The 142,931-nt window shown below is 44.3% G+C and overlaps 4 protein-coding genes and 2 long non-coding RNA genes across 17 annotated transcripts in view; 3 read left to right on the top strand and 3 right to left on the bottom strand.

Annotated features, from left to right (window-relative positions):
* TOP3B (DNA topoisomerase III beta) overlaps positions 1-5,366 on the bottom strand; it is a 16,351-nt gene extending 10,985 nt beyond the window's left edge. The window contains exons 1-4 of one of the 4 annotated variants that reach the window (XM_037375449.1): positions 5,277-5,366; positions 3,194-3,363; positions 2,346-2,477; positions 1,303-1,409 (exon numbers count right to left, since the gene is read on the bottom strand). In XM_037375449.1, coding sequence (XP_037231346.1) covers positions 1,303-1,409; positions 2,346-2,477; positions 3,194-3,263 — 309 coding nt within the window. In that variant the 5' untranslated portion in view covers positions 3,264-3,363; positions 5,277-5,366. Of the gene's footprint in view, positions 1-1,302; positions 1,410-2,345; positions 2,478-3,193; positions 3,364-3,629; positions 3,702-3,987; positions 4,006-5,276 lie in introns of those variants that run through there. The other 3 variants (XM_037375468.1, XM_037375460.1, XM_037375439.1) reach the window with 3 other exon arrangements.
* Positions 5,367-48,901: 43,535 nt separating this feature from the next.
* On the top strand, positions 48,902-60,952 carry LOC119142459. The gene is made up of 2 exons (XR_005102286.1): positions 48,902-48,950; positions 59,337-60,952. It is a non-coding gene; the product is annotated as an uncharacterized LOC119142459 (long non-coding RNA).
* Positions 60,953-70,329: 9,377 nt separating this feature from the next.
* SDF2L1 (stromal cell derived factor 2 like 1) lies at positions 70,330-78,756 on the bottom strand. The gene is made up of 3 exons (XM_037375376.1): positions 78,524-78,756; positions 77,605-77,801; positions 70,330-75,612 (listed from the first exon to the last, which is right to left on the bottom strand). Exons 1-3 carry the CDS (start codon positions 78,690-78,692, stop codon positions 75,334-75,336), a joined length of 645 nt encoding a protein of 214 aa, XP_037231273.1. The 5' UTR covers positions 78,693-78,756; the 3' UTR covers positions 70,330-75,333.
* Positions 78,757-78,937: 181 nt separating this feature from the next.
* YDJC (YdjC chitooligosaccharide deacetylase homolog) lies at positions 78,938-105,093 on the top strand. Of its 5 annotated transcripts, XM_037375334.1 has the most exons (8): positions 78,941-79,275; positions 82,316-82,537; positions 85,319-86,152; positions 90,416-90,588; positions 99,274-99,433; positions 100,137-100,236; positions 101,202-101,379; positions 103,549-105,093. In XM_037375334.1, the coding sequence occupies exons 4-8, from the start codon at positions 90,431-90,433 to the stop codon at positions 103,877-103,879; spliced, it is 927 nt and encodes a 308-aa protein (XP_037231231.1). In that variant the 5' UTR covers positions 78,941-79,275; positions 82,316-82,537; positions 85,319-86,152; positions 90,416-90,430; the 3' UTR covers positions 103,880-105,093. The 5 variants fall into 5 exon arrangements, with proteins under 5 accessions (XP_037231259.1, XP_037231231.1, XP_037231223.1 ...); XM_037375362.1 differs by lacking the exons at positions 85,319-86,152; positions 103,549-105,093 and adding an exon at positions 102,088-103,542 and having other exon boundaries at positions 78,938-79,275; XM_037375326.1 differs by lacking the exon at positions 85,319-86,152 and having other exon boundaries at positions 78,942-79,275.
* Positions 105,094-106,152: 1,059 nt separating this feature from the next.
* On the bottom strand, positions 106,153-123,740 carry UBE2L3 (ubiquitin conjugating enzyme E2 L3). Of its 3 annotated transcripts, XM_037375390.1 has the most exons (6): positions 122,876-123,243; positions 117,714-117,773; positions 115,756-115,873; positions 115,091-115,186; positions 112,318-112,504; positions 106,153-108,947 (listed from the first exon to the last, which is right to left on the bottom strand). In XM_037375390.1, the coding sequence occupies exons 3-6, from the start codon at positions 115,870-115,872 to the stop codon at positions 108,793-108,795; spliced, it is 555 nt and encodes a 184-aa protein (XP_037231287.1). In that variant the 5' UTR covers position 115,873; positions 117,714-117,773; positions 122,876-123,243; the 3' UTR covers positions 106,153-108,792. The 3 variants fall into 3 exon arrangements, with proteins under 3 accessions (XP_037231287.1, XP_037231305.1, XP_037231297.1); XM_037375408.1 differs by lacking the exons at positions 115,756-115,873; positions 117,714-117,773; positions 122,876-123,243 and adding an exon at positions 123,612-123,740; XM_037375400.1 differs by lacking the exons at positions 115,756-115,873; positions 117,714-117,773 and having other exon boundaries at positions 122,876-122,938.
* Positions 112,511-121,899, top strand: LOC119142452. 3 transcript variants are annotated; one of them, XR_005102283.1, is made up of 4 exons: positions 112,511-112,666; positions 114,538-114,633; positions 117,360-117,446; positions 117,661-121,899. It is a non-coding gene; the product is annotated as an uncharacterized LOC119142452 (long non-coding RNA). The 3 variants fall into 3 exon arrangements; XR_005102279.1 differs by having other exon boundaries at positions 112,511-114,633; positions 117,661-120,014; positions 120,396-121,899; XR_005102277.1 differs by having other exon boundaries at positions 112,511-114,633.
* Positions 123,741-142,931: the final 19,191 nt, after the last annotated feature.

Here is a 142,931-nt window from a genome sequence, read left to right as displayed (position 1 = left end):
TAATTTACTTGGTGCAAAAAGTATTGGAAGAATATAGCAGAAGTGACAAGAAGTCTGCATGTACTGGAACAGTGGTCAAAGAGAGAAGCAAGCTGTGCTGCTTCATGGGAGCACAAGTCTGCCTACATGCTGCTTTTCTGCAGGGCCTGAAAAAAATCAGCATATCTCTATAGCAATGGAAGTCTCCTGAAACTGCCACAATACGTGTATGCAACCCTGGGCACAGTCCCTTCCCCTTTCTGTACCTTAATTTCTACTTCATTAAAAAAACCCAACAAAACAAACAAAAACAAAACAAAAACCACTTTTTTAGTTCATAAAGATACCACAAAGTATGAATTTAATCTGACAGAAATCAGTTTCACACCCCATGTGCTTGCCTTTCAGAAAGTTTTATTTTGTAAAAGCATCCAACTACTGCTTGCCTCTCAGAGGGGTGCATGTGAAGAGTGATCAGTAACTAACACAGGCTTATTTTAAAGAAGGCATTTATAAGCTAGAACCAAAACATGCACCTAATGCTCCAATTTTGAGAAACAGGATATCAACAATCAAAAAACCCAGAAGGTGATGGCAAAAGTGAATTCAACATGGCAAAGACTTCAGACAGTGTAAGAAACAGTAAAATTACTGAGACAGATATAACCATGACAAAAAGTTGCTTCCTGCAGGGAAGAAAATCCTAATTTAGGAACATACTTCTTTTCAACCCTAGAAGAACGCTAGCACATTGTACAGCATAGTGCCAAACACCGCCCATTTTTGGGAAGCAGATAAATAGACCCGCTAAATCAAACATTCAAGTCTGCAGTGTGAGAAACACTACATTCAGATGGCCTGTCTGCCTCAGTAGAGGGAAGATAAGTAACAAATGTTTTAAAGGACAGAGTCCTCTGGCATTGCCCTCCAACAGAAAACTATCTGTTGTGAAGACAGACTCAATTTTTTTATACTAGAGTGAACATAACTGATCCACTCTAAGGGCTGGAAGAGGGTTATACTTTTGGTTCTTAAATAAAGTTGCCTAACTTTATGAGTATTTTTTTTAGAAAGCAAGGCTAATTCATAACAACATGCTACATCTCTTTCAACTTTATTAGTATTTTTTATTGCTTTCCAGAACCACAGAATAATTTCACTTCTTTTTCTTGCAGGATAAAAATAGGTCTCATTGCTTTGTATCTAAAGACGAAGAATACAAACAATGAATGTTTGAAAATGGAATATGGTCCAGATGAAATAAAGAAAAAGAACGCCAAGAGAAAAAGATATCTCTCAAACACTACTCATAAAAAAGAATACCTGTAAAAACTTCACCATGGTCAGTTTTGGATTAGCTTCTTTCTTTTCTGTGGGAGCTTTGCTAAAAAGTTCTGCTGGATCCACTTTGTCCCAGCTGTTATATTTTCCTGAAAAGCAGAAGTATGTGAAGTAGAGCTATAAATCTATATTTTAAAAAAAACGTTACTTTGCAAAACTTTGCTTTCAAAATTCATATTGGAAAATTTTCTACACTAACACATCTTGCTTTACTGTGTATCAAGGGACGCCTTAGCTTTTTACACGAATTGCAACTATCACTTTGAAACATGACATACGAAGTAAAAAAAAGTAAATACTACACATCTTTTAGAAATTTTAACACACTTTCGGCTGTACAGTAATTGCTCAAGCCAAGAGGAAATAGCTTTCTTTCCTTGTTTTCACAGTGCACATATAACATGCACGTTGTCTGTTTTACTGTTCATTACTTATGATTTACATTACAATCCATTTGTTCAGTTCCATTTCTCTGAAGTAACCATTAATAACATTGCTTAGCAGCTACACAAAACCAAACCTCTTTAAAGCACTGTGTGAATAACTCAAAATTCAGTCCTCATAAAACTTGTGAGGCAATTACCATTAGAGGAAATACAGTAGTTACACGACTAGTCCAACAATTTCAAAGCAAGTTAGTGACAGGATCCTTTGTGCATAATCCTTAGCAGACATCTATTTTGCAGTAATAACCTACAATGTTTCAGAAAACATCCTTTTGGACTCCGCACCCTTTAATCATTTTTCATCTGAATTGAACCTTGCCTCCCCTCATTTTCCAGGGACATAATTCAGGCACAGAAAAGGTAAGTGGCACGATCAAAGTCATGCAAGAAGTCTGCCAGACATCTACAAATAAAAATCAAGAACTTCTGACCCCAGTGGTATTTTCATCCTCCTTTTCTCTCTACTTCTGTCCTGAAAACTCTTCCTGAATGACTTCCACAATAACCATTTTCCTATCAGAAGTCCTTGACAGCTCAACAAGTGGTATCAGTTAAAATATCTTATGGACAGACACATACCTATGAAATCCAAAGTCATGACATGACCGCACACAGATGTCATCTTGAAATGGGCACTCTGTCCTACAAATGATCCAGTGTACTCATGCACAGAGCACGCACCATTCAGTCCCTTGCGAGAGGACATGTTTCCTGTGAAAATAACATCATAAATGTCAACAAGAACAACTATTGCAATAAGTTACTTTGTTCAAAATCACATCCTCCTTTTCTTAGATCTTATGGCTAGGGTCTTCCTGGTCGCAAAATTCTACTCATTTAATCAATGTTTTTATTTCAGTTAATTATCGCTTTACACCTTTTTTAAAGCACATTTCATTTTCAATTGAAACTATTCCTTTTCTCCTCCATCCTTTCCCTCCCACCAAAAAATCCTTATGAAAATACAGCTAGTTTTCTAGACCCGCACAGTTATAATTAACTCATTCTATTTTCCACGTGGTTTATAAAATATTTACTATAGCTTCAAAAATCTCAGCACAGCTACTTGATTGACACTTTCTGGAAACGCTGTGCACTAACATATGCCACAGTTACATAAAGTATAACCCCAGATTCCTTGATTCTTGGATTGTATAGGCACCAGCACATAAAAATAATCCGAATGTGAAAGGCCACCCAGTTCTTTTATAAACTGCAACTGTGGTTCCCAGCGGCAGCTGCCCCAAGATAACTGCCCGGGATGTTTCTCCATCTCACTTTACCCACAGCAATGCCTGGCAACCTCCGCATCAGTTTGCCCCCAGGCAACTAACCGGTACCCCCGCAGCTGGGGCCCGTGCTCAAGAGCACTTGGACGGTGCCACTGGTAGAACCAGCGGGACAGAACTCCACGCTTCCCTCCCTACCTCTCGAGAGGATCTTGGCGATGGACTGCGCCAGGGAAGGCTTCTCCGCCACCATCAGGACAGTCTTCATCTTCAGCTGACGGGACACAGAGTGCCACGGGGCCCAGGGGTACGGCCTGGCTCACGGCCCACCACGGCGCTCGGCCCACCAGCGAAAGCCGGTCCTCACCCTAAACAGAGAGAGTATGAAACAGCTTTGCCGCACAACCGCTTCCAGTAAAAAAACACCCCAAAACTGTGGAACAGGCGGTGACAGACTTGGCAGCTCCTGGGGCCGGGGGGGCGCGCCACCCCCTCGGGGCTCCGCCGGGCCCGCCCCGCCCCGCCAGAAGCCCAGCGCGGCGGCGGCCCGCTCCAGCCCCAGGCTCGATAGCGGCCGGCGGGCAACGAGAGGCCGAGGGCAGCCACGCCGCCGCCGCCCGGCCGCGCTCCGCACCTCAGCAGGCGGCCATGGCCTCGCCTTGCGCTGCCGGGTCACCGAGCCGGAAGGCACGGGCGGCCCCCCCGCGGAACCAGCTGCGGGCGCGCCCCCTGGCGGCCCGGCGGAGCCACGCCGTCCCAGACATCCCCAGGCTATTCCGAGGACTTCAACACGGAAAAGGTCCTTAGGGATTCATATGGATACAAAGCCCAACACAAGCACGTCAGAAAAATGTTCCGCCACCATTCCCTTCCAGAAGTCGCCGCGCACGCTGGAAGCGCCGGCTCCGTTCCGTGCCCGGTGCCCCGCAGCAGGCCAGCAGCGCGCGGGTGCCTCCCCTCGGTTTAACAGCAAAGACCTACACAAAACACACCTTACAGAGCTCTCCAAGAACGCCCCTGCATGCACGTTGGATCTGTTTTATCCAGGCAGCCAGCCAACGCGCCCGCGCACACCCGTCACCCCGTGCCTACTTGCTGCAGCCTCCAAACGCTGTGAACAGTCTGTGCCACGCACAGCATCTCCTGCAGGGCAGAGATGCTCTGGGAGCGTTCGGAGCACCTGACTCCCTTGCACCCAGACGAGGTAATGGAAATCATGTTGATTTCAGAATTGTGCACTGAAAAAAATGCTTTTTTTTGCACACTAAATTTTAGTTGAATGTTGCTTTCTTACTTAGGCAGAAAGGGAAAGAAGGGAAAGGAGAGGGAGAAGGGGCGGCCAAGGCAGAAGCACGCTCTTTCCCCACCCCACTTTCCTTGGGGAGGAGGCGAGGACTGCCCCAGCCAAGTCCTGCCCCCGGGACCGAAGCCCCTCTTCTGCCCTGCTGCCACTCCCGAGGATGCTGGGCCCTGCCGATGGGGCTTCATCAGCAGACTGGAGTGGTTTCCAACCTCTCCCGCAGCCTTCGACTCTTCCATGTGTCCTGAAACCTTTTTGTCAAGGCTAGCACTAAAGAGGCAAGCCTCAAGTTGATGAGACTTATACGCCTTCATGGAGGAGCCCAGCACTCTGTTTTTACCCTTGCGGCATGAATCAATCCTTGCCGATGTTCACAGCGCTTTTCCAAGAGCTGCTCAGCACCACACCAACCCAAAAAGCACAGATTGGGCAGCAGCCAGGACGTGTATAGACTTCACAATGCCTGGAAAAAAAAGGAACTAATTCACCTTCAATGAGATTAGTAGACAATTAATAGATATCAAAGTTACTAAGTGAAAGAAAAATCAAAACAAACCCAGGACTCTTCATTCTTTGACAATACCAAAGTTGGAACTTAAATGTGTTCTGCTGTTTCAGTGCCTGGTTCCCTTTGACATCTGGGGAACATCTGGCACAGTCAGGATGCAAGTTGAAACCAACTCTTCGAATATGTCAGATACATATTTTTTCATTTCCTCTAGTAAAAGCCCTCTAAAAAACCCAACCTTTTCTTTTTGAATGCGCAACGTGACGTGCAAACTCAGACCCGCACGTACCGCAGGCGGGGGTCTCCACTGCGGGGCCGAGGGACCCCGGGCACCGAGTCCCGGTGGGCCTGGGGGCACACGCAGGCAGACCTCCCCAGCCTGCAGGAAGGAACCCCAGCCCGCCGCACCGTGCCGGTACGCCAGCCCCCCTCCGCCCGACCCAGGGGGCACACCGGGCCATCCGCTCACCCACCGGCGCTGTAGGAAGCCCCCGGCGCTTTGGGAAGCCTCACCCCATTTCTGGCCCCCGGCGTGGAGACGCGCCACGGCCGAAAGCACCGACCGCGGCTCGTCCGGCCCCGTGCAGCGTGCGCCGGCCGCTAGAGGGCGGTGCCACCGCAGGAGCCGCCGCTGAGGCCAGGCCCCGCCCACCCGGCGGCCAGGCCCCGCCCAGCGCTGGGCTACGGCTGGGCGCGACGCGCAGGCACATCGCCCCCGGCTTCACCGTGTTCTCCCCGGGAACCGGCTCCCGCCCGCCGCGACAGCCCCTCCGCTGGGCCCGGCTCCCTCCGCGACCCCCTCTCGGAGGGCGTCTGCCCCGCGGGCTCCCACTGCTCCGGGCTTGCCCGCCCTCCCGCAGCCCTCCCGGCGGCTCCAAAGAGGATCTTGCCGTACCCCACGGCCCCGGGAGGCTCCTCGGCCCTACTAGGAAAAACGTGCCCCGTTTGCCAGCAGCCCCGGGGCAGGCTGCAGCCAGGGCTGCCAACAGCTGCCCCCAGTCTCCTTCGGCCCTGCTCGCTGCTTCCTCACTTGCTCACCGAGACCCACGAACACAGCGCTCTTGCTGTATGCATGGGGCACAATAATAAAACCCCAAAGCAAGTAGCTCCTCCTGTGGTTTTCTCCGAGAAAATCAAGTTTGTTTCTAGGTTTAAATCATTAGCTAGGTATTGTTTTACATCGACTTGGTAAGCGTATCACATCAAGAAAGCTACTGCTCCAGGTAGGCACTTTGCAGGCTGAGGACACTTCAACCTCCCTGGTCCTGCTGCCTGTAGAGTCCCAAGTTTTCCAAACCGTTTACCCCCCAGGTTATTCCAGTGAATGGTTATTTAAGAAGCCAAAGCCCTCACCCTGACTATAATGCCCACATATCACTTTCCATCAGAAGATCTTGCACAGCAGTTAGAGCCTTGGACCTCCTTGTTCTACCAGTGACTCACCGATTCACTCCAGTGGCCAGCACCTTGATGCCTCCTCTCACCTCCAGGACCATTTTAAGAGCAAGAATAGAAAAAGCTACAGCAATGTATACTATTGTTTGGAGCATGACCATCCCTGTTTTGCTTCCCTGGGCTCATTCTTGACCTCAGAGTAACTTTTCCCTGTTTGTTTCCAGCCACTTGAAAAGATTGCCGTGAAATTAATAAGTATTGACAGGAGGGTCAGGCAGGCAGAAACACATCTGGAAGGATGCCACAGACATTAGAAATTATGAAAATGCAGGTCAAATTATTAAAACTTGGGTGTTTTTTTTTTAAAAAAAAAAAAAAAAAAACACAACAAACCACAAAATAAGAGGCCACAAAAATGTGCCTGAATCTTGACTACAAATCTGGGCTCCAGATACTTCAGTTCTGGGAAAAATGAGACAGAGCCTACCACATACAGAGCAACAACAGTGCTTGAAGTGTTTTATGCTGGAATGAAAGTTATGCTTGTGTCTCTTATAAGAAATTTTAAAAGAAATAATATTTGAATAATGGAAGGGAGAGAAGAGGGTAAATGCTTGCGTCTTGACTGTTCTCCCCTGAACTAGTAGCCTGTCATTCAAAGCAAAATGCAAAAATTCACAGATAACCAAAGCTCTGTGTTAGCAAACATCCAGGTTTCAGTTCCATACATATCCAACGTACATCTGCCAGTTAGTACAGTACTGCTTAGAAACAAAGGCTCACCTACTAAAATGTGTGTGTGTGGAAATACCAGAATAGAGTCTGTGGAGTTAAAAGTGCCCATTTACCATATGCAGCATTTCTTCTCACTTTAAGGCCACTTTAAATTGACGAAGAGATGTGGAAGGGATCTGTGTGAATGGATCCACAGGGATGGAACAAGACAAACCAGACACATACTTTTGTTCAGGTCTGATTTCGCACCAATAGCTGTACAATCCAGCTCATTTGTGGTACTGACAATAATTCATAATCCAGGTGGGATAAGACAGTCCCTCTCCAAATGTAGTGTGCAATAACAAAACAAAACAGCAGAAAGAAACCCAAAGGCGACATTGGAACCTATATGGGGCTGTACTGCAGACCCACAAGTATGGCTGGAGGAAGCACGGATCTCACCTGCTTTCATGGGGTTACCTGCAAATTAACAGCAACTTAGCCGTGGCCAAAGTCCCAACCTCCGAGCAAGTAGCTGAGACCTGGGTAGCGCAGCCCACGTGGGAGCCTAACTGAGTAGAAAGATCTGCATCAATTGCAATCTCACCACTTCGGTGTAGGCACGCCCTACATGTAGGCATGCTATCAGCAGGCTCAGCAGGCTTCACCTCAGGAGAGCTTATCCTCCCAGCGCTCCCAGGGAAGGTAACACTGTCTTCGTGTCACACACCAGGGAAGCCTCTGGCACAGGGACATTGATGTGCAAATTTCCCAAGAGCTGAGCTAACCCTCCAGCTCCTGCGCAGGGTTTCCCAGCTCCCACGGTTGAGTTTCACCCGGGAAAACTGGCTCTGTTCTGCCCTGCACTGTGGAGTTTCTCATTTCCTACCCTGAAGACCAGCTACTGCTGCCCACCCTCCCTTCCACTGGCTCAGGCAGAGCTGGCGCTGAGACCAGGCTAATAACTGCCCAGCTGAGCCAGATCATGTAGAGTGCTCATGTCTGCTCCACGTCCCCCCCACCTATACATACACTGCAGCCCCAATTACAATACTGTAACACGGAGACACTCCAGTTGGCCTGTCAGAAACCCAGCACTGATCGGGCAGAACAGACCCACACGTGCTCTGACCGTGCTGTGCTTGCACTGACTATTGACTCTATTTGCAGTTTTGAAGTTCTTGTTCAAATGATACAAGTCTAGATTACAAAATAGCATGCCATAAACAACGCCACTGGAAAAAAAAATAATACCTGGATGTGAAGAAATACATAATTTGTAATTCATGACCATATGGGGAGATTTAGACAGCCTTGTAATATTTAGTGTATACCTAATTATTCATGTCCCTGCTTTCTAAATGTCTGAGTTGTGTAAGTCAGGGTTCTTGGCTGTCTTGCAGAAATCTCAGCTGGTTTTTGAACTATAGTTTTTATTGGGTTTGGAACGTGGTATTTCTACTTTGAATCAGTGCAGAGAGGGCTCCGCCAGCTGAACCCATGCGGAGCCAGCCAAAAGCTCATCTTTGCCTGAATTTCACATCTCACTCCACTCAGGATGGGGCAGAATTGCGGACTCTGAAAACTTCATCATATTTTTATATGTTCTATCCTTCTTGTTGCAACCACATTTTCTTATGGCCTTTTTCTATCTCACATCTCTGAAGTTAAAATGATCAAAAAAATTGTAGCTACATTGCTCACTCTTTGGGAAAGACCACCCATCTCCCTACAAGTCTAGGACCTTGCGGAGGTTGAAGCAGCTGTGGAAAAAACAAAGAACAAACTCTGAAAAAAAACACAAACCAAACCAAACAAACCCAAATCTAAGAGTCCTCATTACCAGAAACGTCTCAAAACACAGTTCACAATTACAGTGTTTTGAAAATTATATCTATGTGAGAGGTTCATATAGCCTCTTCCTTCCAGGGACTGTCTCTGCCACCTAGCCTAAACCTAAAACTTTGTGAGTTGTGGGGTTGCTGTTTCACTGCTTGTGGCCCTGGCCTTTGAGCTGTGAGTCAATTTTGCATTATACATTTTGAGCTAACACCCACGCGCTTGTGCTGAAGTTCAAATTTGCCTTGCATCTCCACTGTTTGGAAGTTGCTTTGGGTCTGGATCCATGCCACAGCTCCCTCACCACCAGCTCCAGGCACACACAGAGTCCGGGGAAAAAAGCCACCCCTCTTCACAACTGGCCCAATTACTTATTATAAAACCTTTTACCTCTCTCCTACAGGAGACCAGCACTTTCCTCACTCTTTACAACTAGAAGTAAAACCAAAACCAGTTGGGTAGAAATGTAATAGAGAGGAAGGAATCTGACATTTATTGTTGCTGACTCTCCTGCTTTGCAGCTCTCAGCAGCACATTGTAGCCTACATTGGTACAAACTGGCTTCAAAATCCTACCAGATGCAGCCTACAGAGCTCAGTGTCTGCTTCCTGAAGTGTTAACTGCAACATACGCTGAGAAAGCGTCCCTGAATTTTGCTTCCTTCTGTAAAGCTCATGTTAGTGCCTCAACCTCCCAGCCTGCCCTGGGCTCTGCATGCTTTTTGCATGGTCCCAAGGCAGCTCTGCCATTCCCATGTCATTTCTGAACAACTGCAGCACAGGTAAAGCATCCAAATGCTAGCTCTCTAGCATAAACTGTTGAGGGTTTGATTACAGAATTGCTGCACTGTGGCTCTCACTTGCAGCAGCGTTGGCACCTTTGTGAAACATGTCCTATCAAGACTATTTTACTAGAACACTGAAAACCTCTTTACCTGGGTTTTCTTTTACAGCTGCAGCTACCTAACTCCACCTGGATAGTAAAGGCTGTACAACTCCCATTCAGACTACCTTCAATTAATTTGTTAGCCCATAAATAACATCAATCAGCAATTGTTTTTGAGGTAGGGAAGTAACTTGACAGATTCTTTCAAAGGAGAATTAGGTTCCTAATTATCTGTGACCTTGCGTGTTTCAGATTCATTACAGGACATCGCTTGTCTTTACTTTGACTGTTCCTGCTTCCTTTGCATTCTACAACATTTTTCCTTTTGATTTTCAAAAGAAACTGATGGGGTCACACTGTGGCCCTCAGCAGACATGAATTCTCAGTACGTCTAGCAGCTCATAAAGAGAGCGTGGAGTGAAAAGCCATATATTGCAGGACCAGTTAAACTCTGAGCCCTGCACTGCTGCCTGGCCGATTGAGGCAGAAGCAATGTCCATACTGCACTGGGGTGGACTTGCCAGTTAGGAAAATCGCCTGAAAAATGCACTACCACCCTGGGGAGCTGCTGGGATAATTCAGCCCTCCTGGGTCCCTCCTGCCTGTGCTGCTGTTAAACCAATGCCCTGCAGAAGTGACAGTCAGGCACGCTGCCCATATTTTCACAGATATCCCAATGCCTGCTGCAGGCACTTGGCAGGAGTATAGCCATAGCTCTTGCAACAAAACCTTAACAGAGCAGAGCGCTTTGCACAGTGACCGGCTGGTGCGACTGGTCCCGAGTATTTTGAAGCTGCAGTCATGTTTGCAATTTGATAGCTCTAGAGGTATTTTAATGCACAGCCTGCTGCCATCGTGTCACCTGAAGTTGAGGGGAGAGAGGCTGGATGAGCCAGTGGCAATGTGGTATTTTACACATGTATTAACTATGAGCTCAAGCTGAAATCAAAGAACCACCAGCTGTCGAGAACATTTGTGCCTGAGGTAATTTTTCCATAGTTTTCAGAATAACTCAACATCTCTGCAGAATTGTCTGGAAAATATTGTGTCCAAGACACTTACTTCTCTTTCCATTTTTGAGTCTCCATGGGTGGAGTGATGGAAGGGGTTAACTGGGCAAGAGAAGCGTGAATTCTGGAGACATTTTCAGATACCTGGGGTACCTTGGCTCCACAGTGTTGACCTCTGACTCTCAAAGTTTATCAGCACGTTCACTAATCAGGGGTGTTTAATGGAACAGCCACACAGATTCCTGGCATACTTGAAACGTTATGACCCTGTCAGTTGTATGAAGACTAAAAGTATCCTGCTTTTGAACTCACTAGAATTTGCACTGTCTTAGAAGTCTTTGATAAATACTTGCTGGATTTCTTACCAAGCTGTTCTACTCTGCCCAAGGTCATCATTCCAGAAAAAGGGTTTTACTTTGTGGGCATTTGTCACTTCAATGAATCAAATCAATGTTTTCTCAAATTCTGGAGTCGAAAAAAAGTATTGTGTGCCATGTTTAGGAAGGCCAGCAGAGAAAAGATTTATTTTCATGCTACACTGTTTTTTTGTGTTCACTGCTAGTCTCTAGAGATCGGTAAAAAACAAATATTGAATATGTTTTTCCACAAAAAAAACAACCAACAACAACCTAACATTACTTAAATACATCTCACACAAGTACCTAAAGGTTTTATCAACAAGAGTCTGCATGCACGTTCTTCCTTCACAGTTCACACTAGAGAGTATAAGCACAAAGGTCTGGATTCAGTTACCATTAAAGATCCAACCCTGGCTGGAGGGATATGTGATCCAAAACCTGGCCAGAATTTACATGGACCCAAATTCAAATGGGTTGAATTCTCCATGAATGAGGTACCCAAGTCACTTTTAAAAAAATCAAACTAGAATTTAACAGTCACTTTGAGCACTTTTAAAAATTTACTTCAAGTCCAGCATACAAACATAGAACATCAATGTCCAAGTAAAATAGCTTGAATTTTGAGCAAGAAATATTTTTGTTGAATTTCTTGTGAATAAGTTCCATAAGCCTTGCTGGTACAAATAAGACTGGTAACTCATCAGTGTAAGAAAGCTTTGCAATCAGGGTACTGACAACAGGCAAAGAAAAGAGGCTGGAAATAACAAAAGTTAACAGGTGACTTGATATGGATGGCTGTCTCTGCCACAAGGCTTTTAAAAGCAAACAGTTCACATAATTTATGAATGGTTTCATAGGAAGGCTCACATTTATCCCAAGAGGCCATGCCTCAGCATAGCAGACCTCCCAGGAGACTTTTCAGGTGATTCTTCCTTTATCAACCTCATTTTATTACTCCTAGTTCTGTTCTTCTTCTGTTTCTCATGATATGTCTTGATATTTTTAAACTCATCACCTACCGGCATTTTGTCATTAGATTACATTGTTCAGCTGAGCTACGCACCCTTATTTTGAGATGGACAACAGTAAGAGCATGACCTTTCACAGGGCAGGGGAAAAGCATATAAAAAGAACTGAGGAGGTCAGATTCTGCACACAGTGGGAGCTGAGATGCTGCTGTTAAGCTGAGCATTGAGTAAAAGCATCTCACTTGCAGGCTAACATAATGCTCGCCCATTCCTTCACACACATCCTCCTCCTCCACCTCTTGGCTTTGACCTGATGTTGTGAGGAGCTGAGGAATGGGGACACACAGTGAGCAAGATTATTTCTGCTGCACTTGACCTCACCAGCACCCAGACAGACACCAGCTCTCACGTGGTGCAGCACAGGTACCTTGTGTTTCCTGCTGAGCCTCCTCATGTAGGCTCAGAACCTGGGAAGAATTTCACAGCAATCCCTGGGACATCTTGCTCTCCTCATTACCTCTCCTGAATTAGCAAATGGGGGGCAAGGTAGGAGTGATCTTTGTATCTAGGTCAGATCTTAAATATTTTTTCCCTTTACTGCAGAATCACTTCCTTCTATTTCCTCTCAGCTCTTTTTCAGGTTTGCCTTTCAACTTCTGGTTGATAACTTGTCTGTCATTCTCTCCTTCTGCCCTCTTCAGCTCAGGGCAAAATCATTTGTACTGAACAGGATGGCACTTTTCTTCATTTTCTGTCTCCCACTTTTTTTTTTCACCCCATCTATCACATCCCCACATCTGACTGAAGTAATACAATGAGATGTGCAAAACAGATTCCCACCACCCTACGCACCCCCTTATGTAATGGTAGAGCAGAAAGCAGCCAGGGAGGCACTGGTGTAAAACTCACTTTACCAGTGAGACTCACCTGTCCTCAGCATCATGTTCCTGCCTGCCAGATTCAGTCAGAAACAAGCAGGTCCCATATTTTGGCCACATAGTTATTTGCTGTTTCAGTTCCTTTGGTGTGCACATACAGGGATGTGCCAGTGCCAAGCAGCAGGCAGGCTAGATGGTCAGCTTGGACCTCAGCCCATTGCTCAAGAAATGTATGGCAGAGCAGGAACTCTGCAGGGCAGCCAGGTCCTGGCCTGGCATCTACCCCCATCTGATCCCTCTCTCAGCTTGCCCTCTAAGAGTGAGTTCTGCTCTCCTGGTAGAGGTACATTGAATGCTCACTAACACTAGGAAAGTACTGGATTTTGTTCCTTTGCATTTTTTATTTCCTCCCTTGTTCGTTTCAGTTCCTTGGAGGCTCAAACATTTTCCACTCACATGAGTGTTACTGGTTTAAGACTATAGGGCAAAATGCTCATTTATGACAAAGCTAGTGAAACGATAATGTGTCCATCCCCCTGCTCAGGCTGTAGGATACTTTGGCTACTGGTGAAAGTTTAATCATCCAAGCTTAAGTGAACAATATAGCTGAAGCGAACAGTTGGTTTCATGCTTCACTTACTGAAATGCTCTGAGCTGTGAAGCTCCCCGTTTGCTGCAGTTTGCTGTGCACTGCATGTGGCTTGCTCTCCATGTGTGCCACTTGTGTCTGCTCCTCTGATTCTTGTGTGCACCGTTAAATTAGAGCAGTGAGAGACTTTAAGGTAGACAAAGTGATAGCGGGGAACTTCAGTCACTGCCCCTACAGTTGGCACTCACAGAAAGCACCACAGCCTCTGTGGGCTGCCAGCGGGGAGGAGGCTCAGCCAGAGCACGGCTGGTTGGGACCAGCTGTGCACTTGAAGGCAGAGGCTGCTTCCACAGCTCCTCTGCTTCAGCACCTGCAGTTCTCCGTCTTTTGGTCCTTGGATGAGAAGTTATTTTTGGCTGTGTTTTGCTATATTAAATATTAGCTCTAGGCTTTCCCCTATGTACTGTGTAATCCTGTTCTGTGGGGGTTTTATATATTGTTCTTTTGACATTATCACTATTGCATATTAATAAATTAAACTTTCAATTCATGTTACTCTCTTGGGCCAATGTATATTGCTAGGGGGTGAAAAGAAGGGATTAAATCGGCTTAAGGTGTTCTGCTCTTGTACCATGTTACAGCAGACGCATAAGAAGGATCAGGGAGTTTTCTTGGCTCTGAATTGTTATATTAATAGCAGAACTATGGGGTCATAATTTTTATTACACTCTTAATAAGCAGACACATTTTATACCTATGGAGAAATATAATTATGCTGGAACTGTAACTCTGGATATTCTTAGCAGAATATCACAAGGTATTAGGGAGAGAACAAGCCTTCACGTTACACTGAATGAAGTTTTATCAAGCCTAGGGGGGAGTGAAGGTTCAAGATAAAGAGGAGTAAAAACAACCTGAATGTCTCTAGATTTGGGCTTTGAGTTACTGATTAATATAGCAACTGGGGAGCTGGTGGCATGGACTGAACTCCTCAACAGGAGTATACACAGGTGCACGATGTGGTGCTGCACATAGTCAACAAGATCCAGTAATAAGAATGTACTGGAGTAAAGCCCCCTGGTAGTGTACAGCTTATGCTGGGGCTTCAAGACTTACTTCGCATCTCTGTCTTAACAAATGCAGTGTTGAGTTGTGGAAAAATAGGGCAGAAAATGAACCAGTGTCAGATGCAAGCATCCCGTCAGCCAGCTCCAAAACAAGGGAAGTGCTAAAGCTGACACTGGTTTACTGAGATGGGGTTTGATGAGGCAGAAGACGTTAGATACTCTATGAAACCCCTAATAAGAAGCAGAATGACAGGGTTGAAAGCCTAGACTAGGAGAGGTTGAAAGCCCTGAGGTGGGCAGCTACCCTGTGTTAACTCCTATGCACCAGAGGAACCAGTGCACATCTAGCTGCTCTGCAAACATAGCCTCTGCCCAGACACCTCCACTTCTTCACTTGAAACAAAATACACACAAAAAAAACCCCAGATTCATGGAGCTGAAGCCACATACTTCCCCCTGAAAGCCCACGCCATGTTAGGCTAGGGCAGAGTGTCTGCTAGAAAAGGTGTCTTTTTTTGAACATATCTGGTAGCTCTTACAGCCTTTCTTACTCTAGTTCATTTCATGCTTACGTACCACCACCACGAGCCCTGCATCTGCACTGTATTTATATCCTGTCCATGGCTTAAAGACACTCTCCCCAGACCAGTTCCTGTAGCCTGGTAATCATGCAATACCTAAAAGATGTACAGTGCCACAAACAAATCTGACTACTATTTTTACTGTGACTATTGTTGTTATTATATCCTGCAGCAGTACAGATGTGGCAGCATCTTTACAAACATCAAAGGCAGTCAGTTCCTTGCTCTGAAAAATCTCTCCAAGAACAGAAAACTATTGCCTTAGCTCTTTTATTTTGTGGTTTGGCACTCGACATCACACAACAGCTGAGATACAGTCTAGTTCTACAGAGAAGTTTGCATTTGTGTCCCAAACGGTGACTCCGGGGTTATGATTCCTGCTTGAAGCCTTGTCAAAAGTACCTTAATTTGTTAACAGTTTTGCTCCATTAGGCTAACTCTGCTAAAAGGCTATAAAAAGTAATAGTCCATTTGTGAGTTTACTGCTATTAGCTACAAGTGTTAATTCATGTACAGAAAACTATATAGCTATATACATTCAGCCAGTAATGAAGTGGAGGAGATTACACAGTGGGTGAGGAAATTATTCCCATTGTAGATTTGGTACATACTCATCTGTAAACAGTCACCCTCCTGCCTCAAGAAAAAAGTGGTAACTTCTGGGTTTTAATCACACTTTGTCAGTTCTAATTGCTTCACAAACAACATCACAGGGTGGGTAACTGGGCCCTTCAGCTTCTCCATCGTAACAGCATGACTACTCAGGAGAGGAGAACAAATCCTCACCCATTCCACAAGCCAAAATAAAGCAAGTGATGGAAAGGGAACCTTCTAATTTCTGTGCAAGTCCTGACCTACCTGTGCAAGGTAACACTCACATGTTAACACTTAATTAACCAAGTAAGAACAGGGATCTCCCCAATAAGTTACTTGCTGAGGGATGCACAGGCAAAGCTATTGCATTTGGAAAAGTACAGACTCAAGCCCACCACCTGCTTTCACACCCATGCAAAGGAAGGTGAGCTCATTGCCACCTTTCACTGCCCTGTTTGTCAGCACTCTTCCTTTCCCCAGGACACAGAGAGAAGAAAACAAACCCTGGCAGGTGCTGGGCAGTAAATATTTCTGCCAAAATGCCCGTTGCCTCCCCAAGCACCAACACAGCAGCCACCACTCTCCTGCCCCAGGACTGCCTGCCAACACAGGGCAAGGCCTAGACAAGGGCCACCAATGTGCCTTTGCAGGACAGCAACAGCAGCATCAGGTCTTTTACTGATACTCCCAGGTAGGCTGACATCACCAAGCACAACTTGACTCTCAAGTAAGTTCCTAATTAAGCCCTAAATATTAGGGGTGATTCTTTTTTTTAACAGCAAATTCTGCAAAACTAAAATCCATCAAGAATACCAATTGAACTCAATGTTCCCTAGTCTTGTAGAGCAAAGAACTGTAGTTTTCTAAGATTATTTTGAATCATATGCCTTTCAGGAAACCACAGAATGAGGAAAGCATGACAGCTCAACATCCCATTGCTGCAGCGAAATAATTGCTCAAACACATTGCAAACTGCATCAAGGAAAAGCCCCAATCCAGCAAAGTGCATGCTGTATGTGTGTGCAGCTTCGCTTGTACATACAAGCCATGCTTCTTGAGAAGCATTTTCTGGCTTTCTGGGTACCGCTACATCAGCGCTGTGACACTAAGAAATTTTTGCCTGGCTTTAATAGGAAAAATAAATGTGGCTGTGAAGATAAGATGAATAGGGAAATGAAAGAATTTATCATAGTTAAAGTAATACTCAAGTGAGACCACATGGAATGAGACAACAGGGAAGCTAAGCAAAGAAAAACATTAGAAAAATGCAGGTCGTATTTAGCGGAACAAGATCTTGAAAATCTGGGGATGTTTGCAAAGCAGTGCTAGTTCCTGTGGGATACCAAGTACTGAAAACCTTCCAGAATTTGTTATCGGGGGGGGGGGGGTGGGGGGTGGGTGGGAGAAGCAACAATTATTTCTCATTATTTTATTTTTTGCAAGTGGCAGGGTCCCTCCCTGTACAAGGTCTCCAGAAGAAGAAAAAAACCAGGTTGTGACTATGGGTGTCAAGAAAACAAAAATAAAGCAATATGCATGCAAGAGTCTCATGCTACACCACACAAACAGAGAAAGCCAAAGGGAGTTTAACATTACTTTGACTACCCAATATATTGAAGGAGGAGACACTAAATCTCATTTTAGCATATGTCTGGAAAAATGCTTATAAGCCCTAGGGAAATTATTCTCAGAACACCCTATGGGAATAGTGAAAACAGGACTAGTTTTGTGACACAATGGTCTGCAGTAGCATGTAGACACCGATTTTCTGTGCACTAGAGCCTATTTTATGGTCATATGCATATAAACATTATGGTACCTTCTTCCATGTCAAACCTGCCCTGACCAAAAACTGTATGGAAATATTCATTCAGTGTTTAGCCCCCCAAAACACACTTGTTTGATCCAAACATCTGCTTGTTCTTATTTGAATGAATTTTAAGGGGCAACTTTTAATTATGTTTTCATTGAGTTCCACCTTGTTTGCATTATGTCACACAAAAACACACTGCAGGAAGGTTCTTCATAATACCGTTATGCTGTTAGTGATATTGTGAGAAATTGCAATATTTAAGTATCAACAGAAATAGCTTCATTGCCTTTCAGAAGAGATGGGAAAGGAAAGAGAAAAAGGGCCAATCAGCTGATACGTCAGACATCCATGTACAAACCGATGATTCAGAGAGGGGTTATAATGGTACCAAGGCTAATGAGACGCTACAGATAATATGAGACACAAAATTATGTTCACTTTACAATCTGAATGTATTATAGAGCTAATCAAGAGGAAGGAGGAAAACAAATCATTGCTTGTAGAAGTGGAGAGTGGGGGGGAAAAAAGTCAGTAGATGACTCAGTGCTGCTGGGTCATTCGGGTTTCACATATCCATCAACCTGCCTGGAGAAGTTTGAAGAGCACTTTTAAAAAGGTTTTAAGTGTGCACTATACTTTCTTGACTGAAAAGGCAAAACCAGGACAAGGAAGTGGGAATGGAAGATTTCTGGATCTGCCATTTACAGCTGAGGAAGAAACAGAGCAGAAGAGGGAGTCTTGATGGTAGCCTATTAGATAGTTGTGCCTGCTGCAGGGAAGCATGCATTCACATCAGCTAATACTGTTCTGTTGATCAAGTTTGGGTTTTTTTTAATTAAAAATATTTTGCACGTACTAGCCTTTTAATAACACAAGGTATTTTGTTTTAAGTTTTAGGTTTATATCTCTTTTATCACCCTGCTTTCCCTGTATGGGAAGGAATATTCGATGCTTTTACACTGTCGAAAACGCTCCCCTGCTAGCCAAACTGATGAAAACAGCAAGCATCCAACAGCCAGTAGTTGAAAGATCTGAGAAACGCCCACCCAGGATTCACATCTGAATACTGGAAACGAAAATGAGCCAGACTCAGGGTGCATCAAACTCTCTGTACCTCTGGGAATAGAACTCAGTACAGTGAAAACCTGACATTTCTTACTGCCTGCCCAGTTTCCTGAAAACTTGTTCTTAAGTGCTGAAAGTCAGAAACTCCTTTCATGCTTTGCTTTCCGAATCCCACAGAAGCAAAGGGACCATTCTGCAACTTCTGTAGCAAAGTATCTGATGATGCTGTCTGATTACAGTGGGTACCAGCACTGGAAGATTCTGGGTTTAGGTTCTTCAGAGAAAATAATTCAAAAGCTTCTGTAGCTGGAACTGATTCAACCTCTAGCAAGTTAAAGAGAAATTCACTAATATATTGTAGCCTTTTGTAGACAATGCATTATATTAGCCTGTGTGTCCTGTCATAATGTATTCCCAGTGATATGCGATGACGGCAAATCTGTTATCCATTAAGAAGGTGCTGAAGACCAGCTTGTCGGAAGACTCTTTTTTCCCCAATTTTACTCCTCATTAGTTTTGGAAGCCTGGAAGTTACAGAACAAAGTTCATGTTAAAGGCTACCACTAATATTATCATGCTGCTTAATGCTGAAGTAATCAAATATGTGTAAACTATATTCCCAATTCCTAGCACCACATTTTTATTCTAAACATTAGAAAAGCACACACATCCTGGAGGGAAAAATGTTTGCAGCTGACTGATATTTATCCAAAAAGTGTGATTTCCTCAAAAGCAGCTTGATGCAGCTTCCTGCCTACAGGTCTCGCACTGCTGGGGCTCTGATTCAATACTTGCATGCTCTGCAAGTGGACACTAAGGGGTGTAAATTCATCAACTCTACCGAGTTCATAGTCACATGCTGTTGTAAAGTGAAGTCAGAATAAGACTGCAGACTTCATTAGCAGTATTATTCTCTTTCATGAGCTTGGAAGGGTTTGGTTTGGGGATTTTTTGTAATAAAAATGCGGGAGGCAGAATTAGTTTATTCTTACATAAAATTAATGGACATTACTTTTTTTTTTTTTAGAGGAGGAATTGATTTATATTTAGGCATCAGACATTCTCCTCTGAATTGAGTCAGGTGCCTTCCACCCCAACCTTCACACAACTTTTAAGCTTTCTCCTTATATCAGCTAGCAAGCCTTGGAAGGAGACCCTCAGAAAGCTTTCCTGATCAGACACAGCTATCTCATTCCTGAAAAGCAGCTATTCTAAGAAATCTCTTTGTAAAGACAACAGTTGTGAGAGCACATGGCAGCTTTCCAGTATTAACATTCTTTTACTAAAGGTAAAGGACTTTATCAAGTAGTTGGGCTTTCCTGATCCCCGAATGATCATTTGCAAATCCCTCCATATATTTGTAAATGTTTTTAAAGAAATTTTTGTTAAAGAGGGAAACACAATGGCAGAAGACCTCTCTGTGGCAGGGCTCCCAGAAAGATTTTACACTTCTGTTCCCCAGTAGTCACCTTCATCCTTGCTCTTGCCTAAAAGTTTTGGAGACCTTCACTCACATCTCTGAGTACAAGGAAGTTCCAGCATAATTTTAAAGAGCAGAAGCTTGACAGCAGACACAACCTACAGATAGAACTGTTTATGCTGATGCAGAATAAATGGATGGAGATCTCCATTAATTGTAACCACTGGGGTAAACCTGGAAGTGTTTTCTTGTACAGAGATAGCAGTGCAAGCAAGGAGTGCAATGGAAGCCATGCTATACTGACATTGGTTGTTTGCAGGGAAGGTTCCTGCTATTAATATCATTGCTATCATACCAGATAATACAGTAAAAGGCAACAGCTTGCAGAAAGGCTTAGGCTAGAGTAAACTGAGGAGTACTTTTTTGATTACAGCATAGGGTAAAGTCTGCAGGGTGTTTTCATATCTCTGCAAGCTAAACATTCATCGTACACCAGGACAGTCCTGCTATTTGTATTGCAGTAACACCTAACAGACTGACCAGGAGAGGGGATGACTCTGCTAGATGCTGTGTAAAACAGTAAGAGTCAGGCCTCAAAAAGCAGGGACGAAATAAAGGCTGGGAAATGGGAAAACACTGATGTCCATCACAGTGTGCTGGGACAGACCCTGATCCCTCCAGGGAAGGCAGGCGTCCTGTGATCTACCATGAAAGGCAGATGAGGTCCCTCTGAGAAGACAGTGACACTGCTTGGGGCCAGTCCCACCGGTCCCTGGCAGTACTCATGGTGGCAGACAAATGTGGTATGTCTCCACAAAGCTTTGAACCCTTGAGAGAAGTGTAGCTCTTCTCTTCGTGCACCAGTCTTTCCTGATCTACTTTCAGTTCCTTCCTGCAAAGCAGCCCTGTGCAGCAAGTCAGGGATGGAGAATTCCCCCCACCCCCCCCGCTTGAGCCCTTGGAAAGGCTAATTACTACAACATAGGGAGAGAAAGAAAGGATAGTGAAACACAGCCCAGCCTGGGCCTCAGAGCCATCTCAGGTTCAGGAGGGAAGGAAAGCACAAAGAGCTCAGAGACCCCCCAGCCTGGCTTTTTGCAGGACCTCAACATATCAAATTGAAATGGGCCTCTTTTTGCCCCTGGCTGTTCCTATAGTTTAAATGCTTTAACCTTTAAAGGTAGCATTCAGGAACCATGGTACTTAAATGTTAAAGCTAACTTGGAGTGTATTTTTGCAAAGGGGAAGGAGTTTTACAGGGGCTTTTAAGTCTCAGACTTAGATTTCATTTCAACATAGGCCACGTGTGGTGCTGGCTCTGCATATAACCTACCCATGTCCCTCATCTCCCCAGTTTCCTCAGTTTTTGTCCCAAGAAGATCAAGTATTAGGAGCAAAGAGGATTTAAGCCTTCTTTCACAGTGGGGCTGAGTGCCTGCTCCTCCTAGTAGTTTTGATAGGAAGAATGCTCAGCACTTCTGCAGGAGCAGCAATCATCTCTATCAGTGCTGTTCTTTGCCTGGTCTTAAAGATTATTGAAGACCCTGTGGACAAGAAATTAAGGAAAATCCTTTCCTATCAAAAAAAATCAAAAGTTTCTTCAATTTTTGTTGATACCATATCTCTAACTACAGACCCCCTTCATCCTCAGAGCAGGCCCTGTACAGCCTTTCTTCCTCAAAGTTTTTTCTTGTTCTGCTATTAAGCAAGCCTTACCCCAATGGTCAGAAGCACTCACTTTCTTTTTCTCAGGTAGTTGCTCATCCAGTCCCCAAGCTCCGGGTTTGGTCCCCCTGTCCTTTTCTCTCATTTCATCTCCACTGTTATTTTCTATTTCTTTGTTGCTCCTATACATACAGATCTTGGAAAGGCACTTTCTGACATAAGCAGCTTTCTGCCTTACCTCCTTCCATCATTTTCTAAGCTTTGCTATTCTTCCATGTGAAGACCCTTTCCATTCCTCCCATGTGGCTTCAAACATCTCTTTCCACAAGCACTCTCAGGGGTACCAGTGGTCTCCTTACAGCTGAGCCAAAAGGGGACCTTTCTTTTCTTACACCTGAAGAACTCATCCTCCTTGTACACAGGCCAGTGTTCCCTCTTTCAGACCTCCTCAGCTACTTGTTTCCCTTTTCCCTCTGATGCTCAGCTTCAGTAATTTCTCTTCTGTTCTGCCAGTACCCTGGCACTCCAGGAGTCTGTTTGTCTACTACAGTCTACCATACAAATTTTTTCCTGCATATTTTAATTACCAACAACTGTCTCTGCAGGTGACCCCCCACTCATCTGGCAGTGAGAAAGGAATTTGTCTTCTGGGACAATTCACCTGTTACAGACTGGTTGCTGAGATCACCCACAATAGCTTTGAGAAGATACATTTTCTTGTAAGGATACCTCTACATTAAGAACAAGAAGCAATCAGTTCTTTTCATGCTCTGATTGCTATTAAGATACGCAAGTTTGGGGTTTGCAAGTAATTACCTGCATTCCTTATATATTATGAATATGGCAGAATTTCAGCAGCAATCTCCCTAGGACAGAGTAGTCACCAGACAATAGGTGGCTGCTTCTCAGCCTGCCTTGCATTTGAGCAGGGCAGAAAGGTGAACATCTCTACATGTCATTAAAACCAGGCTTCCAGCACAGCGTTGCAGCCAACAGCTTGTCAATGTTTCCATGACTGTATATCACAAAGTAACTGAGCATGCATACTATGCAACCGATCCCACCCACCAGACACCTGATTTCAGCAAAGCCTTCAAGAGAAAACGTATTTCAGGTTTCTAGCTAATTCTTCTCTGAAATTGGAAAACAAGTGGTACCTCCACTTAACCAGGTATAACAAGTCAAACCTACTGCCACTAACACTTTAGCAAAGCCCTCTTACTCCCACCATGCCCCCATGATTTTCCTATTTTATTTATCACTTCTCTGGGCAGAGCAAGCCAAAACAAGAGATTAACTTTACTAGAAGCCAAAGCAAGTATTATTTTGGGGGTTTAATGGCACATGGACATAGCTTGCAGTCAAGTCCTCAAAAACTATAAGACATTCCCCGCCATTAGTATGGTGCTGGAACAAAGCCTACATGTCTACCTCTTCCTCCAATTGAGAAATGAAGCCATTAGACTCACAAGCAAAACACAGGAGGTAAGACATACACAAATTGCTTCTGAAATAAAACCAAAGATGCACAAAACATCCTTATAACAGAGTAGGCTTAGCCCCAGCTGAGTTCCAGCTTAACCAACGCCCAGCACTCACCAGATGCCTCAAAACAGTCTTTAAGTAGTTGGGCTCTCAGAAAAGAGCAGAGGCTGTATGAACTCAGCACTGCTGAATGACTCCAGAGCTTGAGAGAAGAGCAAGCCCCACAGCCTTAGGATCCCAAGAAGATGCAGCAGTTGGCCAGAGAGCAGAGCAAGCCTAAAAATGCATTTACTGCCTGTAGATGCCTATAGATCTGCATTAGTTCACCACTAACAAGCTTAAATAGGTTTTCAAACAAGGTGGTTGATTGTATTTTTTTCTTGGTTTTCCTTTTCCGCTTTTTTTTTTTTCTTTTCCTTTAAGTATCTTTTTACAAAATAATCCTCATCTTTCCTAAATTGTTGTTTCCCCTCTTTGTCTCTTGTTGGTTAAGTCTGGGCTGAGGTTTGATTGCTGTAGAACAGAGGTATGTTAGGAAATTGATGCAAAGGACAAGAAAACAAAAATCAGAGGTATTTGGTCTGAAAAGAGGCTTTGTCCGAGGCATAATTCTTGTGTGTTTAAGGACAGAGTAATAGATTTGGAAGGATAAGTCATATATCTTAGGATTTTCTTCCCTGCCCCCTTTGATTGATTCATTCCAGTCTCTTCAGATCTTTGCCTGTTCCCACAAACCTGGAATCTCAGGATTGTTTGATTAAGTCATGGTTACCATGACAATAAAAGTGCCTCTGGCCAGTTTGACCTTTGACTGGATTCAATTCACTCTGAGAAATGGACAGAGACTATAGAAAAAGCTTCAGCTTCGTGTCCACTACTGCATAGAACAGTCTCTCCTGCACTTTCAGAGGGTGAGCTAGTTGCCCTTTTTAAATTATAAATTGGGCTGGATTGCTCTGGAAAACATTTCTAAGGTTTTGGTAACCTCTTTCTTGATGAATATAATTTTAGATATAAAATGCACACAATCATATGGTGGGAGACTTAAAGTGTAGCCTTTAGCACAAGAAAAACAAAAGCTGAAATCAGGCTTCACGTCTGATGTATACACACACAATTTAAAATCATGTCATATCCACATATGCCAAATGTTTTAAAGGTATTTACAAATATCTAGCTTTTTGTAAATATGTAGACATGTATAAAAGCAGATTTCTGACTTAAGACGCATTTCTTCTGATCGCGCCCTACCCCCACACTGCAGGCTGCAGGCATTGTGTTGCTGTTGCTCATATAGATAATTATTCCTTTTCAAATACTTTCATTGTAAATCCATTTCAGCAAAAATAAGGCGGGGGGAGAGAGATTTCAAAATTAAACCTGTTATGTGGTTTGTAAATGGGCCTGACAGAATGACAGCCGAGTGGCCGTTGCAAGGCAATTCATGCATGCAAGATTGCCAGATCCCTGGTGGGAGAGTACATGGTGCCCGCGCACATGCGGGGGCTCCACTTGTGCTCTTCTCCTGGCTGCTTTGCCCCCTTAATTTTATTGCTTTCTCTTTGCAAAGGAGGGAAATCTGTTCTGTAGTCCAGCTCAGAATGATAATTAAAGACAGCTAAAAAGAAGGCTTGCTTCTTGAGTCATTGGCTCCCCAAAATGCAGTGGGTCAACATGATGGCAGACTGAATCAATGGCATGAGCCATTTGGAAAGAGTGGGTTTCACTGGGCACACCACAGATGGAGCCATGAACATCCCTTCCTTGGAATATCCAGCCAAGGTGAATGTTAGCCAATGAAATGGCATGGAGCCAAATAAAGGGAAGAAAAATAAACCCAGGCAAAGTGAAAAAGGGTGTCTGGGCTGAGGTAATAGCTGCATTGACCTTACCTGGGTAATAGACAATGCCAGTTTAAAAGAGAGACCAGAGTGGGCAAGCTGTAACTTAGAAATTAATTTTCCCAGTTTGAGTCATTTTTTTTGGTTTTGTTTGATTTGTTGCTTATTTACTGTCAGGAAGTTCTTCCTTCTCACCTAGTTACCTTGAATTCTGAAGTCATGGGAAATAACTGAAGCACATAATTTGAGCCTTCCCACACAGGCTCTCATATACAGAACCCTCCTACTTTCCATGCTGGCTGTCAGGACTGTATTCTATCAATGGCACAATTTCAACAAGTTCAGTAAGAACTGCCATTGTTATAGGATTTTGGTTCCCAGAGCAAGAATTGGAAGAGATATTTGTTTGAGAGGGGACAGGAAATGGAGGATTTTGTTTGGCACTCCCCACCCTGCCCCTCCTTGGTGAATTACAGTGGAGAAAATGTCAAGAAGTGTATACAGGAAAATTATCAACCTGAAGAAAATATCTCCCTACTAGAAAAGCATTCTTGCCTCCAAGACAAGCCAAGGATAAAATTTTCAAAAGTACCTACCTGACTTTCAAGGACAATAAACTCCTAGAGAACCTCTGACTTCGGAAAAACATATCTGAATCCTTCTACTTCCATAGTTCATAAGTGAAACTCTGATTTAGATGATGATGATGATGATTATGATTTCACCTCTGAAGAAATAGCAGGCACCCACCTCACTGGCTTGTTTGCCATCCCTTGCCAAAAGACGAGAGAACATTATTGATGTAGAATTTGCCTGTTCCATCTCGGCCTTTTCCTCCCCTCATTCTTTTGATGCCGAGCGCTTCCAGTTGTGCCAGTCTGTAAACTCCCAACAATATTTTGTATTTGCCTTCATCCTCTCTCTCCCTCTCTGTAAGATTTCACCAGCCTATTAGTGTTAGAATATGAGTGTTTATTAAATCCAGATATCTATTTATCTATTGGTCTATCTTTATGCAATTCATATACACGCATGTCTGCTGAAGCACGGTCCCGGGTATAATGTTCCATTAGAGTGAAATGTTTACGTAAAGGAAACCGAGGAGTTTAGTTATTACAAACCTGGACACTGTCAGTTTACTTACAAGAATGTCATATACAGTCCATGGCCAACCTTAAATCGTGACCCTATCACATCTCTCCTTGCCTATCTGTCCCTTTTCGTCTTCACTTGCGGCTGATTGCAGACGTATCACGGATGAGTTCAGATGGAACAATAATCTTAGTATTAGCAAGCAGTATAATTACTGGCAAGACATTGTGTCTGTGCAGTGTAAATATCGGACTTTTTTTTTTTTTTTAATCCCGAAGGGTATCTGTTGCTGTAACCTCAGAAAATTGCCACACAGACTGTTATAGCTGTCTTTCCCTCAGAAATAAATCTACACACAGCTACTAATTTTATTTTCTTTTCCTACTGAATAAAAACCTACTTGACAAGCCCCCAGTCCCCGTCCACCCAAGGTAAGCAGTGATTTTAGGAAGGTTAGGGAAGGAGGCAAGGGTCGCTGGATGAACCAGAGATACCTACCGCAAGGAAAGCAATTTGGAAGCACCTACCTTTTCATACAAGCTAGATTCTCTGCTCTGGGAAAACATGCTTTATTTTTAGCTCCAGTAAATAACAGGATGTTCGGTGATCACCAAAGGCAGAGACTGCTATGTTTAAAACCCTGCCAGCTAGTTGTACTCATCTCCAGAGTAACCCTTGGCATAATCACAAACAACTGGTGTGATTTTTAAACATAAGTGTCTGGCCATGGCTAGCAATGACATTAGCTGAGGAGAGTAAAAACCAGCCTCTTTCCGCTCTTGCCCCTGTTGCCAGAGCCTGCTGATCGCATGGTGGCTCTCGCTCCCGGCAGCACGATGCTGCTGCCTGCACATTCTGCAACCCAGCTCCCTCCCGCCTCACCCCCTGAAAGGCAGCAGAGCTCTAATGACCTCCCATGCACTTACATCTAACAGATACATTTTTGAAAACAGAGTCAGACCTCACACATCTACGACCACTTTAAAAGGCTTCTCACCACACCTTCTGCTCTGTTCTCTACACACAGGTGGAAGAATTGCACAAATCCCCCCCTCTCCACCTAGCTCTTCCCAACAGCAAGAAAAACTTAGCAGAGCCAAAAGAAAGCTAAAGAAACAACTCTGGGTCCTGTCTGCTCAGGTGACAACTTCCATATCCTTCACTGCTATTAGACGGCTGGGTGGTGCAGCTTTACTATCACTTCTCTCCCTCTGTGTCCTCTGCTTTCCATGACTCCACATGAGGAAAGATTTTGTTTGCGGAGTCAAGCTAGTCAATGAGAGAATCTTTGCATCACCATGTCCCAAAGACTGCCCCTCTTTCCCTCTGATGCTCACCCATTCATGAAAAAGGGAAATAAAATAATCCCAGAATCAGTCTTGGTTCACATCTTCTCCCTTCCTTTATTACTCTTTAGTCCCACCCATCAGATTTATGGACTATCTTTTATTGACTGGTGTAGGCAGTGTCACACGAGGACAAATTTACAGGGGTGCATTAGCCTGCATGTGACACAAATGGTGTGCAGTCAGAGGCTGGAGACAAACACATGCATCACTGATACATTACTGGGACTTGCTCACAATTGCAGTGGTTAGTGTGGACACTCAAAATCGTGCAAGAGTATAACAGGCTTCCCCCCCCCCCCCCCCCCCCCCCGCACCGAAACAAACAAATAAAAACATTGTGGTAATGAGTCACAACACACTGTTTAGCTGGCACACCCTTGTACCATCTCCATGACAGAGAACTGAGACAATGTGATACACCTCTGGACATGTAAATTGATAGCAGAGCCAAAAGGTCTACTCAGTCCTGAGATAAGTCAGTAACATAGTGGAAACTAGTTAGGAGGTATTTAGCTTAGCACTGGTTCAGAAAAGCCACAGCCAGGTTAAAATCATTACTTTGGCGTAAACTTATTCTACAAATTCTGAATTCCTAACAGTTTGATATGGCAGTCCTCATATTAAGAAGTTTTACACCAGATCAGGTATCATCTGTCTGTGCCATTTTCTTGGTGCTGTGCCAGGTGCTGTACAGCAAAGCCAGCAAAAACTCTGTCATGTGCTGTGGGTAATTGAGCAGGACCACAATCATGTGGCCATGCCCAATTTGGATAAAACCTGGGCTGCCAGGAGGTCTGGCACTGCACAATGACACCTGACTTACTTTCCTTCACTTGCTCTAATTATGGCTCCTTTAAATAAATAGTTGCAGTAAGTTATTTTGCAGAAGCAGACCAGAAAGACCACTACAATCCATTTACTTTCAACTAGGAGATCACAAGACAACTACGCCTTCCTCCATGAGCGATTCTTTGTTACAAACACTTCCTTCCCAGCAGCCACTGACGGGGCTTTCTGTTCAGTGCCACTTGAACCCAGATGGGTTCTTGGGAAATGGTTTACCTTCCCCAAATAGAAAGCTGAGGTACTGGTTGCTTCTTAAAGTACTCATCTCTTCCACTAATTATTCCCCTCCTCTTTCACAGTCGCATTGCCTGCCCTTTGGTACTGTTCAGTCATGTCTTCCCTAATGCCTCTTTGGTGACTAAAAGAAAACAAAAGCAGAAGAGCTGATTCACACAAACTAAAATGGGATTTGAACTTCCTTCAGTCCTGCATTTTTTCTGAAACAGAGCTGAGGAAACTGCCAGTCCAAAGCAGAGCCTCCTCAGCCAGTGTATTTCCCCACTGCTACCCCAACATCGTCCCCATTTTTTTGGAAGCAAAGAGATTCACTGTTAAGAAACACCTGAGGTGATGATTTTTCTGTTGTTCTCAGGCCAAGGAAAGCCTCTGGCTTTGCTGGATGCAAGGTGGCAATTTTAATTTTCTTAACTGCTTCTTCACTAAATCTGCACTGCCTGTTAATCTCCTGCATCCCTGTAGAAAAGTCATGACTGAAGACTCAAGTTGTCAAAACATCACTTGTCTTTTCCACCAGTGCTGGTGGAAGCATGGCTGTGCTCAGCCGGAGCAGAGTTGAGCTAGCTTTTAGAAGGTCCCTGTTTCCAATTTAGCACAGCTCCCAGGAGATATTACATTTCCTGGTGCAGAGCAGAAAACACTTTGAGATCCTCAAGCACAAAGCCTTGTTGTTTTCTTCATTTGTACTGCTGAGCAAGTTCTCTTTTCAAGGCTTCCAGTGGGGAAATTTCCTTCAGTCTCTCCATAGCAGAGTCCAGATTAAAGCTGCCTTTACCCTTTTAATGTCTAGAAAGCATGACTCCTTCAAAGACTGGCTTTATTTCCTGTATTCCTGGAAGATCTTTTTAATTGCAAGAATACTCTGTTCCTAATTACAAAAGCATTTGAGCTCATCCTCTGTTCTGTTGCATTGTTGGCAAAGCCCCCTAGAAGACTTCTCCAACCTGAGACTTCCAAGGAATCTATTAGGAAACCCATCACAGCTTCCAGATAACATGCTGCCAGCTTTATTAAAAGAGCAATGCTCGAGCAGGCTCATACTCGCATTGCAGTCATTCTTGGCACTCCTGCCATTTCCTCCATCCAAGTATTCTGTGCCGCTCATTCCACTAGCTGCCTCTTCCTACCATTCCCACAACCAACGTACACAAGCACCTTCCAGGATCACCTGAAACACATGTACTTTATAGCACTTCATGAATTGCACTTTATAAAGACTCCCTGGTGTCATGTCTGCTTTTCCCAAGAGAGAAACCGAGGCAGGGAGCTGATGAGAGAAGACGTGGTCCGAGAGGTCTTTGCACCAGCAGACAAGGGCAAGCTGGCTGTCTTGTGAACCCGGGACACTCTCTGATGTCTAACACACTTAACACAACTCTGTCTCCAAGCACTGTGCTGCTGTTAACCAACCAGATCCCAGTGTTTTTCTCGAATTTTCTCCAGATTACAACCAGGGCAAGTTTGCTGCTGCTTCAAAACAATGTTTCTCTGATTACAACCTAGACTGACAATTATAGTGATTTAAAACCAAACTAATTCTGAAGTACTTTGATCATGCTTAGCACAACTTGTGGTTTGTAGGCTGCAAACAGTTGAAAGGAACCCTTGGGTTCACAATTTCCTTGAATATAAATTTTATTTTGATACATAAGGTATGATTTTAATATTAAAATTAACCTTGTGTTTGTTTTCCCCCTCATCCCACTTCTTCTTTGAATATTATTGCTTGTACAATTTTCTCTCCCTAAGCTTAATATTTACCACACAATTTGTTTTAGCTTAAACATAACTTTCCTTACTTATTTGCTTTTATTAAGAAGAATTTCCTAAAGTATTGGGGTTTTTATTTTGGTCTCAGACATGCAAGTTTTTGTTTGGCTTTTTTTGTTTGTTTCTTTTTGTTCAGAGCACATGGGTTGGCAATGCAACAAGGCAAATCGCTTTCTTGCAGGGCAGAGAGAGAAGACATCAACTGACTCCAGACCTGGGTTACTGTGAGGATCTCTGCTGGTATTACAAAAGTCCTAGTAGCAATTTGCACTGCATTAATTCAGCCCATGCAGTTTTTGTTATCATAGTATAGACAATAAATCCCTCCATTTCTCTCTCCTTTCTTTGCATTAAGAGTATAGGACATTTGCTTTTGGAACAGCAACTAGCTGCATCAGTTGGTTGCAGCCAAAGCTCCTCTAAATGTTTCTTGCCAAGCACCGTACATGGATAGATTTCAGATCAGGTTAGCAGCATTCCTTGAGCACAACTAACAAGGTGGCGCAGACACTGACCCTCTTCAGTGAGATTCTGTTTCCCACCATCACATTCTGCTGCTTCTGCCCGTTCCTGGGACAAGCCTCCATCCTGGGCTGCTCTGGACTTTTCCTGCCTCCAGCCCAGTGCATGGTTGCTTTCAGTGTGACTTCAGGTATGAGTGGCTGGTTCAAAGGGAGGTGCACATGTTGGCCCCATCCCCGAACTGGCGCCTCTCTGCCTGGGAAACCTGAGAGTTTCTGTCCTTGCTTATGAACCGTGACATCTGCACATTCCTCGGGCGCTGACCCCCGGGGGCCAGAGGTCACCCCAAGGTCAAGCAGTTTCCTCTTTCACCACCAATAGAGACCTTGACTAGAGGTAAATTATGTTGCAGTTTAAGGAAATAATTTGAAACACTCTTGTAATTATAATAAATTTTGCTGTTTACATTTTAATCTTCAACCCTTTCACCCTCTGGTTCTCTTGTTTAAGAATAAAAAAAGTGGGGAATTATATATTTAACAGAAAAACTCCTGCCATGGTGGACAGTTGAATAAATAACTGGAGTTCCAATAACACAACAGCTCCAAGGTCTTTTGTCTGCTTTCAGCATGAGCATGCACTTTTGTAAGTGCAAGATCTACTTAATCTTCAGATAAGTATGTTCATGCAGCAAGAATGGAAACATAATATTGTGTTAGGAATGTCACGTGATTCCCAATTCTCCATGTTGAGTAACTGTAAAGTTACTTGAAGAAAAATCTTGAGCACCTTACTCGGGCAAAATTCCAGTTGACTCCAATGGAATTTTGCAGTAAAACAGACTTTGACTCATGGCTGTAGAAAGAGCAGCTGTTTTACTGAGCATACATTGTCATTTGATCATTTTCTCTTGCTGCTCACAAGTGCCAATGGGCTTGGAAAATTGTTCGTTCAAAGGAAAATGCTCAAATAATCACAATAAAGTCCTGTTAGTTTTCAGCGGGGTACCATTACTCCATCCGATACTTTAAAACAAGACCCTGCACATGTACAACCTTTCCTCATTATCCTGATACACACTGTCATCTGAAAACTGAATTTGGAGCAACACATGGAAGAAGCAGAGCTGTTATAGTAGTAAGGTCTACGGTGACAGTAAGAGGTGCAAGAACAAACACTTGAGGAAAGCAGAGAAAACAACACAACTACTTGGCACAAAACATGAATTCTTAGGACTGAAGCATGGGGCTTTCCTTGCAAGGATACCTGAACTTTGTGCCCATCACCACCCTGAATGAGAATGAACTAGAACTCCCACCTGCAGGCGTCAGGGTTTTTGCAATCCTACCTCACTTCAAGGACCCTACTTGTGTGCTATGTAGCATAAGCACAACACAGTAAAGCCAAGGGAGCAAACAGAGCTAGCACAGCTGAGATCACTGCACTCTATCTAATCTTTGTTCTGCAAGAGATGAGATGTGTGTCCTAGGGCAGGCAACTTAACTTCTGTCTGCTTTAGCAATGACACTTGCAAAGCAGATATAACAATCACCTTCATAAAATGCCTTGAGATTTACAATTGCAAGCTGCTACTCTTAGCAATATCTTGTTTGTGTTAGGTATTATTACAGTGCCGCATGTTGTGAGAGCCTTGGATAATAACAGCTTATGAAGAGATAAACATTGCTTTCAAAAAAGAAAAAAAGGAAATACAGAGAAATAACACAAGCTAAAGGTACTCACTCACCAGCAAACAGAGAGGAACCTGCAGCAAGGAACAGTCAGAATAAAGTGGCATACCCTAAACCTACCAAACTTAAAACCTAAACTCTCAGAACAGCAGGGCTTTCTGGGGACAGTGTTCCTATAACGGGAGGCTCAGTGCAGCTGGGTAAGTGCTAAGGAGGTTTGCCTGCTGTAATGAATAGCTCGCTAACACCAGGTGATCCTAAAGCATGGGCAAGATAAGGCACAACACAGCTTACTGGGAAGAGAAAAGGGAACACAAGGAGTCACTGATCAATCATTTTTTTTTATGTTTATGTTCATGTTCTTGCTCCTGGGCTGACTTGTATGAATGGTCTCCATCCCAGGAGGCTCCCACCCACCTGTCGATGCAGCGCTCTGCAGGGGCAGAGCCAAGGGGCAACTGCAGTTCCTCCCTTCCCAGAGCACAGCCCTGTTTGGGGCAGCACTACAGCTCTGCCCACGCCACTGCTGACCCCACCCCACACTTAGTGCTGTGAGTTATGCATTTGATGGATGCACAGGCAGCTGCCTTGTGGTCCTCAACTGAATTAATCCTGTTCTGGTCTGAAGGGGTAACAGTGGCAGGGAGGAAGAGTGGACCTCTTCTTCTGCGGGAGAATGGGAGGACAGTGTCTCTTCTCTGCTTGAGAGCACAGGGAACAGCAAGACACTGCTCTAAAATGTGGCAAGAGTCTGTAGCTGGCGTGTGCAGTCTTCCTGTTGCCAGGGCATGATCTAAGCCTCTCATCCTTTTTTTTTCCTTCCTGGGGAGCCCTTCCCTGGCCAGCTGGAATAGGGTACCAATATCTTGGTCTCCTGTCTTGGCACAGAAAAGAATCCTCTTGTAGCAAGCACTGAGGACAGCATCCTGTGCCTTTGACTAGATAGTCTCCCTAGAGACACACACGCAGCCTCCAGCCAAGCCAATGAAAGGTGTACCCTTGTGTCCAGAAGCGGAGTTTCAATCCTCACACTGATCCACATCAATGATTTCAACAGAAGATGCTTTTGGCTGGATAGGAACTGGAAGCTCTCCAGACCTCAGTTCTGGGCTTTAGTGCAAAGTCTATTTCTTTAGCACTCTGGTGCACTTGTACTGCACCAACACAGCTTGACAGTGTAATTCTACCTGCATTCAAAGTCAGCAACAGAAGTCCCACTGCTTTCAGATAGAAACTGTTCCAGGCCCTTAATCTCAATTAAGTGTCCAAATTAGAAATGAATCAGCCTTCCACGTTCAAAGAGTTGAAAACAGTGATACTCTATGTGTTCCTAAATCATGACAAATTAACCATTTCTAAACCCAGTGTAAAAAACAAGACTACACAAAAGCATTGAGCTGGTACTTAGACAGTAAAATAGAAACTCCTTTACATTGGATGTTACTGGTAAATCTGCTCAGTTCCCAGATCTGACCTTAATGACAGTCAGTATGGAGTATGGGAAATGAAACTTGGCTTCTGCAGTCCTTGCTTTTCATTCATAATGCCCATCTGCTGCTGAGAGATTTCTTAAAAGCAATCTCCACCTCCCAGTGCAGAAGACCTCCCATCAATAGCTGGAGTTTGACTACAGGGACTAAGAGAGGTTTCCCCATCCCTAGTTTCTATAAATACATTAAATTAGATCAGCATCTTGTTTCAGGACAAACCTAGGCAGATTATTCTTTTGATGTACTGTGGCCATGCCTATGTTCCTCCGATGACAGGATATCACAAAAATCATGTAGGAGTTTCCATGGATCCTCTCAAGGAGTAGCAAATACCTGTCATTCTTATCAGTAGTACTCAGAGACTTGGCAGCAGTGCTAATCCCGAGTCCCAGTGCACAGATGTGCATCAGTGGAAAGTGTCAGACAGTACAATGCAATTAAACGTTTTACTGTTCAACTTCTATGAAGTTTTAGGAAACAACGTAAAGCAAGGGAAGGCAAGTGAAAACCTGTCATTAAATAGGGTGGACCACGTTTTTGTCCAGCCCTCGGCTGAACCCAGAATCCTTCAGTTACTTTCTCCAGAGGAGCCAATTCTCAGTCAAATCCTAGAGACAAGTTTCTCTGGGAATTCAGCCATGGGACTCCTGTCCTGCATTAGCTGCAAACATGAGACAAAAGGATATAACTGAAATCCAAGAAGCCTGGACTAAGGACACGCCAGAGTATGAAAGCATCAAGGTACTGTGATCATTAGCAATCTCAGTGTCATCTGCTAAGAATACGTATTTAAGCAGATCCATGTTCTGAGGATCCTCTTCTTTATTTTCCTGTTGACCAAGAGACAGTTAATAAGATTCATGCTCAAAATTTCTGCTCCCTCTCCCATTTTCTCTCCAGAATGGAGAGCTCTATGTCCCACACACAGCTAACCAGATGGCATGGATATGAGGAGTAGAGGTCAAGATGTTTGCTTTGCCCAGCAATACGTAAGTACAGGATGGATCAGGGTAAGACTTCATGATTTTACCCTTTGAGAAGCAAGCAAATGTCCTAGTGACAAACTCATGGGAATCCAGTATTACTCAGAGCATTTTCTCTTCTTGCATCCAAACATGGATGATCACGCATGACCAAGTTGTAGTCACCCTGCAAGAGGGATGTTCTACCACAGGGAGATGGATGGAGGGACAGGAGGAGCAATGGGGAAACTTTCCCCTGCAGAACCTCTCCACCCTCCTCTCCAACCTGGTCCAAGGTGCCAATGATGGCTGTCCAGCACAGAAAAAGGCAAACTGAGCTTCTTTCCAAGAAGCACCCAAGTTCTTGTCCTTCCTTAGGAGAACAGTTTGAGAAAACTGCTCCTTCCTTCTGTGGAGACATTTGAAGTTCTTATTTTCCCTGTAATTGTGTGAAAGTTTTTCGGCTGGTCTGGAAGAAATGTTTCCATCCCTCCTTCCTGAGCATTCATTTTCTTCTCTTACCCATCCTAGTTTTGATTATTTTCTTACAGTTGATTACTATATCTCCGACTTCCATTTTGATTTAGTGATAAGAAGGCTAACAGGGAGGTTTCTGCACCACAGGGTTAAAGACTTATTCTGATTTATTCTAGCTACTTACTCTTTCTTGAAATAGTGAAGTTAGCTATTAAAATGTTTTGGTAGATTTTGGTTGGTATTCAAGCAAACCCAAAACTCAGCTGGTGCTTAGGTAATCCTATGGATCACAGGAAAGCATTGTGGGGAAGCAAATGGAGAGGGTAGCTGATTCATCTTTCTAACCTCCACATTTGTACAAGCGTCTGGTACTCAGATGAGAAGCAAAACATGCTGCCTGCTACCAGTGTGCTGTCCTGGTTGCCTGTAAAGCAAAAATTGGTTGTGTTGGGATAAACTCTTTGCCTGAGCTTTAAAGCAGTCCCAGGATTGGGAATGGTCAGTCCCAGCCAACAATCAAAGGAAAACCAGGGTGCAGAGCCGATATACCTCATGTTCTCTTCTGTCTGACTCCAAATGGACACTTGGCTGTTTAGCTGAGGCTGCTTGCAACAGCGGAAGGGCTCTAACCCCTGTGGTGCTTGTACAGCATTTGCCCACTCTCCCCTTTATTGAAACAGCTATTCTTCTCCTGAATCAGTGCAAGCTACTTGGGGCTCTGACATTTCTCTCACTTATTCTTCGTGCAAACCACACAGTTCAGGAACCCACTCCTGCTTCTGTTCAGGCAGCACAGATTATTCATGTCTCTGTTGCCTGACTTAACCCTTTTTAGGTCCTGTATCCCCACCAAATGTAGAACTTCTGTTGTGTACAACAGTGCTGTCAGGAAGCAATGTGTCCTGATGCACTTGACATCTAAAGAAGGAAGGAACTGCAAATTTTCATAGGAACCGAAGAAACTGCAATAGAGAAGGGAAGGATTTCAGTCACATCTCATAGACAAGGGCTGCCTTACAATGAGCATGTAAAGCACCTAAGGCACCTGGCACCAGAAGCCTCTGCCTCATCTGCTGCTGGGAGGCACGGTGGCAATGCAGGAATAGTGGAACTCTCACAGGACAGATATTTATGTGAGTGACCTGTTCAGCCAGTGAAATCATTTTGAAAAACAAGACAGCTTTTTTCAGTCTGAAGAAATCAGTCTGTTCACCCCAGCCACTATTTATTTTATAAGTGTCCTGCATATAATGAAAGGAACAATCTTTCTTACCATCTGCCTTACTGAAAGGCACATTTTGTGTGCTGAACAGTTTCAGAGAGCTGATGGCAAAGTGCACATTACTAGCCCAGCAGTGAAAGCATTTGTAAACATCATCATCATCAAAGAGGCCTAGAGCTGCAAAGGCTGTTTTTTGCCTTGTGAGTTTATGTCTGTAAATGACTAATTGGTAAAGTTTTATCTGCAGAAGGTGGTTGGTGGTGGAAGATATTTACAAGAAAGAAAAGCAGGAAATAATTCATCTTGAGAAGCTGAATCTAATCTGAGATGTTCATGAATTAAAATGGGCTTTTAAAATGGGTCTATTTTCTTTAAAAAAAAGGTATAGAAATACAACTTTTCATTAAATGAGAAATAGAAATGCACAGCCAGAGGGTGTAAAAAGCTAGAAAATAAGTGAGAATGAGACCGTATATCTCCAGCTGTTAGACCATGCAGGAGTGTTTTGGGATGGAGGTGTTGAGCACTTGCACCCACTTGCTGCACTTCCCATTAATTTATTAAAAACAAACAAAATACCAGATTTTGAATGAAACAGTAGCTCATCTAGGAAAATAACCATTTGCATTTTATTGCTTTATTTAGTATAACCCTCCAAAAACTCTTTGTCTTTGAAACGAAACCAAAGAGAAAAAGAAAAAGATCTTGTAGGCTGGAGAGCAGTATTTTCCTTTAGGCACTGAAGTTGTTAAAGTAATTTCAAATGAGCTTGGTGTTTAGTCTTCACTGCAGGAAACATTGTTCTACCTGTCTGAAATAGCTCTTATCAGGAAAATAATGCTGACTACCTATGCTGAAAAATCAAGAGCTGACTCTTTAAAACAGTTATATGACCTTTAAAAAGTACACAAAATAAAGGAACAACAAGGATGCTGGAATCCCCTTTAGTTAAATGGCCTCCTAGGCTTTCATTGGGTTGTGGATGTATTTAACTAATAGAAAACATCGCACAGTCTGATTCCTGTCTTAGAAGCAAAATAGGTATAATTTAGTATCAAGAGTGATTAATGTCATTTACTTACCCATTTTGTTATAGCTGTTACTGAATTTAAAATGCTACTCACAAATTAAATATTTTACAACCATTTTGCTCCTAATTGGTTGCAGATCACAGATTTCCTTTAAACATAATGGCTGTTTAGGTGGTGGGGTTTGCAATGCACATTAGTTTTTTACAATCACTTTTGACATTTTGAGAATTTGTTTAATTTTGATTAATTTCAGTTAAATAAGATGAGAGCTTATAATCTCTTTGGAACGATCTGTTGTTGCAAAGTGTAGTTTAAGTGTGCAACATCCTTTGGCATATTAATTTGCACACTTTGGCATATACATGTTGGCCTTTAAGAGTCTGAATTAATGTAGCTTAAAGAGATGTTATCTTGATTGTTATTTGGATCAGGATAGTTTAACGTACCCTTAATAAAAACAAATACCCTGTCACATAACGAGACTTAATTTTTTAGGGATTTCTTTTGATGATATCTTTTAACAAACTGTTTAATTCAAATGAGAAATAGTGGAGAGTACACATCCTCTACATGAGCAGCAGAGAAAAGCTAGTTACTTTTTTCCAGCAGACTAACAAATAGCAATTTTAGCATGTCAGTGACTTCTTAAAGTTGTACTGAAACCAACATAGGTCTGCCAAGAGCCAGGGAAGAGCAGTAGACTAACTTTATACTGTATTTGAGTCCACCCCTGTTAGACAAAGCTTATACTCATTCTTGGAAGAAACCTTAATAGCTTGTTTTAAATCTTATCAAGGTGTGGTTTTGTGGTTATTATTATTTTTCTTGTAAATCACAGTTGATCTACACCTTTCTTCTCTTAAATTTTTACACAAGAAAGAGAAAAAATGTCTGAGCTGAAACATAATGATGCCTGAAGTTTCCATTGCCACATCTTAACAGCAATTTTTCAGCTTCATTCTAAGCTCAGGTCAAAACAACGTGCTATCTCTGGTTTCTGCCAGAAAGTGCAAGTCTTCCTCTTCACTGGTAATATTACATCAAGTATTTGGAAGAATTGGGGAAGTGATTCTGCTCTGCAGTCACTTGCGCTTTGCTCTAGTTCCCTGTTAATATTGTCCACACAAAAACCAACCCTTCTTTGATGGCATTGTTAATTCCTCTGAATTTTTCCCTGCCTAGTGGAACTGCCCAGTCATGAAATCCTTCAAATATCCTCTAACCATCTGAATAGCAGTCCTTTTCTTGCCTTCCTACAGCAGCTTTGCCATGTGGCAACATTTGCCCACCTCAAAAACATGTGGGATGTGCTACAGCAACCATGTGCAGGTTACATTTGCCCCTTCCTTTCCAAATTCAAACATTTGCTCCCTGATCATCCAAATATTGATTTAAACAGTCTTTGATGTCTCTTGGGGAAACACATTTGAATGTTTTAAATGTGGACTTAGTCCACTACAAGGAATACTCAGAGGATTGAGACAAACAGGGACCCTTTGCACTCTGTTAGCTAATGTCATATTCCCTGCAGCATTTACTAAAATCATTTAGTCACAAAGATAACATTGTGGATAAGGAATATTTTAAAATGTTTTGAAAAGACACTGTTATCTGTTTGATCTTAACAGATAACTTGTACAATCTAAATTCCATCTTCACTGATAGAAAAAACTCCTATTCTGTAGGAGTGTTTACAGTGAACCATATCTGCATTTGTCCTGGGTTTGGTCACAGGCTCCTAACAGGTTTGAGCTCTCATTGAAAAATTAGTTCTTCTTGTGGGTTGTTATTTTCCAGGTACAGATTTCAATTAGCATGAAGAAGCTCTCATTCCCACATAAATATTCCTAGCTACAGACTGGTATATTTAACCAGGACTTCCAGCTTCTAGGTGTATAAACACCAAAATTTCATTGCTATTTTTCCCCCATTGACATGAAAGGCATACATAAACATGCTCAAGAGCTAACAGTGTTGACTGAAATATTTCTAAAGGGTCTTTTACACCTTAAGAACCCGCTACTTTCCCGTGGTTAAATGCACAATGTGTGGGAGATGTTTACCAAAGAAATTCTGTAGTTGCAAAGATGATTTTCCAGGGTTTGTTAATTCATTTATTTTTCATTTTCCTCTTGTCCCAACAAAGTCTTGCTTAACTAGTTCAGTGTCTTTCATTAGAAGTGATGAGGAATGTTAGATTATAATTAAAGGTAGGTGCTCTACTTGGTTAACCAGAGATGCCTGGAAATGGGGTGTGATCTAACAAGTGATATTTTAAATATAATTGAAGAACTAATCCTTGATGAACTTGAATAACTGGCATACAGCTTGAGAGAAAATAATTTAATAAAATGCCAATATTAATTGTTTTGGATTTGTGAGAAGAGCAAATCACACAAGTTTTAAAGGAAGGGGAAATTAATCTTGAAACAAAGTTTTTAATAAATGTTGTTTAAAATTAAGCCTTACTAGTGCTAGTGAGCAATACAAAGATTAAATTTAACTTTGGAAGAATTCACTAAGGCTGCAAGCTTAAAACAAAGTTATATTGGTTAACAGCTAAAAGCAATGGAAATGAGTTTTCAATTCATTTCTACTATGCAATTCAGTAGCCATGCCAAGCAAAACTGTGAATGCTTCTTTCTGCAGTTTTCTATTTCGTTTTGAAAAGACAGTTTATGAGATGCTCAGGATGCTCAGACTAAGATCACAGCCACATGTTCACCCCTCTAAAACCCCCAAATTTAAGCTGAAGCTTCACAAGCCTTTTGAACTAAACTGTTTGTTTGATAATGAAACCATAATTTCATAATTTTATTTGTACAGATTGGTTGCTTTTAAATATACCAACTACATCTGCACAAGTGTTTACTGGTGGGATTTTAGGGTTAAAAAAGGAAAGGCTGTTTTCAACATTTAGCAGAGAAACAAATCAATCTGCTAACACTGCCCAGAGACTGCACTCACACCTCAACACACACACACACAACTATCTTCACATTTAGCACATATTTTACAGATACCATAAGAGAGAGAAAACCTTTATAATGATTTATTTTCATATTAAATTCTTAACTCAGAAGTGAGATGTGACTTTTGGATAAATCTCCCATAATACCCTGCTGATTCCTCCCGTTTGGTCAGAGCTAACAGAATCATATTAATTGGCAATTCTGCTGGGGGATAAAGAGGTGGGTTTTTTCTCCAGCTGCTTTTCTTGAGTGTCAAACAGATTTGTGCACTAAAATGTCTTGAGAGAAAAATATGCTGCAGATTTCAAACAAATGAAATTCCAAAATTGTTTGTTAAGGTGAATTCAGTAAATGAAGGAAAGAACTATCTTTTCTTCATGCTCTCTAAACTGCAGGTCGTACACTTTATTTTGGTTTAGGTTAGGTTTTTTTTAATTATTTGGAGAAAAAAAAAACCCTAAGAAACAGATTTGGAAAGAAGGAAAGAACTGAATCCCAGGTTTCACTTCTGATTAAGTTTTGTGGATTGTTTTTATTAAAAATATATATATATAGCCTGAATGTTCTCCTTGCCATTAAAACAAAGAGTGAGATCCTGAAATACTTTCAAGTGTAGGTTTTGTCACTTTAGTGCACTCCTAAAAAAACCGCTTCAAATGTTTCACAGCACAACTCTCTCCTCTCCCTGCCTATCTGAAAGCACACTTCAATTGTTTGGTACAGCAAAAAGATCCTTATACCTTTGTTCCAAAAAAAGCCTGAAGTACAAATCCACAGAATTTTGGAGAAGAGCATATCCTAGGTATTTTAGGAAGGCATTTTATTTTGTAAATATTTTGTTTTAAAATGTACATACAAAAGCTAGTACAATGGTGAAAGGATGAACTTCCTGAAATTAGTTAAGTGAATCCTGAAAATGATTCTTTCTATTTAAAATTTTGTTTGTTACTAAGAAACCCAGGGTTCTCTAAAATGAAAATGTCCTGGAAACCTTCCTACTGCATATTCTGGACTAGATAAAAATAAGTGTTCCATATGAATATGAATTAATACAAAATGTGTGGGCAGTTTGTGCTAAATAAAAATCATTAAATAAAATTAGGAAGCATTTGAACTATGACTTAAATAAAATTTTACATTAAACTATCTGTAAAGACATACTCTTAAATTTTAACAGTATTAGATAGAGAAAATAATTTAAAATACTCCTTGTGGTTTTTTTTCCATGTACAGCTCCACTTAAATTATCTCACTGAAAGTAGTGCACTTTTGAACGAGTAAACTCATTCTTAAGTTAGTGTTACACTGATAAACTAATTTCAAACAAATGTAACTCAGTGCCAACACACAATTTCAACAAGAAGCAGAATTACAACCACAAATATCAAACGAACTATTTGACTGTTTGAGCCTGTGTGAAATCTGAGAACGGTGGATTTCTCAAACAATTATTGTAGGAACTTTGGGTTGTTTGTTGGTTGGGAGCTTTTTTCTGTTCGATGCAGTGATGTTAGATTTTACTGACTGAACACTTTCAGTTTGGGTTTTGTTTTTAAATTTTAGATTGAAATAAAGCTCCAAGGCACAGCTATGAATTCTCTTTTAAATGATGACTAAGAGTTACTTGCTTTCTAAGGAGAGAACACAGCTATTCGCTTTTATGCCCATGCCAAACCTCTGCAGTATTTCTTTGAGCTAACCTTTATCCCCTTTCTGGACTTGTATTGGTCTCTGCTAGAAAGCAAGTCAGCTGTAATTACTTACAGGTGAGTTATTCCATCCTAATGAAATAGCTCTATGAAAACGATGTTATTGAATTGAAATGTAGATGGCAGAAACACCTTGATTTATTTTGCACGGATTTTTAAACGCTTAACAATCGCTCTCTCTCCCCTCAGTGCTAAAGAAATTAAGATCCAGCAGAGAGAGAAGTGAACGTGGAATTCACTTGTAAGTTAGAATGGTATCATTTTTGCATGGTTTGGGGGCAGAATGAAAAATAAACTTGGTTTAATAGTTTCCTAGTAAAATGTCTCATTTTTTATTTCCAAAAGCCCAGTGCTGGACACAGCAAGGCACAGCACCCTTGCTCTCTTACCTTCCTCCTGACACTAACTGAAAGATGAATTTGTTTACTCTGTTGTGCTTTTTTTTAAAAAATGTGGGTAACTCCACCCATAACTCCGCAACTTCCCACTCACCCAGTCCTTTTTAACCTCTTAAGCACTGCTCCTGATCCTCCGTCCTCCCTGCCACTGGAGCAGGCATTTTCAAGCCACATCCATTTTTATTGACCAGAGCCAGACTGAAACGTCCAGCTCCCAACTGCAGCCCCCTCCCAAAGTGCCCCCAGCAGCTGTGAAAATAGGGGCTCCTTCCACACCAGCCCGAAAACACCTTAGCCCCGGGTTGGCAAAAGGAGCCCACTGCCCCTTGGGTTTGTCTGCAGGGAGGAGGCTGCTCCAGCGGGGCTCTTTCTTCCCCTCTCGCTCCCTATACATATATATTATTATTTTCTGGAGGGGGAGGGACAGGATTTTGTTTTGTTTTTACAGCAGCCATCCAGAGCCCTGGGTATTGATTTTCGGGCACATGAAAGGGATTTTTTACAGGCCTTCCCTGTGGAAGGGAGCAGCAGTAAAAGGTGATACCACCCACTCCGAAGGAATGCTGTGCATGCAATTAGGAGCAAGCTCCCAGCCAGGGGGTTAGAATTCAAAGCAAGGCAAAAGCTCCCCACCTCCCACAAACAACAAATCCATTAAAACTACCAAAGCCATCAATACTAATCAATGCATCCAGAGGCCGTTAACTATTTCGCTGCTTGGGTTTGGGTTCCCCCCCACACCCCTACTCCTTCCCACTCTTCCTTCCACCGCCCCGCAGCCACATCCCTCCCGCTGATGAAATCCCCCCACGTTTGGGTCCGTAGCGTTTGATTTTCCCACTTTTTCCCCGCTCCCGGAGCCGGCCGGGCACTCCCGGCGCTGCAACCGGCCTCATTAAATACCATTAAGTACAAGTGACTTCAAAGGGCCAGCCGGGAGCGGCGGGGCCGGGAGCGGGCGCTGGGAGCCTCCCCGGGGCAGCCCCGGCCGCCTCCTGCCCGCCGGCCGCGGTGCGATGCGGGGCGCTGCGGGGGCAGGCGGCGGCTGCAGCGAGGCAGCGTGGAGGGGTAGCACCGAAGTGGTTAATCAATACCAGGGCTGCAGGCAGGGGAGGGGCGGGGTGGAAGGGGGATAAAAAATGCAGAAAGGAAGGAAATGGAGGGAGTGAGAATTAGACTCACTATAAAACCTCCTCATTCTGATTTACAAAAGAGGGAGGGGGGAGAGACGGGGGACGAGTAAGGGGGATGGGGGAGAGAGAGACGGGAGACGAGAAAACGTGAGCCGCTAAGCACAATGCCCCTCTTTCCTGGAGCGAGGATGGTTATTGGGGTTTGGGCTAGAGATGTTTATAACTACGAGCCCGCAGACGCGGTGGGATCGGAGGGAAAAATCACATCAATGTAAAACCCATGGAATTAAACTGATTTTTGCATTAGCTGTGTCTCTCCTCTTTTTTTCTTTCTTTTTTTTTTTTTTTTTCCCCTCCCTTCCAATCCCTCATTCATAACTTGCATTTAGTGACTGTTTTTCTCATTCATGCTCCCCTCCCTCTCGGACACTGTCAAACCGAGCACAAGAGCCTGCTTTGTAGAGGTTTGATCAGCAGAGATTTGAGCTCTTTGGGCTGACTGCATTTTGGTTACATTCAATCACTTTTGAAGCTATCGATTGGATACGTTTATGGAAACATGCAAGGTATTTTTGGCCATCTGCTAGCTAGGAAATGATTAAGGTTATTTCTTTTTAGCGAAAGGAATGAGATTTCTCTGCCTTTCTTATTTTCAATCCTACAGACAGGAAAATGTCCTTAAGAAACTATTGCATTTTTATCACATTAAAACGATTGTTCCATCTAAATAAAGATGTGGTGGTGGGGGGTGAGCTTGGGTGCATTTTAAACTTTTAGAAATCGTTTCTGACGACTTTTAAATTACTGAAATGTTTCAGAGGATGCCTTTTTGTTGTGAATAGTGCTTTTGTTTCTATGTTTTCATTTTAAAAATCCTTTAACAAGCTGCATTTGTTGAAAAACAAATATGGGGAGGAAATAAAGAACAATTTGGATTTCAGTGATATGTAGGCACATATATGTGGATAGACATACACATACATCAAGTAATTTTAAGCTGTTGTATTCTCACGTGTATGAATCAAAGCCCATTCTAAGAAAACTTTTTTGTAAGCTACTTGGCTAAAAATATGGGTATGGTGAAATCTCACATAATTTAAGGCAAGTTTTAGGATCATTCAAATCAGTGTTTAAATAAAGGGTCCACTTGGTTTTACAAGTCTGTGTGGTAAAAAAAAGAAAAGTCAGGGTAGCTGTGCTGAATGAAGAAAAGAACTGTGATTTTAGATGAGCTCAGAGGCAACTTTGATTTCCAGCCTCTCTGAAGAAGTGATAGTGATTTTTCTGAAGTTGAGGCAAACCAAAAGTCCAGTCTGTATAAGTTTAAACGTTACTAGTCAATGCTGCCCTGTGAACATTTTATGAATCTATTTGTTCCTGTTTCCCATGGAGTTTTATCAATTCGTTTTGAACCCAGCCTTTAAGTTTTGTCCACAGGAGCAAATGTTTGCAGCTAGAGAGCTGGGAATAAAAGACAAAACACAAAAATCAAATCTATCCTTCCTAAATGTAGCAGTTGTCCACAAGGATGGATTTTAAGGTTAATTTGTAACAGCCTCTGTAAATATCTTTGGAAACTTCTGTGGAATTTTTCTTGCCCTCCTCTCTTCTCTTTGTTTCTGCCTGTCACCCACATTCACAAAGCATATGTATGTTCAAGACCTAATTAAGAAGGTTTTATATGAGTTTGTACATGTGTTTTCACACAGACGATAATGGTGAAGCATGTTACTGTGCTGTTTGTGCGGGACATTAACCTTGCAGATGGGGAGAGTGTTATGAAAGAAATTATAATTAATAGCATTAAGAAGCTGATTAAAATAAAAAACGCGTTATTGCAGCAGGGGTCTCATTAAGGAATAGTCATGCCTGTCTGCCACAGATTTAAGAACTTTCAGCCACAAGGCCTTGAACTGAGGCAGCTCCAGTTTAAGCAAACGCAGCAGAGACTCCACCCCCAGTGACATCAGATTGAGTTACACTGCAAAAACACCCCAAGATCTGGAGGGAAAAAAAATAATATCAGCTTTTCTCCCTCCCCTCCTTGATGTTTAAAAATGATAAAAACACCATTCTTCTCCAGCACTGGACGTTTGCAATGAGCCCGTCTTTAAAGCAAACCACCAGCAGAACAAATGTGTTTTCTCAGCCTTCCTTTCCAAAGGGAGGGGACAGCACAACTGCACATTTGCAGCAAAACAACACATACACACACACACACAAAATATATATCCAAAGAATTCCCCAATGTCCCCCAGCCCTGAAACACACAAATTAAACCAACCAATCCAGCATTACAGCAGAGCGATTGTCCTTTCACAGAGCAGGAAGGAGACCCGCAGAAAGGACTGTGGTACACAGCGACAGATCTGGGGCTAGGGACCAGAGACTGGTGATGGGCACCTTTCATTAACTTTATTTGCAGTTTGGCCAAAATTAAACTGACAAACCCGTTTGGAGCTTGCTGTAAAGTTACATATTTTTCACGTAAACATCCAAGGCAGTTGCCTTTCTCTAGGATGTGTCATTTCCTGTGTAGCTATAATAATATATTAAGTAAAGGGATAGCAATGGATTTACATATTTACATATGTATAGGCACTGTGCATAAGAAAGATAGCAGAAATCGGCAGAAAGGGTTTTGTTAAAAAGTTTGGGAAATGACCACACTGAAACAAGAAACACACTTCAAATATTCTTGGCATTCAAGACAAGGCTGGCAAGGAAAGATTTACTGACAAGTCAGTGTGGAACAGGAAAGCTTCTATGTTTAAAGATTCGGGGAGGCGGATGTCATGCTCAGGACACAGGTCACCAAAAAGAGCTACAAAACCAACTTAGTTCTTACCTGCTCCCCACGGGCTTTATTTTACTCTGAATCGTGCAATGCTAAAACATTTAGCAAGGCAGTCATAAGGAGACGCTCTGGCGACTGATAGCAAGCTGAAGGAATGAACTGCAGGGATACAGGGGCTCACCTTTGCTCCAGGAAGGACATCTTTCTTTTTGCTGTAAGATATCTACTTTTTTTCCAGCAGTAAAGTGTCAAAACCACAAAGGAAGCGATATAATTAGTGCTGGTACCTACTGCAAACTCGGATCTCTGAAGAGAGACCAGTGCAGCTTTTCAAATGTCTACCATTTTGAAACCAGAAAAACATTTTCTAACAGACAGAAGAATCCCTCTTGAATCCCCCCTGGCCCTTTTGAATTCACGCCCTGCCTTACATCAAACGCTTTTTTGCTGATTAACTGCACAATCAGGTCCCTGCAGATCAGGGGAAGAATGGAGAAGAGAAAAGCAACCTCTTTTCCAGAGAACAATACCATTATTTCAGCTCCATTGGACAGGAATGTGTGATTTCACAGCCCACTGCCCTTCTCTCCCATCTCCAAAAACACTGCCAGAGATCCACTGCTCCAAGTCCCCACCCATTAGTACCCACATCCAGTATTTACAACTTGGGTTCAATATTTGTACGGGGGGGGGGGGGGGGCGGGGGGGGGGGGGGGACGACCCACGCAAATATATGCATACATATATGGAGAAAATAACCAAATCAGAACCCTCTCCCAAGCCCAAGAATAGAAATAAAGGAAGTTTAGTTTATTTTTAAAAGTAACTAATATCCTTTTTCTTGTATAATGTAAAATTCCAGTTCACACACACATGAGTTGTATTTTGGGGTTGGATTTGGTATGAAGGTAGTTAACAAATGAAAGGAAAAGAAACTTTAAAATTCAAATAATTCAAGAGTTTAGAGGGAAATATACTTTTTTCAAAGGCAGGTTACTTAATAAAATGCCACTAAATATAGGGTTTTTTAAAAAAAATAAAATAAAAAGCCTTTTTGCCCACAAAAGTGTATTGCTTTCTCACAGTTTACCGAGTTTCTTTGCTGTTAAGTTTGAGTATAAACTCAATTTATACTCCATTTATATTGGACTATAAAACCATTTTCATTTTACAAACATCTGTTGAAATCAATTGTTGAAGAACTGAGTCCACAGGAGGAACTATATATTTTAAAGGGGAAGCAACTTCACAGTTGTGAGCTTGTTAGTTAACAACATGGCAGAAATATTTCCAAAAAAGAAAATCAGGAAGACATCTATCTCCCTGTAAGAGAGACTGTCTCTCAATGACTCTCTCAGTCTTTGTTTATTAATTTTTCAACGATTCCTACGTTTTACAATTTGCAGGATAAGAGAAATACTAGAGAGCTTCCCTCCCTAGCCCTTAAACTTTGATATCGCCTGATTTCAGCTCACCCGCGTGCACAAAAGGAAAAGCTCTTGTTGTCATGAAAGTGCACTGAAGTGACCTGGTGTGTTTTAGTCGGTCACAATTAAATCCCCTGCTTGGCTCAGCCCGCGGAGAGCGCGGCTGCGAGAGGAACGGGCGGGGAGCGTGGCGGCCCCGCCGCTGCCCGCCGGCCCGGGAGGGAGAGCAGCCGTGGGCAAGCACCCCCCGCCCCCCCCCGGCCAAACACTCCCCACCTACAGCAATAATTGCTATTCGGAATGTGACAGATGTAGCGGTTTGTTGTGCCCGGGCTGGGCTTGCTTTTCTGCTTGCGGGAAAGAGGTTGAGCTTTGAAACCGAAATACACACAGAAAAACTGCAAGCTCTCGGGCAGAGCGGCCCCCCCCACCGACCACACCTCTCCGATCCGGGACCGCTGGGGATCAGTTGTGTTCCCCCAACACCAGCGCTGCCGAACAAAAGAGAGAAAGAGGGAGAAAATAATATTTGCTCAGGTCCCCCCTCTGTTCGCCTTTGATTTATCTGTTTACAACCGGGACCCCCTCAGTTGAAACAAAAAATCAATGAAAATGTAGTTGGAGAAAAGGCGGGCAAACTACTGAAAAAAAAAAAAATTTGTGAATGGAAGAATGTGTTTGTGCATTCATTGTTAAAATAAAGAGCGTGCAGTGACGTGAGCGCCCGAGCACCAATGGGCGAGGGGATAATATTTTTAAATATCCTCCCCGGGAGCCAATGGCGGAGGCGGTGGCAAAGACTAGCGCAGGGGCGAGCCAATGGCGGGGGAGGTATGCTAATGAGGAGTTGGTCAGGCAGGAGCTGAATGTCAACTAGTCAAAGATGGAGGCTGGAGCAGGGAGGCCATGAGGTTGGTACTGGAGGATTTGCCCACGTTTTGATCGATCAGGGAGCGACGCCGAGGCGCGCCCGGGGCGGCGGCGGCCGGCGGCGCGGGGCGGCGGGAGGCGGGGGTGGGGTGGGGGTTTGCGGAGCCGCGCCGCTCTCGCCGCCTCTTTTGCGCCTCTTTTGGCAACTTTCCCCCCCGCGGCGCGGGGATCCGTCCCCCCGCCGCCAGGCACCGCGCCGCGCGGGCCCGCCGGCCCTGCCGCCGCATCCGCCGGCCCGGGCGGAAATGGCGGGAGCCGCGGGCCCCGGGCGGGGGGGCGCGGGGTGACGGCGGGGCGCGCCGCCGCCGCTCTGACAATGGTCCCGCGGGGCGGGCGGCCGAGGGGCTGCCCCTCGGGCCGGGCGGCGGGGGCGGGAGCCTGGCGGAGGGAGCGGGGCGGCCTCGCGGGGTGGTGGCGCCCCTCGCCCTGCCCCGGTGCGGAGGCTCCCCGGCCGCTCGCCGGAGGGCTTTGCCGGGGGAGCGGGCGGGCGCGGGCGGCTGCTCCTGCCCCTCGGGACCGCGGCGGTCTCCCGGGCGCAGCTCTCGCTGGTCGTTTTTTTTCCGCCGCGCGGTCTGTACGAGGCGTCGGAACGAGCCGGCGGCCGGAGCCGTGGGGCCGGGAATAAAACTCGGGAGCGGCGGCGGGCAGCAGCCGGCCGTGGCGGCCGAAAGCGGGGAGAGAGGAGGGTACGGGGGCGGGTGTGCAGCGCGAAGTGCTGGCGGAGTACGGGGGGAGCCGATGGCTGGCAGGCTTGGCTGAAAATCTCTAGATAGTGGTGAGCCGACCAACCCCCCCACCCCCCAAACATTTCACCTACGCAAACACTTCGGAGCCACCGAGTGTGATCCCACGAATCGAATTCTTGTCGCCGGAGCTGAGCCCGCTCCCTCCCCGCCCCCAGCCCGCGGGTTGTGTTTCTCGGGAGTGTTTGCGGGTGCTCCCCGCTCGCGTTTGTACCACCGGGCTCCTCTTGGAAAATACTATTCCCGTTTTCCAACGTAGCAGAACTCCTGTCTCCCTAGAAAGCACGGAAATGGTTTTGCTGAAAGATCCTGATTTCGACCCCCCTTCCTCTTTTTTTGCTCAACCCCCCCAAAGAGCGAGGCAATAAGTCACATGCTATCTCCAGCCAGTATTTATATTGGCTTAATATTTAAATCTCGTAAAACTAATGCTTTGCTTAAATAGTCCAGAGTTTTTGCAATAAACCAGGGTGCACAGCCCAGAGTGTTTCTTTGGCATTCTTGCACTTTGCCCCAATTCCGCTTCGTTTCCCTCCAGTGTGTGGTCTTCAAGTTGTGTAAGGAAGGCTCGTACCCTCGAACACAAACCTGGGGCTCTGGAATTAAAAAAAAAACTTCCTAAAGTTTAAAGCACATTCTTTCTTCTATTTTTTTTTCTTTTTCCTTCCTTCTTGCTCTTTTTCTCTCTCTCTTCCCCCCCCCCCCCCTTTTTTTTTTAACATTTCCAAACTAGCCTAGGTTTCCGGATTAGGAATGAATTATTGTACAAAAAAAAGGAGGAAAAATTAAAATCAGAAAATAAGAACGATACAGTTTAAGATTCTAATTAGGTTGGGACATGACCAAATCAATTGGCTTTTTGTTAATACTGCTCTGAAAATTTTGACAACTAGAATTCATTCAGTGCATTTTCTCACTCAGCCCAAACTCCCCCAGACTTGAATCAGTTTAATTCATTTTAGCATTTGGTACGATTCTTCCTTGTCTATACAGTTTATGGAAAGTTGTTTCCAAGTTTGGATTTCTTTGCATTGTTTGAAGTTCGAAATAAAAGTATTTTATAATTTCTCAAGTGATTTTTATTTAACAAATAGTTACATTTTCCAGCTTTGCGTTTGAAATTTAGAGAAACAAATGCTAAACAGTTTGAAGCCTAAAGACTAACAAGTTGACTCTTAAATGTTATTTACTGCTAAAATTATTTGAAACGTCTGATTTGTAATGATTAACTGATGTTTTCTCCTTACTACCCATATATTCTTTTTGGAAAAGGAAAATTACAATAGTGATGTTTTCATGCTGGAAGTAGATGATTTTTAAAGGTATCTCACTCCTGGGTGGCAGTTGTTTTGAAAGCTTGTTTAGATGCTTGTATAAAATAGCAAGACTTGCTTAGCAATTAAAAAGAAATAATTTAAGCTACTGGCAAGCATGTATGTAATAAATACCAAATATTTTAGCAGACTATTCAGATGGAAAGCAATAGAAAGGATATGAACTTCTCCTCCATTGTGTCTTTAAGATAATGCTTAATCTAATTCATTACACCTACTTCTGTAAAATACTGGGGTGCTGAAATGCAAGGAGGACAATCCCAGTTCTGGTCTTTGCTTTCACATGCTCTGGTGTGATACATTTACCATTGAGAAGAAGAAAAAAGTCTCTAAAAAGAGCTTATCTAAATTCTTGCTGAAGTTAATTCAAGGTGGAGTTGTGAAATATTAAAATCTAATTTTAAAGAATGACATTGATTCAATGTGGTTGTTGAAGAAACTCCTTTTTTTTGAATGTAACAAATCTGTTTTAGAGTAAATTACGCACAGAAGGCCATCACTTGGAGAAGTTTCTAACTGATTTATCATTTATTTTGGAAAGTCTCTGAAGCATGCTGTTGTCCAGAGCCCTTTTTCTGTTGTACTACTGGCAATTATGATGAGCAGTGCAATATTAAAAGGGCATTGGCTGGCAGAAACATGACCCCCTTTAGCAGCCCACCCTCTTCAGAGTGGGCAAACAACCCTAAAATAGATGCCTCCTCCAGTGTATTTATGCACGTGTGTGAAATAAGGTTTTATACATGTGGGAGTGGTTTTAAATAAGGAGTGAGATTCTGGGTTATACATTTTTATATGTCTTTCTATGGAAATGAGCTGGAATAATTTAAACACATCCTATTTAAAACGTAAGCCCCAAATGTTTCTGGGGGCTTTCAAGGCATCACATTACCTGCTTTGTTTACCAATAACTTGTAAGTAATTATTAATTTCTACACACTTCCATACAATATCTACATTGAAATTTTATAGTGATTTCTTTATAGTTTTCCCCTTTTAGAAACTTTCCCCTAGATGTTTAACATGGTCCCTATCAACATCTATAGGATTTAATGCTGTTGATTTGGTTTTAAGAATCTGTGGTGTTTATACTGTGATTTTTGAGTGGTGACACACAGATACGTGTGAGATTGAAGTACAGGCATTTTTGTACACAAGTCTCATCATTTCTGTAATATTTTCCATAGCAAATCAAAGCACTGTATATTTATACCATTCTATATACACATACATCAGCCTTTTTCATCTGTACTGGTCAACCACCATAAACTACACAGCACAATTAAGACAACTTCTGAAGGCAGAGGAAAGGGCTGGCACTTTCTGTGATTTATTTAAATTACATAGTTTAGATTCATTGACTGACCAATTTGGATTTTATGGAAACACATACATTTGAGGATGCTGAATTATGTCCCTTGTTCTTTTATTCTCCATTACTGTAGCAAAATATTTTCTTGTATAAAACCTTTATAACATACCGTGTCTAGATATACTGGGCATGTAGCAAAAGACTTGAATGGTTTGTTTAACAAGCCATACTAACAGTGGTCTCTCTCTCTCTCTTTTTCCTTTCTCTCTTTCTGTAATTTTTTTAAACTAACTTTTTGTTGTTGTTTTTTTACCTTGTCTAATTACGATTGCAAATAAACTTTGTCATGCAGAGTTTTATTGAGGCTAAACATAAAAACGTTATTGTGGTTAACACTGTAATGTAACAGTCCCTTACAAAAGGATGCAGGGACAGCTGTGCAGAACGTGACAGTGACTGCTGGTATCGCTGGCTCTGACAATGTTGCACTACTGTCTGCACAAATAAAGCAGTGCAATAATATTGTCAAAGCATTTGGTTCCAGTCCTAATACATCCTTTATGATCAGTTACTGTTGCACACCCAGCCCCTGACATTATGGGATTGTGTAGTTATTTAATGCATTTTAGTAGAGAACCAGCCCCCTACTCTGATTTCTTCCCTCCACCGCAAAGGCTCGAGCAAACGTTAAAATGTAGAAATTGCCTAAACAAATCCCTACCCTTGTGTTTGTTTGTTTGTTTTGTGTTTAGGTTGAGTGGTCTGTATGGAAATTCCTTGGGTTTTGTTCCCTATTTTGACTGCTTCAGTGTACAAAATGGATTGCCCTTTCTGCCACTAGCGTGGGTTTGTGTGTCGAAGTTGTAAAATAAAAAGCTGGCCTATTCACATTTTAAAGCCCTCTTGTCCTCCTTTAGAGCAATCACTACCTTTAAAAATGTCCTGACCAGGTTTGAGTATTTTCTTGCTACGGCTTTAAAAATTAGAGTTTTATGAACCTGAGGATGTTATTGTTGTGTATAGAATTCAGTTGACTTTAATATATACACATGTATTCACAGGCAATTTAATTTTTGCTTCCTATTGATGTATTTTTCAAGTTCCATCGTATTTCACTTTCAGAGGAATTACTGTTAAGATTAAAGCAATATTGATACCTTCATTTTAATTTAAAAAAAAAAAGTAATAGAAGGCACCTAAATAATAATCAATAGGTTTTGAAAGACAATCTCTCCCTGCACTTCCCAATAGCAATGTGGAGCGAGTCTGATACGCAGGGATGATGTAGGCCTAGGAACAGGAATATTGCGTTCAGAATTGATCTTTAAATAACAATATGTTGGTGACTGTCACTCGCGGTGTAGTTGGAGGCAGATGTGGTATTTTCTCTTGCAGCTGCTAAGAAGGGGGTTTGGAGGGCTGGGGGATGGGACCTTCCTCTCCTTTTTTTTTTCCTGAAGCCTTGAGCTGTTACCTTGGGAGCAAAGGGTGGGGGTGGGGAGAGCCGTCATATTGGAAATCAAATCTAGGTAAAGGAGCATTTTCGGATTGCACTGCACATCCCAAGCCAGGCTGGAGTGTGCTAGTGAGTGAGCCATGGGGAAGCAGAAAATGGAGGACCAAATGCTGAGGGGGAGCGTGTGTCCCATTTTAGAGGGATGAGGGGAAGCAGAATCCTCAATAACACACTCCAGTTCTTCAATGAACAAGGGAGCAAACAAAAGACACCTTTTCAGCCCCTCTGTTTCTGGTGAGGAGCTGAAGCCCATCTCCCTTGCACACCCAGAGAAGAAGGCTAAGCCTCCGCACCTGAACTGGAGGCAGGGTGGTGGATGCAGTACAGCTCCCAGGCCTCAGTGGAGGTAACCTGAGCCGCCATGGCTCCCTTTCTCTAGAGCTTTTCTTTTCATCCATCTCTCTGCATTGTAGCATGGTTGCCATTTTTGTGTGCATTAAGGAATGGGGAGGCCTGTTTAGCTTTGGCACTTTCTCCTCCTAATTTTTTGATTAATTAAAAAGTAGGAGAGGGTGAAATCTGTATGGGCTCTGCTGGGGGGGTGTCTTCCCCCCCCTCCGCCATCAATAGGAGCATAAGAGTGACCGGAGTGGAAGCGTGAGGGGCCCTTCCCTGCCCCTGGCCAAGGATTAAGGGAGGAGGGTGGACCAGTAAGGAGCTGGAAGCCACCCTGGAGCAGGGCAGGCTTTGTTCTGTGTGTGTGTGTGTGTGTGTGCGCGCGCTCATGGAGCCCATCAGCGAGTGGAAATAAACGCTAGTGAAAGCCTTGGTGGGGCTGATGCCGAGCTGTAAAATGGCCTCTCAAGATGTGTGAGCCTGCCTTGTTTGGAGGTGGAGAAATCACAGGGGGAATAGATGCATACTTGTTTTCCTGTATAAATGTATGTCTTTAAAAATAATACAGTTGCTGCACTTGAAACCTCCCTGGGCGTGGGGAGGATTTGAGGCATGTGATACAGGGAAAGGCCTGTGCGGTGACAAGGACCATGTCCCATGCACAGAGGGCAAGGGGACACCTCCCAAGGCTGCTTGGCTCTGGCTGGAGTGATGGAGCCCACGGAGGGCCCAGCCCGGAGTGCCAGCTCTCCTGAAGGCAGGCCCCAGGGATGCTGGGGGCGAGGATGGGGTTCTCTGCAGATCTGGGCCTGGGGTGGAGGTTACACATTCCAAATCCTCCCTTCCCCACTCTTTCTCTCTTTTTTTTTTTTTTTTTTAACCCTGCCTGACTGAGGAATGTAACAGCGAAAAAAAAAAAAAAAGAAAGAAAAAGAAAAAAGCACTGGAGGAAAGCAAAAAAAAAAAGGGGGGGGGGGATTCGGAAGCAAAGGCCCCTTCAGGAGTCTGTATTTGTGCAAGGGAAACCATTTGCATGTGTGTGGAGATGCCAGAGTTTGTCTCCAGTTGGGTCGGAGGGGGAGGGCGCGGGAGGAATGCGGGGAATCAGGTCGGGCTGCGGGGGGAAGGGCTCCGGCAGAGCCTCCATCCTGTTGTTGCATAAACTTGTTAAAAGAACCCCTCCTCTGTGGAGGCAGCACACATAGGGTATTAGTGTGGTGGAGGAGGCCAGACCTGCGCCCTGGCTACACAACCAATTGGAGCGGAAAGTGAAATCAGATGGTTTAAGTTTTCAGAGGGATTTTTTTTTTTTTTTTTCAGGGGGACTTTTTGAGTCATTGCATTGAGTGCTAGATCTGTGTTAAGGTCGCTCCTGCTCTCAGCGCTCATGGGTGGTTTGGGGAAGGGAGGCGGCTGGGCGGGACAAGAGGTGCCGCTTCCCCTCTTCGGGTTTCTCTGGTCCGGCCGGGCAGGCTCGGCCTTGGAGCCCCGGGGAGCAAGCGCACCCCCTACCCCTGCAGGCACGTGGGTGGGCAGTTTCTGGGCAGCTGGGGTATGTAACAGGGGAGTCCGGCCCCAGCCATGGGGGAAGATTTATTTGGGGGACCCTAAGGTCAGCGGTGCATGTGCTCTGGCCCCAGCCAAGGCAACTACAAGAGCTTTCAGCTGCCGTGCTGCACATGCAGGGCCAGGAGTGGGATTGGCACTTCCAAGGTGATAGGATTTAGCCCTATTTTGCTCCTGCATTCAGTACCAGAAGTCTTTTTTTTTTTTTTTTTTCCATCAGACAGCAGAGTGCTGGTAAACACGATGCAGAAAAGCCGTATTGTGGGGTTACAAAGTCTAGGCTGTTTAAGGAGCTCTGTCATTCCTTTTAATGGAGCTCACTGACGCAGATCTGGCTTCTGCCAGCCGAGGAAATGTTGCTGCTGAGAAAAGGGTTATTGAAACCCACAAACTAAATATTATAAGTAAGAATCAAATGGCAGGACATTCTGGAGTGTAATCCCTCCTGATTTCAGGAGAAGGGGAATGTATTGATCAGTGGCCATGGGTGACAGAATCCCCAAGCTCGGTGGGTGAAACGCGCTTGGGAAGGTGGTGTTTTCAGAGAGGATTATCAAAACCCTTACTCTCCAGAGTCTCACACCTAGACAAGTTGACTCTTGCATGGAAGCAAGAATCCCCTTTTTCTCTGGATGGATTTGTACAAACTTGCTAGATAGACTTAAGGAGCCAGGACTGGAATGCTAAGAATTTTCTCTCTCTTAAAAAAAAAAAAAAAAAAAAGAGAGAGAGAATTAAAAAGGCAACACTTCCCAGTTTTAAAACAATGATAAAATTATTAAATAGGATGGAAACCTCTAAACCACCTCTCAGCCTACAGCTGTTTCCAAAGTGTTTGCTCTGACCTTTGGTAATAGTGTCAATTCCACTGCAGAAAATATATTGAAGACTATATAATGTTTTTAATTGCAAGATGGCTTTTAAACTGTCTCCGTTCCTCAGGCTAGTGAAACGCTGTGACCAGGGAAACAAGACTGGACTGAAGCTTTGTTGCCCTGCTATGTTTTGTGTGGTTGCAACCGAGATGAAAATTTAAAAAACCCGCTTGCCCCAAGTGGCATCTTTAACCACAAGAGAAACAAACAAACAACAACAAAGGGAAGGGGAAATGGCTTGCTAAACTAGACCAGTGAAGACAAGGTCTGATCTCACTAGGAGCAGAGGCCTCTCAGCACCAGAGAGTCAGCTCACTACTTTATTTATCCCAAAGCTTCATCATAAGGACACTTCAGTCTATTTGTCTGCTAATGCCAGAAAAGGGGGGGCTTAAATGTACAGCAATGACTCCACTACAGTAAAAGATAACCCCCACACACACTCCCAAAACCCCAAAGGTTTCCATTATTGAGCAACACAAAGTCTTATTTCCATACTAGTCTGGGTGACATTTCCATTTAGTTTCTATAACTGTGATTACAGGCAAGAGAGGTTTCTAAACATATCTAGAGATGCTGAGCCTTCTGGTGTATAAATAGCATGCATTTCATAATCTCGTGTTTAAATGTTTATTTTAAAATAACCCCCATATACATTCCAGAGAGTCTCCCTGCTATAGGACATAGCACGACCTAGAGCTTTGCACATTGTTTGCAAACTGGGGGAATATTACTGGATATTGAGTCAGTCTTTATTTTCCTGGTCTTGTTAAAAAAAAGGGCTAGGTGTGGGGAGTCCTGTGCCAATACACCACTTGGAAATAAGGAAAATTTTTAGACACATCTAGGCTCTCAGCACAGATCCAGAAACAAGAAGACAAAGTATCTTAATTGCCTTTGCTTGGAACATAACTTGTGGCTGACATTTCTAATTACATCCCTTACACTCTCCTGCCAGTTGTAGCTTCTGCAACTACTGAAATTATTAAGTTGTGGAGAAATTGTCAAGTTGTGCTTCTGCCCCTCCACTACCGATCCATTATTAACATTACTTCATGTGCAGATTGTATGCTTCCACTGTAAACTTGCCAGTGGGTTTGTCTCTCAGGCCACTGGAGAAGTTAAATTGTGTGTATTAAGTATAAGTCTTGTTTGAGATAACATCGAGGCTGAAGAGTGGAAAAGACATGGTAAACAATAAACAAAATAGAGACTGGACGGGAATAGATGGAAAGGTAAGGCTGAGCCTAGCAGCGTCTTTTTTTTTTTATGTTCTCAGTCTTGCTGGATGTCTAGGTGCCAGGGATTGTTGAGAAGAAGTGGCAGGATTTAACAGGAGGTTTTGCCAAGGAAATGAGAATACAGAAGTTTGATAAAACTCATTCTGAGCTGCTTACAGCAATCTCTGTGAACATGGCCTTTTAATTAGTGTGAGCAGAGGTTAATACAAATAAATAATGTGGAAAAAAAGATCCCTGTTTGCTTCCAACAAGCATCACAAAGGATGGGGAGAAGGAGGGGTTGGGGCAGATCCGAGATTTTGTTTATCAGTCCATTAGAAAAAACAAACAATTAACGGAGCTTCCCCCCTTCGCTTTTCTTTGGCTGTCCTTGGTTTTCAGATGCTTTGGGCAAGTCAGGCAACATCAAAGGGGACGCAGGGCTGCCTCACACCAGCATGCCAAACGCCAGGGATCTCTAATGGCAAAGACCAGATCAATGTGGCATGCATAAATTAGCCAGGAATCCATGAATTAGGGGATTGTCTCTCCATTACGCTCCTATTTAAGCCACTGGAAAGCAGGCTGAGGAAAGAGAAGCTTAAAGTGTCAAAATCATGACCTGGTTTGGGATGGCCTGGGAATGAAGTTTCCTTCCTCTGGACTCTCAAGCGTTCCTACGTGACAAATGCACTGGGGCAGGTTAACTGCGAGCCAGATTGCAGAGGAAGAGTCTAGTTGGCAAAGCAGCCCTGAAGCTGGAGGTGTCTCAGCCCCTCCCTGGGAATCATTTCTGTGGCTGTTAGCACGTTCAGTGCTAAACCAGCCTCAGCAGAAGATTGTGCCTTCCAGCCTAGGACAGAAAAGGTGCTGGGGAGGGGAAGGAGAAGAAAAAGCCAAACAAAACAAGCTAGGGCAAAACACGCGTGCGTCTCCAAACACCGTTTAATCTGTGTGCATTAATGTAAAGTCAGTGCTGGATAGCCAGCCCCGGAGATCCTGTTTCGCTTTCTAATTTTTGGTGTGTACTTAATCCTGTGATTTCCAATGAAGGGAGGGATATTTTAAAACATTGGGCTCTCCAAGTAGGACAGCCCTAGAAAGGAAGTTCTCTGAGGGCTTGATGCCTGTGACTAAGAGGTTCAAAATACAACTATCAGTTAATCAAATAAATAGCACTTCTCAGCCTCTAACAGCTAGGCAGCTAATTGACTGAGGTTATTAATAAGGGAGAAAAATTTACACAGAAGAACGTGAGAACTGGGGATGGAGGTGTAAAAACCTGGGTAAAATCCACACTGGAGTTAATTATGTCCTGGGAGAGAGGGGTAGCGCCCATGCACAGATTCTGTGGGGTCAGAGGTTTACTCCATTCCTGCATCCTCACCCTCCCGGGAGCACATGGTGCTGTGATCCATACGGCAGTGCACTGCTTTCTAACTTTTTACCCCTTCCCCATTTGCAGGCATGGAATGAAGCTCCCTCCAGTCACCTGCTGCAAGACACATTATCCAGCTTCCTAACCTTAAGGATGAGACCCTATCAATATTGCCTCTGCTTTTGTGATCAGGGTAGTAGTGCAATATTGCTTATAGGGTCTTTTCTTTGGAGGGTTATTCTTCATGGAGAGAAGAAAGCCACAGCAGGAAAAAAATAATCCTATGTGCCCATCGAGTTAAGGGAAAAGTTGTGAAATGCTGAGCGTTGTTAGATAGGCAAGTAATTGTGCGGAGATATCTGACGAATAATCGTGCTATTGCGGTGACTCAGGTTGTAAGTAAGGAGTGTATTTTTGATGCTATCGCACAGGATTCAAAACGGCCTCATGTTTAAAACACACAAGCAGTGATTGAAACCGGAGAAACCCATCATGGCTCCATTTTAAAATAGTATGAGTCCCAAGACGTTTGAAGGGTGCCTATTTTACATAATGATGTAAACACCCACCAAGGGATGGGAGGAGATACATAGCCGCACTTGCTGTTTCTGTGCCTGATCCCAGCCCGAAAACCAGTGCGATGCGAAGCAGAGCACAGCACAAAGAGGCCGAGGCTCTAATCCCAGTAACCTCCTCGAAACAAAGCTCATGCCTCTGCCCGGCGAGCGCGGGCAGCCAGCCCGGCGGCCGGGGCTGTTGCGAGGTCGGGCGGCGCAGCGGGGCTGGGCGCTGCCTCCGGCCCTTCCCGAGATCTGCTCACCGAGGTACGTGGGAACGGAGCCGGGACGGGAGCGGTCAGTCTCGTCTCCGCTTTGCGAGGGATCAGCTGGGGGCTGACAGCAGTCGGGTGGGTGGCCCTGCCTTCCATTTCAGGTGGTCCCCGCGGTCCCTTTCGGGACCTCCGGGGCCCAGGGAAAGGGATGGTGGGAGGGGATTGGGGGCCGGAGCAGGGCGCGGCGGAGGAGCCGCTGCCGCGGGGCTTTCCGAGCCGGTCCCCGGGCGGCGCGGAGCTGCAGCGGCTCCTTCACTCACGGCGGCCGGGCTCGCCTCGCCGGCCCGGGGGCGTGCGGGGGAGGGACCGGAGCGCTGCGACGGAGCCGCGCCCGCCGCCTCCTCGTACGCCTGACCCTGACGCTGCCCTTGGTTTAAACCCCCCCACCCCCAAGCATCATTCCGAGCTCGGGGACAAAGCCAGGACATCACCCCCCCCGGCCGCTCCGGGCTCTCCCTCCGTGCCCCCGGCCCGGCGGCCGGGCTGCAGGCCGAGGGGCGGCCACGGCTGCTGGGCCAGCGCTGGGACCACCGGGCGGGCTGCCCCTCTTTCCCTGTTGCACTACTGTTACGGTCGCAGCGAGCAGTGCAATAATGAAAGGGCGTCAGTGCGCCGGGGAGCGGCGAGAGCCGGGGACGAGCCGGTGACCGCGTGCGGGAACGGGACGTCCCGCCACCCCCCGAGAGCCACCTTAACGGGGGGGTAAGGGGCGGGTAGGGGGGCTTCGCTTGGGCAACTTTCTTTGTTTAAACACGCAGCGGCGGAGAGTGCGCGCAGGGGCAGGGCAAAGTGACCGGGCCCGTCGGTCCGGCCGCCCCCCGCTGTACCCGGCCGACACCCAATAAATAAAGTGACTCCCACGTCCCCTCTCGCTGCCTTTTCTTGCTGGTGGGTTTTCTTGCAGGTCACCAGCCCTTCCCGCCTCCCCAGCAGCCACACGCTGATAAAGAACCCCCTCGACGGGATTTTGTCCAGCAATGCAGCATTATATTCACCCATTTGGTCTTTGTGGGGAGAGGGTGGAAATGCTCATAGGAAAAGGAGCATCTTCCTTTGCTGTGCAGCCTGAAAAATGGGGTCAAGTCGTGCCCCAGTGCTGGGTTCAGCAATGGGGGAGCACAGGTAGGGAAGGGAGTGTGGGGTGGAAAGGGAAGGGTTTGCCATAATGGAGACGAGAATGGTGCTCTGCATCTGGGAGCTGTGCTGGGAAGACCAGGAAATAGCCCTTTGATTATTAGTGGCCATGGTGAAATGGATACTTCTATAAAGAGGGTTGGGGAGGGGTATTTCCTTTAGCAAAGGACCTTTCCACTCTGGCCTTTTGAACCTGTACTTCTCCCTGGGACTGTTTCTGCTTCATCATGACTTTTTGCAGAGGAAGGTGAGTGCAGAAAGCAGGCTGGCTGTAGGAGAGGGATGCAATCTAATCCTGATGAAAAGGCTTTTACAATCTATGCTTAATTTCCTATTTCTTTTGGATTCTGTCTTTCTTCTGTCCCTCACATGCACAAGCAGATAGAAAAGCTAAATCCTTCCCTGCAGTCTCTCCCAGGGAAAAGTCGGCCCCCTCCCCAGCTTCACCTTCAGGCTTTGCGCACACAAAATGGCTGCAGCAGCCTGTGGGTGGGCATGGAAAGCTCAGGAAGCTGCTTTTCTTTTTCCCACCCTGCCTGCCCAGGAAGCCCTTCTGCTTTTATTTTCTGTGGCATTTTGCTCTTGCATAGCTCTGTGCAAATCCAAGGGGGTCTCCTATGTGTAATCTATGCATGGAATGGGAGCTGGGGAGGGAAATGGCCAGTTTGCATGAGAAGGGGACCTGTCGGGCCCCAGTGTTTATTTTTTTGCTGACCTTCTGGGGATATGGTCAGTGAGAGCTGTGACAGCTGCTGGAAGCGGCTGGGGCTTTGAAGATTGTGAAGGTTGTGACCTCGAGGCCCCTTTCCTCCCTCTGTCCCAGGAGCTGCTGAGTCAATCAGGGAAAAGGGGAGGTGAAATGGGGGCTGCTCTTTAGCCATTTTTCAATTGGTGAATGAAACAGGAAAGGACAAATGCAAGAAGAAAAAAAGAGCGATTACTTCCACTTTGGTGCATTACTGAGAAGGGGGAATCTCTCTTTGGCAAAAGATTATAACAATAATGGGAAACCACTGCGCTCCTAAGATCCAGCACCTTGAATAAAGGATTTAACTGGGCAAGGAGCTGATGGCAGATCAATAACAGTAAATTAGGGGGAAAGCCTACAAACTTCTCTTGGTTCAAAGCAAGAGGAAATCCACCTCTTATTTCCACCTGATACCAGCTCTAGATATGGCAGCAGGAACATGTTCCCAGTTGGCCCACTAGCTCCCACCATCTCCTTGACCCTACGCTAACACATCTTCATCTTTGCTGAGCTCAGCTGAACCCTGTGGCTGGGGTTGCAGAGGCCACTGTGAACAGCTGCACCACACATGCCAAAATAAAGGGACAAAGTACATTGTGTGGGGCTGTATCCTTGATGTGCCTGTGCTTTCAAATGGCACCAGCTCCCTTGGCAATCCACACCCCTGGGCAACCCAAGAGAGGGCTCTCACTCAGTCCCAGAGCCCTTTCTAAGCCCAGTGAGTGGGGTTTAAGTCTTTTTCACTTTCTGGATAACATGATCCTGTGGATCTTTCCTTTTAAAATAGTAATCAGAACAGCAAACAGAGCACGCAGCTTTGGTTGACCAATACACAACAGAGGCAAAGAAAGCAAACAGCAGGCTTTTCAGTTAGTTTACACAGGGGGCACTTAAATACTGTATTGGTTACATAATACCATTTGGGGGTTGGGTTTTACACATTCTTCTACTAAGTATATCTGTGAGATTTGTTTTAAAGTGATCAACATAAATCCAGCCACAGCTTTGAGGGGAAAACTCCTATGATTAGACCCAATACCAGCAGGTAGCTCATAGCATATTTACTGAAAACCAAGGCACAATAGATTTTTTTTTTCCTCTGGACCTGCTGGTCAGCACTGCACTCACTCCACTGCAGTGGAGGGTGTACACTGCCTCTAGAAGGGCTGCCACAGCCAGCCACTTCCCTGCAGGAAGCACAAGCTGCTGGTTTTTAGGGCCATATCCTGCCACTGCTCCATATCCAGTCCTCAGGATTCATCCCAGCACACACTGAAGACAAGATACTTTCTGGCAATTATGACAAACTAAGTGCTAAGAAAGAGGGTGAGGTATATATTAAAAAAAAATAAAAAAATCCTAGCTGCCATTGATTAGGAAAAAGGTATTCCCTGTTAACTCCTCCAGAGAACCCCATTTACATGGGGTACCTTGAAAGTATGTATATTCCCTCCTGATAAGCCCTGCAGTAAGCATCCTGTTCCCATCCAAAGGAAGTAGCAGGTGGCCAAACTGCTCCACTGGAGGGTTGACAATGGCATTATCCACCAAGCTTTTCAGCTGAAGCCTGGCTCAATCTGTACACAACTTCTGAGACTCCAGCTAAACCCTTCCTGGGAACAGCAAGCTTCCCCAGGCAAAGCCTGGATCTAACAGATCTGTGCCCATGCAAAGGACCCATCCCTCTGCTCAGAAGTGAACAGATGGGAAGAAGAGTCTCAAAGCATCAGAGCTTTAAAACCATGTTCCTCTCTTTAGTGTGTTGTCACCAGAAGCTCCACGGGCAGAGATCTCTGCCATAAGGAACTAGCAGAACAGTGGGTGGGCGGCTAATTGAGAATGGAAGTTCCTTGGGGCAAACTAAAATAGTCTTTGTGGTACTACACGGAACTAGGTATGCTGCCTGGGCTCAGCATCAAACACAGACTCAGTAAAAATCCTGCTTACTCACTCACCTGGGAGGTAGGCAAGCCCTTGTCTTGTAAACCTCCTTAGACACACAGAATAATCAGGTGACAACAATAAGCTGCTGTGCACAGTGCAAACTCACATGTGCCATTCTGCATGGGTGTAATAAGTCAAATATTTTAAAGAGTCACCCTGCTACTACTACTTCAACAAAGGGCAGGGGTCTCCTCCCTCACACAATGACCTCCTGAGAAGCAACACCTTTACCAAGAGTCACTACATCTTTGCCAGCAGTTAGCCCAATTAAAATCAATAGGGAGTTATACAAAGTATGAAAGCCACCATCACAAAGTGCTAGAAGACAAACTGGTTTGTTCCTCCACTGTGAATTCCCATGTTTCAGAACAAGTTTAGGGTGACAGCAATCTGGTTTTACACAGCTCACCAGCAGAAAATTCTGTTGCCTGTTTTCTTTTTACAGTGGTTACACCTTTAACACATATCTAAATTATTTTGAAAAATCAAACAAAAAGGAGGCTCTGCTCCAGGAGAAGCAGAAAAAGAAAGACTTCCCATTCTGAAGGAAAAGGGGATCTCTCAACATCTTTAGAGAAGTATGGAGGCCACCTTCACATGCAAGCTGTTACAGACAACTTAAGTACCAGCAAAGCTAAGGATTCCTCTCTGCCCAACCCCAAACACCAAGTGATTCATTTAAGGAGTTTACAGCAGCATTTGGAGCAAGTAAAAGGATAGTTCTGGTGTTCCCCTGTTGAATCTTTGGCCAAATTTACTGATTAGAATTGATCCCTTCTTCCCCTCTTCACACACACACATCCCTATGGAAAGGTAAATGATTACAAGAAAAAAAACCCACACAAACCAAAAAACACACAAAAAAACCCCCACCAATCCCCTAAAAACACCTCTCACACACACAGAAAAAGCATAGGAGAAAATTTAAAGAGAAGCAGGGGGAACCAGGATAGTATTTAAATCGGGAAAACGAAGCCATTCATAATGTTGTCCATTCGTACTTTGTATAAGGGAGCTGGGGTAACGGGTCTTTGAAAGCCTCGACCAGCTGAATGGCTGTCGGCACTACAGCAGGGAAACCATTCGCGGGTGGGTTAAAGCCAACAGCCTGCCTCTGCTCCCGGCCTCCGCTCCGCGTCCGCTGCCCCGACGGGCGGGACGGGCAGCGCCGAGCCGCGCTGCCGCCGGCAGAAAGAACGGGTTTCCGTGCCGGGGTCTCATCTTCGGTGCTCAGCAGCCGGCCGAGCCCGACAGCTGGTGCCGAGTGAAACCGGCCTCTGCAAAGGGATTGCATGGGGATTTCGGAGGGTCTGTGGCTCGTAGCTCTTGAAAGGACCCGCGGACAGTCAGCGCCGCCGCTTTGTTTGCAGGGCTCTGCCCGAAGGGAAGGTGTCCAAGCCCGAGGAGCCTCCCTCACCGGGCCAGAGGATTGCAGAGTGCGGCCCCCCTTCTGTCAGGGAAGGTGTGCTCGGAACGGCTGCCTGCCCCTCCGTGGGAGGCTGACACAAAAAATCACATCCACCGGCCCTAGTGGGGGGGGAGCAGGCTCAGGGCCGTGCAGAGGGGACATCGACTAAAGCCACTGCTGGACACAGACGTCTTGAAATATTTTTATAAACTTGGAGGCACACAATAAAATGGGGGGTGGGGGAGGTGTGGCGGGGGCGTGGAGACAGATATGCAGCAGGAAAGACTTTTCAGTAAGTATTTCTCAGGCTATTCACTCACACATTTCCGATTATTTCTACCTAAAATAGCGTTGAAATCCAAGCACATCCTTCCTTGGCTCTTCTCTATTCAATCGTAAACCCACTGATGCACACAAATGCCCCGAGAGCAGCCTGGAGGAAGCCCGCTGCTGCTCCGGGTGCACTGCCGGGAGAGCCCGCTTGGGCACCCCGGGGGACTGTGGGGCGACCCCGCTGCCGCACTTCCACCCACAGCCGGTCGGTCCCGGTGACAGAAAGGCGGCAGGCACCGGGCAGAGAGGGGCTGCGAGGCATGGGGAACCCCTGTCACCCCGCAGAGCCGAGCAGAGCCACAGGAGCCCCCGAAGGGGCGCTGGCTCCCGGCAGGACACCTAGCCTCCCTCCGGCCATGCCTCGGCTCCCACCTGCACCCGGAGCCCCCGGGCAGCCCGGCAGGGCCACACAAGCTGCTGCCTTCGAGGGACAGGGTGGCCATCGCCATTTTAACCTGCTCCAAGCAGGCCCAGGGGAGAGAGGTAGCGGGTGACCTTCCGCCACTCTGCGGAGCTGCAGGGGAAGGACACTGGGGAGGGCAGGGGTTGTCTGGCCAGCCAAGGGCATGTCACCCAGCCTTCCTGCTGGCTTCCCAGACACCGGCCCCAGTCCCAGTGCACCGCTCAGACCAGGCAAAGAAAACCTATTTCCTCTTCCAGGTGGGACCAAGAGGTACCAACATGTTGTTTGGGATTACTCAGTTCTGCAGCTACAAACCAAGTACTGGCCATCAGTCCCAGTCCAGTACCTTAAGCATGGCTCCACCTATTCCTTCCAAAAGACCCCTCGACTTTAGCTCACACTTTATTTGGCTCAATACTTAGCCTAAAACAAGATCCATCCTTTCTTTCAGTATGAACCAGTGTCTCATAGTGAAAAACAGATAATCATTGTTCTAAGGTTTCTTAAGGCACCACGAATAAGAAAATATGATCCTAGTGTCAAGATGTTTTTCTGGAAGGACGATCTAGACTGAACAACTTTCCTATGGAGAAGAGCACAGAAAGCAACCTGGAAAGAGGAGCCGTTCTCCATTACTATTTCCCCCTTCAAAAATCACCTCTTCATGTAGCGTCGCGCTCAGCCCAGCCCTCCTAGCGCCGCCTCCTGCAGCATCCCTTCCCGCGGCACGCAGCCGGCGGGAGCTCTGCCGCCGGTGCTCCGCCGCCGGGTCCCAGCCAGGGGCGTGCTACGGGGCAGGGAAGGGCTGAGGATGCTGAAGCACCCTCCTCTAGCCAGCTCTCATTGTACGTCCTCTCCACGCGTGCGCCCTGTCCCACGCAGCCCCCGCCCGCCTGCCCGGCCCCCTCCCACCGCCGCTCGCCCCCAGGTCCGCGCCCCTGCCCTGCCGGGGACCGCCGGGCTCAGAAACCCTCGTTCTCCATCACCGACACGCATATTCACTTTGTTCTGATATTCTCCGCATTTGGGACCCCACTTGCCCGCAGACAGGAGCCGCCGCCCCCCAGCGCTGCGGTGACACAGTGCCCAGGCGGGGCTCGCTCCCTGGCAGGGCTTTGGGCGCTGGGGAGGAGGCTGTAAAAGTTGCGTTGTGAAACTTCAGGTCTCGGGGGCGTTTTCAGGCTTTTCTTCGCTACTCATCACAGCTCTCCCGGAGGAGGGCGTCCCTTCCACTCCAGCTGCCACTTCCAAAAATCACAGTTACCTCTACCTTTTTGGGTAGGGAGGAAGGATGCTGTGCTCTCCCTGCTGAGAATTTATGCCCCAAGGAACAAATGCATCTATTCTGGCCGGCCGGCCGGCCGGCCACCCCCATACCCCCTACCCCGCCTTGCTGAGCAGCATCCTTCCTGCCCTCCAGCGCCTGGCTGTAGCCCCGGGAAAGGCAGCTTGCCCAAGGGGCAACACGGAGCACTTTTATCCCCAGAGCCGAGACCGGGGGGGGGATTCGAGGTTGCTAGGACTTTTTAGCAAGGATTCAGTTCATCACTCATAGTGAACAGCCTCCCATCTCATGAGGGAAAACAGCGGCCATGTAGGGAGACAGACAGATTTTAACATTTTAAGGTCTTCTGCCCCGGAGCCCGAAGTCTCTAAGCTCGACTGAGAGCCACCCTCACCCCTGTGGGTTTGTATTACTGAGGAAATGCAGCACAACATAAACGTGTTTTGCTGTGCAGCTGTATAGAAAATTGCCTCCAGCTCCACAGTAATCATCTCCACACCCGCACCCAGCAAAGGCAGAGGTAATGCGCTCAAAAGTATAATATTTGCCAGAGAGACAGCAGATGGTGCTCCCTTGGGTGCAGTTTCAGGAGAAGCCTCACATTCTGCACACCTCCCGATGTCTGTTTTAGCTGCCCGGGCTTAATGCTACAACTGCCTTTTTTTGGTGATGGAGTCACAAGCACACAGGACTCAAGCCCAGTATCAGATGTTGATGGCACGACTCATGAGCCTTCTCGTTTTGAAGAAGCAGGGAGGACAAAAGCAGAGTAGACAGGTGATTAAACAAGTGCCTATACAATTATTTTATCACATCACACTCCGTGTGCCCATCGAAGCCAGTTGCCAAGCTAGATCAGTTTGTAGTATAATGGGAACTGCTGGAGACGCATCAGTTTCCTTTACAGCATCAGCAGCCGAACAGGGCTGGAAACCCTCCAGCAAGCCCTACAGCAACACGGTTCGAGGTTCCATAAGCACGGAGTCCTCCGGACACCCCAGATGCTGTACAAGCGGTCCGGGCACCCGGGAGCACCCGTGTTTCCCTTGGCTCCCGCTCCTGGGCAGGTACGGACGCGCTGCTCTCTTTTCTTGGCACAAGGAGGCACCGCTCCCCTGTAATTCCCCAGCCCAACGCTTCCGTCTGTAGCCTTTCGGGCTCTTGAGCTACCGCGCTTTCAACTTGCCACCTGGCTAGAAGTCGGATGGAGGCAGCAGGAAGGGACTCATGCTCTCCACCGGGCACAGGGCGGCGGCGCTGCCGTGTGCAGCCCCCCCGGGGTGCGGCCGGCGAGGAGCTCTCCCACGCGTGGGAGCCGGACTGTGCCCACGGCAGCGCCGGCACACGTGGCTCGGGGCTGCGCGCATGAGGTGGGACCTCCCCGCTCCCCTCCACGCCTCGTTGCAGCGGGCGAGGCTGAACAGAGACCACGACCGTGCCCGGCGGAGAAGGCGGAGAGGAGGTGGGGAGGGACGAGGGGAGGGGGCAGAATGTAGCGGGAGGACGGTTTCGGCTACGGAAAGCAGGTCTTGGAGAAAACCTCCTCCCATCACCCGAGGATCGCCGTTAGCAGAGGCTGGCTGTCAAGTACTGGTACCCGGGATCGCAGAAGGCTCCTGTTCAAGATTATCTTTCCGCTCTGCTAGGAGGATCGGCAGGCAGGTGATGCTGAGAAACCGAACTTGCACTGCCGGGCTGATTTGCAGACAAGTCTAAGTCTACCTAGCAAATGAACAAAGCCCTCGGCAGTAACCGCGCCGGCAGGGAGGGGAGCTGGACCCGCCAGCCCGCAGTCCCCACCGAGAACGGCTAGCGTGGCGTGGCGCGGGTGACCCACGCAGCCCGTGAGAGCTGCAGCTCCGCAGGGTAGCGGGGAGAAGCCGACGGTTGCAGCCTCCCACCGGTTCGCAAACCGACACCGTCTCGGTCGGGGATGGTAGTTCGGCGTTCATCCTAACGCCAAAGGGAATCCACGGCCGGTGGCACAGAACCCGCTCTAGGGAAAGCGGTCCAGGCAAGAGCCGGGTGAGTTACACTGGGAACAAGATGCGTTCATGTGAGTATTACCACTGACGTGCAACATGTCTTATACTGGCTAGAAACTGATCATTTGATTTTAGCTTTTGCTTTCGACATTTCACAAAATGCAACTGGGTTGTTACAGATGACAGAAAAAGGAGAGCTCCCTGTTTAACTCCTTTTGTGTCTTTCCTCCCCCCACAGAGCGCAAACCGGTTTTTAATTTTATGATACAGGTAATTGCCTTAAGTGTCTATTGTAAGCAAAAAGACTTCAGCCTTTGCCGCATTTTATCGATCCTCTAGAAAGATAGTAAACAGAAACACCTGAAGCATCGCTTCATAGCCCACGCCAATATTTAAAACTTGCCTTTCAAATAACCGAGCGGTAACGGCTTGGCAGAGCACACTGAACGCGAGACGCGGCCGCACAGGTCTTACAGCAGCTGATGGCCTTAGCAACGTATAGCGGGGGGAGCGGATGTTATTTGTTTCCCCTCGAAGAGCATAAATTTGCCGGCGATCAAAGCTACGCTGCAGAGACCCGGCGGGGCTGCTCCCGGGGCGGCGGCGCAGCGCTCACTAGCGGCCGCCCCCCGGCCCGGCCCGGGTTCCCAGGCGGAGCGGGGGAGGAGGAGGAGGAGGGAGACGCGCCCGCCCCTTTTTCCTCAGAACAGCCCTGCTCGCATCTTCGCCACTCGAGGGTGGATGCAGATCATCAGAAGAGCCGTTCCCTAGGCAGGACAGAGCAATCATCTGGATTTTAAGCGAGTAGAAAAACTCTAGTGGCGGTGCTGGCTGGGGGCACCGGCAAGCCCCCGGAGCAGCGCGAAGGGGTTTGCAGCTGCCCGACCCTTCCAGCCCAGCGGCCGGGCAGGTAGAGATGGGGCCGAGAAAGCATCAGTGGAAGAAAAGTCAAGACACGGTGGGTACCCACCGTGTCTTATGTTTAGCTGTAGTTTGAGTTACACTAGATTCACCTCAGGGACTTCTATTTTCAGTACAGCACACAGCTCTACTACAACCAGTACTCTCACAAAACAAAGGTTAGGTGAATGAATACATGACTATCACAAAGATCAAGCAAAGAGTCTTAGATGCAAGTCCAAGCTCAACAGACCTCCAGACACGCAGAGCCAGCACATGTGCATTATTTTCATAGTTTAAAAAAGCATATAGGAACTGATTAGGCAGCTTTATAGCTTGAACACATTCCGATTAATTTGTAATGTGTTTCATGAGGGTTTGGTGCCCTTGAGATGTCATACAGCTTCTAACCCTAATGAAGCTGGACACCATTTTCCCAAAGGATTGAAGACAGCTGAATCCCACAGAAAACAGTGGCTTGACAGCTAGAGCTGTCACAGGAGAATTCCACTGCAAACTTCATGCTAATTTAGAATTAGTGCAACACCAAATATAGTAAAAGGCTTTTATAACTGCTTTAATTTGCTGCATTTTAAAGAGAAAGATGTGTTGACCTGTGTGGATGCTGAAGCCTTTCAAGGTGCCCACTATATTCCCTCCTTGTCTCATACACACCCAAAGTAATTCAGTACTCAGAGGAACCGTCTGACCATGCCTCAATCAATTCTCACACATCGCTGAAAGTATTGCAAGTTTGATTCAGGAATCAGATTAGAAGGAGCTATTCCTGGTATTCTGTCTTTTTGCACAGAGTAAAAATAGGTTGTGAGGTATCAATACTCAAGGTCCTGCTGAAGTACTTAAAAGCAGGGGAGCACTGAGGTACTTAGAATGTCAGCAGGAGGAGGGGAGAAAGTGTAATATATTTATTCCTCTAAGTATTTAAAACAACCTTAGGACCCTAAAGTTTATTACTGTTTGTGACTTGCATACATAATAAACACTACATACCCTAAGGTAAGTTTTAATTGCCTTGTGTTTCCAATGCAACTCCAGGTTGATAAGGCTGAACATTTTATTCTTTCTCCAGGAAGCAAACCATCCCCCGTGCTTCCTACCCCACAAGACAGAATCAAGGAGACTAGAAGAAGAAAGCACTTCCTTAGCTCTGAGAATTCCTTTTTAAGAGTAACTCTTTTTTCCTAAACTCTTTCCCTAAAAAGCTTAATGACACAATGGGTGGTATCTAGTAAGGCCAAACACATTGGCTCCTGAAAGGCAAATGATGTAACAGCCACATTATGAAGCAATTAATTATCAACAACACTTGAATGGTGGCCCAGACCTGGATTATGGGAAGATGTGTTTGAAGAGAGAACTGCAGAAATCAAAAAGGCACAGATAAGAACTCAAAACTGGGAAAAGAAAGCCAGCAGCACCATGGCACCCTACACATGCAAATCCCTCACAGCTCTCAGCAGGGAACCCAACCAAAAAGCCAGTAAGCATGCCAGCCAGGGCGTCCAACACCTGGTGAGATGCTGCTACTAGGAGAAGCTATTTCTAAGGTTCAGCCCCTGCCTAGTACAGGTGTGAAACATGGTGCATCTACAGCAACAGCTAGTGCTAGAGAAGAGATGCAGAAGAGAAAGAAGATTCAGCAAAACCAACTGGCTTAAAAATAATGCTGTGAGCATCACTGTTACAGGGTTGTTTTGATTGTAATTTTTTTGTTTTGATTTTTTAAAATATATGCTAATTTAACTTAATAAGAACAGACAGACCCAATTACTATTCCCAAACATGATAAAATTAAAACAAAACATTGGTTTATGCTTAGCCTCCAAAATTAACATATCTAAGGTTCTCTTTTGTCATCCTACATTGAACCAGATAGATACATATATGTAAAATGCCACATCTGACATCATTTTCAAAGTAGGTAGATTGCCTTTAGTAAATATTCCCATTGAGAACAACCATAAATAAGGATCCCTCTAATTCTTTTTCCAAAAGGCTTTCTAGTTTAAAGGACAAACAACAACACTGGTGCACCTTTCCAGAGTTCTTGTAGTAGTAGCAAGCAAGAAATTAGAAAGCACCCATCAAGATTTTTGAAAGTTTTTCTGCTAGCATCAGAAGCCAAAATAGTTTTCACTTAACCTTGAAGCGTATAGAGAATTTTGACAAAAGGTATTACAAAATTCAGTTTATCACCTTAAAATAAAGGGAAAGAAAGAAGCAAAACAGCATTCCAACTTTCGTATCTACATTTCAGTATTTCGTATGTTTTACCCAAGAGTCCCAACACCTTTAGGCAGATTATAAAAGTCATACGGAAAACAAATAACAAAACCCAACAACATAAAACACGGGACTCTTCAAGTCTTTAGTCCTCAGCTGTGGAGGAAGGACTAAAAAATTGAATGGTAAGCAGCCAAAGAAAATAAACCCACCTGAGTTAGATTCTGAAATCTCAATACTTCAATTTGAAACATAAAATATGACATTAAACAGATATTAACACAAGCCTTTTAAATCTAGAAGTTATATAGAAAGGAAGGCACATTAGCACAAGCCATAATTTTTCACAGCTGTAAGCTTTAGCACTTCCTACATTAATTTATATGACTTTTGTAGTTTGCATTTAGCATGTTATGAGTACCAAAATTTATTTTAATGCTGTTAGACCTTCCCGAAGTAAGATTCACTTTAGCTAGCCTTAAATAAGAGTCTGTCAGCACAACTTTTATAGTAATACAAACTGAAAAAAAAATATTGTGACACGTGCAAGTGAAATATTAAGGCCAAGAGATTTGCACTTTGGTCAGAATCAAAGGTGAAGGAAATTCAGGTCACAGGAATACTGCTGAACATGTCTTTAAATAAGGCATTCATGGATACACATGTGCGAGGAGGCTTGGCTCCTTAGGAACAAAAGGTACAAATGTGTTCAAAACTGGTATCATATTAGAAAGTAAGCAGCAAGAATGAAAAGTCAGTTCTTTCCCAACCTCAATAAACCAATATGTCTCAAATCCAGAACAGAAGAAGAAAGGTCCAGTGAGATCCCACTCAAGCATAAGACTGATAAATACCTTTGCTAGGGACAGAAACATCCAGGCAGAGATAAACAGTGGGTAGGGACAGTACCCGGCACAGACTGAGATGAGCAACACAGCTCTACCCCTTCTCAGCCAAGTCAGTATTCCACAGGTGCACGAACACTAAGCCCATATGGTTTAGGCATAAAGTGTTTAGCTCTTAGCGACAGAGAACTCATTGCCAAATTTCTTCCTCCTGACAAAATGCTACCACTCTTTTTGTGTTTACTAATATACCAACTTCAAAAGAAAAGCCCTCCTTTTTAATAAAGGAAAGGAAGAGTCGGCTTGTTTACGCAGAAGGTTCGGTTTGTTTTTAGTTACCCTTTATAGCTACAACTTCAATACCAATTAGTCAGGAATATCAGTGAACCTGAAACATTCATCACATAAAAGTTTACTTCTACTACAAAACAGCAAAAGCTAGTTTACTTACACTCCAAAAATGCCCATAATCCTTAAGTACCTACATGCAACTAAGATTCATTGAAAAACAGTCTTCCTTTGAAGAAAAATAATCAGGTACACAAAATAACTGTTACAGAGGTTTCTTGTTCCATAGGGTATGAAGGATCTTCACTAGTAGTAAACCCTTAAATAAAACCTAAAGCTAGCCTGTATAGCACAACTGCATGAGGCGTAACAGAGTAGGAAGCACGTATCAGCAGGTATATTTATAAAGCTCAACTGCAATTGCCTGTTGCACCTTCTCAACACAACACTAACACTGCAGCACGTGACTGGAGCTGTAAAAGCAGTAAATCAGTTTCCTGCTTCTTTAACTGATTGACTAATTAAGACCATAATTGGTAAACTATTTACACATGGAGACAAGAACATCTTAATTATTTGACTTTTCACACTCATTTTGTGAGCTTTCCTGTTTAAAGCAACTAGAAAATGTACAGTACTTTGAATTTTAATCAGTACTTCCAGTAACACCATGTAACAAAACACACTCAAGAATTAGGTTTTTTTCACAGAGGAAGAGGAACACAGAAATTCATGACTCGTTAAATGAAGATTCCTTGCTAGCACTCCAGAGCATAGCATTCTGTCGAAAAGCAAGGACCAAGCTATTGTCCAAGATTCTTTTTTCTCTTCTGGATTTACACAAAAATACCCCACATGGGTATATGCCCCACTACTTATTCATCTGGATTCTCATACTGATCTTGCAGAGTGACATGCAAGTCCAATGTAAGTCAAATTCAACTGTTCCTTTGCACCACATGGAATTTTATAAAATTCTAATATTAATTAAAGAAATCATAGCTTTCTGCATGAGTTCATTGAACAGAGCAGTCTTACCATTTGACAAGTAGCAGTATCACTATTACCAGAAAATCTGAACTTTTTAGAGAGAGTGAATAAATAAAAACTTGGTCTTCTTACTCCAACATACACAGTATTTTCAACTCTTCCAGTACAGTATGCAATGAAACTCAAGAAAGACATTGGAAGCAATTTTCAAATGGATGACATTTTCCTTCTGGAAGGTTGAATAGCTGACTTCAAACCACTCAAAAGACACCACATTTGAGAACTATTTTTCCCTTCCTAGACTCACTCCATCTCCTCATTAATAACATTTTCTCACTAAGAAGTAGAAATCAGTTTCCAAATATTTAATTATAATTGGAAAAAGATTATAAAAGACGAAGTTTTATTGTACTTGGGACTACAGAAATGTATTACTTCAGTTTTTCCATTTCCTTCAAATTTGAGAAAAAGGAACGAGCAAAACAAATGACAACAAAAACTAAGACGTATGAACTGGTTCCACCCATTAAGCTTGAAAATTCAGAAAAGATTTTGCCAAATAAATTTCAATGGCTGAATGTGGCAGACGCCACTCCCCATGGAAGTGCTGCATTCCTAGAATGAACTAATGCCCTTCAGTAATACCAACCGTCAGTCACTTAGGCAAGGCGGGACTTATAAGAGACCAAGGATTAGAATCTCCGGACACTGGAGTAAGCTGAAGCATTTTGGATCCTCTATCAATTCAGAGCTCATCATGTTTTGCAGGGTCCATACTGGGTTTGATGAAGACTCCTTCCATTGCTTTCCAATAGTTGTGATGATTAGCAGTAGGCATGCCATGAACTTCCCGTTGGCCTCTAATGGGATGGCCATACTGCTCCCCTGTTATTGAAAGGAACACCTCAGTTCCCACATGCTTGAAGCGCACTGCATCCTCCCGCTCCCAGTAAGTCCCACTGCATTGCACAATCCATATATCGAGGTCATCTCCTTCGCCATCATCACCAAAGGCACTTACTTCCTGTTAGAGACATAAACTTCCTGAAGTGAAAATGTAAGCAAACACCTCCAATACACACACACAAAAATATCAACCGCAAAGTCAACAGAGTTTAAAGGCAAGGATGAAGAAGAAAGAAAAAGTGTGGTTGCATTGCTTTGTCAAGTTATCAAATCCAGAAGCAGTAACTTTCTACCACTACAATCTGAAGACAAAGTGCCAACAAACTCCAACATGTAATCTGAGCAAAAAGTGCCAACAAGCCCCAACATACATTACAAATTAAATGAAAGAGGACTTGAGCACAGAGATCGGAGCAATCCTTCTGAGAAAAAATTCAAAAGAAAACACTAATGCCTGATGCAAATTTTCCTCATTCAAGATTTTGTAACTGTAGACAGTTAGTTTTGTAGTATGACCACCTTCATAGTTACCACTACAACAGTTTTTTTCAGCATGTGTTTTTAATTACAATGTCCCAACAATTTAGCTTATTAAGTAATCACGTTCCTTTTTTACTTAATTATACCAAGCTTACAACTGGGTGAACAACTATTCTGGTTTACACTCTTTCTTCAGATAGACAGATGAATAACTCTTTAAAAAAACAAGGACGACCACTAAAGCAAATGAATTCCTGTTAAAACAAAAGTTAAGAGATTAGGTTTCATTATGCACAAAAAAAAGCCAAGCATTTCCAGAAAACAGACAGGCTAAGCTTCAACTGTTTAGGACTCCAGACAGCCTTTAATTCCTAAAAATCTGGTAACTAGAAGTGATGAACAACTTGAAAATAGAAGTGCAATACTGTGTGCCTAGCAACCTAAAATTTTAGGGTCATGTTAATTCAAGTTTATGTAGTCCAAAAACTGCGAAAGACAACATACTAACTGAAAATCCAACTTCTGTTAAGAATATGAAATAAAAAAAGTTTGTGTTCATAACTACATCATATTTCAATAAGTCACAGTCCTGTCAATCTCTGGGAAGTCATGCAAACTTTCCTTTTGCCTACATACCATGCAAACACGTAGCAAAACCAAAGAAACACAATGACAGTTGCTGAATAGTTTTACATCAACGACATTACACAAATTATCTAAACTGACAAATGAAAACTGGGGGAAGGGTTAACAGTCAATCTGTTCTTTAAATAATTCTTCTGAAATGCTATTTTTCCATCACTTCTTTTGTTTTAATAAGATCATCTAGATAACCCTACACAAAACTGGACCTTATTGTTTCAGCCACTTTACTCATGGTAAAAGACAAAACTTCTTCATTAAGAGTCAGTTCTTCCAATCTTGGATGTAATGATCTATCTACATAGCCTGAAGGAACGCTAAAATGACTACTAGTGACAAACTTTCAACAAATTTGCATTAGTTACTTTAAGAGAGATTTTCAGTCTTGGAGAAGCATTTGTTCAAGGACAAGACTGGGATGTAATAACAGAAATTATACTCTTCTAGATATGTACAAAATGATAATTAAATATCTGATTGTGAGAGCAGATTCATTTTTCCTGTTGAAGGAGAGCAGATAAATACAAACAGCAAACTAAAATAAGGATAGCAAGAAGATGACTAGTAGATTGGATCACCAAGGAGCTTGGTTATAGGAATGCCTACTGTTATAACACATTAGTTGCCTCGCTCTGGAGAAATTTTCACAATGTTGAGGAAGGCGCCCAGTCTCCCACACCTTGGAATTGCTTAACATTTCAGAACAGTCTTCCCAGTAGCAAGTGCAGAATAAAAAAAATATGCAGATTTGTTAGAACTAGTACGAAATACCGACAGTGGTATATAGTACATGTTATATCTGTCAGGGACTTAAACACATTATTCCAATATGCAGAAAAGCAAATACTTGTACTCTGGATATGCATAGACACACTGTTTCTGGCAGCTGGTACCCAAGCTTGATTCTTCAAAAACATGAGAAACTGGAGAGACTATTGTCAACAGCATGCACTACTTATACAAAAGCTTAAGATTTAAAACAACTCACTTGGTTATTGGAGAGTGGTGATGGGAAGTGATGAGTGTGTAAATTTTTTCCTGTGTTAACATGGGTAAGTCGTATAGCTTGCCCACATTTCACTGGCGTCCCACGCTGGCAACTGCCGTCATTCTTCCCACGAATACGCCAGTAGCTGTTAGCATCATCTGAAGCTTCAACTCCTGTCACTGACTGCTGCCCACTTCCTGTTTGAATAGAATGGCAGGAGGACTTAACCCACTTCCCCAGTTCAAAAAGTCCTGAAAGAACTAAAGAAATTTGCTTTAATGTTCTCATGACTTCATGTTTAAGAGATGTTTAATTCTCACAGTACGTTTACTGACTGCAATTGGAATGCTGGTACCAAATAGTCTTTCAGATCAAAGAAGTTAAACAGAGCATGTATTAGTAGATGCAAACTGTCAAAAGAAAAATCTGACCCATGATGGACGCTGTCGACACCATCCTGCCTTTCTCAAAAATACTACCAAGTTCTTTGCATCCCCAAACAAACCAGCACCCCTGTTGCCAGCACAGAGGCTGCGACGACACCGCTGAGACCCTGGACACAAAACAGGGCTTACCTCAGGGACGAGGGCGAAGCATCCCTGTCACAGCCCCGCTCCCGCGCAGCACGGCTGCAGTGCCTTCCCGCAACCCAGGTCTCAGCCTCCTCCGCTGCCGGCCTGGTCTCCAGCGCACCCCACAACCCCACCCCTGGCCTGCTGCTCCCTCCGCACCAGAGAAGCGAACCTCAGCAACCTCTGGCTCCCGCCCTCCCGCCATTTTCCTGCCCCTCTCACTGCCTGTCCCCCAGCGCCTCCACGTTCCCGCCATTTCCCAGCCTCCCTCACGGCTCCCCGTTCCCGCCACTTCCCTCAGCCCGCAGGCCCCTCAGCACGGCGCCCCCCGGCCCAGCCCTGCTCACCGGAGCCGTACTTGACCTCGTGCGAGTGGAGCCGCACGCTGTGGCGGGTGTTGAGCAGCTTCAGCACCGAGCCGCAGGTAACAGCGCCCGGCGCCGGGTCCCGGCCATGGCACAGCCCGCGCAGCAGCGCCAGGAGCAGGAGCGGGAGGAGGCGGCAGCCGCCACGCATCGCGCCACAACCCTCCCGGCACCGCCGCCCCTCCGCCTCCCTCAGCGGAGCGCTTCCGCAGCCCCCGCCAGCTCAGCCAATCGGCCCGCGCCAGCGCCGCGGCCGGCCAATCGCCGCCCGGCCTCTGCCGGGCCTCGCCTCCGTATTGGGCCACGGCTGAGTAACCTCCCCACCTGGAGCCCTGCAGCAGGAGGAGCTCATTGGGCCAAGGGAAGACGATGGCCAATCAGAGCGAGCGGCGTGGCACCTCCCAGGGAGCACGCGAAGGAGGATCGCGGAGCTTTTACCTCAGCGCTTTTACCTTAGCGCCGCCTCAGGCGGCTCTCCGGGCTGCGAGGGATTCGCGGCCCCAGGGACGGTCCCGTGGGCCGGGCCAGCGCCCGTCGGGGTTCGCAGCGCCCCCACCTCCAGGTGCCTTCGCTCCCGAGTTCAGAGCATTGTCACCCCGGGTGCCGGGCAACTCCAGCAGGCCGCAGCCCTCAGCGCCGCGGGACAGTGCTGACAGGACTCCATGGGCTACTGTCGCTGGGAGCTGGCTTTTCCCGAGAACTGGTTTATGTCGGAGGAGATAAGAGCAGGCCAGGTTTGTTACAGCAGCCCTCTCATCATCTAAGGTAGTCTGGGCTATAAGCAAGCTGGGTCCCTGACTGGCTGTTAGGGGCCTTGGGAGAAAACATGCTGCAAGTAGGACTAGTCAATCAGTTACCATCAGAGTCAGGGAAGAACAAATCTCTTCACAGTGAGAGCATTGCCAGACATAAATCAGCTTTAAGATCACTAGTCCGGGTATGAGCAATGGTCTAGGTACAGCCTCGAGCAGTCAGAATTGGCACAAATAGGTCAATCAACCTGTGCTGTTGTGTTCAGGCCACTTTGAGCTCAGAGTAGGCAGGTGGCACGTTTAGGTCTGCTCCTCCCTGCAGTTCTGGCTCTTACAGTTGGGTAAATATGTACCCATTTTGGGGGATTTACAGACAAATGTAACAATGTTGAAAAACAAAGGAAACTCATGGTACTGAACTCTCTTGCATAATATACTACTGCTCCAGTCATTTCATAATAGAGCTCCTGATGATAGGGCATAAATACTATACAAAGAACAACTAACAATAATTGCTGTTTCATTAAGCTGTAGTGATTACACCTTTGCTTTTGGATCTGGAAATTCACCTTCTGTGATTCAGTCTCTTTTGTGAAGTTTTAACAAAAAGAGGTTATTAAGCTCTATGCTGTGTTAAAGATAGTTGCAAAAATTAACATGTATACTGTCCTTCACTGGACGTTTTTTCAGACTGAAGGCCCCCCAAAAAACCCAACAACACCCAAACCACCAAACTTGTCATTTATCAATAGGAAGCAGCCATGGACAAAGGACACAGAAACTCCTCCTACACAGTCCGTTAGCTTTTGACTCTGAAACTTCTCATTGGATTGACCTGTATGTCACATCGCAGACAGTCTGGTGCATGTCTGGGGTAACACTCCAAGGAATACAAAGTAATTTAATAGAGCAAAAGCTTTTGACCATCTTAGCAGCAAGGAAACAAGTAGAAGGGCCCCTGCTTTGGTGTGTAAGTCTTACTTTGTAACAATAGTATTTTGCGTGTGCAATAGCAAAGAACTGCAGCACTGCACTTTCTGTTATAGGATGATTTAGAAAGCACTTCAGTGTCCCTGTATATCAGAAACATTGTAAGATGCTCAGCTGACTACCTCTACCACCAGTCTGGGAGTTGTGAAACTTTTTCCTACCTATGTGATACCACTTGTTTGAATGGTTAGTTTTCTTTATGCTGGCTTTGGCCCATTTTACGTAGCTATACCTACATGTAAGAAAAATCTCAGACTTAAATGTCAGGCCTGTATTAAAACAAGCTTAAGTACTAAACTCAGGCACATATGCGCACACATGCACACACAGACTCAGTGTGTTTTCTAAGGACTAAAAACTCATTTCCTAGTGCCAGAAATATAAATGTTTGTTCACAGAAAAACAAAAGATGATCCATTGATAGTCAAATGCCATATTCCTATGGTGTTCTAAGAAGCCTTGCTGTTATAAAACAACAGCTCTCATTTGCTGCTGTTGCTATAAATGGTGCAAACCCAGATGTCTGTGGTTGCCATTTTAGCCGTGGAAAATCAATCATATGGGGCTTTAGCTGGCACCTGTCTGTCTTTCTGGGAGGTCGCACGGTCTCAGTGCATTTAGTGCTATTTACATGGTGCTCCCTACAATGCTTTTCAGTGCTACTTTAGAAACATAATTGGGTTAGAACGGTTGCCAACAAAGAACCCCATCAATGCCAAACACCCATGGCAATTAACAGCCACCTCATTGCTACAGGGCCCACTATTGTTTCTAGTAGACTGCTATAAGCTACAGGTAAAATTGCCTCAGAAATTATGTGGCGGTGGACATCGGTGATGGAAACATCAGCTTTTGTGATAGGAATCTCATTATAATTCCTGTTTATGCACATGAACAATAATTATAATTCAACAGTGCTGTAAAAGGGGAGAATGTAAAACATAATTAGAATGCCTTCTGCCTTCAATCATTTAACCCTGCAGTCCTTCTGCACACTTGATTTTCAAGGATTCTGGAAACGCCTACCATTTCCATGCAGGTGCACCTGTAGGTATAACTTGGCCCTCCCTGAAAAACAGGTTTTAGCAAATTTGGCAGTGCCAAATGCTTTTAGCGTACACGAATGAGAAATCTGTGGCACAAGAAAGTTTCAGAGGATGTATGCTGGCCCAAGGCAACATATTACAGAACAGGATTTTCCTTCTTTTTATACATGCTTTAAGCTTTCTGTTTTGCTTTGCATGACAAAAGCAGTGACTGACAACTAAGGTGGCATAGCAAGCAACTCCTGGGCTTGATCTAAACCCCAAAAAAGCACTGGTGCATCTTTGGGTACGGATAGCCCTTGATTTACAGAGAACACTGCTAACATCCCCATGGTTCTTCCTCAGACTGTCACTAATCTTAGGCAAAATAGACAGGGCACAGTTGTGAAGATTGTAGTACCTGATACAAAAATAAGTCCACATGACTTCCACTGACTTTTGTCTGCACCTGGTCCTTTCTCTTATATCAATAACAATGAACCATACTAAAATCAAGGGGGTAACAGTAGAGAATCAGGCCTGTAAACGTTCTGTGTTTTTTTCTGTCTCCTCCTTTCACCCTATGCTGATGAACAGATGGTTATAAACCTCACTTCAGATCAAACATTTGTATCCATTGGCATGCCTTACAACAGAGCTCTTCTGTGACACCTAGGCATAATACAAATAGAAACCAGTAGTAATAACAATAAAATGCTGTCACCCAGGGAGAAATTGAAATGACAAAAAAAGATTGCTTCCCAAAAGTTTATAGAATGACATGGTTTCTTATCATTCATCTCAAGTTCCTTGAGGACTAGAGAGACACAAAATCAGCTAGTCAGATTTTTGCATTTGGTAGATACAATGTAGAAATAAGCAGAGGAAGTAAATAAGCAGCAGAGATTTGACAAAAAAAACCCTATTAACATACACGTATTTAAATTGAAATTTTTTTCATCTGGGGGAGAAGAATTGATTTTTTTATTGCTGTCTTCTGTTTCTAGTCTTTGAGGAAGAGAGGACTTCTTTGAGAGTTCAGCAGAGTCCTGGCAATCTGTGTCTGGTAACAATGTCAGCACCTCTCAACTACTCTACTGACTGATGCTAGTCCTTCAAGAAGATGGGATCTCCCCTCAGAGCTCCAAAGGAATTATCATACATTTCCATTAAATCAGCTGAGATTTTCCAGGTGCTTTCAGTGATGCTGGGAGATGACAACAATTGCTGTAAGTGATCTGCCAGATTAATTTACATGCATAGTAACATTGCTGAGGAGTTTCTGATGTTCTCATTTGTAATGCTAGCTCTTTTGTAGAAGGAACTCTTTTGAGGTGACAAGTAATACTCATGGTTCTACAGCCATCTCTTCTTCCACGTCTGATAAAATAGGTAGTTCTCCCTTGCTATCATTTGTACTACTAGATTTTTTTAGAGGTTGCTGTTTCTTGTTAAAGCAGTAGCCTGCTTTAGTGAGTCTTCTACTGCTCGTGGTAGACTTTCAAGACATTTTGGAGGCAGTTTGTCATCTCTGGCAAAGGAGTGATACTTTGGCTAATGGGTTTCTTGGTTAATTCTACTTTGCTGATACTCATTTTTTGTTTAGGAAAAATAATTTTGTCCCCCATTTTTGATGTAAGCTTTTGAGATTTATAAGAACTCTTCAGATTACCTTGCTTCAGCCTTATTAATCTGTGCTGATAGCCTTATGCCATTGCCCTTCAGTTTTTTAAAGCCAAACATAATCTCAAGGTGTACTTTTTTAACAGGAACAAACATAAATCCAAGCTAATCTGCAAGTATTTTTTCACAGTTAGATAAAAGTGTGTCAGACTGCATTTTCAGCAGGAGACTCAACAATCTCCTTGTGACTTCTGAAAAGCCTGTATCCTCCCAAGTTCACTTTTTTTGCTTCCCCGCTCCATCCCAGCAGAGTGCTTAGAAGTAGAGAAAGTGCAAACTATTTCCAGATGTCAAAAAAAACCAAACCCAAAACCCAACAAACACAATGATTTAAAATGTTATGCATTAATACTTCATATGTAAAATATAGCTTTTTTCTTTTTCTTAACATGAGTACCTGCCCCTGGTATCTTTAATTCATTTTAATGGCTCCTGATCAACATTTGTCAACATCAGATTCAGGCTTAACTCTGCTCTCGCTTAGGCAGTGTAAATTGAAACTGAGGAAGTTACTTTGAATTTGTAGACATAGATTGGAATTGCAGTTTTGATGACTAACTTTCTATTTCAGTTTAAGAATGTAAAAATGCAATGTATGTCACATCATCTCAGGCAACCTTTAAAATAATTTTGTGCTTAACGGGATTTGAAAAACTTCAAAACACCTATTTGTTTCAATAGTAGGTAAATATTCATGTAATTCAGAAAATTCCATTGAACGTCTATGCATCTTTTATAAAATCTGCCCCTTTCTGACTTCAATAAATGTGTTATTTTGCCTAGAGATAACTTCCTCTAGGTACCTTTATCATAAATACCAAAAAATGAGCTCTGGATAGTATAGTAACATCTAGAAAGGGCAAACCGAAGTCCTGAGGTTTGATGCAATCAGGCAGTTAAAGGAGTCAGTCTAGGTTAAGCGATTAATGCTCACAGTTAAACAGCACCTATTTTGGACCCATCATTTAATTGTCTAGTAAAAGGATTCCCTGCCCCAACTCTTTCATGACCAGGCATCTTTGTATATTTAATAGACCTCAGTATCAGGCAAAGAGGCACCTTGAATAGGAATGGGCAGGCTTTACATCATCTGAAACCCAGTCAGAAATCACAGATGCTGTAGCTTAGTTCATATTCAAATATTTATTTTTATCCATGAGACACTCTGAAGGAAACACAGCACAGAGAAAATAATCTTGTGAAGAAGGGGAAGGTGAACGATTAAAATTCATGATCAACGAGCAATGCATAGGCTCACTGAAGACCGGAAGCCTGCTAGCTGTGTCGGGGAGCATTTGAGTTTGCTACTTCACAGTATGCCAAAATTTAATACAAATGTCAAGTTAATAACAAGGTCATAATGGCAAAGTTTGCCTTTCACTTTCAGCCACCTTGCTAGCACCAAACACCTTGTCAGGTATTGACATTACTTTGCACAGGTGTGAATTCATTATTTCAGAAAAAAAGGGAAAGGGAAGGTGACAAGTATACCACCTAGATGGCCTCACGTGGTGTGCAGAGGAGCCTTTTGACTCTTAGTTAGCTGTACCTGAGTTTGGGGGATTTCAACTCTTTTTGTGCAAGATGGAGGAAGCCGTTTTATGCTGTGTATTGCAAGCCACAAGTAGGAGGACTAACCACAGGATTTTGGTGTGTTTATCCGGTATTATGTGATTGGTTTTGCATCAGTTTGGAGCCACGCTCTTTGCTGCTTTTATGAGGTGACAGCGCTTGTGCCGAGGGTCACCCCTGGGCAGCACCCACCTGCTACACCCCCCCCCCCAGGGGGGGCGAGGGCAGCCAAGCCATCTGGCACGCCCTGTACTTGTGCACACCCCAGAGCTGCCCAGGAACTGCTCCCTCCACCCGCCTTCTAAGCCGGGTGCCATGGGGAAGGCCAGAGGCAGCTGCAAACCCCACGGCCAGCTCAGGCCCAGCCCTCCAGGGAGGACCCCCTCAGGGCTGCCCAGCAGCTGGGCGGGCAGGGGAACGGGCACACGCTACTCCCCTGCGCCCTCGCTGCCAGCTATTCCAGCCCCGCACACCTCCCCTCGCCACAAAATGGCGCCCGGTGCCCGGCGGCCCCTACCCACAGAGCCCCGCGGCCGCGCGCGGCACGCCGGGAGCTGTAGTGCGGGCGGGGGGCGCCGGGGGCCCCGCACCTACGGGCAGCGGCCCGCAGCCCGCCGAGCTCCCCGCAGCCGTTCTGAAGGCCGAGGGAAGCGGCCCCTTGTGTTCCCCGGGGCTGATCGTGCCTCAGAATCCCAGGAAGCCGGCCGCTGGCAGCCCAGCTCTCCTCGCCGTTATATTTCTTCCCTGCTGTTTAGGTCGGCTCAGCTCTGCCGCCGAATATCGCAGCTCAGGAACAGGTGCCCCCTACGGCGCTCTTGCATGCCACCTACCTCAGCCTCTGCAAAAGGCTGCTTATTTGCTTATCCTTTCTGCACTACACCCGGCTTCAGTGCCCTCCGTCTCCTGCCCCAGCTGACTGACCAGCCAGTTTTGTACCTGGGCTATAGATCATTTTGTGGACTGCAGCCTCAGAGCCGCATGCTGCATCGGCTTGTTGCAGGACCTCCATCTCTGCTGCAAAGGAGGCTGGAATTGGCCAAGGCATCCCACTGCTACTAAGAGGGAACTGGGACGGGTGCTGACAGTGTGGACACAAATGTCTTGTTTCCTCTGAAAACCGACCTCAGTAGAGGGATGGAAAGGCTTTAATTTAAGCATTTCTACAGAAGCCACTGAAATTCTAAGATTTTGTAAATCTTTGAGACTGGGGAAGAGGAGAAAATGCTAACATCCTGCCATTTAAAAAATGGATTTTCCTTTGTCTCATTCAAACGCCTTTTACAATTCATACTTTCAACAAAATTTCAGGCAAGGAAAAGACAAACCAAGTCCTACTGTGCTACCATTGTAATCCCAAATGAACTAACTCACTGCAGCCAAGGGAACAAGAAAAAACATTTTTTATGTCAACATGTCAACAGATGGCTTGTTGGAAGCATTAATTGTTAGGAAATGCTTTTGTGAAATACAGGAAACCTCTAAATCAGCTACTGAATAACTCAAAGTTCAGGGAAAGAAATTCAAGCCCCACACCAGTGAAGCACTTGAGGATGGAGAGAGCTGCTGCTGGCTTCTGCAACTAAGATAAGGTAGGGCTGTGTTTTGTTTCAGTTAAGCTGGGAGATGCAGCCTGTGCTTAGTACATGTCCTGGCTTATGCCACTCCACCAGAAACACTGGCCAATATTCTCATTCTTGTCTTCACTGAAGAGGAGAGACTAGCCAGAGGAAGCCTGCCTTGCCTTTCAGCTCCAGGCTGAATCTGTAAGAGACTTTCCTCCGGATTATGTGGGGGTTGGCTGCAAGCGCTGTTTTGGCAGCCAGCTGGGGTATGCAGGCTGCGGAGTAAACGTTGTGCTGGGATCCAAGGGTGATGTGGCACAGTGGCAAGATTGCTTGCTGGGGAGTTTTTGCTTCCAGTCATGGGAAGGAAGGCTGGATAAACAGGAATGAAATTGGGAAAGAAAAGCCTCCAGGAACTGCATTCAATATTTAAGAAGGATGTTACTGCTAATAGTATTAAATGCATACTAAGGTTAAGAAGGCTGAGAAGCTAAGCTTAGTCTAAGATTCTTATGTAGTGCCGCTCACCTGTGCGGAGGCAAACAGCATTGACAGTACTAGAAGAGGCAGAAAACCCCAGAGTTTTTATTGGTAAAGGCAGGAAGTACTTGTTTTTGATTCATGACATTACTTCAGGGTTTGCTGACTCCATCTGTTAAAGTAACAGCCCTCAGCAGTAAGTGAAGCCTTGGGCATATGTGGGCAGGCTGTAAGGTTCATCTCCCAAAGGGAAAGCAACTAGCAGTTGCACCAATACCTGCTTGGAGATGCCAAGGGCACTGGAAACCCTTACAGGGCATCAAAACCTTTTCTGTAACACAGGCATACAACGATTAAATTATGGAAGTGCTCACAGGAATTGCTAGAATGAAGATAGAGCTAGTTCCTTACAACATTTTAATGTGATTTGTTTGGAACTTCATTCCATATGATTTTTTCATGAGAAAGGAGTCACTAAGGGGGCAGAAGGCTGTCTCCAGCTCTCATCATGATTTTCTGTAGTCAGTGTTCATTTACATGTGTGGGAAGAGTAAGCTCTAGAAAGTGAGGGACAGCTGATGTCCACTTTAGATCCAGCAGAAGTTTTCACGCTACCCATTTCAAGGCCTATAGGGAGAGCACAGCCCTATTCTTCCGAATTCTTCCATGAATAGCATTGCTACCACCCATTCTACTTCTATCTTCCTCCTTCAAAGTATCAAAATACTCTTAGAAACAACCATCCAAATCTTAGCTGCCTCCAAAAGTGCCCTCAGGCTAATGGAAACATTTTTTTCTGCGGCAGAACAATTGGAGGTGGAGGCAGTCATTCTCCTCCCAAAGTTCTGTGGCACTTCGCTGTGTGGACTGCAATCAATGAGAGCCTAAAGATCAACAGTGCTGCAACCTGCCCCGATTCACTGAATCCAAGTTCCTCATGGAGAAACAGGCATGGAGAACTGACGTGCGGAATTAGACTCTATAACTCGAAAGTTATAAAGTAGGTATGTTTATTGCGCGCAGATGCACGGGGGATCGCTCCTCCACAAGCGTGCATACCCGAAGTGACGAACCATCTCACATTTATACAATGAACAAATGAATATTCAATTAACGCCTATACATATTCGTTACCTAAACCCTGCTTCGTATGTTAATTAGCTTATCAGTCCGTTTCCTGGAATGTGGTGGTCTTGCAGGTTTGTAGGTGATTCATGTTCTTGTGACCATCCGATCTTCTTCAGGTGATTCATGTCCTTGTGACCACGCAATCTTTTCCAGCAAGGAGACTTAGCACTCCCTCCCTCTAGATAGCATTTGAATGTCTCTCATCTTTTCTCATTCTCTTTTAAATAGCCCCTTTGTTAGAGGAAGAGGGGCAGGCGTCTCCCCGTCTCCCCTTTGTTAGAGGAAGAGGGGCAGGCATCTCCTCAAAACTGTAGTTGTCACTGCACCCATGACTAGTCACCATACCCACATTCCTTAAGCAGACACATACAATCACAATCCATGTCCATTATCCCCATTTCACATTATTTCTCCATATCAGAACCACTGGCTACACTGTATGCCCCACATACAGATGTTTCATACCTCAGCTCTGGGTGTGAAAGCAGGGGAATTCCCTCCGCTGAACTGTGCTTCTTTATCTCCACAAACTGATGGTTCTTCCTTTGCTGAGAAGGACGGTCAGTCTCTGGGTGTGCCTGCACATCATCACTTTAACTTTGGGGCTTGGCTATGCTGGCTGTCTTTCAGGAATTGAATTCTGCAGAAAGAGGGAACACCTGGAGGTTTCTTTATGCAATGACCACCCAGAACTGAGAACAGGGTTGCAGCTGACATGAAAGAGAGCTTTTAGCCCAAATGCCTTTTCAAGTTACTTTGCCTTAGCCATGAATTAAGCAGCAGGATGGTCAGTCTGTTTCCACAGAAACAACCACTGAAGCCTTTTTCAACCTGTTCCACGCCAGCTGCTCTTCCAAGAAGTCCATGCTTGGCCTGGCAGCTGTTTCTTCTCTTCCTCAGCCCTCTTACCTCCATGTTGGCACAGGTTCAGAGATGGAAATTACCATCGTCCATGCAAGGGTCCCAGTCCCAGTGTGATCCCTGCTTCCTGGGACAGGTCAACAGCAGCCACCAAGACAGCTACGCTGAATCCATGGACATGTTACCCTTGCACTTTCTGAACTATCACTTTCTCCCTGCCCTGAATATTGGCTGCTTGTTTCTCCTGCAATAGCAGGAGAGGGTGTATATTTTGGAACAGCATTGCAGACCAAGAAGGAGCATGTTCTACTTTGAGAGAACTTCATCTTCTCCTTCCACAGGTGAAAAACACAGGCCAATAATAATATATATATAATATAATTTAAAAAAAAAATCACCTGCTCAACATTTCTCAGCTACTCTGTGCTTTCACTTTAATTCTGGTAGATCAAGAATAGCTTTTCTGCAGTAAGAAAAAGCAGCAGTTCACTGCCAGGTCAAACGGGGTTTTATATGCAGCCTGATGGGGAACTGGCTTACATCCAGCACTGACTGACAGCATGCTGGAAGCTGCCCTACCTGGAGATCTGTCTGTTCTCCCTGCCCTTCCCCAACCCAGTGTCAAGAGCTGTGGGGGCTTTCTGACCAGGGTTTACTGAACTCTAAATTCACGCTGCTGGCAAACCGAGGTGGGGGAAAAACAAACAAGTGGCTGCTACGGAGATCACTAGTTGAGGGGTTGTATACCCACGGCCTTGTTGGGATGACTGACTGTGCACTGAGGCAACCGGAGCGCATGACCGAGCTCATGTCCCACCTGCAGCTACAGGTGCAAGCCTCATCTCGGGCGTCCGGGGCAAAGGGCCGCACCTGCCCCGCACCCTGCCCCGGCCTGCGCCCCAGCAGCCCCGCCGCGAGCCGTGCCGTGCCGTGCCGTGCGGCGCTGCGGGCCGCGGCCGCCAGGGGCCGCCGGCGGGGCGGAGCGGCCACCCCGGTGCTCGCAGCACTGCGGAGGCGCTGGGCGCTGCGGCGGGGCCGCCGCTCGCCGCGGGTGAGCTCCCGGCTGGGGCCGCTCGGCAGTGCCGCTGGGGGGGGGGATGCGCGGCGGGGCGGCGCGGGCAGAGCTCCGCCGCCGGGGCCAGCATCCCCCCCGGGGCAACGGCGACAGGCACCGCGGCGCGAACGGCGGCGGCCGCAGCCGCCCACACCTGGCGGCGGCCGCCCGGGGCACGGGAGCGGGCAGGAGCGGAGGTACGCACCGGCCCGGGCGGGGCCCCCTCTGCCCCCGGCGCGGCGGGAGGGCCGGGCCCGAGCCGCGCCGCCGGCGGCCGCTCCTTCCCGGTTCTCCCCGAGGGCACGGCTGGGGCACGGCCCGCGCCCCCTCCAGCCGCCGGCAGCAGACCGGGGCTGGGGGCAGCGCGGCTGCTCCAGGTGCTTGGCGCCAGCGCCAGCTCGGCGGGGAGGAATTTGAACCCCGGGCGCACCCTCGGTGGGTGAACGCAGCCAGCGGCCCCTGACCTGCCGCGCCCCCTCACGCACCAGCAGCGCGCAGGGTGCCGGCAGGCCCCGGCTCCCGCAGAGGGGGAAGGATCTGGCGCTCGCCCGGCAGGAGCGGGCAGGTACGGCGTGTGCCAGGCGGCCGCACGCAAATCCGGCTGCTCCGCAAGCTGTGAGAGAGCGGCGGGCTGAGGTGGAGCAGGAGGAGTTAGTCAGGGGCTGAGTCACGCTTGGGTTCGCCCCCGTTGGGCCTGTCTTTTCCTGTTTGCTTGAGATCGGCAGGCTGCTGATTGTCCCGATTTTCCCTCTTTTACTTTTTACTAGGGATGACCTCTAAGGATGCTTCAGGTGAAGTTAATAGTAACTGGAGATGACTTTGGCTATTGTCCTCGGAGAAACCAAGGCATCGTGGACTGTTTCCTGGCTGGTGCAGTATCTAATGTGTCCCTTCTAGTCAACGGAAGTGCTGCAGCAGATGCAGCCAAGCTGGCAAGGAGGTAAGCTACTTTATTTAGCTCCTTCATGGTCAGCCTCCACAGGCTAGCCACGGAAAACCAAGCCTGCAAAATCTAGTATTTTGTAGCCCCAGTATAAACACTGTATCATAGTTCAGGCTGGTATAAGAAAACTGGATTCCAGGCATATTTGCTAAGACTCTTCATAGGAAAACCAGTGACCTGCCAACCTGCCAACATAATGACTCTTTCTCTGGTATTAGCCACTGCACTGCACCTCTTTTTCTTCAGGACAGAAAGCCACTTACACAATTTGACTAGTAGAGTTTGGGTTTGTTGGCTTTTCTTTTCCCACCCAGAAGATGCAGCAGCAGCATGAGAGTTCACACTATATACCCAGTCCAAGCTGCTACCCCCTAAAACTACTGAAGGCACAAATCTTTAAATCTCATTTAATCTGATGAATTTCAGGCAGGCTGACTGCAGGGTCAGCAGGGTTCACCGCAGAATCAGGGAAAGGTGTGATTCTGCAGGAGCTTAGTTATAAATTTGGGCAGTGGAAGACTTTATTTTTCCACCCCAGAAACCTTTTAAAAAAACATCTCAGTATTTCTGTTAATTATAGGCTTGATAAATCCATTTGTAAAAAATGCATACATAAAGAGAGGCACAATATCTTGTATGTACCACCTTTACTCCTTGACAAACTTTTCAGATGTTGCTGGTGCAGTTGGCTCTGTAGCAAATCAAATCCATCTCATGGACTAGCCCAGCAAATCCTGTAATAGGAAGCATTACTTGTGTTTAGAAGGTAAAACCCAGCTAATGCTTCAGCTCCAGTGTGGGCTGGAGTATGTCCTGAAAGAGAGAGCAGGGTTGAAAAACAATTTAGGAAAACAGAAAAGGAAAGGAGCTGTACTGGTACCATGAGAACGGAGACCTTATACTTCAAATACAGTTGTTGCAGGGGTCACTTTCAAAATTCATGCTGTCCTTGTTCTCCTTGAGCATCTCTCCCCAATTTGGCCATGATTTTAGGGGTACTTGGAAGTTGCTTGTAGCTTCTTTGGTGTTGGGTGGCACAGGAAAGCCAGGGTGCAGCATTAGTGGCAAATTTGTCTTCTGTTAGAAAGGTTAGACATCACACACAAACACTGAGAGAGGAACTGCCTCTGGGCTTGTCAGGGGAGAGACAGAAAGACACAACATTGTTGAGATACCTAAAATCCTGTTAATAAATGAAACAAATGAAATGTAAAACACAGAGATAAAGCCAGCACTTCTCTCGGACACAAAGGCACCATGAAACCCTTTAAGCTCCAATACTCTGGTGATGTTGTCAGCTATTTTAGCTGTGGTCTTTAGCAGGCTTTTAAATATAGAATCCACCTGGCCTCATTTCCATAGCCAGAAAGTAGGCCATGTAATCAGAGGTTTAAAAAGCATCTTTAAATCCAGGTCGTGACATTTGTAGTGACAACTGATATAGGTGTGAAAAGCCAGCTTGGAGGGCAGGCAACAGCAGAAGCTGCAACCTGCTGCTATGATTTCATTCTTTTGGGGGTCAGTTTGGAATTGTAAATGTGAATGAAATGAATTAAAATCTATTTCTAAGAATATAAGCAGGGTGACTTTGGGAACATCTGTTAGCACTGAAGATGAACAGCCCAGGTTGTGCAGTTCCTCATTTGTGTAACTCTCTGCAGCTGTGTTCAGCCCTACCCACACACGTGGCAGGCATTTGCAGGTTTGGGGAAAAGGGTTGGTCATATTCTAATGCAAGCCCCACTTTAGCTGTTGCTAGTGCACATGCACTTAATTGGCACCTGTAGCTGTAAACAAACTTCTGCCACCCCTAAGATATTTGTACCTTTATTGCAAAGGTTCATGAAAACTCTTTTTAGACACAGGGGTCTAAATAGGTCAGACTTACTAGAAATGTCATTGAAACCTCCTCATCTTGTGATGCAAAAATGGGAAAGTATCACTGTTGCTTGACTACCTTGCCCACTGTTATTCCCTGTTCCCCCTGCTCAGTGTTGTCTCCCATCCCACTGAATATTGAGGCTTTGCAACATTTTGCTTTTCATGGAATGAAAGTCTTCCCTGTTTTTTTCTCCCCATGGTTGTCTCTCCCCACCCCCACCCCCCCCCCAGACACCCAACTAAGCAAGTACGATATAGGTATACACACGTGTATATGCTTAACTCCACAGCAGACATTTCAGCCTTGACCAGTGGTGTAAGCAGGAAGACTGGATCTAACAACAGCTGAGAGAAGAGGCTTGAAGCAAGTAGCTTGTTCTTTCCTGTGGTGCATTCCAGTGTTTGGGATTGGCCTTTTGCACACGTGGTGCCAGGATTGTCAGAGTACTGCACAGTTTCTGTGGCTTGTGGAGATTATCTGGGTGGTTCTTGATTAACTGTCTGTGACCTGGTTGCTGGTCACTTGAGCTCTCTCTCCTCACCTGGTTTTCAGTTAATTGGACACAGGCAAAGCTAATTAGTAACAAGACAACTTTTCTTGCAGGATAGTCCTTCTTAAGCACCGCATGCTGCCCTGCGATATTACGACTCAGCATCCTTCAGAAAGGAACACAGTTCCTCTAGAATGTTATTCTTCCCTTCATTTTCACAATTCTGTAGGCTTACGAGTACACCATCTGCTGCCCTGTGTTTTGATTAGAATCTTTGGCAGAAATGTGATGGCAGTCAGCAGATCTTTGTACCAGCTCTAACACAACCTAATTGCAAACCAGCAGAACCCCAAGCAGTGAATAATAAACCTTCCCCAACATCTAGGTTCTGGATCTTGGACTTTACTCATTCACTGTCACAACTGGGCTAAAAGAAGGGACCCACGCAGTTGCAATTGAGTATTAGGACCCTTCAGGCAAAAAAAATTTAAATAGTTTCAGCAGAGGCCTGATTCATCACCAAATGACAAACTTATTGATAGCAACTGCCAGAGCAGTCCATAACCAGAACAGCAGGCGGGAGAACAGACTTCCATTGTAAGGATATTTTTTATTTTTTTTTTTTGTAACTCAAAACTTTTCTCTTTATGGGGCATAGTCAGACTGCGACTTCCTGGTTATCCATATAATACGATCTTGATTTTCTATTTATCAAGCCCCACCTTGAAGTCAGCCACTCTTCCTGGTTACTCCAGAGCCCTTCCCAGAGATTGGAAGGGTTATTTTGTTACCTGAAATGAATAGGTTCCTTAATTTTCCCTTAGAAATGTGGAAATAGTAGAGACACCTAAGATTGTTTGCTGCCATATTTTCCCTCCTTTTTAGCAACCAGCTCAGTTGCGACTGAGTATTAGGACCCTTTTCCAGATGATTATATCCAAATACTTGATGAAGAGTGACATATTTTAGAACACAACCTCAGTCTTCCTATTTTTTTGCAGTTTAAATACTGAACATCAGCTACACAAAAGCTGAAGCCCCCACAACAGCTGGGTACATTTAGCAGAAGAATCTAACAAAACCACATTTAATTGCTGTCTATGTTTTCACTTCCTTTCCCATCAACACTAATTGCAAAATGTGTGTGCAAATTGTGACTTAATTCTGACCCTCCCAGTCAACATCTGAGTAATCTAGAAGATTCTCAGGCTTTCTCATCACCCTTTTATCTGACTGTTAATCACATAGCAGACAGTTCCACTGTTTAACTGTGTTTGGATTAGGGGTGGAGTCCAATCTGAAGCCTTAAACTAGAATCCCAGATCATATTAACTTTACTGGCAACAGCACTTTCTGCTGATGTAAGGGCACAGGAGCTTCAGTTGATACAAAGATGTAATCAAAAAGAAAGTCAAGTCCCTAAGCTATGTTACAGTACCAGTTCTTAAAACTGCAGAGGCTTTGGAGTGTTTCTTCCAGCAGAAATAAGTCCTTAGCAGTAATGGAGCAAGACAAGGTGCTATTTGATGCAAGATGGTTAGATCTTACAATTTGCTGAAGGGTGAAATTTGGGGCGGGGGGCCTCAAAGTATGCAAATGCCAAATGGAGAAACTAAAAGGTGCATAAAACACAACTTTGCTTTGTCTTGCTTCAGGTGCTTGGATGTTTACTGAAGCAGGATGGCTAGATACAGATATTTATATGAGGCTCTTAATCATGTCACACTTGGGATGAAACCTGATGAACCAGTAATTTCCCAGCGAAGGATACAAACAGGGTGTTGAAGGTGGGATCTAAATAGTGATGCCACTAAGGAAACGGCTAAGTGCCATGTTTATGGCACAGCAAGACAGCTGGGACTGTGCTTGGCAAATCACGTAATTCCCACAGCCACTGCAACTGCTCCCAGGAACACAGGGACTGCACAAGAGTCTGTGCCGTGGCCGGGCAAGGACCCAGGGCACTGTTACTCATCCACTAAACTCAGAAATGTGCAAAGTTGGTGGGCGCTTTACAGAGTGATTCAGTATAGTAACAGTCTCCAGGGACCCTTTACTGCTAAGGATATGAATGAATAGGGACTGCACAAAAGCCCATTGCCTCAGTAGAGACATTTGTTCAGAGCACTCGTGTGGCAAAACAAGCAACTACTTGAAAAGGAAGCAGTTTAGCTGATTGTATTTCCCCTCTATTTGATAACTGAGGGCTTGCTGACTCAGAAATCTTTCCAGACTGAATTCCTTGTTGCCCCTTGTAGCATTTGTTGTAAGAGTGTCTCCATATCCCCCCTCCCCCAGGGGATGCTGAGCAGAGAACCATAGAGCAGGGCTGGCTTTAACAACCAACTTTGTCTCAGTGGGAACAGCTCACTAACGGACTAATCTTAGCGGCTACAGAAGCTACTGGCCTGAACCTCTTCTCAACAAGCTCACAGACAGCCCAGTCTAATGCTGCTTATGCTGCAGGAGCACACACTTGTAGACACTGTCCTTTGGCTTTATCAGGAGTGAACTGAACCCTGGGATTAAATCCTGCCTCACACCTGTGCATTCCCCAGGGCAGTGGGACAGACTTGCCAATACCTAAGACATGGGCCTCAGAAAACAGATTGTAGAAGGGTCATTGCTCCTCAAAACAACACCAAAAAGGGCTTAGAGACAGCAAGCGGATTCCTCAGCATAGTTTTGTTTTGGCAATAGTAGCTATTACTGTAGTGCTTTTATTGCAGAAACTAAACTGTTGGTGAAGTTCAATGCCAATCCTTTTATTTTGAATCTTGGGTGGAGCAATTAGTGGTTAGACTTGACTAGCAATGACCAGCAGGGCTCACCCTGTCCCATCTATAAAGGACTTAAGCAGAGTGGGTATGAGGCCAAACCCACAACAGCTGAGCTCTGTGCCCAGTGTGGCATCACATGCTATAAGCGGCTTGAGCTGCTGGTCTCTGCTTCAGTATTGCAGCCAATAAAACAGCAGATACTTTACAGTCCTTGAAAAGTGTGTTTGTGTAGCAGAAACAATCAACTGTTCTCTGAAAAATGGGCCATTCCAGGATATTCCCATTGACCCATGAGTTTTTGCACATTTATGATTCCCCCATCTCACTGTAAGGAGAGTGAGTGGCTGCATGGTGCTTGGTTGCCAGCCAGGTTAAACCATTTGACTTTCCTCCCTTCCTGTTTTACAATACAGCATGCCTTGGCATTGCTCTTCAGTTGCAGTAGCTACATTTCAGTGGTGAGAGGCATTTGGGAGCAAGAGTTAGTCCAGTGTGTATAGTAATCAGTGGGGAAAAAAGCCTGTTGGTTCAGTCTTAAAGCCTAGGCCTCTGGTTAGGACAGAGCATGATTGGAACCCTGTCTCCTAATGCACAGGTCTCCTAATGTACAGCCCAGGTAATTGCTATAAGGCTTTAAGTTTTGGTCTTGTTTTCATCTCAGGATGCACTTAGGACTTCAGTACTCATGCAGTATCAGGACTGTTAGGAATAAACATGGGGCAGCAAGACATTTGGTGCCAAATAGGAGCATCATCTGGCTCATCACATCCAGAGGAAACACACGGTATTTAGGTACAGGCAAATGCTAGCTAGCAGCAGAACCCTGCTGTGCCCCCTGCATTGTCCTCATTCCCAAATCCTTACAGCTTTCCCAGCATGCCTTCTTCTGTGCATCTCCCACAGTTAAGTGTTCCCAAACAAGTTTCTCACATGCTGTGTTTTGATTTTGGTTTCAGTCCCTGTATCCCAGAGCCATTAAACACTAACAGTTCCTCTTTAGATGCTTCAGCATGGACAGTCTGTCAAACCAGCTAAGAGAAAACTATTAAGATATTCAGCTGGTGTTAGCCAAAGCTCCAAAACATGCTCTAACGTTACAGTGAGAGTCTCCCCTTACAGTGAGAACAAGGCCAGCTCTCTCTGCACTTCCACATTCTGCACATTCCCCAGCTCTGGGGCTGGTTTCAGCTCAGGCTGAGGAGCAGCTCTAATGTTACACAGCACAGTGCTTGGCTCCTTGGTGTCCCACACCTGTTGGAGGGGCTTGCCTTTTCCTGGAAATAGCTTCCCTTGCAGCACTTGAGGCATTGCACAATTGGAGGTAGTTCATTCGATGCTCCTGGGAGACAACGCTGAGAGGCTCAGCTGTTCATTTCTTGCCCTCCCACAACACATGAGAAGGAGAGTGCTCAACAAAAAAAGTCTTCCATCTGCTGATTCATGGTAACACATGAATGCTTTTTCTTGCAGACAGCAGTGGCTGTGGTACAAATAATACTATCAGCTGACGCAGTCAGAGCTCCCCAGAGACATGATAAAAAAACTGGGGAGGACTTCTAAAAAACCAAAGCAGAACCACAGGCTCTCCCTCTACCTACAGGCTCATGCAGGGTATGCACAGGTCACAGGGCAGGGGGGGAAAGCTTTCCTACCACAGCACCCCATCTGCACTGTAGCTGCCTCCTGCCCTGCCATTAGCTGCCTGCTTAAGGGCCCCCACTCCCAATGACAGCATCTTCCAGCTCTCGTACGAGCAAGGAGTTAGTGTGCACATGTCATGTGCTCAGGCCACATGTAGGAAAACCAGAAGAACATTTATCATCAATTATATAATCAGGCCCTACTGCAGACAAGTCACAAATCAGAAAAGCCAGAGAGGACCTTTGTCTCCACAGGCTGTTTTGCTCCATTAAGCGAACATTCAAGCTCCCTAATCGCACAATGGACTGGAAGGACACGGACTCATTTTGTTTCATAGAGCTGTCCGTACAACTTGACTTATAACATTTATGTCTCTGAGAAGCAGCAGTATCTAGCAATGACTACGCTATCCACCTGGAGCACAAGACATGGAGGAGCCAGGAAAAAAGACTTTCAGCCCTGCAAGGCCCAAAGCCTTAGGGCCTGAAGGAGCTAAATGACTCTGACTCGGTCCAATTCATTCACAATCCTTCTGTCTCCAGTAACTTGGTGCTTCACTCGTCAGCTTCAGGGCAGCAGACAGAAGGGAAAGATCTGTTTTTTGCACACTTTGCCTACATGGAGATTGCTTTTGTTTTCCTCCTTGTGGCACAAGGACTGTAACAGGGACAGACCATGCCCAGTTTTAGCAGCTTCATGCAGAAGTTCCAGGAAGGATTTAAAGCATCACAGACTTGTTGCCTTAAAATCAGCTCTGCACCATGACTCAGACCGGGCAGCACAGAAGGAACACTACAGTTCTGTCATTTTCTTAGTGGGTCAGCCAGAGGCTACGGGTTGTCTTGGAAAAAGTTTAAAAGCATCATTTTGGCTACTGATTCTGAGGATTTCTAGAAGTGCTAATGAAACTTGGCACAAATCTGAGCAGTTTTATTGTAGGGGGAATCCACAGCACAGACCAAGAAAGAAACACCAGCACTCTGCAAAGCCCTGGCCCTGTGGCTGAGAGGAGCTCTGCACACACACTAGTTCCATAGGTTTGTTTTTTTTTGGTTTTTTTTTTTTTTGTTTGTTTTTTTGTAATATTGCAGAGCATAACTAGTTAATAAATTGTACCCTTGTGATTCCTTAGCAAGGCTTCACACTTACACTGCAGACCCCCCTGCAGTAATCCTTCCTCTGTGCCAGAGAGATGCTACTTTGTACAGCTTAGCCTTGTCACTCATTGAGTGATCATCCGCACCAGTAGACAGAAATCTGGCTGCTGTAAGCAATTTCAGCGGCAGCCTCTTGGACCAGGAAACTCTTAAACTCAGACAGTATTTACACTTGTAGCCTATGCTGTTGCCATAACAGTTGTCTTGGGCACTGTTTATATATGACTGGATTCTATTTAAGGGCAACTTTAGAAGTCGTCAAATAAAACTCAAATGCAACATCTTTAACAGGGTTAACAACTCAAAGGAATACCTAGCAAGGGCTAATGAAGTGCTTTAGAAAAGGGTTGCAAGGTCTAGATTTTTCTTTTAGTCTCTAGTGACTGCAGGGCAGTTACCGGTACCATGCAGTTACAGCATTTTAATGCAGTTAAGAGCATTTAGCTTGAAATACCTTGTGGCTGCTCTCTCCACAGGTCAGGGTAGGAACAGAGTTGGGGGAATCTCACACTGGCCCTTAGAAGACTGCACAGGGTTGTTACCTGGAAGTGTCCTACTCTGGTTAATGTCATTCTGCTTTCCTTTCTAGAAGGGCAGATATACAAAGATGTACTCCATTGAGTACAGCACCACTTTTCAGATCAGTCTAGATCTTTGACTGAAGCTCCTGCTTTGGCCACAGGAAGGAAGGTAGAGGTGCAAAGCTTAACAGATATTTCATTCCTGTTACAGACACAACATCCCAATAGGCCTACATGCCAACCTCTCTGAGGGCTCTCCTGTCTGTGAGGTACTCAAGAAAAACTCTTCTCTGCTCAACCAAGACGGATTCTTCCATGGGAAAATGGGATTCAGAACAGCTCTATCAAAAGGTCTCCTGAACATGTCAGAGGTAGGAGAAAGCCACATACCACCACGCAACTTGCTTTCCTGATACAGATCAGCCTGCACTTATCCCAGTACGTAACAGCTGAAGAGCTTTCCCAGGTCCCACCTGTGAGTAAGCTTACAGATGAATTTTGACTGTGTTGCCTGGGCAGCTGGAGCTGGCTTTTGGGGTCCTGAGCCTAATTCTGCCAAGACTCTGCAGCCTTTGAGAACTCATTCTTCCCTGCTTCAGTGCCAGCATACACTAATGTCCTGTTGACTATTTATCTGAGGGGGCAGAAGAGGCATTGGAACAGATACTTACAGGCTTTTCATCACCTGGTGAGAGGCTTTTGTTCTTTTGTCAGGGAGATGGCTGGTTTTGCCCCATGAGCAAGAATGAATGTGTTCAGGTGATCAAAACTGCCTATGGGATATAAGCACCCATTTCCCCATTCATTTTAAAGGGAAATGGGCTAAATACTCTATGTGTTTTAGAAAATCCCAGTATCAGCACCATCTACATAACCAGTACCATAGAGAGACCCGCACCTAGGGGAGGTTCTGGGCAACCCAGCAGCATTGCATGTCCATTCATACATCATAGCACTCTGTGGCTCCCAGGGCCATGTACTGAGTACCAGTCAGCACAGTCTCCAGCAGCTCCTTGTGCTCTCCTGATCTCAGCCTGCTGACAGATCTTGCTCTGACCCTTCTCTGCTGTGCAGGTGAAGCAGGAGCTAAAGGCCCAGGTGGAGCTGTTCCATGAACTGACAGGTCACCTACCTCCTCACATGGATGGGCACCAGCATATCCATGTCCTCCCAGGTAAGAAAGGAGTCCTCTTCTTCCCGGTGACAGCAGATGAGAGAGTCAGAGTCTCAACTCAGAGGGGACTCCCCATGGCATGGCTCCCTGTTTGGGCAATAAACCTCACCATGAGACACTTGCTCTACAATTACCATTTTCACCTGGCCCAGTTAGGACTGTATCCCCCAGGCCTGAATGGGCTGCTTGGTGACCTGGGTCTTCCTGTAGCAGTGCAAGGGGATTAATGGCACAAATGGCCCAGGTTATACCTTTTCCTCCAAGGAAATGAGGTGATCATTCACCTCGGTAACCTAATTCCATGCTCCTGGCCACAGGGAAGGAGGCAGACCAGAGCTAGCAGCAGACTGGCCAGTTTAAACTGGAATGCTTGAGTTTTTGAAGTTGGTAGCTCTTCCAGGTGCTACAAGAACTCCATCCTGTCAGTTGTGTTTCCACATCAACCTGCCTGCAGGTCTCAGCATGGTTTACAGAGATGACCAAGTCTTTTCTGTCTCCATTTTGTAAATAAGGTGCTTGTGGTACAGAGGTGGAAGACGGAGTGAGCAGAACACCCCACACTTCCCCACTCCTGCACTCAGCTGCCTCTGAATGACATCACTCTTGGCAATTTACCCTCACCACAAATCTGGCTGTGCAGGGGCTTGATGAAGAACTTGCTCCTGACAGCGCAGTCACCTCTGGTGCACTCTAGGACCAGAGTCGCTAACGTAGAAGGGGTTGCTGGGCTAAATGCTCAGTGCTGAAGTAAAGATAAGGCACCCATAGCAGCTGTTGAGGGAGTCATGTTTCCAGTATAGAAGGGGACTCCCATCCAGATGATGGAAAACCATTTCAGCAGAAGATAAGGCAAATGGGATTATATTTTCTTAAACATAGAAAGGAGACATCTCTGTGCTAACAGCTTGCAGGGGACACAATGAGCTGTTTTGATTCCTGACTATAGCGTCTGTTTTTACTTACAGAGGTCAGGCATGTATTTGCAGAGGTGTTAGAGGAATATGGGATTAAGTACACACGTGTCCCGATAGAGCCAGGCCTTCAAAACTGTGACTGGATTCCACCATCCCTGATGGACTTTTATCTGGGAGTAGAAGAAGATTCTTTTAACACAGTGGATGTGTTTACAAGGCATGGAATAAGGTAAGACAGGCATTACTCATCCTTTCTGTAGTAAAGCTTTAAGATCTTATCAGTTCCCAATAGCATCTTTTCAGAATGGAACACCCACCTTTCTCTTTCCGGGCTTACAAAAAGGCTCAGGACTACAAAAGTGCTGGGGGCACTAGGGTTTAATAAGAAGTTTTGTTTGAACAGAGATGACTCACTTCTCACCTGAACAGAAATGTTCTTCTCAGGGTGTGTTTCTCAGCCTTTCTAGTGATGCTGCATTAGCCTGGCATCGGGAACGGTAGGAGGCTGAAGTGCTGTATCAACACTGGAATTTAAAAAGTATGATCGAGGGAAAGTTTTCAAGAAATAACTTTTCATCTCCCTGCAACAGTGGAGAAAGGGTTTTAAGTAGCAGGGAAGAGACTCCATTAGAAACAAGTGTGTGTTGTTAAGGGGAGGCAAGATGCTCAAAAGCTTGCAGTGCCACAGCTCTAAGCATGCAGTCGTGTCAGTGTCCTGCATCTCAGAGGCCAAACCCAAAAACCTCAGCCCTGTACCCTTTTCTTAAAAGCCCGGACAGTGTTTTATGGATGAAAGACATTTCATTTGAGACCCCTGCAGTTACTTGTCCTTTGAGGCAGATTTCATTACTTTCTCAGTCTACTGGAAGTTTGTTTTTTGTATATCCATTATTCTGAACTCTAGCAGCATGCTGGCATTCCACCCTGCTCTTTCCAGCCAGAGCACATGGACTGCACTGAAACAGCCCGTTTCTGAGGGAGAGAAGGGCACAGCAACTCACACAGCAGTTCATCAGGAGAGTGTAACCCTCCTTCTAAGGCAGTTTTACAACAGGGACAGTGCAGGGGAGTTTAGTGGAAACCCTGCATGCTCCAGGGCTCCCCGTGCTACTGAAGGGGCAGGGCTGGTGTCAGTCTACCTCTGAGAAGCTGCTGCTTTGGCGATCCACCTCTCCAGGGGCGCAGGGAGGAACTCGTGGGGCTGCCTCCAGGACCTGTGCATTTATACCCACCTGGCCCACAGCCATGGCCACCCGGCTTGGACACACTCTGTGCTCCAGCTCATCTCCTGGCCTCAGGGAAGGCAAGGAGGGACAAACTTACAAAAGGAACATGTAACATGAGGAAACCCAGGAAAATGAAGAGTGTGGTCAGCTGAAATCATCAGGAACCCAACTCTGCAACTCAGTTTCACCATCCGTGCAAAGAGGTACCACCTGGAGTCCCTGGAGTTCAGTTTGTGATGCTGGAAAGCACACAACTGTGCTGACTACATAGTGATGAGGCATTAGCAAGTTTAGCCAGTTTACAGTTAAAAAAAGTTACTTTTTCTTCTCCTAAGTCAGGCAAACTTCTCAAGAAGAGCTGAGTGTTCAGCTGAGCTCTTCCTTGATGCAGGTAAAGGCTCCAGCCTTGGTTTCGTCCAAAAATGTTTTCATTCTGCCCTCACATATACTCTTGCACCGCCCTCCTGGGCTCCTGAGTGCCATGGTAGAAGAACAGAACTTTGTAGCTGGACTTGAACAAAGAAATGTGTTAAAGTTACATTAAGAAACAGCCTCTAGCTGGTGTCCTCTTAGCTGTATGGTCTTTAGTAGTAAGATTTCATCCAGTGTTTTGTCTTTTGTTATGGCTCTTTGATACATTCTAGCAGAATGCTTTGTTAGTATGGTTTCCATTTTATTTCAGTCACTTTTCCTGTTTTCACTTAGCCAAAGGTTACTACCTAGAGGTGGTTGTTGTTCAGCTTTTGATTGACCTAGTAAGTTATTTTGACAGTGTGGCCTTTCTCAGTTTAGCTCAGCTCTCCCATTTTGTGCCATCAAAATGCACCTGTGAGCTCACGGACACCAAAGAACCCTTGTGCAGTGACACAGTACATGTAAATACAGTAATAATAGCAGTACTGGTACTGGGGCTTTGCTAGGACTTTCTGTCAGACTGAAGAACTGCTCCTTTAAATAGTATCCTGGTTTCAGTAAGGAAAAAAAAAGCATTACTGGCTTATAGTTCTGGTTTTACTTTTGTTTATTATTAAAAGTTTTAAAGTCTCTCCCCACCTCCCCTCTTTCTATCTTAAGTTTTAGGTAAATTTTGATTCTTGATCCACTGGCCGTAACACACTCTTTCCTAACCACCTCGTTAGCATTAATACCAGCGTTCCCTCCTCTGGCTACAGGTGGCCAGACATTTACATTGGTTTAAGCACCATGGGCAAGAACATGTCTGTCAGTAACATCTGGAGCGCCATCGACACAGCCATCGTGGAGTTCACATCCAAGGCTCCCTGGCCCGCACACCCGACACCACAGAGCAGGACTGTAACGATTGAACTGATGGTGCATCCCGGGTACCCCAGTGTCCCACCTGTCGGCGGCTGCGGGGAAGGACCCGATGATTTCTCACAGTCCTGGGAGCGCCTCCATGAACTCCAGACGTTAATTAAGCCAGAGCTGCAGAGCCATTACAAAACCAGGAACATTCAGCTCTGTTCATTCAAAGATCTTTAAGTAGACAAATACACATACATACATTTATTTACGCTCTGAAGACAGGCAGTTGCTAACGTCCTGAGCAGCCAGACCACCGTTATCAGTGTAATACCTGGAACACCTCCTGGTACAACTGATGGGAGCTGGGAAGAGGAACACCCTGCGAGCAGCTACAGGCTGTACCCCAGAGCCACAACTGGCAGCTTTTAGGCCTCACCATCTCCTCTGACCATGACAAACCTCTTCCTGCGTCACCCACTCGCACACTGTTCCAGTGCAGCACAGCGGCCAAGGCAGAGCCCGCCTCCCAGGGCTCAGCTCCTGCCAACGCAACGGCGAGCAGCACACAGATGTGCTTTGCTATGAGACCCAGCAGCACACTAGCACCCTGGTGGTTCCAATCGTTTGGCTTTTTGGACTTACCTGCAAAAAAAGAAACATGCTGGGGAGCAAGTGCTGCTTCGGAGCAGCTGCTGGGTGTAGGTTGCCCACGGGAGGCCTGGCAACCTCCAGCGTATGGTTTTCTTTAAAGCAGTCATGGTCCCTTCCCCTCCACACATACCTGCGCAGTGCCGTGAGGGGAGCGCAGGGGAATGCCACCTTCGGAGCGGGGCTCTGCTCAGAGCAGCTGGATCACAGGTTTAGCACAGTGGTGTCTGCAGCCATAATCCACGCGCAGCCTCAGCCAGCAGTAATTACGGCTTTTCCTATTTATGTTGCCCATTGGCATTTAAGCCACCATAGGAAAGTAACATCAGCTACAGCCCCTTCAGAGAGGCTTTTCTATTTTTTTTTTTTTTGGATGACTTTGCAAGAACAGCAACTGTTGACCCAGCTGCTATTTCAGTAACTGCTGCATGTGAGAGCTCACCAGCAACTGTTCCTGCTCTGCCCACCGCCTCTCAGCAGGAATGCGTGGGATGGCTGCGTACCAACTGCAAGCGAGTTTTCAAGTGGAGAAGATCCTTGTGTTTGGCCATTTTTACTCCTGTCATTAAAGCATTCGAACTTCAACAAGCCGTAATAATACTGATAAATTTCACTGCAGCTCTGTCACTCACAACTTTCAAATGGGAGCAAAATATTTGAGATTGTTTATGCTCATTTTCTGCACAAAAGTGATCTATTTATCATAATCATTTTTGGTTAACCATTTTTTTTAATATTAACAGTTTCAGTATGATCAACATTCTTTTAAGTGAAAAATAAACTCAGGCCTTTTTCTACTGTAATGGTTCAAGATGCTTTTGGTTTTAGTTTGAGCTGGAGAGCAAATGAAACCCACTCCCCTACCTGCCCCGCCGCGGCCACCTGCGGCACGCTGGGAGGCTGCTGCCTTCCTGTCACTAGTGGGAACTATCTGACCTTCCCTGTTAGACATCCGAGCAAGTTTTTGTTCTGTACAAACATGAAAAACAACAACCAGGATGCTTTAGAAAGTATTTTCCCAGGTTCTTTCCTAAATGATTGTCACAGAATTAATCTAATATGTGACAAGTTTGTTTCTAAAAAAAACCCTTCTCCTGTGCAAGTCCTACACCGCACGGCCAGGCAGAGGGAGTTACCTGCTGGAGGGGCTGCAGTTCTGACGCTTGTCCCACCGGTGTGTGACGGCCCTGCTCCGGCCACCCGGTGCCCGAGCACACACCCCCCGAGATAGCAGAGCGGCGGGGAAGAGCTGCAGCTCCCGAGCGCACTCGAGCCGTGAGCGCCACCTAGTGCCGACGGCGCTGCGAGGAGCCGGACGGCAGCTCCAGTGGTTCAATACAGATCTCAGCTTTTTATGTAATGCGACCATATGTTGATGGATTTTGTTTTATACTTATTTTTAACATTTAAATTGCTCCGTATTCTTAACCGATCCATTTGCTCTGATCACAGCCATCAGGATCCTCATCACACGCCTGTCGACTGTTGTATGCGTGGTCTGCCAGTGGCACACTGAAAACACCGAGTTGTATATTGTGAACAACAAAGAGAAATATTTTGCCAATTCCGTATTTTTAAATGAACAGCATTAACCCCCGAATTTTCTTTTAAACACAAGGGAATTTTAAATGGAGAAACATATAAAGAACTACTAAAAGACTTCTAAACGGGGAACCTTCCAATTGTATAGAACAGAAGGAGATAAGGAAGTTTCTCAGTGGTTCTGCAAGAGCTTTAAAGACAACACAGAGTTCAAATTAGAAGCACACTCATACTGCTACCTGCAAATGCCACTGCACCAGGATACTTAAGAAAATTCTAACCCCCAAATCTCTCTGAAAATAAAACCATGCCACAAAGCCTTTGAGAGCAATTTTTATTAGGGTAGCAGAATGGAATTGCAGAAAGCCTATACCAGTACTCCTGGGTGTAGTTTCACCAGTACGTTGTTTTTATTTTGGGTATTAAACTGCACGTTTAGAGTTCAGCATGGCTTAGGGAACCGGAGAGAACAAGAGCTTGATTTCCTGAGTTAACATAGGACTTGGTACTTGATTTTTTTTTTTTTTCTCCTCAGACTTCACCTGTACAGTACAGTATTTATCTCTGTCTTTTCTCAGAAGGCTGCCTACAAACAAAAGCCATCACTTAGGTTACACATCTTGTAGTTTAGAAATTGAACTATGAAGAACACACCAAGAGAACTGATAGCAACATCTGTCTTCTACGTGACCTTTGCAGATGAAATTGGAACAGCGGGAATAGCACTGCCATGGGCCTGTATGAACGGACTGGAGTTCCTTGAATGACACAGCCCTTCCAGTTCCCTTTCAACAGCATCCAAGTCACACCAATTCAGACAAATGCAGTCTTTGTCCTGAGAGGCTTACAACCAGAAGGTATACTATTTAGTAGTAATGAGGGCAGTAAACTAGTGCTACGGTTTTGTTTTAAATAAAATTTAGAGAATGGCAAGTTCCCATGCCAAAAGACATGATCAAAAGACAGTGACTCATGTGATGCAGAAGTTACACACTTCAGTTTGACAGATAATTTGGCATTATTTTATTATGAATCCGAGTGAGCGTGAATGAAACAAAATCAGTACCAACTTTCTGCAAATGAAGACACAAAGATGTGAAAATTTGGTAATAGGCAGTGCTCTCACAAGCCTGAAAACACTTAGGAAATGCAAGTTTCCGTAAATAAGGTGAATGTGGTTTAGCTTTATATACCTGCCAAAGAATCTGTCTGAGAACACTTAAACATAAAATTTCTTAGCTCCCTAACTTATAAAAAAATTTCGTTTCAACAGAGGTGAGGTACTGGGCTGTCATTGTTTACACTAAATCAGAAATGAAAGCCAGATGTGACGGATGAATGAAGAAATAGCAAATACACAAGACATTAAAACGAAGAGAAACCTACTGCTTGACACACTAGTTCTGAAAGGTTGCAAAGGCAGAGGCTGTATTAAAACTGAATTCAGGAGTACAGACAACCATCTGGGTGCGAGGGATTTTCTAACTTGGCTTCCTGGACATCAAAGTGATATGTGCTCCCAGATACCTATGGATTTCTGGAGATAAATGTTTGCTCAGTAACATACCCAAGTTCAACAGGCAGGGAAGAGGCGGCAGTTTGACTGTATGGCAGTTTGACTGGAGCTTATGATTGCACTTTACACTGGGGAAAAAAAAGACAGGCAGTCAGGAGAAAAGCAACAGACACAGTAAAGGATGCTCAATTCTGAACAGAAAGGGCTTCCTTCAGCATGCGTAGGTGTGCCCTGGAGCAACGGGAAAAGAGCTCTGCCTGATTAAGTTAGAATGATACTTGAAGTACTCATTAAATCATCTAACCCATGTGTTTTTAACACAGGAACAGTAGCAGCGAAGGGCACTCCATTACAGCTTATTGCTTAATCCTATTCTCACAACATTTTCAGTAAGAACTGTACAGCAATCGGGCTGGGAAGAGGCACAAGTGCCATCCCATAAAACACAGATGTTTGTTATGCATTCTGATGGAAAAAATGTTCTAAGACTACTAGCAGTGCTGTCAGATTTAGCATCTGAATTAAAAATTAACATTTCCAATATACCAATTTTTAACTCAAAAAGCAGTTTATCACTTTGGTACCTCTTGGTCCCCAGTTTCTGAAACACTGAATGGCTGCAATGTTGTTCTGTGCACGTTTCCCTAGTTACTCTGCACAGCTACTAGAAATAGAAGTGAAAGTAGTTTGTAATCACATTCCACTACTCATCTGCTGCAGAATTTTTTTTCCAGTTTTCCAAAAGCAGGACATAAGCCACATTTTAATTCAATGACGCACACAAAAACTTGAGTTTGCCCGTTTAATAAACATTTTGTGGTAACATCAGCCAGATTTACATAAGACCTGGACATTATTTGTGATTGTTTTTGTGAGGTTTGTTTGATTTTTGTTTATTATGTTACAAACTGAAGGGGAACTTGCAACAAGTCCCACAAAGCACAGTGCAACATTTAAGAAAAGTAAACAAAACTGCCAAACACTCAATCATTTTCTGCCAGAACTGGGATATTTTTTCTAAGACATCAGTTTGGGGAGGGGGATAAAGTTCAGCGAAGAATTAAATGAACTCAAGATAGTGGGAACTGCAAGGAAAAATAAGAAATGACAGCCACAACCTTTTCAATTTAAGGGCAGAATATAAGTCTAAGATATTTTTGATAAATTCTGACAAGAAAAAGAAAACAGCATACTTTAAAGTATATTGAAGCAGTGATTTTTAAACAAAGAAAGCAGAACTAGAACATCTTAAATTTTAATCCTTTCTTTACAGGTTACCTAGCCCACTTTTGATTAAGAAAACTGTAGAAAGTTAGTAACAGCCACAAGTTAACACCGAAAGGTGGCACTTGTCAATTTTCCATAGAGTCCTGCTTTACGGGGTGTCTCAAATGCACTGCTCCGATCTTCTATCATACGTTGCTGACATCAACTGTGTCAGATTTTAGTCCACTGGTCGCTTTTCACCATATTTCTTTGTAAACTCTTCAGCGTTCTTACAGAATTTTTTACGGTCCTTAGAGTATTCTTCAGCTAGGTCAGCCCGAAGGGGATGCTCGGGCTGTGGATCATTCACCAGTGCTATGAGGGACTGGATTACTGTCAAAAGAAGTATAAATACTGTCAGAGACTAAGATGGTTAATTTCTAAAAGTCAAAATGTAAGCAAAATTCCCCAGTAAGAAAAGAGCTTTAACTGCATTTAAATACACCCCCATAAATCTAGGGTCTTTTCAAAAAGCAGAGCATGAATAAGCTATAGCAATATGCCAAGATTTAGTTCAATGACTCTGAATGAACACCAGAAAATCGGTATTTGTAAACAAAATCAACTTGAATAGACCAAAACACACTACAAATTATTTCCCGTGTAACTGGCATCCTAGCTGAAAAGCTCTCCTATGGCTAAGGAAGAAACTATGTTTCACAGACAAGTTGGTCTAAAAGGGGCTGGGTAAAGATGGAATTTCCATCATAATTTTTTCCCCTGACACCTGTCACAATAATGCAGTTGTACCTGGGCCTGCTTGTGGGAACCAGCTTTATTTTTCTGACTCTCACCTCCCCTATGAACAGCAGACAAATTTTCCCTTTAGACTAAACTGCCAAATACATCTACTAGTAGAAATACACTGGGAAAACAAACAGAAAAGGACTGCAAGATGCTTTTCACCACACCGTTTACAGCCATCTCATCAACATTCCCCTATTGCTTCAAAGGAAATGTCATTCTTAAAATAACTGAACTGTACTTGACATTTGTGCAGCGAGCCTCCCATACCACAGTGCCATTTATTGTTACATTTTCCTCATATGCATTCTCACGTCCATTTAGAGCGAGACAGGTCACACCAGTCAGGAGGTCTCATACCCATCCACCAAAAGGTGTACGTGTAACTGGGCAAGGCTGCGGAACGCAGGGACACAGAAAGAGCATTTCTCTGTATGACAGTATCAGTAATGTTCTGTCCGAGTAACACACCTCAGGAGTATTTAAAGCAAGTGTAACAAATCTCTGCTACCTTCATGCATTGCACACGATTCAGCTGCCACCTCCTGAACTCCCTGGAACACCAACACTAAACCGCCCAGCAGCAGGAGTTCCACAAGTTGGCTGCATGTTGGACAAAGTCACTTGTTTGTTCTCAAACTGCCACTCAGCAGTTCAATGGGATTCTCCCTAGTTTTGCAATGTTAGTCCTTACAATACTTATCACTCCATTAGATGCTAGAATACCAGTCTTTTCCTGCTCACACTTCTCCACCCTTACCTGATAGGAATGGGGAACACAGAACAAATACTCAAAATTCAGAGGATTACTGCTCTCACTATTTTGCTAAAGAACATTTCCTACTGCAAATCAGAGTTTAAACTGCAACAGATTATCCAAGGAATGTAGAATTGTTATTTGCTTACTTCACAGTAACTCAACAATCCTGGACTTATGACAACTGTCATCATATTAAAGACTGCTTATGAAGGCAGCATCAGTGCTGCCTGTGACAGTCCCTTTTCACCCAGTAAAACACGCTAAAAACACTACACAGAAAGCATCACTGTCTTATTAAGGTTATTTAACACAAGCTGGAAAAAATTAGGATCATCATAACAGGAGTTGCCTCAATATCCTAGCATTTTAAAATGATACTGTTGCAACAGTCTGTTTTAACATTAAGCATAAATTAGGAAAAAGTACAGCAGTACGATCCACATTTAGTAAGTGAAAGGTGAGTTAATTTTTGCTAAACGTAATCTCCCCACTTTCCTGACACCTGACTGATCAAAGCCAATCACTTTGATGCTGTACTAATAATGTTGCATTATTCCCTTGCAAAAGGCCCAAGCAGCAAACAGAGTGGTTTATCTTTCAGCGCAGAAGAGCTCTGGAGAAAAAGAAATCTACACTTAAGCAGGGCCATAATTACACTGTTGCAGGTTCATGCAATGATGTAGTAACAACAGACACCAGCGCTAAAAAAACTTCTTGAAGAAAGGCTTAAAAGACAAGACCACAGAACAGCAGAAACTGAGAGATTTGCAGTATTTTGGTACCCAGGGTTTGTTCCAAAATCTGATTTTAGCATAGTTGTTACTCACTGTCTCAGATAAAGAGGGGATTGCTACTTCTCAGGGAGACGCTACTTCCTGCATGAAAACAATTGCTTCAATAGCTCCAACTAACGCCAACTTGCATTTCAAGCTAGGTAGAGACATGTCGTTCCTTTACGTAACTAGAAAAGGCTCGTAAGATTAAGCCAGCTGCTAAGGTGTTAACAGAAACCCTCTACACATTGTTTCCATTTCACCTTTCCCAAGCATCTTTGTCCCTGATAATCTGGGATAGATCAACAACAAATCATAAGATCTTTGTTGAGCTATTGAACAGGTTCTTTTTGCTGCCACCTCTACTTTCCCCAACATTCAACTGCTTGATTTTTCTGAATCTACTACAGGAATTTTCCTGTTTTATCTCTGGGGCAAGATCATGCAAACTGTAAGTAGTTTTGGTAGCATACAGAAGTACACAGACCTTGAGTGCAGCGCTGTTTACTATCAGGAACACAGCTCAAGTGAAAAAAACTTAGGAGTTCGGAAGAAGAAATACTTCCTCCTACAGAGCAAGACACTTCAGTGCCACTGAAGCTCTTGCACTGAACTGAACTGCTCCTCAAAATCTGAATCAGAATTATGAAAAAATACACAGTTTTTGCAAGGAAACAAAATTTTGCTCTTTCTGTATGTGCAATAATATATGCTTAATATCAAACTAATCATTATTAATCATTACCTGTCAGAAAACACGAAATTCTCACCCCAACAGCTAATAGAAGCAACAACAACAATAAAAGCCAGCTCAGATCACACTCTGCCACAGAGCCTGATGAAACTTTTTTCCTTAAAATGTTTAAATTCTTATCCAAAGACACCTATGCAGTAAGCCTCACAGCAGTAATCTTTTTGGAACTAAGAGTTAATTTGTTACAATTTCAGGTTTTGTTTATGACTCCCTAGATATTTCAAACCATATGTTCAAACCACCAAACACATGGCAGAGACTATACAATACGCAAAGCCCTGAGGACTTAGACCCTTTCTTTCCAACATCCAGGAAGTACTGAACACCTCTGGATTATAAAGTCACTGTTTAAAAAGCAACGCAAACTACCACCAGAATTGTTAGGTATGTCGAGGACAACTACCTGAATAAACTCTGCAGGCATGAAGAGTTTTGTGGTTTCCTGGAGGTGGAAATGCCACACGTCAGCATCATTACTTTACATTCCAACAACAAAATGAGATTCCAAAAGAGTTGCACATTGTGCTTACAATGCGCAATTCATGACACAAACCTTATGACAACAAATATAAGAGCAGTGACCAGCTGACAAGCTGAAACACTATTAGCTGTAAATTTAAACACAATACAAAGTTTCTTGGTATCCAGTTTTTTCTCCACATGGTGTCCTACCTTGGTCAGTTTTGGTTGCTGGCTTCCAGTTTTCAGCACTAATTACTGGCAGACAAACCTGCCCCTTTTCATCGATGTTAGGGTGATAGATCTTTGTTTTAAATGTAATCTTAGGAGGTTTGAATGGATATTCTGCCGGGAAGTTGATTTCGATTCTGAAGGCTCCTTTATCATATGGAGGATTGTCCTGCAACGAGAAGGCAGAATGTCAAGAATCTGGCGTACTCTAATGGATACAGTTAAGAAAAAGCATGCTCCTGACTTTGACCTATCAAACAACCTCTTTTAAAGGCACTTGCTTCCAACACACACTGCCATGGCTGTGCCAGGAACTATCTCAACCTATCTGGTAAGAGAGAGGCAATACCACCTTGACATTTGTATTCACCCTGGAAAAAGCAGATTACCATTGTCCTCAGCGTGGCTGACGTTGCTACTGGTTAGAAAGCATCCGATCGCATTTACTCCAGACTCGCTAATAAGTAGTTTTATTCCCAACTTTGTATTTCAAAAGATGTTGTAAGCCCTTTCCAAGATACCAACAGGACACCTGACAAGGGAAATTGGTTTCTCTAAACCTAGTTATTTTACATGTCTCACAACATAGTGGGATGAACAGCAAAGCAATTTGATTTGTCAGATTTCCCTACATGTTCCGAGAATGTTTTTGTGCTGACTACACAAAAATCTGCTGAGCATTCATTGGTACTAAAGATAGATGTTCTCATCAGCAGACGCAGTGAACATTCTGAATTTGTATGCAGTTTTAGCACCCACTCGTACCAGATCATTTTTGAAGGAGCACGATGAAAGAACCGTGAAGTAAGCAAAGTAGTTCTTCATGCTGAAACAGAAAAAGGTGCCCAGAGCCTCATTTAGAAAACCTGTTAGACTATTGATACTGCTTCAGATGCTAACTGCAGAAGAAAAACAAACCTTTGCTACATTTAAAGCTTATGAAAATGCCATTCTGCACTGAAAACAGTAACAATGGCAGGAAGCCTTTCCAAACACTCTGGGAACAAGAATCAAATGATGCGAGTTTCCAGTTGTAAACTATCATCACACACATTCTTCATTAGCAAACAGACTATTCCCTGCAATCAAACCCACTCCAGAAATTAAAAAAAGTTTACCAATATTTGGGGGTGGGGAGGGTTCTATGAAATAATTATTCAGCAGAAAACACTTAATTTTAGTTTCATCCATATGGAGAAGTCTGGTTGTGCTGCGCATTTCTAAGAAATACAGCACAATTTCTGCAGCCAAGGGGAAGTGTAACTGGAGTGGCTTTAAAAAAAAAAAAACCAATCACTTTTTACCCGAGCAACCCTAAAAGCTTTGGAAGTTTAACAAGTAACTTTTGGTGGTGGTGACAACTTAAGCAGTTAGCGCCCTCTCCTCCCACGGCTCACTTGTTCTTGCCTCCATCACATGCTGTAATTTCTGAGGATGTTCAGTGAACTGATATAGGAACTGACCTGCCTTAAAAATGTCAGTTTTCTGCTTGACTCTCAGTCAGAACAGTTCTTCACTACAAATCACCAATAAATTGAATGAAAAATGTATGCAAAGTTTTAAGAACTGTTTTAAATAGCCAAAGCCACAGAATATTCAAGCAATTGATTTCCAATAATTTGTTAAGATTTATTTTGACACTGACAAGGGAGAGAAGCAGAATTACAGAAACTGACACACAAGTGACAAACACAACTCACATTCACCTGGAATATTTTTGCTTTGCAAAAGTTTGTCTGTAACAAGCAATTTTGATTAAGTGAAATGAAATTCATGGTACAGCAACAGCATCTGTCAAGAACAAAGAGCCTGGGGCAGATATTCTCGTTTCGATGTTTAAATCGAACAGATAGTGTACCTGTTCAACACACAGTACATAAACTACCTTATTTTACAATTTAGAACAGGAAGAGAAGTTGGCAAGCTATCTTCAATTTCCTTCTCAATTGAGCGAACACCCTTAAGAACTAACAGTTGTTCCCAAAACCAAAATACATTACATACAAAAAAAACTTCTAAGCAGTTATCTTTCCCAGTAATTCTGTATGAACATTGCTAAAAATCTTGTTGATTTAAAAAAAAAATCTAGTAAGGAATAAACAAAATATTTAATACCTCAGGGTTTTTTCCTATGATGATGTAGGTTTTGTACTTTAAGCTTCATGTCATATATTACAAACTTCATTCGCTTCCCCCTCCCAGCACCTCTCCCAAGTAACCCAGGGCCACCACCAAGCCCAAAGCCATCGCCAGCTGCAGCCGTATGTTGGACCAGGCCTACGGTTATGGAGCATCCAGGTGGGCATCAGCCAGAGAACTCTACACCACCTTGCAATCACATACGGATTTTTCTTCAGAGTAGTTATGAGAAACAGCTACAAACATTATTAGACTTTGCTAAAACAAAACACAGAAGACACTATATAAAACAAGACAGGAAGGTTACACTATTTGCCCAAGATTACACAAGATGTCTGAAGAGAAGAGACAAGAATTAAATCCAAGCCACACTTCACTGCCCAGAGCATGGTTAAGATACTGTAGTACACACCTAGACTGTGTTTGTGCACAACTAGCTTTTGCACTAACCCCCAACTCTGAAATCCAGGTTTTATAATAGGGAAAGAGTTTCTTGTCAGGGTGCAAAAATTATCTAACGGTCACCAGCGGCACTACTGAATTGTGGATTTATGAGAAACAAATGATCCTCATTTTATTTTAAAGCTCATTAGAATACGGAGCAGTCTATACTCACAGGAACAATAAGCCCTTGCCAGGTCAATAAATTAGCTTCATCAACCTGGATATTACGGAAGTTTTTCATTCCACATTTGCGGATTTCTTCAAGCTCCTGAAAAGAAAGCAAAGTGTACATTAATAACAGGCAAGATACTCGTATTTATTTTTCAAAATGCTTAGAGATCAACGTGGGTTTCTTTAATACTAAAGAGGCTTGAAGCTTTAGCAGTGGCCACCCACACAAATAAGATTTTGTACCTGTGAAAAGTAAAATTATCTGAGATAAAAAAAACCCCTCAACTTACTTTTTAATGCATCAGGAAAATACAAAGATGCCTTGTTATTAACATTGTTACAGACACAACGAAATAGAAGTATTAAAAAAAGTGCATTTTAGAATGTTTTATATGTCAAATGCAAATCAGTGCCTTCGGTAACAGACCATTGTAACTGTGAAGCACAGAAATAAAACGCAACTTAGGGCCTTTCTGAAGGAAAAATGGTGATTTGGAAGAATTATTTCTAACAGTTTTGAACACAAAATCACTGAACAGGCCGATTATTTCAACTGAAAACTAACAAACTGCTGCATGTTCATCTTTAATACAAACACAGAAAAATACCTAAGCCAAACTAGCCTTATATAGACTAATAACTAAAGAAGCTTTATCTGCTTTGTACCTCAAAGTTAACAGTATGTATTAAGATATCTTGTTCAAGAGCGATACAGCTATAGAGAGGTATCTTCCTGTACCAGTCAGTCACCAGTCGAGCCATTTTTGATCGGTTAGCGATCATCCTGGTAACACCAAAACAAGTATTAGGGCATTTTAATATTTAAAATTATGTATAAGCCCTAGTGTAGCAACTGTTCCCTGGAATATTTCATAAGACCTAAAAAACACCTCAAAGTTCCACTTTCATTTCCCCCTTAATAGTTATAGCCCTTTGTTGTTGAATTCAGCACTTTATCTTAAAGTGAATTTAATTCAAAATCAAGCCATCCACAGTGAAATATAACACTTTCCCAGTGCTTTCAAAACTGAAGCACATGCCTGTGTGCCTACATAGGTTAGGAAAAATGTTGCTTATACAGCAACACTGGTGCGCTCCACCAGCACACAGTCCTTCCCTGGGTCCTAGCGCATTTGCAAAACTAGACTGTATATTATTATGATAAAAATGCCAGCTACAAGCAAAGGCAGTATACCCTGAGACCCAAAAAAGATCAATTTTCCTGGTACAAGTCCTGTACTGCCCAAGGTTTGTTGTTTTTTTTCTAAACTACCTCTCTCTGTGTTCATCTTACATCAAACCTTTCTGCATCTGACTGGCAGATTTAATACTAGCAGTAATCTCTTGCATAAACTTAGTATCATGATAAAATGCAAAACGAAAGAAAAAAGGACATTTCCAAATGCACATCAAACAAAAATCCCATGACAGCCACACATCAGAAGATGAACATTTACATTCCCACCCGCTGTACCTACGAAAGCAAAAGCATCCTCAGAATGCGGAAGTTTAACCTTGAAGTTTTGGATATTGAAATGATGCCCAACACAACGTTCATGACACTAAGCCTGACTATTTAGTCTAGACCTGTGGATTAATTCCCAGATTCCACTGCTGCTAGATTCACACAATATCACAGGCAGTTTGGGCATTTTTTTTTTAAAAAGGCTAAGAGGATTATCATATTTCCTTAAAGTAGGAAAACACATAAAACCCCCACAAAAAATAATCCCATGAAGCACATTTATAGGGATGCAGAGCAAACCAAAATATTCAAAAGAAAATAACATTTATTATTGCAGCTATAAGAGATCCTTTACGATCACTGAAACGGCAAATGCACGCAGCCACCTTACCGCTGGCTCTGGGTGCTCAGTGTGAGTCTGAGTGACACCAGACTGACTCTCCCCTGACACAGGGGGGTCAGGAGAGTAACTCGCTCAAGCATCGTTTTGAGTAGCTCACTCTCTACACCTACAGAGCTTTGAAGTCCCGGCAAACCACTGCTCCACACCATGTAAAAGGGGTAAATCCCATTCCACAATAGGCGTAACACATCAAACATCGAGAACAAAATAAGCCAATTAACCAGCAGGTATTTAAACATGAATAAACGTGCATCACAAGTGCCTTCACTCTAAAACAGGGAAAGGAAACTGGGTTTAGACAATTTTCTAGTTACTATATTAAAAACATTACACATAGGACAGAAAACTCCCCCGTAATGTCCCAGCGGGAGCACAGCTTCCATGCAGAAGCTTTTATTACAGGTTCAGCTGATGGAGTTACACTGCTGCTGGCCCAGAGAGCAACTGTCCAGACGCAGAAAGAGGGAGGACCAGGACTCTGTAATTCAGGTATGTTATTAAGCTAATAAAACAAATTAGAAAAGCATGGCTTCACATTATTGGAAAGTTAAACACACATATTTTATAATTAGATTTAGGTTAAGAAATTGGATGCTGAAAGAAATGTAAGAATCCAGTACACAAATCGGTACAAATTTGTAAAACTTTGTATGAAAGCAAATTTTAAAACAAATACGCAAACCACTCCCTATTTTCCCTCAAGTCCAGTGCATGAGAGAGGGAATCAAACAGCCTAGAAGCCACTGAACAGCTCACCGAAAATGATTCGGGACATCTTCCTCTTTAACCTGACTCCCGAAGCCTTTGCAGGATTCACTTTCAAAAGCAAAGAAGTGGTAAGTTACTACAGTGTATCAGGGCTATATCCTGTGCTCCTGCTGCTGCCCCCGCTCCTGCGCCAGTCACTGACAGCCCGAGAAGGGGATAGATGGGGATAAACCAGGCAATCCTTTCCCTCACACGCAGGCAGGGCTGCCAAAGTCATGGAGAATCGAGCCCACCTTAGCAGAGGACTAGCCTGAACTACGTGCGTAAGAGAAATTATTTTCTTATGCTTGAAGTATTTAAGGTTTCCTACGTCACTCCAAATTAATCAATCCCTTATTTGGAAAACTTATTTCTAAATAGCTTTTTTTCCCATGTATCCCCACAAATGCAATGTGATACTACACGCACAAGTCATTTTTTGAGTCTACTGCACCAGGAGTGGTGAGAGATTCACCACTCACAATTTAAGGCTGCGAGGGGGGGCTGTTTTGGCTTTTTCCCTGACAACTGCCAGATCTCACAATACAGCTCTGACTGCCTCAGAGCTAGAGGCAGACACAACTACCGCACAAATGTACTGCTAACAAAGTGAATAAGCTATACTTTTAAATAGCACAGATTAGAAGTTTATACTGCATTTGACATGGGCCTGAGCAACTCCAGAGGGACAAAAATTACTTTATGAGGTAAAAGGATATAGTCCAGGTATTTTAAAATAATACCTGAGTCTAGGCAGACAGTAAATAGATTAATTCCTTCTCTTGTCCTCCACCCCTTAATCTTGCCAAGTAACATAATTATAAGGAGCACAGCAGGAGTGTAACTAAAGGTTAGAGGATGGCAGCAAGAACTTCCATCAGCCTTCATTCCCTGCTCTGTTATCACCCTTGCATGTGAGCTTGCTGCATTGTTTTCCTCATTTGTAAAACAGAAATGTCTTATTTTCAGGGGGCTTTCTTGAGATGGGTGGTTTGTAGTTTGGGTATGTTCGGAGAAAGTGTTACACACGGCACATGAAATGGAGAAAACATTGTTTCAGAGGTGATACCTGATCTTGAGGTATAATGCTGAAGTTGTCATAAAAGTACGTGCTACCTCTCATATATAATCAATAAGGATTTCATTTTTTTCACTATTGTGCTGTCCAAAGCAAAGATTAAATGTCTGAAGTTAAAGAGAAAAGTGTTATCAGCTTAAAGTGTAGTTATGTCTTTTAAAAACCCTGCAACTGTTTTGCCCTTGGATCTTTCAAGTTTTGTGACTTCTCTAAAAATCCAGGCCAGTGAAGACAAATGCTTGTAGGAGTACAATCCAAGAATAGGAGAGTAAAGGTAAGCATTCACACTAACTACAGTAAGTTCTGCGCTGAGCCCGAAATGCTATTAAATGCACAAAGAAAAACAAAAGCCTACTGAAATAACTCTAAACCATGATTCCCCACTGTTTACAATTTATGTTTGCTTGTTAATATGTACGGTCTCTAAAAGAAGCATGACACAGTTAAACAGACTCCAAGACACTGATAAGAAACTGGCCAGTTTTACTTTCTGAATTTCATACAGTACAGAGAATCATTAAAACACCTTACAAAATAATTTTACCAAAAAACCCCAGAAAACCAACTAAAAGCGCAGATTCTAGCTCTATAAGAACTAATAATAAAGTTTCCTCTGCAACGTTCTAATCCTGTATACTCACATGTCTTTTATACACTGAATAACTGTACTTTTTGGCAAAGTGTTTTCATTTGATTAAAAATTATTTTGTCAATTCTCAGTTTGAAAAAGGGAAAACTTGCTTCTGCGTAAGGACGACCACACATCGCTCAAAACCCTATTTCCCCTGTTACTAAGAACCAGTGTTTGGATCAATTTAGAATTGTTTTTCAAGTATCAAAGTTGTTTAAAACCCCTCTATTTGGAAGGGCTATGGCGTTTACAGGCACACGGTGGATTGCAGGCCATCAATAGCAGGTACCTGGGTGTGGCCTTGTGTTTGTATTTTATCTTGGAGTTCAACAGTTGCATAAATGTTTGACTATGCAATTATGGAAGCAGAGTAAAAACAGTAAGATAAAATAATTGTCTAGGTACCTCACTTCAGAAGTGAAGCGTTGTTTACTTTTTAACTCTATTTTCAATTTAATACTAAAGATACTTCTGAACTCCTAAAAACCAGGAAACAAAAGCACCGATGTTACAGACACCTTCGCTCAACCATAACCGAAGATTGGCACGGAAGGGAGCAGCTCCAAGTGCATCTCAGTACCACACGTTACTACACCACCAAGTAAGTACTATGACTATCCAGCATGGAAATAGCCTTCCCTTTGCGACTACCCACCACCTCTCCACACAGCACTTAGCTACGGATCTCGCATGGAGAGCGGCTTGTTTTACATTAGTGGGTGGCAACTGTGAAAAGCATTTCATTGAAATCCCTGGCATGTCTCTTGGAGATCTATGTTCCCAATCATACATGTTTGGAGACAGTTTGCTTTTTACGAGAAAGGGTCGTGAAGCAAAGTAGCTCCCTTAAAAGAGAAGCCCTAGATCCTTCCCTAAATATAATTACTCCCTATTTGTCTGTTTTTACCCTAAACCGTAAGAGATCATCCATAACAACATATCCTTGACAAAGACTTCTTTATTCCCACCTCTCACATTTCAGGAGGAGTCAAGATCTGACAACTGTGGCTCTTTGAAGAGGTGTAATGGTGGCTCATAGATCAAAACTCCATCTCAGATGTCACTGGAAAATGATTCATTAGCTATGTTCATTTCACATTTTTGCTAACTTAGGTGTGCTCCTGGGAAGGGCACACCTCCACTGACTTTTTTTTGTAACTCAGCAGAGAAAACTTCAGTTAAGACTATTTGATGGTATAAAGCTCTGCAAAAACAGGCCATAAATAAGGTCTTTGGCCCAGGAAACGTGATTTGCTCAAACAAACCCTGAGATAATAAGGCTTGTTATAACTTGACTTCATATTTAAAATTGAACTGTGCAAGTACAATGGCAAAATTTGTAATATTTCTTTCACAAGGAGTTTTGCCAACAGGAGATACAAATGGCTTCCACAATCTGGAAAGGACCCCCATCTCCACCTGGAAGGTGGAACTATGCCCTCAGTTTTCTACGAGCAGACAGTGTGTTATTATGAACTTACTACATCCAGTCTCTTTAAGCCATTGCGATTAATATGAATAACTATGACACATGACAGGAGTCCAGAAAAAATGCAGTACTACAAAATGTTGGCAAGACCTTAAGGAAATGGGAATTGCTTTATTTTATGTGACCTATAAAAGGTTCAAAGTTTATTCTCACTTACCGAAGACAAACTCTCTATGTAGCTCAAAGAAAACACAGTTAATGCTTTTCCTAAATTATTTTAAATATAACTGAGTGACACACTGAAAAAGTCTATTTCCTTTAGTTATCATCACTCTACAATGCTGAGAAAAGACACACCACCGACTCTTCCATATTAGACTTTTTAAAGTGGATCTGTGAATCTGGAACTTAAACAATGATATTAGGCTGATACACACGCAAGTTTGGACCTTCAAAACATCATGCTGCAGCAATCCAGATTACATCATCTGTACAAGAGCTCTACCTCGTTCCTACCAAGATGAATGGCAAAACTCAAAGCCGTTTTGGCTGACCTGACTCTCCGAAAGGCATGACGGCAGCTGCTTATTTAACAGCCTTTACAAGTGGTGTGGTACAGCACCTCACAGCTCCTGGACTGGCATAAAAACCACACGCAACATGCGCAATCCACAAATGTCTGGCAATAAAAACTGAAAGCAAAAATATAAGAGGGAAGTTATCAATGTCTCCTTCCTTCCTATACCACTCCCTCCGAGAAGCAACGGCCATACCATTTTTCTAGAAAAGAAGGTCACATTGTCAAGCCCATTTTTATGGCATTTTAGTGAAAGATTAAAGTACTAACTAATGCTTAGAAGTGCAGTGGAACTGGGGGGGTGGGGGTGGGGTGGAGGCTGAGAAGCAAGAGGCACTGCAGATATTAATAATTTTTCTTGCCTTTCAATTTTTTATGTTCTATTTTACATTTAAAAAAGAAGAAATAATTGGAAATATATTTTTTTCCACCATAGCAGTAGTGATGTGCTTTTGAACAATGCATTTTTTTTCAGAACAGGGAAAAAAAGATGCCTTACAAAATACAAAATTAAGATGGTTGTTTACTATCTGAAACTAAGGGGAACCTTAGAAAGCAACAGACATACTGATCATGATAGTAACGCTGTGACAAAACTTAACAGCTATCGAAAAATTAAACAAAAGAAGTTAATGCCATCACATCAGGATCCCTAAGGACAATTAAAGGTTTATGCCTACTGATTTAAAATATGAGTGACACTGCGCACAATATATCTACTATTAAATTTTTAATCACTCCTCAGCACATTTAAAATAACAGAACTAGCCTTATGAAAGCACTGCTGAGCTATTGGTTTCTTCAAAGGTAACCAAGTTATAATGGTTAATTATGTACCTACACAGTTAAGGAAATGCAACTTCAAAACCTGCCATCTACATGTCCTAGCAAAATCCCAGCCCTACTAGGGGTACACAACCTCGAAACCAGCTGTAGAATGGCATTAAAGATTAGGTTTAACAGAATCGGCCATGCATCTGTCAGATCTTAGAGCACAGTTATGTTGCACCCCACAGGAACAGGTTTTTTAATAAGGCTGAAGCACCGCCTGACAGTTACAGGGTCTCTGCCCGGTGTTCCACAGGACCAGCCTGTCAAGTTCATTGTTGTATGTCACAGTCACTCTGCACGCAGATACCGTAGGGCATCGCCATAGCATTCCGCAGATGGCTAAATCTTACACCACTGTGTATGCACGTCCCCGGCAACCCCACTGCATACGCTCTGTGATGTTAATTAGCAACAACATACAACACATACAATAAACTTGCACGCTTCGGGGGCAACGGATACCATTTTCTTTCCAAGTACCACCTTACTCCTGAAGCAAAATGAAGCGGAACATAATCGCAAGCAACATTTTACAATAAACTACACTTGCACTTGGTTACAATCCCTCTGAGGCCGAGTTTACAAGCACGATCCGCGCTGGAAAACAAACACAGCCAGGACAAACCACCACCGCGTCCGCAGCGAGCAGGGAAACTTCTGAACCCGGGTCCATATTTCAGCGCGATAAAGCCCGTAACTGGCGCAGGGACGAGGCTGCTCCCGAAACAACGACACCGGAGGATTTCTCTGCCAGGCGGGTGGGGAAGGCTCCCCGGCGGGCAGGGCGCGGGGGGAGGCGGCAGCCCCGCCGCAGCCAGCGGGGGGGGGGGGGGGGGAAGGGGGGGGGGTAGGGAGGGCGCACCCACCGCCCGGCCGGGCCCTCCCCGCGGGCAGGGCCGGGGCCGCACGGCTGCGGGACGACCCCCCGAGCGCCCCGGGGACCGGCGCGGCGCCGGGCGGGGGGCCGAGGCGTCCCGGCAGCGGCGCTTCCTTCCCCCCGGCCCTTCCTCTTTGCTTAGTCACCGCGGGAGCCCCCCGAAGGAGCGGCCCGGGGCGGCCCGCGGCGCCCGCCGAGCGCGCTCGCCCAGCCCCGGGCGGCGGCCAGGGGCCGCGGGGCGGCTGCCGGGCCGCGGGGCGGCGGCGGGGGAGGCAGCCAGGCCCCTCACGGCCGCGGCCTAAGTGCCGGCTGCTCCCGTTCCGGCCGCCCCGACCCGAAGCGCCGCCGAGGGGACGGGAGGAAGCCGCCCCACCGAGCCGCGGCAGGGGAGGCGGCCCCTTGCCCCCGGAGGGGCGCCGGGGCGGAGGAGGGTGCCCGCCACCGCCCGCCCGCCGGCCCTTCCCGGCGCGCCGCTGCCTGTTACCTTCATCAGCCTCCTGCTGGCCGCCATCTTGGCTCTGCTGCTGCCGGCCCACAATGCATGGCGGCGGCGGGCAGGGCGCTAAAGCCCTGCGCTTCCTGAGGCGGCGGGCGGGGCTGTGGCGCGGCTCAAGCTCCGCTCCCCGGCCGGCCCGCGTCCCCCGCGCCCGACGGAGGGAGACCTGCGGCCCGCAGACCGGCGGGCCGCAGGTCTCCCTCCGTCGGGCGCGGGGGACGCGGGCCGGCCCCGCCGCGCAGCCCTGAGGCGGGCCGGGGCCTCCCGTAGCGCCCGCTGCCCGGGGCCCTGCCCTCCCTCCAGCGCTCGGCGGTGGGTTTCGCCCGCGTGTGTTTGTTACCGGCCGGTCAGCGCTTTTCAGGTGGCGGTGCGGGGCTCGCATGTACCGCGGGCGGCGGGGAGGAGGGACGGCAGGGCTCCTGGGCAGCCGCGGGACCTGCCTGTACTATAATGCCACCTCAAATGCCACCAGGCTCTGTCGCCAGACACCTGGCTTGCTCCCTCAGGCACTGACCCAGGGCACTCGGGAATTACTCCGGGATCTGCCCTGCCGGGGCCTTATTCCCCATCCCCCCATCAATGTCCTCGCTTGAGGAGACCCTTGTCCTACAGAACCTCTAGGTGAGGTGACTCGTCCCAAGCTCAAAAAGCCCCTTGACAGACTCAGCCAACCTGGCAGAGGAAATGTTGTTGTTACAAGGGACTTTCAAAAACACGTAAAAATGCAACAAAAGTTGTTAATTATAAAGCACAGGATTCTAGTATGCTACCTCAAAATTACTCCCTGAACAGCTATTTGATAATATTTTACATTAATATAGTGCTTATTGCTCCAAAACTCAATTAACATTTCTTAATGAAGCTCTACAGCACCTACAGGAACCAACTTAATATTCACCTACTTCATATGGGTATTATTAAATAATTTAAAAATAATATTAAACATATTCAAAGAACATGGGCAGGTATACACCATGTGAAAACATGCTGCAGAGACCCTGAGGATTCTTGATGTGCTGCTGAAACAGGATGCTGGTGATGGGGATTTAAAAATGCTGACATCTGATAAAAGGGCTAGTTCAGATTATATGATATTGAAACATAGAAATACTTAAACCTGATACCATGGTAACTTGGAAGAACAGTTCTTACAACTTACTTTTCCAAATGTCTACAAATACAAAAACCAAGCTGCTTCAGATACTATCTTGATTTATTTGCCAAGACTATTCATATCTTCATCTCATCTTTGACTGCATAATTTTCCAAGACCACTGTATGTCTCCGAGTATTCCCTGAACTTTTTTCCCCCCAAATAGGCCCTCACCTATGCCTGCACTGAGACACAGCTGCCACACAAGAGACAGTACTAGAAGCACTGCAGGGAATTCTGAATTTACTGTCTGTAATTTTACTCCACGAATGTATAGCTTGTAAGACAGTGTCAAAAGTATCTGAGATAATTATAAGATAATCCGCACTTCCTTTGACAAGAAAAAAATACCACCCACACAACTAACAATAGCCCAGCCAGTTCTTAAGAAATTGCTGTCGAGTGTAGCTGTCCTCACACACTGCCACTTAATTTTGAAATCCTTTATTACAGCCAGGTGGTTCAGAAGTGTACACAGAACTAGGCACATTTCACATACCTGCCACCAGCATCCTGGATCCTTTCAGTATCTAGTTCCCGACTGGATCCAGAGCAGATCCTCTGGCGCTAACAGGATGAACAGGGTCTGTGCAGCTGTACGCACGTTGCTGGATCTCGCAGGCATGCCGGTTCTGGCAGTCATGACATGCTGTTGTACAGCCTTGAAGAAGCATCAGGAATTTCCTTTCAGACAAAATTCCATCAACACTACCTTTTACCTTTCCGTTAGCAACCAGACCCAGGCATTAGTTACACCCAGTTGTACAGATGGTTCTGCATCTTTTTAAGCTGTTTTCTGGTGTAGTTTCCAGGTTGTATCCATTAATTTAATTGACAATTAAGAGCATCCAGAACACAGGTTTTAGTGCTTATCCTGCATCAAGGAACCAGGCACTACATTTATGCCTGCCCACTCCCAAAGGTAACTTTTTATCACATTTTCACCGTTTGCAGGAACATAACCGTTCAACTTCAAAAAAAGAAACTGTATAATCAAACTTTCCGAATAGGTGAGCCACAACACAGCCCAACCCTTGAAAGCTTTAGAAAAAAATTCTCCTTGCTTTTTTACTGCTACAAAATGGCCACCTTAAAGAAAACAAAACAACTCATGAAAACTGAAGGGGAGGAGGAAAGAATAAGAATAATTTGGTTGCTGTATGAAACCTTGGTACCCCCACATCTTGCTTACCAGTGGGACAGGTCTGCACACCTCAAGAAGAATACAACAGCATTAGGGGAGGTAAAGAGAAGGGCAGACGCAATGTTCAAGAGTGTGGAATAGTGCCATACTGGGAGAGACTAAAATGGCTGGGGCTCTTCCACCTGCAGAGGAGAAGGCCAAGAAAGATATCATCAGGACTTACAAAATCATAAAGGCAGTGGCTAAGGTGAATACAAAGTTGTTATTTACCAGATGTTACAATTCTAGAATGAAGGTGCGCACGGTGAGACTAATCGGGCATTACTAACAGCCAAAAGACAGTGCCTTTTTTCACAGCAGGTAATTAATGTCTGGAAGTCCCTACCACAGGCTGCAGTAAAGCCAACAGTCAGCAGTTTCAAAAAGAAACGAGTCAAACTGGGTAACAGGTCTATAAACAGATAAAGAAAGAGAGAATAAGCATGGAATCATCATCTAATTGATCTAGATCTCTCTAATTGATGCCTAGTCATAATTATGGATGCTTGGGAGTAGATGAACAGACTGTGATTAATAGAGCATCCTCTGCTGCCACGGCAAGGGAGAGGGTAATGGTCTAGATGGATCTCTGTTCTGGTCCAACAAGACACTCCTTACATTCAGAATTCCTTGGATATGCTGGTTTGCAGAATATAGACAGAATTCAGTTTTCAAAGGGATTCTAATTAATGCAAAACACATTAAAGAGATCTACCTGTAATCCACAAGGGCAAAGTTCATCTCCAGGAGCAACTAAAATAAAAAATTATAAGAATAATTATTGCCTGAAATAATTATATGACTCTTCATTGGGATTGTTAAAGCTAAGATGGATTTTTTCTTTAAAAAACCATGGTAAATTTATTTTTTGTTGACACTCCTCCATCTTATGTTCCTGTAAAATTGCCAACAAATTAAAGTTTTTATATGGGTTTTCTTGTTCCTTCGGTTTCTTAGATAGCATGCTTAGAAGCATTTTAAAGCAATTCATTATATATGATGATTGTTATCTGACATTTTTTCTATCAGGTAAGTATCTACTATGGAGTTATAAACTAATTTTCTTCCTCCTGCATTTTGTATGTCACGTAATTAGAGTGATTATGTCCTACACAGACCCCTTTCCTCATAAATTCAGTATTTCTTAACTGTTTATGAAAAACTAAATACATGAAGTCCCCTTTGCCTTCAAGAAAAAAAAAAAAAAGGGAGTTCCTTTTATTTCCTTTGTACTAACAGTAAACACGTAAGACACTCCAGCTCAAGTTAACGCTGCACAAGCCCTAGTAGATTCTCCGACTCTTAGTACTACGAATATACCAGCTCATGACCGATTTCTTTCATTCTTAACTTTGTGAATTGTTTCTCCTTCCACCCGTGATCCCGTAACACCTAACAGACTATGCAGGAATTTGTAGTGTAGGAAGTCATGTGTGTCACTGTTTTTAGCTGCCTTGTAATGAAACACAGCAGCACGAAAGAAGGGGCGAGCTTGCACCCCGGCCTTGGTCAGCGCTGCGTAAACAGGCATGGAGCAGAGAAAACACGGGAGAACTGCTCAGCTCAGACCTCACCTGGGGCCAGCAGCTCCACAGCTCCTTAGTGCTACAAAGCAATTTGAAAAACATTCTCTCATAACTACATAACTGTGCTGACAAGGTTTTGGTAGGAAAATGTTTTAAAATAGCTTTGATAAAATCATTGCCAAATTACACTGTGTTTCAACAGCAACTGTTGAGTGTGCTGCTGAAAACGGACGGCAGCAATGTACAAAGTATTACAGCAGCTATATTATGAACTTTGTCGCAAGCATGTGAGCTTTGTATTCATGCTGCATTAGCTTCTGTCAGCCTGAACCAGAGATAGGGTTCCACAGTGCCAGAAACTCTGAATATCACATGGAGAAAGACCATCTCACACTGTAAAAGCCTGAGCAGCCTGTGGTGCATCCATCTGAATAACCCAGGAGACAGGACAGCTGATAAGCGTGCGCCATTTCTTGGAACACCATTTAATTGCACTTTACGGCAGATTATCTTGGGGGCTTCTCTGAATGCTGAGGCCAGGCAGGTCCCTGTGTCTGTAGAATTACCCCCCCTGCCCTAGTTTGGGGGTGGGGGAGGGCTGTCCCAATATGAAGGTTTTGGTGGCCCTCCTGAGTGACAGTTCAGGATACAGTAACAAACACCAGACCAACAGCTCTACAGATAAATTGTTTCTCTCTAAATTAAGTACAGTAACAAATACTAAGCAGTAGTACAGCTGCTTGGATTGAAACAACAGCAGACCCAGTAGTTGACCAACACTGGGCTAAGCTGCTATCCAGGCACACAGCCTCCCACGCTCATGTGCTATCCAGCGCTACCTGGACCTGTTAACGAACCATCGTACCCCTCCCCGCTCCCCTCTGTGCTGGTGCAGTCCCTGCTAAGCATGGGTCTGGAAACATCACTGCTAAGGGATGACCCTGGCCAGCAGCTAAGCACAGCAGGGCAGCAGAGAGAAGAGGCAGAGCAAAAGTCAGAAAGCTCCTGGGTCAAGATAAAGACAGTTTAATAAGCAGAGGAAAGGAAAAAGAAGTTAAAAAATCTGGCAAGTGGCTGAATGGAAGCTCAATCTTCCCAGTCAGCGCTACAGAAAATATTGCCTTTCTCCCCAAAAGCCACAGCGCAGAGCAGTGGGAAACCTGCAAGGGTTTAGAAGACGCTCACCTCTAGCAGGAAGGGAACAGCATGGTGGTTCTGCTAGAGGCTGTGGGTGAAGACGTGGTGCTGCGTGGCTCGGCCTCCCTGCTAGCAGCATGGGCAGGCAGCGGCAGGTCTGTGGCAGAGCACAGCATGCAGGCAGCAGGGACAGCCACCCCCAGGGTCCCTGCACAGAATATGAAGCATCCTTCAGAATAGGAACTGCCTTCTGAGGAAGGGAAGCTGTCTGGCAGCCTGGCAGGAGGAAAAGCAGCTCAAGCAGAAGAATGCTAAACCACTACCAAGCAACCAGAAGAAAGATCCAGGCAACTACATAAGACCGCTTTCATGGCAATCAGGTCTTGATTTCTTTCAGCTGATGACACTAAACGAGACACAGGGATCAGCAACCAGCAAATATTCCTTAATCCTAGAGTCTCCAAGACAACCACCTGCAAAATTTAGAGCACCCTTAGCTTGACACAGCTGTGACCCTTTTGATGGTCCTAACAAGCACCCTGAAGTAGAGCTTCCTCTAACTACTAGAGAACATGGTTTTTATCTTTTGAGATGTGGATGAGAATGGTTTCTTTGGGGGTGAGCTGACTGATGGCAGAGGAGGACAGGTCTCCTCTAATGTGACAGAAGTTTCAAAGGATGATGTGATGATATGCTCTGAGCATCTAGAACCAAGTGAGCTTTTGCAGGTCACAAAGTGAGATTTTTTTGCAGCAGAAGCATGAGCAATGGAGGAAAAAAGGGATGGTCTTGACAAAGGGATCTGAGTCACTGTGTTGGCTGATAGACCAGGAGACACAGAGATTCCTCTTAATCATGCAGCAGGACCTTATCCAAGAAAGCTCACTCTAATCAAACAATTTGCAAGAAGTATTATTATTGGCTGGGAGCCTCTGCTTGTGCTAGCCATGTAGACACCAAATGTAGCTTAATACAGCCAGAATGTGAGATTCAGCTCAGAGACTGAAGACTTGGATTTTACAAAATCAGACCTACCAAATTCTAGTTTAGAATTAGAAGTGTAACAGAAAAAGGAAATTCAGATAAGAAGCAGCATGCTATCCTAGTAAGGAAAGATTTCAAAATAACTCCAAAATGTTTGAAACTTAGGAGCATCATTCCCATTTCAACAGAGGTCACTTGGATGCCAGGCAGCAATTATTTGCATACTGTGTACCTTAATGAAAGAAACTGAGTTGCAGCAAAGGCAGAGGTCTACTGGTCTGCTTCCCCAACCTTGCAACGCAACACCCATCAAGAAGCAAAAATGAAAGCATGGCCTGAAGACATGAAATGGCACATTAACCAAGAGAAGCAGGAGCAAAGTTCAGCAACAATGAGATTTGTTACTCCAACCACACAACTACCTCATGCTCCACTTCATGTTCAAGTGGAGCCTGGCCCATCAGTGGATGTTTTACTTATCAGCTGACAATCAAGTATAATTAATGCTGGAAGATCTTCCAAAGGAATACAATTGCCGTGTATGTCAGTGGACAAAGAGAAGTTGCATCTCCAACACTGGAAGTGCCCTGGTGGCTTACATGAGAGTTTAATATTATGCAAGACACTCCTTTCTTCAGCCAATAGAAGAAAACCTCACATAGTTGTTCTCACTACATTTTATTTTATCTGGCCCAAACTTTGTAATTAAATTTGTGTTATTTAATTAAAAAAAAAAAACAAGCTTTCTTTGATTTTAGTTGTTGACACACAAACGTCTCTTCCCCCATAGATGCCTGTATGGTGTAGATCTGTATTTAGAAAACCAAACAAATGCACCATTTTCTGTTCCAATTGAATTAAGTAGTTTTTTCATTGCTTTATCAAGTGTTGGATTAACGTACCAATTCTTTTCTATCTCTAGATCTAAATACAGACATTTGTACCATAAATATGTATGTCTTAATTGATATTGCAGAGAGGAGTGACTGCCAAAACCATTCTTCTGCTAAGACATGAGTTAAATAACTTTGCATACTATAAGAACTACATATAGACAAGAAAAAGCTTTCTTTAGCACACATTTTACAAGAAAGGATTCTGCTCAGCTAGCACTAAGGATCTGATTTTGCAGCAATTCCACCCATACGGGGAAGTCTCCCTGCACCAACTTACAACCAGAATCAGTCACCTGTTGTGCACTTTATAAAAAAAATAATTTTCTTATGTAGCTCACTGAATAATTTTCCTTGTAGAGATTTGTTTGCTTGAAATGTTACAGTGTTTTACTTAACTTGAATTTTTTTTATATATAAACACTTGCCTTATTTCTAGTGTGATCGGCTCTAACTATAAATGCTGTAAAGGGTGGCTCAGCTAAATTAAATGTGGAATATTTTAAAATAAGTGAATATTCAAATATTTAAATTTAAATAACATCATTTAAGATGACTATTTGTTTAAATTGGTGGAAGGTTTACTGTTTTTAAAGCATTACTGATTTCTGTACCTATCTCATTGTTTGTCTTAAGATACAGATTTGTTGAAAACAGGGATGTTGGGAGATATCTTTATTGTAATAAAGGCTTACTTAAAACAAGCTATTTCTCGTATTTTTTCAGCATTTGCTTTCAAAACCACCACTTAGTGAAGGATAAACTTGTAAAACCTTATTAAAGTTATTTAGCCCTTGCATTGTGTTTATTTCGAGAGGTAACTCAGGAATGAATCCCTGGGATGCGGAGGGGACTTCGCAGGTGCCGGGCTCTGCGGATGCTGCCCATCTCCGCGGGAGCCAGCCCCGGCCTGCCAGGTGCTGGGGGGGGCTGGGGGCCCATTACCCCGGCTCCATAGACACTGGCCCAGGCACCGGTCTGCCCCTCGGCCTGTCTGCGCAAGGACCTACAGACCCACCCGTAATTCGGAATATGCTTGTAGTAACCTTCCCGGTTTGGGAGCGGCAGCTAGCTGGGGGGGCACGGAGAACCCCTGCTTACCGGCTGCTGGTGGTATTAGGAGCAGCGCAGAACCCCCGCTCGGGGGCAAGCTTGCCGCTCGGGGGTTAGCAGAGGCAGCACTGCTAACGCTCGGTCGGGTCGGCTTCTGGATGTCCTTGATGAGGGAACCCCCGGCGAGCGGCGGGCGGCAGTGCGGGGCCGCGGCCGCTGGGTGGCAGCAGAGCCCCGGGAACGCCCGGTGCCCCCGCAGGGCCGCGCCGCTGCGCCTGGCGGTGCTGGTGTCACCGCGGCGGTGCCCGACGGCGGCCGGGCCGCTGCCTCCGGAGAAGTGACGGCGCTTCCCGCCTGCGCGCATCCCTCCGTCCGCCTCCAGTCTGGAAGAGCGCGTTTACAAGCCTCAGTTCCGAGCCAAACCTGACTTTGTAGCGTGCATTCCTCAGCCAAGCGTAGGGAGAACACTTCCTTACAGAAATGTTACTGTACTTAGCAAGTTTCATGGCTTGTTTTTGTTTGTTTGAGGGTTTTTTTTGTTTGTTGTTGGGGGTTTTTTGTGTTCTTTTTTTGTTTGTTTTTTGGGCTTTGTTTGTTTGGGTGTTGCTTTTGTTTTTTCAATGCCTGCAATGCTACAAAGAAATATCTAAACCTAAACATAGCAGAAGGGAGCAAATACAAGACTCCAGGCACTTAAAAAGTGAAGCACTTCTTACAGCAAATAAAACTGTAGAGGTGGTTTCCAATCCTTACAATACTTTGATACTTCCCCACACTACTCTAAAGTATGTTTCATTGTGACTGGAAAAGGTTTAAATCTCACTGTCCTAATTGGAATAATAATAATAATTAAAAAAAAAACCCCAAAAAAGTGTAGAAACATCATGTTTTACCACAACCAGCTTTACTAAAGATAGCATGAGCTCAAGTGATATAGAAAGGGCCAGGAGAACTACGAAAAGTCCATTTCTCTAGCTGCATAGCTAGAAGTTTGGGAAACAACAGATAGAGGAATAACCCAGCAGTCTAGAGCTAGCAAGGATGCTGAAGATGGGCCTGGGGAAGTCAGGGGTGGGGTGCAGTGTCAAGGACAGCTTGGAAGGGGCTTCCAGATCATCTGTGGGGAAGCCATGGGGATGGCAGGAGCAGTCGTGCTCAGCAACACCCGCTGGGAAGGAGGGAAGGCATTGTACAGCTGCTGAAAGCCTGGAGCAGCCATAACCTTATGGATCATCAGCCACTAATCAGGTTAGATACCAGCTTGCGGCAACCAGTAGGACAGTGAGCTGGGCTCTGTTCTTCCGAGTATTTATTAGCTATGAACTGGGCTGCCTGCCATTGTGGAGGGGACATCCTGGCTCATTAGCTGGAGATCACACAGAGCGGTGCTGAGCCAGGCTGAAACAGAAAGTAATATAGTAATAGATGTAACACTGGACTTTTCCATGGCATCATAAATATCACTAAGTACAGCTGTCTTGGATATCACCATCCACACGTGACCTGCAAATTCACCGAAATATTAGGCAGATGAAGGACAAAGATGATATCATTTGTCTAATGTTTGGCAATGTATTTAAAGGGTGTTGAAAGGATAACTGGCAGGTCTTACACCCCAGGAGGTGTTGCTTTTAATTAAAACAACTGAAATTTCCTCAAGATGCGCAAAGCCAGACTAGTCAAAAGGGCTCAAAATACTACAAAAGCAACTGCATTTTCATAGGGAGGCAGCATTAGATGACTGTTATTTTCATGTTTAATTTCCATGTTTAAATAGGCCCATAAAGCCCCAATTTTATATTAAAGGCATACTTTATTCACACACAGGTTTTAACCTGAAGAACTATTGAGAGGTAATAGAACTAACCAGAATGCTGAACACAGTTTTTAATAAATCAACTTCGAAGAAAGGCATCATCTCTCAGGAACCACACTTCCTGCACAAAATCAAGAGAAAATGGTCCAGACGCCTAAGTTGAGGTTTTGCCTGTATCTGTGCCCTCAAAACTAGATTCCCATACTGTGCAGGCTGGGAGCTTCTGAGTGTGGGCTCAGGCATGGGTGAAGTTCACCCCTTGGAGCACGCAGGTATGCAAAATGCCTGCTGGATGTGTGGCTCTGCCAGACACACACCCCCACAGTGTGGTCCACAAGGTAACCCCACAACATGGAGCCAGAACACTCCTGCTTGCCTCACTGCAGGAAATACTCTTGGAGCAAAGCTGACACAGGCTAGAGATGCATGGGTAGATGCCCTTCCCAAGCAAGGCTTGCAGTGCTCCTCTATCCTTAGCTCAGTTACCTCTGTACACGCTTGATGGAGCACAGCCTGTAGAATAGCATTAAGCCAAGTCTACTTCTATTAGATCTCAGTATTTCAAGCCCCCTAATATTATTCTAACCAATGAAAAGCAGGAGTGTCATCCACTCAAAGGGGATGTATTTTGCTAAGACTTTTACTCCTGACCTTTTCTGCACAGCACATTTCATTCTTGTGACCCAAGTGCAACTGGTGCTTGCTGTTCAAGGATATACAAGGATATGTCACATCCATACAGAAGGAGAAAGCGGGGCTGGCATCAGCAACCTGCTGCTTATTCACAGAGTCAGGCCAGTGACAATAAGACAGATCCCCAAAGCAGCATCCAGCCCTTGAGGCTGGCACGTTCAGAGCATGCTGGCTGGCACAAAGATTCATCTGTGTTAGGTATGCCCTTCTTCATGGTGTTCTATGGATACGTCTTCACCGTTTATTGCCCATCGATAAAGATGTGATGAACATGGTTTGGCAGGGAAGGTTTCAATTGGGATCTTCTTATGATAAATTGCCAAAGAAAGTCACTCTTTATGTCACCTATTCCCCCACCATATGACCAAATGCATGTTCCCAGCCAAAACGCTGGCATCCTCCATTATATAATGGGTTGACTTCTGGTTACATGCTAGGGGACAAATGCCTTCAGCCAGCGTCTCCATGGGTGCCTGCCCAGTCACAGGAGAGCCCAGCCTTCCATGTATTAAGAGAAGAGATTAACAGATATGACAGTTGAACCACCAGTGGACTTTTGTCCACATAATGGAGAAAGCAGTAGACTGAGCCAGTATAGTGGGCCAGAAGATTGTTCTGCTACCTTGGATCTGGCTCCCAGTCCATGGTTCTTCACATTTGCTTTACTGAAAGGATCTTTTCCAAAATAGGTGGAATAACAGTGTTTCTCACTCAGTTGTTGACTGTCCCTGCTGCATTCCCCAATTCAGCTACCCTTCAGAAACAGAGGAGAAGTGGCACGAGTATTACTAGTGCAAAAGACAACTATCAACTTCTGCTGTCACTTCTTATATTTAACATAAATTTAATTCTTAAAAATTGAAGAATATTCTATGTATTAGGTCACCTTAGTTTCTAGTTCTTCGTCAGTAAATGTTGCCGTACTTTTCCTTCAGATCATGCTAGTAACTGAGTTCAGAAAGCTCCAGCACAACAGGGTTTATCACTGATCTGTGAAACATGAGGACCAAAAAGTTGTCCTGGAATTTTTGATAATGATATTCATCCCAAGCTAAAAGCACATGAAGAAAGTTCTTAATGCTTTGAATAATCAAATCACAAAGTAGGAAACCCACCTGAGTTTTAAAACAAACTCATCACACATTACTGATGATCTCTGAAAGGGCTCCCAGGTGACAAGAAACATGGTAAAGACAAAAACATTTTTTCAGTAGCACAAACATTACATTCTGTATTGAAAAACAGCCCTCCAAATTCTAACAGGAAGCATCATTACTCACCTTACCCTAGTAAAAAAAAAAGACAAAGAGCCTAGGGACACCGAGCTTCCAGGGCTTATGGCTTTTAGAAATTACCTGCCAAGTGTGTAATTTTAAAGGGATTGTCTTCCATTAGGGCTACAATAAACAGCATGGTGGAAAATTCAATCTGATTAGCTTTTCTAATGAGCTGCAGGAGGTTGTGAAGGCCAAAGCAGAAGAATCTTAAACATTTCATCACTGATTACAAACCTACCTCTGAATTAATCAGATAATGAAGTGCATAGATTTAATGAACCTAATGCTGATCAACAAATTACCAGTGATCCTTGTAGATTTTTGGCAGGCTAAACACCTTTCTAAGATTTCCTAAAGCAGGAAGGTTACAAAAAGTATGTGCTCTATATGTAGTTTTTTATGCAATAACCAGTAGATGTAAACTTTACAATTTAGACAATTTTAGGTTAATTTACTCACAATGTGTTCCAGTTCCTGTTGGGTCTCCAGGAGGGCTGTTGTTATCACAGATGCAATTGAATTGAGACAGCAGCAATTACAAAGACGAGCTAAATCCCGAGAACTTTTAATTACAATCTCACTGGAACAAATGGAGTTCTTACTCTGGAAATGAGAGCAGAACAGGTTTTAGAAGTTGCCAACGTACTATGTGCAAAGCCAAATTCCTAAACCCAAACCACCCTTTTGGTAAAACTACCCACCAGTGCTAGCATTCAAACTGCACCCACACCGACCTCCTGGTGTCCACTCTGCATTCGTCCCTTCTCCAGCTATTTTTCCCTCCGTGTTTCATTCATGTGGCCAGAGTTTAATTACGTGCTTTCATTTTGCAACAGAGAATCTGGCTCCAGTACCCCGACGCAGTTGCATCTAGCTGCGCAAGAGGACAAACCCAACAAACGCCGTTGTACACAGCGCTGTGTTTAAGCCTCAGCAGCGCCAGCGCTCCCTGCGAGGGTGACAGCTCCGCTGTGCCTGAGCAGCCTGACACCTGTTCCTTGGGAGACAAAGAGCTCGAAGGCGCAGGCAGAAATGGTTTCACTTGATGGTTCTTCTCCGTTTTCGAATGCTTTGCTCTTGGGATTTCTTTTCATTTTCTGCTTAGTCACCAACTTAATACTTACTGAAAGATCAAAGCCATTACTGTTAAAATCTAATATACTGCTCTTGGCTACTGACAGAATCAGGGTATAGACTAGATAGACCTTTGCTCTGATCCAGTATGGCAGGTCTTATGTTCTTATTATGACTTAAAATTTACTTTCCCCAAAGGGGTGTGCTTGTAGAAGTCCATCTGTCAAGTGATTCATGAGAAGTGGACATAAAAGGGAACTGCATATGACTAACTGAATACATTAAAAAATTTAAACAAGTATTCCTGGCAAATGAATACTTGAAATATCTGAAATAAAACCACAAAGAACTTGAATTTGTCACCTCTCTAGTATCTGTTCTGCATTTTAAATGGTTGCACCTTTGATGAAAAATTTTTTTAACATTATGTATTGCCCTTTTCTTATAAAAACATATGTGGCTTTTCCTTCCTATCTCAGTTGTTTTGGATTAAAGAAGAAGAGGCAATTACAGCAATATCAAAGAAAGAGACAGAAGCAATCGCATGGATCAAATTATTATCTCATTGAAATCCAGGGGCCTGTTACTTGCAAGTTCAGTCAGATCAGGATTCATCCTCAGTGCCTGGAACAGTGGCAAATTTGTTTTAGTCCTTGTGCATTACTCATCTGTGCCCAATATGATTTATCCTGCAATGTTAGCCTTTCGGTATTTGTCTGAATGGCTTTTAAAAAAGATAGTTCTGGAAATCAAAGATGCCCTGAATAAAAATGCCAAACTTCTTTTGTAAAGTAAATTTTGTAAGAAATTTCATTTCTTATTTCAATTACCAACTTCAAATGTTCAGAGCCACTGTGAAAGTAGAGCTGATTGATAGACTCGTGTTAGAAAGTACTTTTTACAATGCTTGTTATTGAGGAGTGGGAATAAGCTCATTTTTACGGCAATAACCATTTCATACATTATTCCAACATCAGTGTGCATGCTTTCAAGTGGTGGCATGCATGTGTTGTAAATACAGTATCTTTGTAATTCTGATAGGGCATAATCAGAATAGATCAGCCAAGCCAATAGAGACGTGACTGCACCTAGGGGGGAAATGGCGTAACACTGACAGTCACAGAAAATAATCAGATAACCTCAATTTTCTGCCAGCTGCAGACAAAGCATTGCTCACTGTGGTTTTGAGAGTGACACATGTCTCTAAAATGTCTTTTTCTAAGCACAATTTCAAACATCAACTGTTTCATTGGAGTTTTCATGACAGGCTTCATTTATAATGTTAGAAAAAACAGGATGCTGGAGCATCAGCAAGCTTTTCAAAAGCCCTAAAAGAACAGGAATTCTGCTGGATGCCATCTTAAGCTAAATGGAAGGATGGCAACATCCAACAATAAAAAAAGATGAAAAGTGTGAAGTGCTTCACACCTTGCTCTCTGCTGGTGATTTCTGGATATCAAGCCCTACACATGCAAACTGAAAATAACCCGGACAACCAAATTAATAAACCTGAGAGTCAAAAAGTGAAAATTACTTTAAGTATGTTACTCATGGTAGATTCAGAGTATTAACAAAGAGAAACATGAAACATTTCTCACTGGAATTTGGACACTTTGTAAGTTTCTTGCTGTGCTGACTCACTGTTCTCCCCCAGATGTCTTTACAGGAATTTGGTAATGGATGTGAAAAATCTTTCAAAAAATCCAGAATTAATTGGTTACTTCTCAAGATAAAATACTTAAATAAAGATTTGTGGTGGATGATACCTACTTCCAGAACCTCTGAATTTCCAAAGTATTTTTGATATTAAAGCTATGACTAACATTTTATCTGTTGTGTCTGATGCCAATTGTTTTTATTCTGTATCAGTTGGGGATATTCGGTTAACTCATTTCTAGTTATTTTGGGGTAGTCCATGCAGCCGACGCCACTTTCAGGAAGCCCATTAATAAGCCACCAAGACCTCACCAGTTTCAGGAGGCAAAGATACACAGAGAAATAGGAGATTGTGCTCATCTTCTGCAAATCATAGAAAGGATTGTGTCTAATTCAGGCTCAAGGAGGCAGTTTGGGTTTGCTTATTTGTTTTTGCTTTTTCTATTCTTTCTTGAGAAGAAAAGCAATGGCAGCTATATGTATTCAAATCTTGTTCTCACCAAGTTTTTCCTTTAATTTCAGGGAGGCTAGATTTGGTCATGAAACTTCACTCTTCCCAACAGTATGATTTAAATAACTATTTTAGTACTAAACAGTCAGCAAATCTTCTGCAGATCTCTGTTGATTCTTCCACATACCCCATCTTATGAATCACAAGCACTTCTGTCCAGACATTTTTCAAAGACTTCTAAAAATGTCGGGCTGGACGGATCCTCAGGATGTACACATGAGCTAAGCTCTCTGTGAGCTGTGATCAGTAGCGATTCTTCAGACACAAGAAGGCGTTTTCCATATTCCACCTACCTGTACAAACAGACAGTGGGAGAAACAGGGTAACAAAAATAATAGGTTTTTAAAATAAAATTTATTTATATTTTTATTTATTTATATTTATATTTCATCTGGAAGATGACTATTCAGTTTAGTCTAAAAATTTTCCCTCTCTGGAATTCCATATCCTCCCCTGATAATCTGTTCTGCTGCTCAAGTGTGCTATCCACACTCAGAAATGAAGTCCTACTATTTAACTTAACACCCCTTGTGTAAATTAGCCAACTGCCTCTTATTCTGTGTTAGTGAACCTAGCGGGTGATGATTGACATTTCAAAATATAAAAGAACACCACCATTTACATTTTGTGAGACTTGTAGCTTCCCTTATTACTTTGCTAAATGTAACAGAGACAGTTCTTTCAACCTTTCCTCCCAGGTCACGTTTCCTAAATCTCGTGGTGCTTCAGCTCCCCTGCTCTTTCCTTCCCGCACTACCTCTCTCCCCAGTTTTGCTCTCTTCAAACTGCAGATCTAGTCTGGAACTAGATACAGCAATCTGGCTCAAGTCTCACAAATGTTAAACGGAGCAGAGCAATTGCCCTCTGTTTCCATATGTGCTTTCCGCAGACACATTCAGCCTGTGATCAATGACAACTCTTCCTGCCATCCAGCTACTTATACACTACATTCCCGTGCATTTACCTCATGGAGAACTGAAGTACAGCCACAAGTAACCAAGAGGAAAAATCATCCTTGATTTTTAAAGCTAATTAAATGGCTAAGAGTTAGCAAATCTCCATGTGTTCCAACCCCGAGCAGGCTCAGCATCATTCCAGCTGTGTACTGGGGTAAGTGTAAGAAGGCAGTCCAGAGAAGTCTGTTTACTAAAGCATTATAATGGGTCAAAGAAAGTTCTTGGCAAGCTACATAAGCTCATGGGTCAGATGTTATGCAGTCCTGTTTTATGACTTGTCTTTTAAGTATGCAATTCTTGGGAAGTTCTTCAATAGCAAAACTTCTGTTGCTCTTCTACATGTTGTTCCAATGTCTGAAAATCTACAGACTGAAAATCTAGGTGCTTTTGTTTACAGATGCTTCAATTCACACACTTGCTAGGAAACTCACTGCCAGTAATTCCAATCCATTTAACAAATCTAACATTTCCACATGGCTCCCAAATTCCTGCACTTCTAGGTCCTTCAGGAGCACAGTTAAAATTGGATGGGAATGCTGTAAAGGATGCAGACAGATACAGCATTTATCTGGGAGGGTGAATCTTTAAACAATGGAAGATATGCAGGACACTAATGGATCAATGTGTATTCTTTATATGAAGCTGAGAATGCAGGCAGTTCTACAAAGTTGTTTTTCTTTCTAATTTTCTCCATTTTTGCAGAACCCTCTAAAAACCAATGTCGTAAATAGTGGTTGGTGATAGGAGAAAACCCCATTACCAAAGATTTAAACTGTGCAGGAGCAAGAATAACTTTCAGGTCAGTAATGGATTTCAATGAAATATTTTTTAAATATCCATATGCTTTTAGAGTTGTGATTTTTAAATTATTTTTTTTATTTTTCATTTTCCCAAGAAAATGAGAGGTTTGCATTTTCAAATGCAGAGCAGGTACATTAGGTTACAACAGCACAACACAGGGCCAGCTCCAGCAGTCCTTGCTCAGTTCTTACCCGGCCAAAGCTTCCATTGATCTCTGAGTGAGTGTAAACTGGGCAATGAGTTCAGGACATGGCTTACAGATGGTGCTTCATCCAGAGGCTTCTTGTCAAGGTTATTATAGAATGAGTCTTTTGGTATGAATTCCCTTAATTAAGAGCCCAACAGTGTTTGTAATAAAATCAGTGGAAATTTTTCTACTGTCTTTAGAGAAAGCATTTTGGGGCATTTCACCAGACACTCACAAGCAAAAGCTATTGCTATATAAGTGGGTTAGAGGTTGGGTGAGGCTTTAAATGGACTAAGAATAGAATGGAATAGAATCAACACAAATGGAATAGAATCAAAGAAACAGGGATGCTCTTTGGACAATGTAAGAGCAGTTTATAGTAATAAATGCATGGAGAAGTTCAAATTCACTGCTGTCATCAGCTGCTCTGACTCTCTTGATTTAAATGAATTTCTGTCCTTTTACTCCAAGCTGACCAGATCTCCTGGCCAAATACTTTTGAAAGCTTCCAGAACATCTAGTCACACAACAGAGGACTCACTGGATTAACTGCCTTGTACAAATTTGAGTGACCCAACTGCCACATGTTCACTAATCACTCGGGCTGCTGGCACCCTGGACCTGTGGTTGCTTTCTCAGCCGTGCAGAACTGTGAAGGCTGCAAGTCAAATCCACTTTAGCTGAGCCAAGCGACTTGTATGCCGTTTTTTGAATATATAGCTCTATAAATCTCAGTATGGCCTTTTGAACTGTATATTACTATAGAACTGTGGGAAACCCCTTTTGGGAGAGAAGTGGCACAGTTGATATTTATCACTACAAAGTCTATTGCAACACACTGTCTCTTCCCTTTGAAATAAAAGCTTTTGAATTACAGATGATCAAATATATTCACACCCCAAGCGAAACCAGAATATTTCTGGCTTTTTGCCAGTATCGGCTTGGGTGTGAAATATTTGACATTTTGCATTAATTTTTTACAGTAATAAAAGCACTTTCTCAGCTAAAATCTCCTTCGCCATCCAGCAATTGCCACTGGGCTGGCAGCTAGTTTAGACGCATACGAGTAGATCTATAGGTCCCGTGACTGGAGAGAACAGTAGTCCTGGGTATTGTGCTACATGACCGCTTGTAGATGCCACCACAGTACAATCACCAGCCACAGGTAGAATCTGACAAATTAGCAAGAAGCCATACTTTGGGATATATTTTAATAAAGGTAATTACATTAATCAGTGCATGTGACCAGTGAAACAAGGCTGCTGGACTGTCTGGGTGCAAAGTGGCTGAGTTAGCACCGATACAGGCATCTTACCTCAGCATTTCCAAAATCTCTAGCTCTGCAACCTGAATGTTGCATTAACTTATCTTCCTCTTTCATGTATTGACAGTTCTTTCCTTTGGGGAAGGAGGCACAAGATTTTAATGAACTCAGGAAGAACATGTTAACCTTGTAAGAGGGATCAGTCGCAGCATGAGTTCTGATCTCTTAACACCTGTGGTCATTTCAGTATTGCTGCTAACAGAGTAAGTATTCCTCCCTCCAGAAAACAAGGAGTCACCCCATTAAACCCCGCTCTTGTACAGTGAGGGGAACAGGCTGGCAAATCCGTGGGGACCTGCAGAGCAGCGGCTGAAGGATTTCAGACTCCTGAGCTGCCCAGCTCCTGTTGAGATGCAATGAGGGAACAGCTCGCACCAGCTCTGCAGGACCTCGCAGACATTTGCTTTCTCGTTTTGTCCTGAGAAAGTAGAGCTGTCAGTCCTGCTTCCGATGCCTCAACCAAATTGTCTTAGCTGTAATTGAATAGAAATAGGCAGGGAAGAATACATATTTCTCTTCCTGCTACAGCAGTCGCTTCTAGCATTCAATTCATCTCCGAGCAGAGATCTGTCACTTGGAACTTCACGGGACAGAGAGGATGCTGTTACTTGTGGGTCTGCATTTTTAAAAGGGAACACTTCTAGGTATGAGGTTGAGACGCTCACTTCTGGCTCATTTGAAGAAAGCCACCCTGGGCCTGATTTACAAGGGTATCAAGGCCCCTCATGATGCAGACAGGAATCCAAGACCCCTGAGTCACGTAAGCCCATAAAGCCATGATCTCAACAGGAGTTTTGTGCTTAAACCACTTAAAAATTTTGTTAATCACTTCTGGACTGCTCTCCTCTTCCCATAGGTACTTAAATGCCATTGAGAATCAGGAATGGCTTAATTCTTTGACTGCTCTCTTTCTTGAAAGGAGTAAATAACTGGGTTTTGCCTCTTCACACAGGAAAAATTGCACTATGAGACCCAGTTCTACAAGCTCTCCAAATTATGGGAGCTTCCCTTACAGTCAGTGGACACTGTGAACAGCAGGACCGCAGTCTGCAAAAGTTTTGCATTTCTAAAAAAAAAATAAATC

Source organism: Falco rusticolus, chromosome 1 (assembly GCF_015220075.1).
Source record: "Falco rusticolus isolate bFalRus1 chromosome 1, bFalRus1.pri, whole genome shotgun sequence".
Classification (NCBI taxonomy): Eukaryota; Metazoa; Chordata; class Aves; order Falconiformes; family Falconidae; genus Falco; species Falco rusticolus.
Note: the sequence above shows the minus strand (reverse complement) of the source record. Positions and strands in the feature narration are given on the sequence as shown.

Coding starts and splice junctions, on each gene's coding strand:
- UBE2L3 (XM_037375390.1), bottom strand. CDS start 115,872: ATGATCGCTAACCGATCAAAAATGGCTCGACTGGTGACTGACTGGTAC. Junction 112,505..115,090: donor GGCAAGGGCTTATTGTTCCT/GTGAGTATAGAC, acceptor TTCTCGTTGCAG/GACAATCCTCCATATGATAA. Junction 108,948..112,317: donor AGCAACCAAAACTGACCAAG/GTAGGACACCAT, acceptor TTCTTTTGACAG/TAATCCAGTCCCTCATAGCA.
- SDF2L1 (XM_037375376.1), bottom strand. CDS start 78,692: ATGCGTGGCGGCTGCCGCCTCCTCCCGCTCCTGCTCCTGGCGCTGCTG. Junction 77,802..78,523: donor CGAGGTCAAGTACGGCTCCG/GTGAGCAGGGCT, acceptor CTATTCAAACAG/GAAGTGGGCAGCAGTCAGTG. Junction 75,613..77,604: donor CACCACTCTCCAATAACCAA/GTGAGTTGTTTT, acceptor TGTCTCTAACAG/GAAGTAAGTGCCTTTGGTGA.
- YDJC (XM_037375334.1), top strand. CDS start 90,431: ATGCTTCAGGTGAAGTTAATAGTAACTGGAGATGACTTTGGCTATTGT. Junction 99,434..100,136: donor GTCTCCTGAACATGTCAGAG/GTAGGAGAAAGC, acceptor TCTGCTGTGCAG/GTGAAGCAGGAGCTAAAGGC. Junction 101,380..103,548: donor TTTACAAGGCATGGAATAAG/GTAAGACAGGCA, acceptor CTCTGGCTACAG/GTGGCCAGACATTTACATTG.